The following is a 144,179-nucleotide window of genomic DNA, read 5'->3' as shown; positions in this document are numbered from 1 at the left end:
TGATCTTGTTGGTATTGAGGACCAAGTGTGATTCATCACACCATCCTACAAAGTCATTTAGTACTGGGCCATGACAGAGGGAGGCCGTTCCTTCTCTTGCTAGAACAAAAATGGTACCTGCTGCATGCCGACCCAGTAGCAACGAACCTACCGATTCTACTTGTAGAATAGCAATGCTTGTCAGTGGCCAATAACTTGACTTTGAGCCAGTCAGAGAGCACGAAACCCCATGTGGGGGAGCCAGCAATTATTTATTTTTAAAGAGGGCATTTTCTGCGTACATCCACAGATGAGCCAGTCACACTTCATATGCAATGTAGGCTATGGGATGGTAGCTAGATAAGTGCACAGACGCAATGCACACAACACTAAATACTTCCTCCAAGACAGCTAACCACTGTAGTTAGTATTGCCATTATAATTAAATCACAATGGATTAGATAGTTTCCATTAAACAGCTGCCTGTGTTAGCTGCCTAGTTAGTGCAATGTCCTTAGCTAGCTAGCTATGTTGTGCTAGCTAGCGAATATGCTAACATTAACTAGTTAGCTAAACATTTGGCTATGGGCTGGCACTGGCAATATGGGATTATGGAGAGTGCCTTAAATTGTTTCTTCATCATCTTGCTAGGTAGTTATCTAGTAGTGGCCATCAGCCTAGTATCAACAAGGGCTTTGTACAAAATAACGACATTAGCGCAGATAACTTGGAATCTAGACCATAAGCAATACGCACATATATGCATTGCCAAACAACGCTACTACCACCTTCTGGTTTGGAGTATTTTAACAAGGCTGAGTGGCTGACGACTTCCAAGGTCTTTGCTGTGTGAACAAATACAGTGTGAATACATTAGTGAATACATAAAATATGTATTCACTAACTGTAAGTCGCTCTGGATAAGAGCGTCTGCTAAATGACTAAAATGTAAATGTAAATGAACACATAAGAGATTGACTGCCGACACTGTTCAGAGGTGCTAAGTACTAAATAAAGGTGAAATAAAAATAAATAAAAAACTGTCGGCAGGCAAACGTTTGACAATCCAACCGGTGTGTCTGAGCTTTTAGAGGAGGGGAGACACCCTTCTGTGCGTCTGTCACAGCTGAAGACCAACACAGAGGAAGAGGGCTGTTGGTCTGAGAGGAGGAGTGAAAAGGAAGGTAGGGGGAGAGATCAGGGCCTAAAGTGCTTAACAGTCCAGAGAGAGGAGTGTGAGAAAGCCATCAAGGAGACCACACCTCTGTTAAAATGAAGAAGCACCAGTAACTACAACCACAACCCCCTCTGCTTCCTCCCCTGGCCCCTCTCTACTATCCCCTCATTACCACTGGTGGTCCTGGAGGTAGAGCTCAGTGTTGCCAGATTGGGTAGTTTCACACCTAAAAGAAATGCGATGCAAGAAACATACAAATCCCGCCCACCCAGCTCACAGAGAAATCTGTTAAAATGTGGCTACTTTTTAGTGGATTGGGCAGGATTTTGGTTCTGATTGTGCTAGAAAGTGGCAATATAATCTGGCAACACTGGTAGAGCTATACCGGCCTTGGGGTGGGGAAGAAAGCCTCCGAGCAGCCTCCAAGTATGCTTTTATATTTTCCTTTAAGTGGAAAACATCAGATTTGTTCATGTTTAGCCTCTGGAAGACTATACATAGACTGAAAACTCAGAATGGATCCTGCTGAACAACTAGCAGTGAGTAATGATAGGATGTGTCAACAGAACACTGAGGGATAGAGAGCAACTGGACATGCCTAGCTCTGGAACACAGTCCTAGTGGTGCTAGGCTTCTTCACTGGTTTATTTAGCTCTTAATGAAAGAAGAGAGAAGACAACGGAGGGAAAGACAAACAGAGAGGAAAGAGAAGGGGAAGCTGCTGGTACTTTGGGAGACGATGATGAGTTTGCTGAGGTGCCAAGATAATTCACTGTAGAACAGTAGAGGACTCCCACATACTCCCGCATAACTGACAGATCTCTGCTGCTAAGAGAGGCCCACACTCTCATACAGAGAGTACACACATAGAGCGTGATTTACCCTTTGGAGTCATGCACCGTATACCCTGACTGCACATGTACATATGCACGCACGCACACACACACGCACACACACAGACAGAACTGATTTACTGGCTCCCTGAAGGCCTGATAAAACACTGTCTGCATGACCTCACTTCCTGTTGCTGCAGCCAGCGGGAGGATGGATAGACATTAACCCGCTGAGTGGTAGAGGAGATGAGGACACATACACACACATTTCCACTCAGGGTGTTTTACTGGCTGGGAATCTGCCCCCCTGACCTTTCCCGTGTCATGCTTTAGGGGAGGTGGTCTGATCCAGACCTGTGACCCCCACATTGGCCCTCGAACAAATTCAATCAATTTGTCCTTGGGGGTTAATAATGTTTTCCATCCTATCTATCTATATACAAGTTATAAAACTGAACCTCAACTCTCAGTCTCAATTACAGTTCCAGCAAGTTTAAGAGTGATGTCTGACGTGATGACATCATGAGGTTTTCCAACTTCTATCCCTCGTCGCTTAAATCATCCTTCAATTTGAATTCATCTTAAATAATTGTTTGCCCGCTGATGTCTGCCTTTAAATTATAGTATGGCTATATAGGAAATGCCTTTTTGGAAGTGAACCCCATCACTCAAGCTTGTGGCGTAAAGCGAGTTTTAGAAGATACATTTTCAGTGGACAACTTTCTTCTTTAATCGGTGCAATGTGCCGAGGAGTGAGGAAATACCTGGCCACAATTCCTGGCAAGCCCTGGGAGAATCTACTTCCATATGGACCATGACTTCAGATCAGTCCTTAGCAAAGCTGCACTGTTGAAAATGGTCAGACGGTAATTACTACGAATGGCTTCTTCAAACAGGTAAGATGACAGAGGTACCGGGAGTCCAAGGCCAGACTCAGCGAGATGACGGAGCACGTGGCACCCTATTCACATTGAACTACTTTTGACCAGTGCATTATATAGAGAATAGGGGGTTGTAGGAGCTATTCATCATGTTTGTGTTCTATTGATTTAATCCCTATATTTACCTGTTTAGCACCTGACTGCCCCGCTGATTTACATTGCCCCCCCATTGAATATATAAAAGCCTGCCAGGTGAATGAGAAAATTAGCTGCAATTTTTAAAGGAACCGGTTGACTTTGTCTTTTAGCTAGCTAGGTCTTTTAAATTTGCAAAAATAAAAATAAAAAGACACACTTGATGAAGGACGATGATTATGAAGACTAAATACATAAAATGTAAATGTTTGAGGACAGGGTTTTGTTCTTTCTGGATTCCACTAGAATGACGCTATTAGAGATCTCGCACATGAAGCCCTACCTAGACTGCAAGTGCCGGCATTTTTTCCTCTGGTCTAAAATAAAATATCGCAATGCCCCAGGGCAGTGATTGGGGACATTGCCCTGTGTAGGGTGGCGTCTTTCGGATGGGATGTTAAATGGGTGTCCTGACTCTCTGTGGTCACTAAAGATCCCATGGCACTTATTGTAAGAGTAGGGGTGTTAACCCCGGTGTCCTGGCTAAATTCCCAATCTTGGCCCTCATACAATCATGGACACCTAATTAATATTAATAATATGCCATTTAGCAGACGCTTTTATCCAAAGCGACTTACAGTCATGCGTGCATACATTTTTTTGTGTATGGGTGGTCCCGGGGATCGAACCCACTACCTTGGCGTTACAAGCGCCGTGCTCTACCAGCTGAGCTACAGAGGACCACATCCCCTGCTTCCAATTGGCTCATTCATCCCGCCTCCTCTCCCCTGTAACTATTCCCCAAGTCGTTGCTGTAAATTAGAATGTGTTCTCAGTCAACTTACCTGGTAAAATAAGGGTAAAATAAAAAATAAATTAAAATTGTGTGGGTGGGAACTAGTGTGCCTGAGAGCACAGACAATTTTCAACCGTTTCATATCGTACTCTTTCTGTTAGTGACAATGATTTAAGAAAATAACGAAAATAAATGGACTAAAATTATTGGATTTCTCTCTTTTACTGGATTGTGTGCAATGGAATTATCCCCAGGTCACTAGTAAGTGGCATCAATAACTTTTTGTATTTGCCACTACAAACTGGTGAGATGACAGAGAGGTACCGGGAGGCCCAGGTCAAGGCCAGACTCAGTGTAATAATTGATGGAGGAGTGGGAGCAGGAGAGGTGGCCAGAGAGGTGTCCAGAGAGGGATGGATGAGAGGGGGCAGGAGAGTGGGCCAGAGAGGGATGGAGGAGAGGGGGCAGGAGAATAGGCCAGAGAGGGATGGAGGAGAGGGATGGAGGAGTGGGAGCAGGAGAGGTGGCCAGAGAGGTGTCCAGAGAGGGATGGATGAGAGGGGGCAGGAGAGTGGGCCAGAGAGGGATGGAGGAGAGGGGGCAGGAGAATAGGCCAGAGAGGGATGGAGGAGAGGGATGGAGGAGTGGGAGCAGGAGAGGTGGCCAGAGAGGTGTCCAGAGAGGGATGGATGAGAGGGGGCAGGAGAGTGGGCCAGAGAGGGATGGAGGAGAGGGGGCAGGAGAATAGGCCAGAGAGGGATGGAGGAGAGGGATGGAGGAGTGGGAGCAGGAGAGGTGGCCAGAGAGGGATGGAGGAGAGGGGCCAGGAGAGTGGGCCAGAGAGGGATGGAGGAGAGGGGGCAGGAGAGTGTGCCAGAGAGGGATGGAGGAGTTGGAGCAGGAGAGGTGGCCAGAGACGGATGGAGGAGAGGGGGCAGGAGACAGCCACTGATGGGGGATGAGGGGGTAAGAGCAGTGTTGCTCATCGGAGGCGTGTACCACTGACACATACACACACACACCAGAGGAGGCTGGTAGGAGGAGCTATAGGAGGATGGGCATATTGGAATGGCTGGAATGGAATAAATGGAACGGTATCAAACACATCAAACATATGGAAACTCTTCCATTTATTCCATTCCAGCCATTACAATGAGCCTGTCCTCCTATACCTCCTCCCACCAGCCTCCTCTGATACACACGTATACATAAACACACTAGGCATTCATGCACCTAAGGGTATTCTGTTGATGCCTCTCTCTCTCTCTCGTTGCATCCAATGGCAGTGTACGCGATAAGCTAATGCAAGGAGCTGCTTGTGGACTTGCCATCTCTAACGCAGTTCCACCTCCGATTTGATAGAATCTAGCCCTTCACATTGCATTATCCAGTAACCACATCAACCTTTAATCCACATCTTATACTTTTCTCATATTTTGTGTGTTCTTTCTTCCATATGGGAATGAATGCTGACAAATAAATGTTCATATTATTTTATTGATGAAGTATTCCACTAAATGAAAGAAGATAGAAATGAACTTTTGACCAATGCTAGCTGATAATATTTACTCTTCCATATGCGTTGTGTTCTTACATCTTCTTCAGTATGAGGTCTGGGATGTACACCATGTGATTTTCTTTGCCATATGCCTTTTTCAACAGCTTTTCTCTTTCTTTCTCCCTCTGTTTCTTTTCGTTATAGTTCCTTGCCACCTCGTCCAGGTGGGCTTTCACCCTCTCCTTATTCTTCCTCACTTCTTCCTTACTCTCTGCTTTTCTAGCTCTGAGCAGTTCTTTTACTTTGTTCTTCTCCAACAAGTCTCTTTCTTTCCTCTCCTTTTTCTCCTGCTTTGCCCTGACTCTCTGGGCGCGTTTAGTTTCCATCTGAAAGAGAAAGTCCATACATGTTGGTCAGTGATCTGAAATATTATTATTACTCCTTCTCTAGCATGCAGTCAACTTAATCTGTTGAATCTGATAGTATAACCATTAGGAGGTGACTTATGACCTCCCTGAACTGTGACTGGTTAAATGGAGTACTGTACCTGTGCCTGCTCTTGCTCTCTGAACCTCAGGACAGTCTGCATCTGGTACAGCTTTATGTACGCCTCCTTCATCCTCTCCACCACATCCCTCTTCTCTATTGCCCATCTCTCTTTGTCCCTTTGCATTTTCTCAATTTCACTACTCTTTCTCTCCCGCTCCTCTGTAATCTTCCAGTTCTCCTTCTCCATCTCTCTCTTTTCCATCTCCCATCCCTTCTTCTCTTGTCCATTCAGGCACAGAATCCTCATCTTTTCTCTTTCCAGAGCCTCTATCGCTCTCTCCTTCTCTCTCAGCTCAATTATCCACTCCTCTGCTGCCTGCGTGCTCCTCCTCTTAATCTCCTCCTTCTCCTTCATCCATCTTTCCCCCCGTTGATCCAAGAGGCTTCGTAGGCCAGCCTTGGCCTTGGCCCATCTCCCCCTGTCCTCCTTCCAGGCTACTAGGGTCTGATTCCTCTCCTGGTCTGCTTTGGCCAAAGCTGTCTCCAAACCATTTCTTATGAGGTTCCATCCATTCCTCTCTCTCACCCTCTCCTTCCCCACCCTTTCATTCTCAGCTAACAGTCTCTTCTTGTTCTCCACTGTCACCTTCCATAACTTGGCCAAGGACATCTTCACCTTTGATATCTTGTCCACCATTGTTTGTTTGTCGGTCGCTGCGCTTTCTCTCTGTTTGTCCATCAGCTCTCGCTGCCTTTCATTCTCAGCTAACAGCCTCGTGTTCTCCACGGTCAACTTCCCTATCTTGGCCAAGTGCAGTATGTTCTGCACCTTCAGCTTTGCCATCTTGAGCTCCATATTTTTTCTGTCTGACACTGCACTTTCTCTCTGTTTCTCAAACAACTCTCTCTCCAGCTTCCATTGGTAGCAGTTTACCTCAATAGAAGCCTCAGTCTCCCTTATCTGTCTCAGCAACTCTTCAATTAGCCTTTCTCTTTCTTGCTCTGGTTCCACCCTCACCTTGTTGACTTCCTCCAACACCTCTCTCTGCAGCTTCCACCGGTAGTGGTCTACCTTGTTACAAGTCTCAATCTCCTTTCTCATTCTCAGCAGCCCCTCCATTTCTCTTTGTCTTTCTATCTCTCGTTCCCCCCTCATCTTGTTGCCTTTCTCCATCTCCTCACTTTCAGTCATCTCTTTCTCCATCTCAATGACTTCTCTCTGCATCAATATGTATGGAGAAACATGTATTCCTTATTTTTTTTATTTTGTGTGAATCTTTTCCATGTCATTTTCTTAAAACTGTCTGGCCATGCCAGTTTTCCAACTTCAGTTACCTTCAGGCTAACTGGTATAATTTATTAAATGGTAATAAGTAGGCCTACCTTCACTGATTTCCTTAGAAGTCAAACACTTTTACACATTATTATGTTCTAACTCACCTCTCCTCCGCGATGTCTGTCCACTTATGAAGATTTAAAAATATATACACTTGAGTAGTTATGGTGTGGTGAATGGATATGCTGGTTGTTTTCTTTGGTTTGGAACTTGTTGTAGCCAAGTTCTAATTCCAAATTCTATGGTTGTAGCCTAGCTTAATTGTTGAGTCATAATGAGATTGGAATGTTGGCTTGAATTCTGTATTATGGACAAAAATCTCAGAATTCTGAAGATTTTAGAATTATATAAAAAAATTATTGTTTGTCATACATTCTATATACATCATTCTAGCCCTTGGATGCTCTCTCAGAGTTATAAGTCTTATATTCTCAGCCCAAAAGAAATGTGGTCTATTTCAAAAATATTCAAAATAAGGATTACTTTGTAAGTATTGGTTGTCATGGTGCCGTGAGGAAGCCTAGGCAGAGAGCTCTGTTAATATGTGTCTATCTCGGTACATTCTGTGTTGCACCAACGAGTGTTCTGTCCTTGCACACCATATAATGGAGGGTGTCATTCCAAAATACCCCTTCGCTGCATTGAACCTGCTAATTACCCAGACAGTTGAGCTTTAAAATGATTGAGAATGACTTTCACCACTAAATAAACTTCCACAGTTTGACAAAGACACATCAGGGGAAAACAGCTACTCGTATTAAAAACCTTTCATTATGGCGATAGCTATTTGCTGCAGTGACTGAGAGCCAATTGAGGCCCAGTATTCTCAGTGCTTCTGGGGCCTGTGCAGTGCAGGTGAATGGTGTGCGTGTGTGTATGTGTGAAATGTAGGATTGTCTGAGCACAAACAGAGCTACTTATTTTGGCAACGCATGAAGCAGAGTTAGCAAACAGCTTGAGTGATGAATGACAGGCTGCTAGGAGAGGCAGAGAACCCAAAGATCCTTCCTCACTCACACTCCCAGAAAAAGCTTTTGAGTTGCTGTGGATCCACACACACACACACACTGGACACACACACAAACTGGACACACACACACAAACTGGACACACACAGTGGACACACAGGACACACACACAGGCACTGGACACACACACTACACACACACACACACACACTGGACACACACACACACACTGGACACACACACACACACACACACTGGACACTCGACAAACACACACACACACAAGTCACACACAGACTAGACACACACACACACACACACTCGACACACACACACACATACTGGACACACACACACACACTGGACACACACACAGACAAGCATTCTTACCACCGCTTGGACAAAGTTATATGCTGACTGTGTGTGTGTGTGTGTGTGTGTCCAGTGTGTGTGTCCAGTGTGTGTGTGTGTGTGTGTGTGTGTGTGTGAGTTCAGGTGTTTCCCTCAATGACTGTCTGTTCTTCTGCTTACCGCTACATTGTGGAACATGGTGGAGAGAACACAATGAAACCTGGACTTAGAAAATGTGAGTGTTGACTGCTGTGAAGAATATGACTAAGAATAAGTCTTAATTCAAGTGAAGTCAAAGTCAAAGACCACCATCATTACTTACTTGGTCATATTAAATATCAGCTGTAGTTCTACAGAAGCACAAATCAGGAAAATTTACAAAGAGTTGCTTTGACAATGTGTGTGTCTGTGTTTGTGTGTGGCATGTTCGTCTTAAGTTAGAAATGTGTGTGTGTGTGTGTTCAGGATGTGTGTGTTTGTGTCTGTGTGTGTTCAGTGTGTGTGTGTGTGTGTGTGTGTGTGTGTGTGTGTCTTCAGGATGTGTGTGTGTTCAGTGTGTGTGTGTGCAATTAATGGGAATAAGTGTGTTTTATTTTACCATACAGTATAACATATGATCAGAACTGATCTGAGGAGAACAGAAAGGTGACATGGAGGAGAGAGAAGCAGCCGTATCCTGATCACCCAGAGAGATTTGAGGACTGGAGACAGGTGCTGTGTAGAGAGGGTCTGACTGGGCGCTGTTACTGGGAGGTAGAGTGGAGTGGGAGAGGGGCTGGTATAGGAGTGACATATAAAGGAATCAGCAGGAGAGGAGGGGGTGATGACTGTGTGATTGGATACAATGACAAGTCCTGGAGTCTGTTCTGCTCTGACAACAGTTACTCTGCCTGTCACAATAAGAAGTCCACTACCATAGATGTCCGCTCCTCCAGCTCCCACAGAGTAGGAGTGTATCTGGACTGGCCAGCCGGCACTCTGTCCTTCTACAGAGTCTCCTCTGACACACTGACCCACCTGAACACATTCCACTCCACATTCACTGAGTCCCTCTATCCAGGGTTTATGGTTTATTATGACTCCTCAGTTTCCCTGTAAATAATAACCATGGTAACACTGACACACACACACACACACTGGACACACACACACACTGGCCACACACACACACACACTGGACACACACACACTGGACACACAGACACACACTGGACACACACACACTGGACACACACACACACTGGCCACACACACACACACACTGGACACACACACACACTGGACACACACACTGGACACACACACACTGGACACACACACACACACACTGGACACACACACACACACACTGGACACATACACACGCTGGACACACACACACTGGACACACACACACACTGGACACACACACACACACACACACACACTGGACACACACACATGGACACACACACACTGGACACACACACACTGGACACACACACACACACACACACACTAGATTCACACACACACACACTGGACACACACAAACACTGGACACACACACACACACACACACACACACACACACACACACACACACACACACACACACTGGACACACTGGACACACACACACACATACTGAACACACACACACACTGGACACACAATGACACACACTGGAAACACAAACACACTTGATACACACACACTGTACACACTCACACACACACACTGAACACACACACACCGGACAAACACACACTGGATACACACACACACACATAGGACACACACACACTGATCACACACACACACACTGGACACACACAGGACAAACACACCCACACACTGGACACACACACACACAATGGACGCACACACACTCTGGACACACACACACACTGGACACACACACACACACACTGAACACACACACACTGGACACACACACACTGGACACACACACTGGACACATACACACACACACACACACACACACACACACACTGGACAAACACACACACACACACACAGGACACACACTCATACACACTGGACACAGACTCAAATACACTGGACACACACACATACACACTGGAAACACACACAGGACACATACATACACACTGGACACACACACACCTGACACACACACACACACAGGACACACACACACACACACACACTGGACACACACACTCACACACACTGGACACACACACACACACCTGACACACACTCACACACACACAGGACACACACAAACACTGGACACACACACACACACACACTGGACAAACACACTAGACACACACACACACACACACACACACACACACACTGGACACACACACTGGACACACACAAACACTGGACACACACACTGGACACACACACATACGCTGGACACACACACACACACAGGACACACACTCATACACGCTGGACACACACACTCACACATGGACCCACACACACACACACTGGACACACACACACACACACATACAATGGACACACATACACACACACTCACACATGGACCCACACACATACACACTGGACACACACACACACTGAACACACACACACACACACACAGGACACACACAAACACAATGGACACACACACACACACACACACACACACACACACACACACACACACACACACACACTGGACACACACACTCACACACACTGGACACACACACATACACACTTACACACACACACACTCACACACACTGGACACACACACACACACTGGACACACACACTCACACACACTGGACACACACACATACGCTGGACACACACACACCTGACACACACACACATAGGACACACACACAGGACACACACACACACACTGGACACACACACACACTGGACACACTCACACACACACACACACTGGACACACACACTCACACACACTGGACACACACACACACTGGACACACAAAAATACACACTTACACACACACACACACACACACACACACACACTGGACGCACACACTCACACACACTGGACACACACAAACACATACACACACTGGACGCACACACTGGACACACACACACACTCACACTGGACCCACACACATACACACTGGACACACACACACACGACACACACACATACACACTGGACACACACACCTGACACACACACACACAGGACACACACACTGGACACACACACACACACACTGGACACAAACACACACACTGGACACACACACTCACACACACTGGACACACACTGGGGACACACACACACACACACACACTGGACACATTTCCATGTGTTGGATTTTGATTAAAGGAAATCCCATGTAGCCTACTGGACAGGACTTTGCTATGGCATCTTCTGTTTGGGTGTCTCAGGTCAGGTCTGAGCCATGATCAGAATGTGTCTCTGTGTCTATTTCCAGCCCTGCATTTCTACCTGTCCTGATCTAGTGTTTCACCCCTGACCTCCTCACACCGTCTCACTGTCCATCTGCTTTTAGCTCCCACCTCTACTTCACTGTGTTATCAAGAGAACATCCCTACTGCCTCTGATCTGGCAGACTCACTAAACACAAATGCTTTGTTTGTAAATTGTCTGAGTGTTGGAGTGTGCCTCTGGCTGAACGTACACTTTAAAAACACGACAATTGTCTGGTTTGCTTTATGTAAGGAATTTGAAATGATTTATAATTGTACTTTTACTTTTGATACTTTAGTATATTTTAGCAATTACATTTACTTTTGATACTTAAGTATATTTTAACCCAAATACTTTTAGACTTTTACTCAAGTAGTATTTTACTGGGTGACTTTCACTTTTAGTTGAGTCATTTTCTATTAAGGTATCTTTACTTTTACTCAAGTATGACAATTGGGTACTTTTTCCACCACTGGAGTTAACATCGTCATGGACGGCAGAAAAGGACTCGAGACGGATATCGGAGTGGGAAAACAACGTGATTAAAAAGGAGGTATATACAGTGATTAAAGGAAAGGACTTGTATTCAACTTCAAATTCAATTGATTGGACATGATTTGGAAAGGCACACACCTGTCTACATAAGGTCCCACAGTTGACAGTGCATGTCAGAGCAAAAACCAAGCCATGAGGTCGAAGGAATTGTCCGTAGAGCTCCGAGACAGGATTGTGTCGAGGCACAGATCTGGGGAAGGGTACCAAAAAATTTCTGCAGCATTGAAGGTCCCCAAGAACACAGTGGCCTCCATCATGCTTAAATGGAAGATGTTTGGAACCACCAAGACTCTTCCTAGAGCTGGCCGCCCGGCCAAACTGAGCAATCGGGGGAGAAGGGCCTTGGTCAGGGAGGTGACGAAGAACCCGCGAAGAACCCGATGGTCACTCTGACAGAGCTCCAGAGTTCCTCTGTGGATATGGGAGAACCTTCCAGAAGGACATCTCTGCAGCACTCCACCAATCAGGCCTTTATGGTAGAGTGGCCAGACGGAAGCCACTCCTCAGTAAAAGGCACATGACAGCCCGCTTGGAGTTTGCCAAAAGGCACCTAAAGGACTCTCAGACAATGAGAAACAAGATTCTCTGGTCTGATGAAACCAAGATTGAACTCTTTGGCTTGAATGCCAAGCGTCACGTCTGGAGGAAACCTGGCACCATCCCTACGGTGAAACATGGTGGTGGCAGCATGCTGTGGGGATGTTTTTTAGTGGCAGGGACTGGGAGACTAGTCAGGATCGAGGGAAAGATGAACAGAGCAAAGTACAGAGAGATCCTTGATGAAAACCTGCTCCAGAGCTCTCTGGACCTCAGACTGGGGTGAAGGTTCACCTTCCAACATGACAAGGAGCCTAAGCACACAACCAAGACAACACAGGAGTTCTAAAAACCCATAACTTTGTCATGCTGGGATGTTGTGTGTAGATTGATGAGTAAAAAAAAAACAATTTAATCAATTTTAGAATAAGGCTGAAAATGTGGAAAAAGTCAAGGGGTCTGAATACTTTCCGAAAGCACTGTGTAACTATGTGTGCTCGATTGTATACACCTGTCAGTAACGGGTGTGGCTGAAATAGCAGAATCCACTCATTTGAAGAGTGTCCACATACTTGTGTATATTATGTTAATTACTTATACATAGTCACTTTAACTCTACCCACATGTACATATTACCTCAACTACCTCAACTAGCCGGTGCCCCCGCACATTGACTCTGCACCGGTACCCCCCTGTATATATAGCCTCCCTACTGTTATTTTATTTTACTTCTGCTCTTTTTTTCTCAACACTTTTTTGTTGATGTTTTATTTTACTTTTTTTCTAAAAATAAATAAATGCACTGTTGGTTAAGGGCTGTAATTAAGCATTTCACTGTAATGTCTGCACCTGTTGTATTCGGCGCATGTGGCCAATAAAATTTGATTTGATTTGATTTGATATACAGTGTATTTCCCTGGTATATTACTCAGGTCCCACCAGTCCAGTTATGCTGCTCTGGCTCCATCCTGTGGACTGCTGGGAACACAACTTCAACTCCATTACATTCAATGTATCCCACAAAGTGCCACTTGGCTGGACAAAGCAGTCTGAATGGAAATCCGGTCCATATATGAATACAGGCAGATACACAGCCTTACATGTCATATCACTGAGTCTCAGTTTAAATCACGGTTTAAACATAACAAGCCATTGCAAGTGAAACCATTTCTCAATTAGGTTTTAGGTTTTATTTATTCACACCAAAGAAAAGAAGTGAAAGACAAAACACTGCAGATAAATAAACAGGTAAAAACGGTGTTCAGGTGAGGCTGGAAGCTCAAAAGGGCTGATATGAAAACCACACCACAAATAAAAGTTAAAAACAAAACGTTTGTTCAATCAGTTAAACAAAACATATTAATTTTAATTATACATGATATACAGTGGTTTGCGAATGTATTCACTCCCCTTGGCATTTTTCCTATTTTGTTGCCTTACAACCTGGAATTAAAATATATTTTTTGGGTGTTTGTATCAATTGATTTACACAACATGCCTACCACTTTGAAGATGAAAAATATTTTTTATTGTGAAACAAACAAGAAATAAGACAAAAAAACAGAAAACTTGAGCGTGCATAACTATTCACCCCCCCAAAGTCAATACTTAGTAGAGCCACCTTTTGCAGCAATTACAACTGCAAGTCTCTTGGGGTATAAATAAAAAAATTAATTGGTCATTTAGCAGACGCTCTTATCCAGAGCGACTTACAGGAGCAATTAGGGTTAAGTGCCTTGCTCAAGGGCACATCGACAGGTTTTTCACCTAGTCGGCTCGGGGATTAGAACCAACGACCTTTCGGTTACTGGCACAACGCTCTTATGGGTATGTCTCTATAAGCTTGGCACATCTAGCCACTGGGATTTTTGCCCATTCTTCAAGGCAAAACTGCTCCAGCTCCTTCAAGTTGGATGGGTTCCGCTGGTATACAGCAATCTTTAAGTCATACCACAGATTCTCAATTGGATTGAGGTCTGGGCTTTGACTAGGCCATTCCAATACATTTAAATGTTTCCCCTTAAACCACTCAAGTGTTGCTTTAGCAGTATGCTTAGGGTCATTGACCTGCTGGAAGGTGAACCTCCGTCCCAGTCTCAAATCTCAGGAAGACTGAAACAGGTTTCCCTCAAGAATTTCCCTGTATTTAGCGCCATCCATCATTCCTTCAATTCTGACCAGTTTCCCAGTCCCTGCCAATGAAAAACATCCCCAGAGCATGATGCTGCCAGCACCATGCTTCAATGTGGGGATGGTGTTCTCGGGGTGATGAGAGGTGTTGGGTTTGCGCCAGACATAGCGTTTTCCTTGATGGCCAAAACGCTCAATTTTTGTCTCAACTGACCAGAGTACCTTCTTCCATATGTATAATATATATATATATAAATAATAATATAATATGCCATTTAGCAGACGCTTTTATCCAAAGCGACTTACAGTCATGCGTGCATACATTTTTGTGTATGGGTGGTCCCGGGGATCGAACCCACTACCTTGGCGTTACAAGCGCCGTGCTCTACCAGCTGAGCTACAGAGGACCACAGGGGGGGGAGTCTCCCCCAAACATATGGAAGGGGGAATGTGTTTGCTTATTTTTTTCTTTAAGAAAGATATCTTTTGTTTTCACATCATGCTTTAATGTTCTGAACACTCCAGGATCCAGCTGATCCTACAGGGATAATGTGAAAATGCCTCTAATAGAGGTTTTGAATGAGCAAGTCTGAAGAGAACAGTAAGAGCTGATATATCATATAATAATAAATAATATGCCATTTAGCAGACACTTTTATCCAAAGCGACTTACAGTCATGCGTGCATACATTTATTTGTGTATGGGTGGTCCAGGGGATCGAACCCACAACCTTGGCGTTACAAGCGCCGTGCTCTACCAGCTATCATGTAGATTAAACACAGTGGAGAAACATTGTAGAACCACTCAGAGAGGTATTCATCTACAGGACTGGGACACTGTAAACCACTCAGAGAGGTATTCATCTACAGGACTGGGACACTGTAAAACCACTCAGAGAGGTATTCATCTACAGGACTGAGACACTGTAAAACCACTCAGAGAGGTATTCATCTACAGGACTGAGACACTGTAGAACCACTCAGAGAGGTATTCATCTACAGGACTGAGACACTGTAAAACCACTCAGAGAGGTATTCATCTACAGGACTGGGACACTGTAGAACCACTCAGAGAGGTATTCATCTACAGGACTGAGACACTGTAGAACCACTCAGAGAGGTATTCATCTACAGGACTGAGACACTGGAGAACCACTCAGAGAGGTATTCATCTACAGGACGGAGAGACTGTAGAACCACTCAGAGAGGTATTCATCTACAGGACTGGGACACTGTAGAACCACTCAGAGAGGTATTCATCTACAGGACTGGGACACTGTACAACCACTCAGAGAGGTATTCATCTACAGGACTGGGACACTGTAAAACCACTCAGAGAGGTATTCATCTACAGGACTGGGACACTGTAAACCACTCAGAGAGGTATTCATCTACAGGACTGGGACACTGTAAAACCACTCAGAGAGGTATTCATCTACAGGACTGGGACACTGTAAAACCACTCAGAGGTATTCATCTACAGGACTGGGACACTGTAAACCACTCAGAGAGGTATTCATCTACAGGACTGGGACACTGGAGAACCACTCAGAGAGGTATTCATCTACAGGACTGGGACACTGTAGAACCACTCAGAGAGGTATTCATCTACAGGACTTAGACACTGTATAACCACTCAGAGAGGTATTCATCTACAGGACTGGGACACTGTAAACCACTCAGAGAGGTATTCATCTACAGGACTGGGACACTGTAAAACCACTCAGAGAGGTATTCATCTACAGGACTGGGACACTGTAAAACCACTCAGAGAGGTATTCATCTACAGGACTGGGACACTGTAGAACCACTCAGAGAGGTATTCATCTACAGGACTGGGACACTGTAAAACCACTCAGAGAGGTATTCATCTACAGGACTGGGACACTGTAAACCACTCAGAGAGGTATTCATCTACAGGACTGGGACACTGTAAAACCACTCAGAGAGGTATTCATCTACAGGACTGGGACACTGTAAAACCACTCAGAGAGGTATTCATCTACAGGACTGAGACACTGTAGAACCACTCAGAGAGGTATTCATCTACAGGACTGGGTGGGTATTATTAGTCTGTTCTGAGTAGAAATTGATATAAACAGTGATTAAAACACAAAAACAGCGAGTTTAGTATATATATTTGGGAGCAGGATAACGTTCAGTGGTTGGCTATAGCTACAGTATATATATTTGGGAGCAGGACAACGTTCAGTGGTTGGCTATAGCTACAGTATATATATTTGGGAGCAGGATAACGTTCAGTGGTTGGCCATAGCTACAGTATATATATATATTTGGGAGCAGGATAATGTTCAGTGGTTGGCTATAGCTACAGTATATATATATTTGGGAGCAGGATAACATTCAGTGGTTGGCTTTAGCTACAGTATATATATTTGGGAGCAGGATAACGTTCAGTGGTTGGCTATAGCTACAGTATATATATTTGGGAGCAGGATATTGTTCAGTGGTTGGCTATAGCTACAGTATATATATTTGGGAGCAGGATAACGTTCAGTGTTTGGCTATAGCAACAGTATATATATTTGGGAGCAGGATAACGTTCAGTGGTTGGCTATAGCTACAGTATATATATTTGGGAGCAGGATAACGTTCAGTGGTTGGCCATAGCTACAGTATATATATATATTTGGGAGCAGGATAATGTTCAGTGGTTGGCTATAGCTACAGTATATATATTTGGGTGCAGGATAACGTTCAGTGGTTGGCTATAGCTACAGTATATATATTAGGGAGCAGGATAACGTTCAGTGGTTGGCTATAGCTACAGTATATATATTTGGGAGCAGGATAACGTTCAGTGGTTGGCTATAGCTACAGTATATATATTTGGGAGCAGGATAACGTTCAGTGGTTGGCTATAGCTACAGTATATATATTTGGGAGCAGGATAACGTTCAGTGGTTGGCTATAGCTACAGTATATATATATTTGGGAGCAGGATAACATTCAGTGGTTGGCTTTAGCTACAGTATATATATATATGGGAGCAGGATAACGTTCAGTGTTTGGCTATAGCTACAGTTTATATATTTGGGAGCAGGATAACGTTCAGTGTTTGGCTATAGCTACAGTTTATATATTTGGGAGCAGGATAACTTTCAGTGGTTGGCTATAGCTACAGTATATATATATATGGGAGCAGGATAACGTTCAGTGTTTGGCTATAGCTACAGTATATATATATATATGGGAGCAGGATAACGTTCAGTGTTTGGCTATAGCTACAGTATATATATTTGGGGGCAGGATAACGTTCAGTGGTTGCTATAGCTACAGTATATATATTTGGGAGCAGGATAACGTTCAGTGGTTGGCTATAGCTACAGTATATATATATGGGAGCAGGATAACGTTCAGTGTTTGGCTATAGCTACAGTATATATATTTGGGGGCAGGATAACGTTCAGTGGTTGCTATAGCTACAGTATATATATTTGGGAGCAGGATAACGTTCAGTGGTTGGCTATAGCTACAGTATATATATTTGGGAGCAGGATAACTTTCAGTGGTTGGCTATAGCTACAGTATATATATATTTGGGAGCAGGATAACGTTCAGTGGTTGGCTATAGCTACAATATATATATTTGCGAGCAGGATAATGTTCAGTGGTTGGCTATAGCTACAGTATATAAATATTTGGGAGCAGGATAACGTTCAGTGGTTGGCTATAGCTACAGTATATATATTTGGGGGCAGGATAACGTTCAGTGGTTGGCTATAGCTACAGTATATATATTTGGGAGCAGGATAACGTTCAGTGGTTGGCTATAGCTACAGTATATATATATATTTGGGAGCAGGATAACGTTCAGTGGTTGGCTATAGCTACAGTATATATATATTTGGGAGCTGGATAACATTCAGTGGTTGGCTTTAGCTACAGTATATATATTTGGGAGCAGGATAACGTTCAGTGGTTGGCTATAGCTACAGTATATATATATTTGGGAGCAGGATAACATTCAGTGGTTGGCTTTAGCTACAGTATATATATATATATGGGAGCAGGATAACGTTCAGTGTTTGGCTATAGCTACAGTTTATATATTTGGGAGCAGGATAACGTTCAGTGTTTGGCTATAGCTACAGTTTATATATTTGGGAGCAGGATAACGTTCAGTGGTTGGCTATAGCTACAGTATATATATATATGGGAGCAGGATAACGTTCAGTGTTTGGCTATAGCTACAGTATATATATTTGGGGGCAGGATAACGTTCAGTGGTTGCTATAGCTACAGTATATATATTTGGGAGCAGGATAACGTTCAGTGGTTGGCTATAGCTACAGTATATATATTTGGGAGCAGGATAAGTTTCAGTGGTTGGCTATAGCTACAGTATATATATATTTGGGAGCAGGATAACGTTCAGTGGTTGGCTATAGCTACAATATATATATTTGCGAGCAGGATAATGTTCAGTGGTTGGCTATAGCTACAGTATATAAATATTTGGGAGCAGGATAACGTTCAGTGGTTGGCTATAGCTACAGTATATATATTTGGGGGCAGGATAACGTTCAGTGGTTGGCTATAGCTACAGTATATATATTTGGGAGCAGGATAACGTTCAGTGGTTGGCTATAGCTACAGTATATATATATATTTGGGAGCAGGATAACGTTCAGTGGTTGGCTATAGCTACAGTATATATATATTCGGGAGCTGGATAACATTCAGTGGTTGGCTTTAGCTACAGTATATATATTTGGGAGCAGGATAACGTTCAGTGGTTGGCTATAGCTGTCACGATCGTTGGAGGAAGTGGACCAATGCGCAGCGTGAGAAGTGAACATACCTTTTTTATTCCAGAACAAAACAACAAAACGATAACGTGACGTCCTTGGTTATAATACAAAACCATACGGAACAAGATCCCACAAAACACTGTGGAAAACAGGCTGCCTAAGTATGGTTCCCAATCAGAGACAACAAGCAACAGCTGATTCACGTTGCCTCTGATTGAGAACCACACCGGCCAACATAGAAACAAATTAACTAGATACTCAACCTAGCACACAAAAACACAAAGAAACAACACACCCTGGCTCAACATAACAGAGTCCCAGAGCCAGGGCTTGACAATAGCTACAGTAAATATATTTGGGAGCAGGATAACGTTCAGTGGTTGGCTATAGCTACAGTATATATATATATTTGGGAGCAGGATAACGTTCAGTGGTTGGCTATAGCTACAGTATATATATATTTGGGAGCAGGATAACGTTCAGTGATTGGCTATAGCTACAGTATATATATATTTGGGAGCAGGATAACGTTCAGTGGTTGGCTATAGCTACAGTATATATATTTGGGGGCAGGATAACGTTCAGTGGTTGGCTATAGCTACAGTATATATATTTGGGAGCAGGATAACATTCAGTGGATGGCTATAGCTACAGTATATATATATATACATTTGGGAGCAGGAAAACGTTCAGTGGTTGGCTATAGCTACAGTATATATATATTTGGGAGCAGGATAACATTCAGTGGTTGGCTATAGCTACAGTATATATATATATATATATATATATATATTTGGGAGCAGGATAATGTTCAGTGGTTGGCTATAGCTACAGTATATATATTTGGGAGCAGGATAACGTTCAGTGGTTGGCTATAGCTACAGTATATATATTTGAGAGCAGGATAATGTTCAGTGGTTGGCTATAGCTACAGTATATATATTTGGGAGCAGGGTAACGTTCAGTGGTTGGCTATAGCTACAGTATATATATTTGGGAGCAGGGTAACGTTCAGTGGTTTGCTATAGCTACAGTATATATATCAAGGGCTACAGGCTATCCAGGACTACAGGCTATCAAGGACTACAGGCTATCCAGGACTACAGGCTGTCAATGACTACAGGCTATCATGGACTGCAGGCTATCAAGGACTACAGGCTATCAAGGACTACAGGCTGTCAAGGACTACAGTCTATCATGGACTACAGGCTGTCAAGGACTTCAGGCTATCAAGGACTACAGGCTATCATGGACTACAGTCTGTCAAGGACTACAGGCTATCAAGGACTACAGGCTATCAAGGACTACAGGTTGTCAAAGAATACAGGCTGTCAAGGACTACAGGCTATCAAGGACTACAGGCTATCAAGGACTACAGGCTGTCAAGGACTACAGGCTGTCAAAGACTACAGGCTGTCAAGGACTACAGGCTATCAAGGACTACAGGCTATCAAGGAATACAGGCTATCAAGGACTACATGCTATCAAGGACTACATGCTATCAAGGACTACAGGCTGTCAAGGACTACAGGCTGTCAATGACTACATGCTATCAAGGACTACAGGCTGTCAAGGACTACAGGCTGTCAAGGACTACAGGCTATCATGGACTACATGCTGTCAAGGACTACAGGCTATCAAGGACTACAGGCTGTCAAGGACTACAGGCTATCAAGGAATACAGGCTGTCAAGGACTACAAAGACAAATCCAGCTGTGTGGTGCCCACCGAAGCCTCCCTCCCAGACGAGCTTAACACATTCTATGCTGGATTCGAGGCAGACGATACCGAGCCATTCAGGAAGGCTCTCGTTGCTCCGGACGACCAGGTGCTTTCGCTTTTCAAGGCTGATGTTTAAAGTTTAATGTTTATAAGGATCCCAATTAACTATTGTGCACAATGCAGAAACAACTCTTCCTGGGATCCACATAGAACTTAAAAATACACGACGGAACATTTATAGACTAGAACAACATAAGATATTACATTAAATATAAGAGTTAAATTGGAAAGACATCAAGAAACGACAAAACACTATTTATACACTATTCATATATACATATTAATATTATTGTATACAGTACAGTTAAATTAGATATTTAGAAAGAGGTGCTGAGAGGTAACGTTGAGGAAAACTGTGAATACTCACCAAACCGTCGACCCAGAGGGCGTCCCTGGCCGCATCCTCAGAATGTGCTGCTGACCAGCTGGCGGGTGTCTTCTCGGACATCTTCAACCTGTCCCTGTCCCGGTCTGTAGTCCCCACTTGCTTCAAGGAGACCACCGTTGACCCAGTGTCCAAGAAAACCAAGGTGACGTGCACAAATGACTATCGCCCAGTCGCACTCCCCCATGATACAAGACAGTATTCGAGATGACGTGGAAACCTGCCACTAGGGGGCAACAGTGAGCGATGTTACCTTCAAGTAGGTTTGGGTTTTGCTAGGGTGTTGTGGAGGAGGATGGTGCATGGGAGTAAGCATCTGCCTCTCGTTCCAAAGTTTTGCATGTTTGAATCCAGCGATAGAAAGTTGTTTTCGATATTTCTGTTTTTAAATCCTACCCCAAACCTTAACCGTTACCTTAACCGTCCGGAGTTAATGCCTAACCTTAAGAATTCTTAGTTAATGCCTGAACTTAACCTTAAACATGTTGAGAAACATGGGATGGACATCTAATTCTGACGTGAGACTGTGAGAACTTGTTGTACACTCACCCCTGTCATCATGGCTGTAGTCCCCACTTGTTTCACCATCGTCCCAGATGACTATCGCCCCGTTGCACTCACCCCTGTCATCATGAAGTGCCCTCGAGCGGCTGGTCACGGCCCACATCAAGGCCAGCATTCCAGGCCCACTGGACCCACTCCAATTTACCTTCCACTCCAACAGATCCACGGAAGATGCCATTTCCATCACTATTCACAGAGCCTTAACACATCTGGACAAGAGGAACACCTATGCGAGAAGGCTCTTCATTGACTACAGTTCAGCATTCAACACTATTGTTCCCTCCAAGCTCGACACCAAGATCAGAGCGCTGGGTCTGGACACCACCCTCTGCAACTGGATCCTGGACTTCCTGACAGGAAGACCACAGGCTGTGAGGATTGGCAACAACACCTCCTCCACACTGACTCTTAGCACAGGGCCCGCACCTTGACATGGAGCAGCAACACCACCAGTCTTGTCAAGAGGACAGCTCCTCTATTTACTAAGGCAGCATGCTACCCCGGGTCCTCTCCAAATACTACCGCTGCACCATCGAGTGTCCTGACCGGTTGCATCACGGCCTGGTACGGGAATGGCTCCGTCCACGACTGGAAGGCCCTCCAGCGGGTGGTGACGAGGGCCCAGTACATCACTGGGACCGTGCTCCCACCCATCCAGGACTTCTACTAGAAACGGTGCCTGAGGAAGGCATGCAGCACCATCAAGGACCCCACACACCCCAGCCACAGGCTGTTCTCTCCCTTACCGTCGGGAAGACAGTTCCTATCTACAAGCCATCAGAACTGAACACTTGACTGGACTGGACCACCAACTCTTTCTCTCTCTCTCTCTCTCTCCCTCTCTCTCTCTCTACTCTCTCTCTCTCTCTCCCTCTCTCTCTCCCTCTACTCTCTCTCTCTCTCTCTCTCTCTCTCTCTCTCTCTCTCTCTCTCTCTCTCTCTCTCTCCCCCTATCTCCCCCTTGCTTCCCTCTCTCCCTCTCTCTCTCTCTCTCGCTCTCTCTCTCTCCCTCTGTCCCTCTCTCTCTCTCTCCCTCTACTCTCTCTCTCTCTCGTTCTCTCTCTCTCTCTCTCCTCTCTCTCTCTCTCTCTCTCTCTCTCTCTCTCTCTCTCTCTCGCTATCTCTCTCTCTCTCTATCTCTCTACTCTCTCTCTCTCTCCCTCTCTCTCGCCCTCTACTCTCGCTCGCTCTCTCTCTCTCTCTCTCTCTCTCTCTCTCTCTCTCTCTCTCTCTCTCTCTCTCTCTCTCTCTCTCTCTCTCTCTCTCTCTCTCTCTCTCTCTCTCTCCCCCTATCTCCCCCTTGCTTCCTCTCTCTCTCTCTCTCTCTCTCTCTCTCTCTCTCTCTCTCTCTCTCTCTCTCTCTCTCTCTCTCTCTCTCTCCTCCCCATCTCCCCCCCCCCTCTCTCTCTCAAACATTGCTAATCTTTACCATACTTTGAGGTGAGAAATTGTCTTTATAATGTTGAAAACTTTTGGGGAACTGGCCATTTAAACGTTTTTAAGCCAACACACACTCACGCACGCACACACACACACAACACACACACACAAACACACACGCACACAGACACACACACACACACACACATTCTCTCGCTGCCTATCCAGAGGTCAGCAGGGACTTGGTAACAGGTGTATCATCACAGGCTTGTCACACACAGCATGTCTGTGACACACACAGAGACACACACACACAGAGAGACACACACACACACACACACACACAGACACACACACACACACAGACACACACACACACAGAGAGACACACACACACACAGAGAAACACACAGACACACACACACACACACACACACACACACACACACACACACACACACACACACACACACAGAGACACACACACACACACTGTCCAGACGTGACCAAGCCCTTCACGAATGAGTCATTTCCTATTGGAGGAGAGAATTTATTTCTTCATGTTTTAATCTGAGGTTGTGTTTCCCTGCCTCTCTCTTTATTCAGGAGAGACTGCCTCTTCTGCTGTCAGAAGAGAGTGTGTGTGTGGTGTGTGTGTGTGTGGTGTGTGTGTGTGTGTGTGTGTGTGTGTGTGTGTGTGTGTGTGTGTGTGTGTGTGTGTGTGTGTGTGTGTGTGTGTGTGTGTGTGTGTGTGTGTGTGTGTGTGTGTGTGAGTTCAGGTGTATCCCTCAATGACTGTCTGTTCTTCTGCATACCGCTACAGTGTGGAACATGGTGGAGAGAACACAATGAAACCTGGACTTAGAAAATGTGAGTGTTGACTGCTGTGAAGAATATGACTAAGAATAAGTCTTAATTCAAGTGAAGTCAAAGTCAAAGACCACCATCATTACTTACTTGTTCATATTAAATATCAGCTGTAGTTCTACAGAAGCACAAATCAGGGACACCAAAGTTTACAAAGAGTTGCTTTGACAATGTGTGTGTGTGTGACGTGTTTGTGTTACTTTAGAAATGTGTGTGTGTGTTAAGGGTGTGTGTGTGTGTGTCTGTTCAGGATGTGTGTGTGTGTGTTTGTGTGTGTGTGTGTTCAGTTTGTGTGTGTGTGTGTTTGTTCAGGATGTGTGTGTGTGTGTTCAGTGTGTGTGTTTGTGTGTGTGTGTTCAGTGTGTATGTGTGTGTGTTCAGGATGTGTATGTGTGTCCAGTGTGTGTGTGTGTGTTTGTGTTTGTTCAGGATGCGTGTGTGTGTGTGTCCAGTGTGTGTGTGTAATTAATGGGAATAAGTGTGTTTTATATTATCATACAGTATAACATATGATCATTCAACAAGTCTCAACCTTAACTTCTCCTTTTGATACCTAGAAACATCGACATTAAATGAATTAGTGAAAAGTGAGTTAACATTCTAATGTGAATGATGATGATTTCTAATATTGTGTCTGGTTTCATCCATCAGATGTCTGTGATCTCACACTGGACCTAAACACAGTAAACAGACGCCTCTCTCTGTCTGAGGAGAACAGAAAGGTGACATGTAGGACAGAGGAGCAGCCGTATCCTGATCACCCAGAGAGATTTGAGATCTATAGTCAGGTGCTGTGTAGAGAGGGTCTGACTGGGCGCTGTTACTGGGAGGTAGAGTGGAGTGGGGGAGGGGCTGGTATAGGAGTGACATATAAAGGAATCAAGAGGAGAGGATGGGGTAATGACTGTGGGATTGGAGACAATGACAAGTCCTGGAGTCTGTTCTGTTCTGACTACAGTTACTCTGCCTGGCACAATAAGAAGTCCACTACCATAGACGTCCCCTCCTACAGCTCCCACAGAGTAGGAGTGTATCTGGACTGGCCAGCCGGCACTCTGTCCTTCTACAGAGTCTCCTCTGACACACTGACCCACCTGAACACATTCCACTCCACATTCACTGAGCCCCTCTATCCAGGGTTTAGGGTTTGGGATGTTGACTCCTCAGTGTCCCTGTAAATAATAACCATGGTAACACTGACACACACACACACACTGGACACACACACACACTGGACACACACACACACACACACATACTGGACACACACACACACACACAGACACACACTGGACACACACACACACTGGACACATACAGACACACACTGGACACACACTGGACACATACACACACTTTGGACACACACATACACACTGGACACACACACATACACTGGACACACACTGGACACACACACTGGATACACACACTACACTCACGAGACACACACACACACACACACACTGGACATACACACAGGAGACACACACACACTGGACACACGCACACACACACACACACTGGACACACACACACACACACTGGACACACACACACACTGGACACAAACACACACTGGACACACACACACACACACACAGGACACACACTGGACACACACACTGGACACACACACACACACACTGGACACACACACAGGAGACACACACACACACAGACACACACACTGGACACACACACACACACACACTGGACACACACACAGGAGACACACACTCTGGACACACACACACTCTGGACACACACACTGGACACACACACACTCTGGACACACACACTGGACACACACACACACACACACACTCACACATCTTCCTATAAAAGTGAGGACCTTGACACAGGACCTTCAAATGAGGACCATCATTTCTGATAGAATTGGGAACAAACAGACTCTTCATTCCAGCACTAAGTGTCCAACAAACACAGACATCACTTCAACACCTGATAAACTCCAATGAACAAATAGACATGCAGGGCACCAGTCTAGTGAGGACCAGTGGTTGCTAGGCAGTTTCTGGATCCCAGGTTCCAGAACAGCTTCTATCCCAGTTCAATCTGCCTGTTAAATCAACCAACCTAAACTGTTTTCATCAGACTTTTATAACATCACTGAATTTTTTTCCCTTTTATGATCATTTTGTCACTTTGCATTTTTTATTGATGTTCTTATGATATATTTTACTGTTTGTGTGTACGTACCACAGGAGGTTGGTTGGACCTTAGTTGGGGAGGACAGGCTTGTAATGGCTGGAGCGGATTGAGTGGAATGGTATCAAATACATCAAATACATGGTTTCCATGGTTTCCATGTGTTTGATGCCATTTAATTGTCTCCGTTCCAGCCATTATTATGAGCCGTCCTCCCCTCAGCAGCCTCCACTGATATGTACTGTCCTATATGAGCTCCAACAAGGAATTACAATGTATGTATTACTTTTAATACCTGCAAATGGCAAATAAACTACTTGAACTCCTTATGAGTGTCTGCAGCCGACTAGGCAGTTGCCATCTGACAAGATGCCATCTGACATTACAGGAATATTCTGCAAATGTTGATGAATCCACCCAAAGCAACATGCAGTCTTTCCACTAGACTCCCATGAAGTTATAGTGGGACGTTATGAGTTGACGTTGAGGTAACATACTCAGAACATACTGCACTTTGTTGAAACTGTTTTAGATGTTACATTTACATTGACATCATTTAGCAGACGCTCTTATCCAGAGACACTTACAAACTGGGGCATTCAACTTATGATAGCCAGTGGGACAACCACTTTTTTTTTATGGCGGGGGAGGTAGAAGGATTACTTTTATCCTATCCCAGGTATTCCTTAAAGAGGTGGGGTTTCAAGTGTCTCCGGAAGGTGGTCAGTGACTCCGCTGTCCTGGCGTCGTGGGGGAGCTTGTTCCACCATTGGGGTGCCAGAGCAGCGAATAGCTTTGACTGGGCTGAGCGGGAACTGTGCTTCCGTAGAGGTAGGGGGGCTAGCAGGCCAGAGGTGGATGAACGTAGTGCCCTCGTTTGGGTGTAGGGTCTGATCAGAGCCTGAAGGTAAGGAGGTGCCGTTCCCCTCACAGCTCCGTAGGCAAGCACCATGGTCTTGTAGCAGATGCGAGCCTCAACTGGAAGCCAGTGGAGTGTGCGGAGGAGCGGGGTGACATGAGAGAACTTGGGAAGGTTGAACACCAGACGGGCTGCAGCGTTCTGGATAAGTTGTAGATGTATCCTCTGTTTAAACATTGAAACTCTTACAATAACACTTAAAATACCATTGTGATCATTTTTTGTATGTCTTTTATGTTGGAAAACAAATTGTATATGGACATATGCTCCATAATTGTACTATTGTGCATGGATATATTGTACTTTTCATAATAAAAAGCATGTTAATTGTCAAAACAATTTCGTTATCGATTTTGCATTGTCCTCTCCCAGTCGCAGGTTGACTTTTGTCATGAATTTTGCCCTGGAGGCAGAACTGCACGATTTCCTCTAGATATGCCAGCTGCAAAGTCAATATTGGCTACATCGTAAACATTTGTGGAAGATAATGTTGTTTTATGGTCTTAATTTAAGGTAAGGATTAGCAGTGAGGTTAAGGTTAGCATTAAAATCAGATATTATTACTTTATGCCTGTGCCAGCTAGTGACCACTTTGCAGAACTGCCTCCAGGGCAAGATTCATGACAATAAATGCCAACCTGCCTCCCAGTCATCCCCTCCCTATCTCTACAAGGCTGCAGAACATGCAAGCTAGTGATGCGGGGGTTGTCTCATAACCCACAGTCCCCAGGCGGGTGGGTGGCAGGCAGGTTCAATACAGAGAAAACAATAGACTACATCAGAAAAATCCATCAATGGATCATTATTGTGCAATTTACACTTAAGTGGACAAAACATTAAGGACACCTGCTCTTTCCATGACAGACTGAGCAGGTGAATCCAGGTGAAAGCTATGATCCCTTATTGATGTCACTTGTAGATGAAGGGTACGGGACAGTTAAAGAAGGATTTTTAAGCCTGGAGACAATTGAGACATGGATTGTGTATGTGTGCCATTCAGAGGGTGAATGGGCAAGACAACATATTTAAGTCCCTTTGAACGGGGTATGGTAGTAGGTGCCAAGCACACCGGTTTGTGTCAAGAACTGCAACGTTGCTGGGTTTTTCACGCTCATGGTACACCACACAAAGGACATCCAGCCAACTTGACACAACTGTGGGAAGAATTGGCGTCAACATGGGCCAGCATCCCTGTGGAACGCTTTCAACACCTTGTAGAGTCCATACCCCGACAAATTGAGGCTGTTCTGAGGGCAAAAGTGGGGAGGTAACTCAATATTAGGAAGGTGTTTGATATAACGTCTTTTGATAGAGCATTTATTAATGTCTTTAAAGTCATCAGCTGTAGGTGAGAGAGAGGAGAAGGACACGCCATGTGTTGTGTCGGTCACGGATGGGGGGCCAGAAGGTCGGCGTGCCAAGATAGATTAGGGGCCACTGATGCTAATCTTAGAAAGAGTACGTGATGGAATGGCCTGGCTAGGGTGCCACACGATACTATGTACAGGGATCCTATTGTAGGAGATGAGTGACACTCAATAATGGTTGGCAACTGTGGGATGGAAGTAGCTCGGAGAGCATTATATAAACTGAGAGGTGTTCTATTGAAGTCATTCAGATGACAAGAGGCTAAGCCCGTACCGCTTGTCATTGAATCCAGTACTGTAACCATTAAATAACAATGAATCAACTCTCCATCTAAGTGGTCGACTACTCTCTTACATCCTGAAGTACGAGATACCAGAGAAACTAGTCATAACAGATTGCCGTCTAAGCGAACAGGATGCAGTTTACAGCCGAACTAACAGGTAAGCAGACTTTTCATTTTGTTAATAGGTTAAATTCTGCTTATCTGTGGTAAAGCTGAGCTGTAACGAACGTTTAAAATGCAATATTTTGTTGAGGGGAACAGATGAGTGGTATTCAAGTACGTAAACAGATGTAAGGAGAAGTAGCAAATAAGCCAATAACATGGTGCTGTGATTCAACAACAAATGCTCAGAGCGATCATGTTGAATCATGGCACCAATGACAAAATAGGCAAACTACATTTTAATAAAGACCAAGTTGGGGATTTGATTCAAGTATTTGATTACTAATATTGGATGAACTAATAAAAGTAGTGGATAGCCAACTTAGTAGACCGATATCTGGAAAAACAGTCTCCATTAAGAGTAAACCAGAGCTTTCATTTTACCTCGAAGAGAGAGAAAGGAAACAACGAAATTATTACAGACAAATCCGCATTTAGAACAAGTATCTTTTAAAAGTATTGAAAATCAGACAATGTGCAAATGGATGTTAAGTAAATTAGGATTTTTCTATGTGGAACTATATCTTAATGATTTATCAGCATGGACAGATAATGACTATCTTCAAGCTGGTAGTTTTAAAAGGGTTAAATTACAAGGAGAGCGAAAGTATATAATTGATAATACAGCCATAAGCTACCCGAAATGGGATTTAAATGACATGAAAGAGGTGTATAAATCATGGGATTTAATGAGTGCACAATGGACTGTAAATATCATTAGGAAGGAGGAAAAGTCGGTTAAGAAATTAGGTAATTTGGCAATGGAGCAACATAATCTACCTTATGAAAAGAGTCAGTCCACAAGGGGCTATAAAAGGATCTGAAAGTATGAAAGGAATTGATCCACAGTTAGCGAACTCTATTCAGCCTCCAGCTTCTAGTACAGGGGAAGACGTAGAAGAGGATAGTGACAATATGATTGGTTATATCCACAGTTAGCGAACTCTATTCAGCCTCCAGCTTCTAGTACAGGGGAAGGCGTAGAAGAGGATAGTGACAGTATGATTGGTTATATCCACAGTTAGTGAACTCTATTCAGCCTCCAGCTTCTATTACAGGGTAAGACGTAGAAGAGGATAGTGACAATATGATTGGTTATATCCACAGTTAGCGAACTCTATTCAGCCTCCAGCTTCTAGTACAGGGGAAGACGTAGAAGAGGATAGTGACAATATGATTGGTTATATCCACAGTTAGCGAACTCTATTCAGCCTCCAGCTTCTAGTACAGGGGAAGACGTAGAAGAGGATAGTGACAATATGATTGGTTATAACCACAGTTAGCGAACTCTATTCAGCCTCCAGCTTCTAGTACAGGGGAAGACGTAGAAGAGGATAGTGACAATATGATTGGTTATATCCACAGTTAGCGAACTCTATTCAGCCTCCAGCTTCTAGTACAGGGGAAAACGTAGAAGAGGATAGTGACAATATGATAGGTTATATCCACAGTTAGCGAAATCTATTCAGCCTCCAGCTTCTAGTACAGGGGAAGACGTAGAAGAGGATAGTGACAATATGATTGGTTATATCCACAGTTAGCGAACTCTATTCAGCCTCCAGCTTCTAGTACAGGGGAAGACGTAGAAGAGGATAGTGACAATATGATTGGTTATATCCACAGTTAGCGAACTCTATTCAGCCTCCAGCTTCTAGTACAGGGGAAGACGTAGAAGAGGATAGTGACAATATGATTGGTTATATCCACAGTTAGCGAACTCTATTCAGCCTCCAGCTTCTAGTACAGGGGAAGACGTAGAAGAGGATAGTGACAATATGATTGGTTATATCCACAGTTAGCGAACTCTATTCAGCCTCCAGCTTCTAGTACAGGGGAAGACGTAGAAGAGGATAGTGACAATATGATTGGTTATATCCACAGTTAGCGAACTCTATTCAGCCTCCAGCTTCTAGTACAGGGGAAGACGTAGAAGAGGATAGTGACAATATGATTGGTTATATCCACAGTTAGCGAACTCTATTCAGCCTCCAGCTTCTAGTACAGGGGAAGACGTAGAAGAGGATAGTGACAATATGATTGGTTATATCCACAGTTAGCGAATTCTATTCAGCCTCCAGCTTCTAGTACAGGGGAAGACGTAGAAGAGGATAGTGACAATATGATTGGTTATATCCACAGTTAGCGAACTCTATTCAGCCTCCAGCTTCTAGTACAGGGGAAGACGTAGAAGAGGATAGTGACAATATGATTGGTTATATCCACAGTTAGCGAACTCTATTCAGCCTCCAGCTTCTAGTACAGGGGAAGACGTAGAAGAGGATAGTGACAATATGATTGGTTATATCCACAGTTAGCGAACTCTATTCAGCCTCCAGCTTCTAGTACAGGGGAAGACGTAGAAGAGGATAGTGACAATATGATTGGTTATATCCACAGTTAGCGAACTCTATTCAGCCTCCAGCTTCTAGTACAGGGGAAGACGTAGAAGAGGATAGTGACATATATGATTGGTTATATCCACAGTTAGCGAACTCTATTCAGCCTCCAGCTTCTAGTACAGCGGAAGACGTAGAAGAGGATAGTGACAATATGATTGGTTATATCCACAGTTAGCGAACTCTATTCAGCGTCCAGCTTCTAGTACAGGGGAAGACGTAGAAGAGGATAGTGACAATATGATTGGTTATATCCACAGTTAGCGAACTCTATTCAGCCTCCAGCTTCTAGTACAGGGGAAGACGTAGAAGAGGATAGTGACAATATGATTGGTTATATCCACAGTTAGCGAACTCTATTCAGCCTCCAGCTTCTAGTACAGGGGAAGACGTAGAAGAGGATAGTGACAATATGATTGGTTATATCCACAGTTAGCGAACTCTATTCAGCCTCCAGCTTCTAGTACAGGGGAAGACGTAGAAGAGGATAGTGACAATATGATTGGTTATATCCACAGTTAGCAAACTCTATTCAGCCTCCAGCTTCTAGTACAGGGGAAGACGTAGAAGAGGATAGTGACATACATGATTGGTTATATCCACAGTTAGCGAACTCTATTCAGCCTCCAGCTTCTAGTACAGCGGAAGACGTAGAAGAGGATAGTGACAATATGATTGGTTATATCCACAGTTAGCGAACTCTATTCAGCCTCCAGCTTCTAGTACAGGGGAAGACGTAGAAGAGGATAGTGACATATATGATTGGTTATATCCACAGTTAGCGAACTCTATTCAGCCTCCAGCTTCTAGTACAGGGGAAGACGTAGAAGAGGATAGTGACATATATGATTGGTTATATCCACAGTTAGCGAACTCTATTCAGCCTCCAGCTTCTAGTACAGCGGAAGACGTAGAAGAGGATAGTGACAATATGATTGGTTATATCCACAGTTAGCGAACTCTATTCAGCGTCCAGCTTCTAGTACAGGGGAAGACGTAGAAGAGGATAGTGACAATATGATTGGTTATATCCACAGTTAGCGAACTCTATTCAGCCTCCAGCTTCTAGTACAGGGGAAGACGTAGAAGAGGATAGTGACAATATGATTGGTTATATCCACAGTTAGCGAACTCTATTCAGCCTCCAGCTTCTAGTACAGGGGAAGACGTAGAAGAGGATAGTGACATATATGATTGGTTATATCCACAGTTAGCGAACTCTATTCAGCCTCCAGCTTCTAGTACAGCGGAAGACGTAGAAGAGGATAGTGACAATATGATTGGTTATTTATATAATCTTATGGGGGTTTGGAAGAAAAAATATATACTAAATCCTAAAATCAGGTCAAAATATATGATAACTTTGAGATCAAACGGTGGTGTGAGGAATGCAGGCCATTGTGGTTCCAAAGGTTTGGTAGAGCTTTAGACACGGCAGAAAGAAGGTTTAGAGGTCATACAGGACGAATAAACACTGAAAAAATTTGATATACTAGAGAGTGGGTGGAAAATGAATATCAAATGATATTTACAATAATCAAAACAAAAACCAAAATGTCGATTTAAACAATAGATTAGCAAATAAAATGATGTAATTTTTGGTTGAAGCAGAGGAAGGATAATAATGGAGGAAGAGGAAGGTCCAATGGTAATTCCAGAGGAGGAAGAAGGAGGTTTAACAGAGACAGGGATACTTGCGATTATTGTAAACACTGGGGACATTGGGTTGGAGACTGTAACGTTAGAATACAGGATGAGGATGGACGAAGATATGGAGATAGAGAGAGGGGAAATTGGGCTCCTGCCCAACCGCACCCTAATTCCCAGAATACACCTAGAGAGGAGAAGGCCGGGTAATCTATTATGGGGACAATGACATACAACACCGATAAGCAGGGAGGAGGTTAAATACATGATCAATGCACCACAATTGCATATTTCGGTTAGCCAATTAGAAATACCACAGTTAAGTTGATGTGTATCTGGTAAAATAATTCCATTTCTAATTGATACAGGGGCAACTATGTCATGTTTAAGGCAACAAGATTGAAGGTGTCCTTTAAGTAATCAGAAAGTCCAGCCTATTGGAATTAGTGGAACTATGCAAATTGATCCTATATCTCTCCCATTACAAATTGATTTTGGAGGATATTATTTTTCAACATTCATGTATAGTAAGTGCTACAACTCCTATTGTGTTAATGGGAAGAGACCTTTTAAGTCAACTCAATGCCACCATTTTTTGTTATGAATGTGTATGATGATTTGATATAAGTTTGGATAATAAGCTTTGATATAACATTATATTGTGGTTCCGTACATCAATGCCAATCATATAATATCAAGGAGTGGTATGGAGAGCGTGAGGTTATTTTAGAGTGTAGTGGAAAAGTCTATGTTTTAATGAGAGGCTTGACTTTGACGGAGTTTCCTGAAGGTTAGAGAATTGGTGAGGATCCAATGACAGGAAGGTCCATGAAACTACAGTCTGTTTTTAGTTTAGTTTTTTGAGTATGTTTGAGGAAGTTGATTTGTGTCGATTAAGAATCGTTAAAAAAACACGAAAGGATTGTTTGATGTGAGTACCTAGGAGTTTCTACGTTCTATGTGACGATGTGAAAATAGGATGAATTTTATGTGTGTGTAATCGATTACTAGAGAGGTGATTAAGTGATCATTTGAATAATATGTATGTATTAACTTGCTCACCCAAACGTAGACGTACGTCAAGGGGTGGGAAATAATTAACAAAAGTTTTCTGAGTTCGAGCCATTGATGGATAATTTGATAGAGATAAGGTTTAAGAAATGAACTACCCATAAGGACTGGAATTTATAGACGTAACTTATAACATAACAAACCAGTGTAATTGGGCTATTTGTGGGATTTATTTGTCATTTCAATAGCATTGGGTAAATGGAATAGAGTAAAATCTAGGTTTCTGAGTGTAATTCAACCATTGGTGTGTGTTGCTTAGACAGATACTACAAAGTATTTGGTTTGGTGATGTAGAATGGAAGATTTAGCGGCGTGATTGGTTCAAATTGAAAGACACAATTATTTAACAGGAATAGCGAGACAATTTCGAGGTATTCATTTTTTTTGCGTTGCCTAATGCTTTGCTGGATTAAACAATTGAAAATGGTGACGTAATGTCAATCAATAAATTGGATATTAATACTATGGATACAAATTCAATATATGCTGATCAATTATTAAGTGGCTCTGGATAAGAGCGTCTGCTAAATGATGTAAATGTAAATGTAAATCAACTACAGCAAGTGTTTGGTTTGTTACTTGTAGCCTCCTTAGAAAGGACAGTTACCTAGATATGCTGACTTCTAATAATAGAGGATTGGTGGATTCATAAGAGCTGTGGCTATGATCTTAGTTGATAACAGGGGATACTAATAGGATAGTGACGAAGCACAGGGAGGATGTTTTCTTAATGGGAAGTGAAGCAAGGGGACAAAGAGAATTAAAATACTATTAAAAAACAGCAGGGATAAAAAAAACTGTTGGAAAGAAGCAGAGAATGAAAGATAACATTAACTGAGGAATATAGAAACTTTTAGCTGAGGTAACTACAGAAATATTACTGACCCAATATCCTAACAGATAAACTGAACCCAAACATGAAGCTACTACAGCAATCTAGGATTGTTAAAGTTGTAAAGTAAGTTTTTAAAACCCTACGATAGAGGTAAAGGCAGAACGCTGTTTGAGAATGGTTTTTATTTGTTGTTTGGAGAGTTTCTAGGTGTTGATCTGTGGGTGTTAGCAACTGGGGTTGGCTGAACGTGAGAGAGCTGTAAGTGTCATAATGGGTTAAGTTTGGTGTACCCGGATCACTGGTTGCTGTGGAAAGGGAGGAGGTAAAAGGGTGGTGAGTGTTAACGGTGAGAAATGGCTAGCTAGTTAGTGGTGTTAACTAGTAGCGTTTAGATTGGTGACGTAACTTGCTCTGCGACCTTGAAGTAGTTGTTTGCCTCGCTCTGCAAGGTCGCGCCTTTTGTTTGAATGACTGCTGTTAATGTGTGCAGAGGGTCCCTGGTTCAAGACCATGTAGGGAAGGAAGCAAAACTGTTACATTGATGCTGTTGACCTGAATCACTGATTTAATTGATAAGATTATACGAAAGAAATTGTCCTACCAAACCATAGTGGCGTTGGATAACATAGTAGTTTCAGTGGCATCTCTGTGAATGGAGGTTTTATGTGTTTTGACTAAAACTTAACAATCAGTTGTAACCTGCTAAAGTACCGTTAGATGGAAAGACAGCAGTAGAGGATAAAAGGAGCCGTTAGATGGAAAGACAGCAGTAGAGGATAATAGAGCTAAAGTACCGTTAGATGGAAAGACAGCAGTAGAGGATAAAAGGAGCCGTTAGATGGAAAGACAGCAGTAGAGGATAATAGAGCTAAAGTACCGTTAGATGGAAAGACAGCAGTAGAGGATAATAGAGCTAAAGTACCGTTAGATGGAAAGACATAAGTAGAGGATAATAGAGCTAAAGTACCGTTAGATGGAAAGACAGCAGTAGAGGATGATAGAGCTAAAGTACCGTTAGATGGAAAGACAGCAGTAGAGGATAATAGAGCTAATGTACCGTTAGATGGAAAGACAGCAGTAGAGGATAATAGAGCTAAAGTACCGTTAGATGGAAAGACAGCAGTAGAGGATAAAAGGAGCCGTTAGATGGAAAGACAGCAGTAGAGGATAAAAGGAGCCGTTAGATGGAAAGACAGCAGTAGAGGATAAAAGGAGCCGTTAGATGGAAAGACAGCAGTAGAGGATAAAAGGAGCCGTTAGATGGAAAGACAGCAGTAGAGGATAAAAGAGATTGTAGAGGGTTTTCTGGGTTAAAAGGAAAGTAGGTTAATTGGGACATGAGAAATGTTGCATGGGATTGTTTGAGTAGACTGGTATTAAAATCATTATTTCTAGTAAGGTCAATGAAAATATGTTATTAGGTAGTAGTGGTTTGTGGATAGAATTGACTGATGCCATGATTTAGTAAGCGGGTGAAAGAGAGTAGTGCTTGCTGTGCTATATCAGGATGTAAAGGATGCAGGGGTAATGTGGAGCAGATATCTGAATAGTTGAATATGGAACGTTCTTTGACAATTCTTTTATTATTATTATTATTATTAAATTCTATAGTTTGTTCAACCATCAGTGAGTGATGCAGACAGCTAAATAATTATAAAAACGCTAATCTGTTTCTGGTACGTTGAACAATGGGAGGTAGTTTTTACTATTATGCTGATGGAGAAGTACACATTTTTTGTTAGTTCTGAATTTATTAAACAATAGGTTTATATTTCAATACATCACTGCAACAAGCTGAGCAGATTACATTACTGAAAAGGGGTTATAGATGTTCATCTTTTGAGAGATTTTATGTAATCTTCTTCTGGAGTAGTTATGAGGAATTAGATTGAAACAAACGATTATTGATGTGAGGTAGGACAGGGTATATCTGCATCATGTTTTGTGTGTAATTAATATTTTTGGATTGCTGATTATAATTGAATGTTAACTAAATATATACTTTCTCTTCCAGGAAAATTGGGCTTTCCTTATCTCTCATTGGGATGTTTCAAAAGTCTGTGGGCTAGGGGGAGCAGATGGTAAAATTTGGCAGTCTTATAATTAGGTCATAAGAGGGAGCTACCAAATTAAATAAGGCCTGGCTAGTTTTGTTTATTGTTTTCCAATAGGGTTTTTCAAATAACCACACACAACCCACCTATTATAATGGTTATATAGGGTTGTTATTTTGATTTTAGGGGGTTTTAACAGGTCAAAGATGATGTCTTAAAGGAACACACACATGGAATTTTCTGAAGTTTTTTGTTTTATATGCGAGTTTTGGGTAAACACGTGATTTATTTTGAGAATAAATGTAATGAGGACTTACTGTACACTGGGGATTCAAAACATTTATGAAATGTTTTGACTGTGGTTAATGATTAGTTTATACTATAGAATGGAACACTTCTTTGAAGGGTTTGTATGACCTCTGAACTCTGTCTTGACTTTCTAGTGTGAATTGATTACCCACACTGGAAAGCCAAGAGGCATAGGATGAGGAAGTTAAGGTAATGTATTATACAGAGTTGAGGGTAATTTATTATACTGATAATTATGAAGAATTTTATAATTTGGCAATAGTCATATCTATGATTCAGACCATAATAAGGTCAGAGTGAGAGAGCTAGTCCTGAATTAAGAACATTCAATGGACTCTAAACTGAAATAAAACGACATAGAATAATAATTAGTCCTTTCCCTCCTTGCATTAACATTAACTGATACATCTCTAGCTGTAATAACTGCCATGTTAGTAATCGTTTGTACAGATCTTAAAATCAATCCCCGAAAAAATGTGAAAACAACACCCCAGAACTATAGCTACAGTAAGTACTATTGCCACTAGAGGACATACAATACTTGCCATCCATGTTCCTATGGAATTACCACTAAAAAAACTTTGAAAAGACTTCAACAGCATTCAAATTACCATATCCTCCTAATCTTAATATAATAGCATCCAATGCTAATGATTAACATCTCAGACCCAATTCTTAAAAACCCATGATTGTTAAAATATACAATATTCACCTCCACCTCTGTCCTCCTAATATTCCTGATTTAACATACACATTATAACACTCTATTATCACTCCCTGTTACATCATCACATCCCTAGACTATTCCTGCTTTAATAATTCAACCAAATTCACATCATATGAAAATATCATAACCCCATGATAGGAACCAATTAATTACTTGCCATTCAACATAGATATGTAGCACCCTAAACATCCATATCAATATCACCCCATACTTCAAATCTATATCATTACTAATATGTTAATACTTTAACCCAATTAATCAACATATTCATGATTTCATTCACAATCCTCACCTTAACTTCCATGTTTCAAACAGTATGAGTCAACAATGTCTATTCAATGAATCCTATAAATGTATCCTAAGACATGACCTTAATGTATCACTGTTTAAACCCCTAATATCTATAGAAAACATTTCTATGCTTATACATACTAATAATTCACTTAAATCACTCATTAATCTTATAAATTATAACCAACCAAATTACTTAACTCAACCAAATTTAAAATGACAATTCTTATTCACTTTATCCTTATCACTGAAAATGAAAACTCTCAACTTAATCACCCATTACAACTTTCAGAATGTATACTTATATTAACATACATTATAAACATTCATAATTCAATGATGACTTTCCTCATCCTGAAAATAAATACAGATCATTATCTCAATACATTCTCAATACTATCACTTTAGCAGTGTATATACCTACTATCATCTCCAGATCGCCAGTTTCCTCGTAGCCATCTGTTGCATTGGTTGACATGATACCTGTTCAATCTCCCCTCTATCCATACCTCCGTTGGTGTAGACTGTGTGATGATGCATGAACCTTCTTCCTTCACTAGTTCTCTGATCATGCAGAGTCCTTCTCCATTTATCACCGTCTCTCTGTGGAGTGTGTCCTTCTGTCAGCGTACCAATAGTATCTGCTGCAAAAACACACAGACAAAACAAAACAATGCTCCGCCGAAGCGGTGCCACCTTCCTCCTTTGCGTTAGAAAAGTCCTCCAATGGTCCATATAGATCTAGGAATCTCTCTCTCTTACTTGGCCCTCCATCAGGGTAGCCATCATCACCTATTACTAACCTTCCCACTTGGGTGTTGTCCATCAATGACTTCATTAATCCTTTACCACCACATCGTCTCCAAGTCGCAGAAAATGTCCAGATTCTCCTGGTAGGTCTGGCAGAGAAGCCTTCACCTTTTCTAAAGAAAGTCTGCATAACATTGTTAGGTGAGACACAGCATGCTACTTCATCCTGTCTTCTTATCAGTCCTGATAAGCCTTTTATATTAGGAAGTACACATTCTCAGTTTGTTACCTGTATAAAAGACACCTGTCCACAGAAGCAATCAATCAATCAGATTCCAAACTCTCCACCATGGCCAAGACCAAAGAGCTCTCCAAGGATGTCAGGGACAAGATTGTAGACCTACACAAGGCTGGAATGGGCTACAAGACCATCGCCAAGCAGCTTGGTGAGAAGGTGACAACAGTTGGTGCAACTATAAAACACAAAAGAACTGTCAATCACAAAATCAGCAGGGGATCAAATACCTTTTTCCCTCACTGTATGTATGTGTGTATATTTACATTTTAGTCATTTAGCAGACGCTCTTATCCAGAGCGACTTACAGTTAGTGAATACATAAAAAAAAAATAATAATAATACTGGCCCCCCGTGGGAATCGAACCCACAACCCTGGCATTGCAAACGCCATGCTCTATCAACTGAGCTACATCCCTGCCGGCCATTCCCTCCCCTACCCTGGGCCAATTGTACGCCGCCCATGAGTCTCCCGGTCACGACAGAGCCTGGATTCGAACCAGGATCTCTAGTGGCACAGTTAGCACTGCGATGCAGTGCCTTAGACCACTGCGCCACTCAGGAGACTTATATATATATATATATATATATATATATATATATATATATATATATATATATATATATATATATATATATATATATATATATATATATATATATATATATATATATATATATATATATATATATATATATATATATATATATATATATATATATATATATATATATATATATATATATATATATATATATATATATATATATATATATATATATATATATATGTGTGTATATGTGTGTATATGTATGTGTATTGTTATCCATTGAGAGAGGGATATAGAATAGTATACTAACGTGCTAGGTAATTTATTTTCTACAACTGTGATGTAACTGAACATCCACTAGGTGGAGCCAGTGGTCCACTCTTGATTAGACACTTCACATAAAATAGAATTTTGTTTGGTAAAAACAGTAGGATAATACATATGTAGGTAGATATATATATATATATATATATATATATATATATATATATATATATATATATATATATATATATATATATTATATAATATTATACTAACATTCTAGATACACACACACACACACACACACACACACACACACACACACACACACACACACACACACACACACACACACACACATAATTAATTGACTAGTAATTTTTCTATAACTGTGATGTAGCAGTACATCCACTAGGTGGAGCCAGTGGTCCACTCTTGAGTAGAGACTTGGTTTGGCATGCATTTTCATGGGTTCTGAGACACCTTGAGACATGTCACATAAAAATTGACATTTGTTTGGTATAAACAGTAGGATATATACATATGTAGGTAGAGTCCATTCTCGTTTAAAAAAATCAATAACACAACATCTCATTCATTATATACTATATCATTTTATACAATACATTATTAAAAACATTCATTTATAATATACAACATAAATAATATATATATATATATATATATGCATAGTTAGATATAGAAGCCTTCATCATATTGAAAATTCAACTCACCTTCAAAATGCTCCATGAGGAATAAATGATTCAAGGAGTCTCTTTAAGATGTATGTCTTCAGGCCTTCTGGTCCTCTGGGTCTTTTTTCTTGGTTGACTGAGACATCCCACGGACGCTCTTTTATGGGGTCAAATGGATCTGTTTAGGTCAGCAGTAAAACGGGACATCTTCAAGAATACAATTACCTTTTTTGTTTTTAATTGACTGAGACATCCACTGGACATTCCATCCTCGGACGCCTCCCGGACATTCCCCATCAGTCTCCAAATCCCCGTCTTCAAGCTGTGAGGGACTCAGACGTTGCCTCTTCCACCAGGCTCTCCATGGCCTTCAAGGTTTTGCCGATAAGCCCAAGTTTTGTCTTGAGGACAGAAGGGACCATCTTCTTAAATGTTCACAATGGTGGAAAAACTGTTGCACTTGTTTCATCATATCAAGCACCTTAAACCAATCTCGCCACTTGAAGCTAAAGACAGGCACAAAATAGTTGACCTCTGTGCAAGCGTTTGAAAATACATACGAACTAACAGATTAGGTGGCATTTGCACTATTGAATTCAGAACAACCTAAAATTGTCACTTTGGAGTCTGGACTCTACGCTACTGAAGAGATTCGTATGACTTTCAAATCATCTGGCCCACAGACTTCCTCTTCCAGTGCGTACCCAGGCAGGGATGTTCCATTCAGGGCCTTTTAGATCTGACATAGAGCAAGTCTTATCTTAAGACATTCCCTCATGCGAAACGCAGGAGAAAAACTCCCGGTTTTTGGCTGAAAAAGGTTGTTGAGACAGCTGTGTGTGAAAATCTTCACTGTTGAATCGTCCGGTTGGCCTCCACTCATATCAATCCCACCATTAAAACAATCAGGTGCATCACACCAATGTAGTGTTTTTTTGCAAACAGCAACGGTGTAATGCCCCTTTCGTCTCAAACCCGGTTCTCCCTGCCCGTAGGCAAACAAATATATTGTAGTGAATTCAGGGGGTAGCCCCAAACAGGTTTTGAACCTGGGTCCATCAACTGTCAAGCCAACACCTTAAGCGCTAACCCAAGAGGTCCGAACCACTCTATGATGTCGCTAGGTGTTGGATTAAGGTCGCTACATTACCTCCTTCCTTGGGGAGAGCATGCCCCCACACTTCTTTATAGCAAGTCTCTCATGTGTACATGCCTCTTTGATGGCCTCACAGGCACTATCCCACTTCTGACACCAATGTAACGAATTTGGGGGTAGCTCCAACCGGGACTCGAACCCAGGTCCAGCGACTATCAAGCCAACAGCTTATCCATTACACCAAGAGATCAGAAGGTGATAATTGGTAGGTGTTGGGTTCAGCTTGCTACAGTATATACTTATATAGGGCAATGTGTGATCTGGGAGCGGCAGCACTACCACTAGTGCTCCTGACACAGCCTAACACAATCTTTACCTTCTGAACCTTAAAAACTGACCTAAAGTCAGATACATTTAGACAAACCACCATGTGAGCAGCAAGTGTAGGGTTAATGGAGTGAAGTGGGGGATGGGTAGGACCACCAGTACCAACTATATGTCTATGAATGCATTACTATTAATGCAGTACTAAAACGGATGGATGCTCTTCATCAACACCATCTCACCTGTGAAACTAGATATCAGCAATCAATCAACAAGACTAATGAAATGGAGCAAATTAAGACATTAGAACTGCTAAAGGTCAGATATATTCTGACACCAATTTCCTACTGGTAGATTTTGTAGATGATCTGTCAATCCTGAGAGCAACGCTCTCTCTCCTCCTCTTCCCCCGTCTCTCTTTGCTGGGGTGAAGTTTCCCCTAGATACAGATCTAGGATCAGCTTCCCCTCCCCCAAACCTAACAAGGATCATTAGTGGGGGGAATTTAAACCTGATCCAAAGCCAGTGTCTATTTGGGAAACATGTCCCCTCCCCCGTCAACTCTACATGTGGATGCGGCTTCCTCCATCTACATTTACATTTACATTTAAGTCATTTAGCAGACGCTCTTATCCAGAGCGACTTACAAATTGGTGCATTCACCCTATAGCCAGTGGGTTAACCACTTTACATTTTTTTTTTTTTTTTTTTTTTTTTTTTTTTGGGGGTGGGGGGTCGGGGGGGTAGAAGGATTACTTCATCCTATCCCAGGTATTCCTTAAAGAGGTGGGGTTTCAAATGTCTCCGGAAGGTGGTGAGTGACTCCGCTGTCCTGGCGTCGTGAGGGAGCTTGTTCCACCATTGGGGTGCCAGAGCAGCGAACAGTTTTGACTGGGCTGAGCGGCAACTATGCTTCCGCAGAGGAAGGGGAGCCAGCAGGCCAGAGGTGGATGAACGCAATGCCCTCGTTTGGGTGTAGGGACTCATCAGAGCCTGAAGGTACGGAGGTGCCGTTCCCCTCACTGCTCCATAGGCAAGCACCATGGTCTTGTAACGGATGCGAGCTTCAACTGGAAGCCAGTGGAGTGTGCGGAGGAGGGGGGTGACGTGAGAGAACTTGGGAAGGTTGAACACCAGACGGGCTGCGGCATTCTGGATGAGTTGTAGGGGTTTAATGGCACAGGCAGGGAGCCCAGCCAACAGCGAGTTGCAGTAATCCAGACGGGAGATGACAAGTGCCTGGATTAGGACCTGTGCCGCTTCCTATGTAAGGCAGGGTCGTACTCTCCGAATGTTGTAGAGCATGAACCTGCAGGATCGGGTCACCGCCTTGATGTTAGCGGAGAACGACAGGGTGTTGTCCAGGGTCACGCCAAGGCTCTTCGCACTCTGGGAGGAGGACACAACGGAGTTGTCAACCGTGATGGCGAGATCATGGAACGGGCAGTCCTTCCCCGGGAGGAAGAGCAGCTCCGTCTTGCCAGGGTTCAGCTTGAGGTGGTGATCCGTCATCCATTCTGATATGTCGGCCAGACATGCAGAGATGCGATTCGCCACCTGGTTATCAGAAGGGGGAAAGGAGAAGATTAGTTGTGTATCGTCAGCGTAGCAGTGATAGGAGAGGCCATGTGAGGATATGACAGAGCCAAGTGACTTGGTGTATAGGGAGAAAAGGAGAGGGCCTAGAACTGAGCCCTGGGGGACACCAGTGGTGAGAGCACGTGGTGCGGAGACAGCTTCTCGCCACGCCACTTGGTAGGAGCGACCGGTCAGGTAGGACGCAATCCAGGAGTGAGCCCAGCTCGGAGAGGGTGGAGAGGAGGATCTGATGGTTCACAGTATCAAAGGCAGCAGACAGGTCTAGAAGGACAAGAGCAGAGGAGAGAGAGTTAGCTTTAGCAGTGCGGAGAGCCTCCGTGACACAGAGAAGAGCAGTCTCAGTTGAATGACCAGTCCTGAAACCTGACTGGTTTGGATCAAGAAGGTCATTCTGAGAGAGATAGCAAGAGAGTTGGCTAAAGACGGCACGCTCAATAGTTTTGGAAAGAAAAGAAAGAAGGGATACTGGTCTGTAGTTGTTGACATCAGTGGGATCGAGTGTTGGTTTTTTGAGAAGGGGTGCAACTCTCGCTCTCTTGAAGACGAAAGGGACATGGCCAGCGGTCAAGGATGAGTTGATCAGCGAGGTGAGGTAGGGGAGAAGGTCACCGGAGATGGTCTGGAGAAGAGAGGAGGGGATGGGGTCAAGCGGGCAGGTTGTTGGGCGGCCTGCAGTCACTAGTCGCAAGATTTTATCTGGAGAGAGAGGGGAGAAAGAAGTCAAAGCATAGGGTAGGGCAGTGTGAGCAGGACCAGCAGTGTCATTAGACTTAACAAACGAGGATCGGATGTCGTCAACCTTCTTTTCAAAGTGGTTGACGAAGTCATCCACAGAGAGGGAGGAGGGGGGGAGGATTCAGCAGTGAGGAGAATGTGGCAAAGAGCTTCCTAGGGTTAGAGGCAGATGCTTGGAATTTAGAGTGGTAGAAAGTGGCCTTAGCAGCAGAAACAGATGAAGAAAATGTAGAGAGGAGGGAGTGAAAAGATGCCAGGTCGGCAGGGAGTTTAGTTTTCTTCCATTTCCGCTCCGCTGCCCGGAGCTCTGTTCTGTGAGCTCGCAATGAGTCATCAAGCCACGGAGCTGGAGGGGAGGACCGAGCCGGCCGGGAGGATAGGGGACACAGGGAGTCAAAGGATGCGGAAAGGGAGGAGAGGAGGGTTGAGGAGGCAGAATCAGGAGATTGGAGGGAGAAGGATTGAGCAGAGGGAAGAGATGATAGGATGGAAGAGGAGAGAGTAGTGGGAGAGAGAGAGCGAAGGTTGCGGCGGCGCGTTACCATCTGTGTAGGGGCAGAGTGAGTAGTGTTGGAGGAGAGCGAGAGAGAAAAGGATACAAAGTAGTGGTCGGAGACATGGAGGGGAGTTGCAGTGAGATTAGTAGAAGAGCAGCATCTAGTAAAGATGAGGTCAAGCGTATTGCCTGCCTTGTGAGTAGGGGGGGACGGTGAGAGGGTGAGGTCAAAAGAGGAGAGGAGTGGAAAGAAGGAGGCAGAGATAAATGAGTCAAATGTAGACGTAGGGAGGTTGAAATCCCCCAAAACTGTGAAGGGTGAGCCATCCTCAGGAAAGGAACTTATCAAGGCGTCAAGCTCATTGATGAACTCTCCAAGGGAACCTGGAGGGCGATAGATGACAAGGATATTAAGCTTAAATGGGCTAGTGACTGTGACAGCGTGGAATTCAAATGAGGAGATAGACAGATGGGTTAGAGGAAAAATTGAGAATGACCACTTGGGAGAGATAAGGATTCCTGTGCCACCACCCCTCTGACCAGATGCTCTCGGGGTATGCGAGAACACATGGTCAGATGAGGAGAGAGCAGTAGGAGTAGCAGTGTTTTCAGTGGTAATCCATGTTTCCGTCAGCGCCAGGAAGTCGAGGGACTGGAGGGTAGCATAGGCTGGGATGAAGTCAGCCTTGTTGGCGGCAGAACGGCAGTTCCAGAGGCTGCCTGAGACCTGGAACTCCAGGTGTGTGGTGCGTGCAGGGACCACCAGGTTAGAGAGGCAGCAGCCACGCGGTGTGAGGCGTTTGTGTAGCCTGTGCGGAGAGGAGAGAACAGGGATAGGCAGAGGCATAGTTGACAGGCTGCAGCAGATGGCTACAATAATGCAGAGGAGATCGGAATGAAATGAACTAAACATCTGGGAAAGGAGAGAGCAGGCCTCCCTCACCAAAAAAATATAACTCTCCCAACTTCCACCTCAGAAACTATAATTGTTTCACTGAACCACCCGAATAAAACTCTCCCAACTTCCACTTTAGAAATTTGAATTGTTGTAAACTACAGCAGACTGTTATCAGTAGCTGTAATTAAGTACAGCAGCTACCAACCACCTAACGTTAATGCCTCGGATAATGAGGTTAGAAAAACAGCTGAATGGTGGCAGCTAGATGAGGTTAGAAAAACAGCTGAATGGTGGCAGCTAGCTGGCTCAATCACAGGTACTCTTAAGCATGAAATAACATTGGAAACAGCTAACCACAGTTGCTAAAAGTTACCAGTAGCTACCCGCTAGCTAGCTAGCTTTGTTGGGTCAAGTAGTGGGTAAGCTAGCCTCGTGCTTCGCCGGGGTCCGCCGAATACAATACTTACCTACAATAATTACCTACAATAACCTACAATAACTACCTGAGTAAACTACCTATAATACCTAACTACAATACCTACCTACAATCTAAATACATGGTTTAGGGCTTTACTCAACACCATATAAGAAGCCAAGCTTACCTTTCATAACGCAGCAATGATTAAACGTTGGGTAGCTAGCACCAAGATATTGTATTTAGCTACTACAGTACAGCCAACTGGTAGTGTTGGCTAGCTAGCAATGGCTGCTGTGTTGACTTTGTTTGAAAAACGGCGTCGCTGCGAACGAATGTAGCTGGCTAAAAGGATATTGTTTTTAGTTGCTACCGTTGCTAATAGCTACTCGCCAGCTAATCCAGGAGGTGAGTTAGCTAGCTAGCTTCGTGCTACACCCGGCACCGCCGAATACAAAAGTAGCCTACGATAACTACACAACAACTACCCACAACAGCCCACGATGCCTACCTATACTACTTAATAATATACAGCCCACGATGCCTACCTATAATATTTTTCCCTCTTTCTTATTATCTATAAAGATGCACCTAATAACTATACATTTATGACACTTAACATTAGGGTACTGTAATGAATACTCAGGGAGAAAAAGGTGTAGATTCACGCCCAGAGCGGCAGGTGTTTATTACGCCTTTACAGAAGACAGGAATCGTGGTCACAGGCAGGCAATGGTCATACACAGGTAGGCAAACAGGCAGGTGAATCAAAACTAGGACTGAAGGCTAAAACTGGTTCTCACAAACGAGCTAGGAAAAGTCTTAGTAGAGTCAAAACGAACAATACCTCAAAAGGCACAAACAGAAAGAACTGAACTAAATAAGGAGCTGATGAGACCAGGTGAGTAACTAACACAGGTGGAATCAATGAACAAAAATGAAAGACAGGGCTACGTTCAAGAACACAAAGAAACAGGGCTACGTTCAAGAACACAAAGAAACAGGGCTACGTTCAAGAACACAAAGAAACAGGGCTACGTTCAAGAACACAAAGAAACAGGGCTACATTCAAGAACACAAAGAAACAGGGCTACATTCAAGAACACAAAGAAACAGGGCTACATTCAAGAACACAAAGAAACAGGGCTACGTTCAAGAACACAAAGAAACAGGGCTACGTTCAAGAACACAAAGAAACAGGGCTACGTTCAAGAACACAAAGAAACAGGGATACGTTCAAGAACACAAAGAAAAAGGGCTATGTTCAAGAACACAAAGAAACAGGGCTATGTTCAAGAACACAAAGAAACAGGGCTACGTTCAAGAACACAAAGAAACAGGGCTACGTTCAAGAACACAAAGAAACAGGGCTATGTTCAAGAACACAAAGAAACAGGGCAACGTTCAACAACACAAAGAAACAGGGCTATGTTCAAGAACACAAAGAAACAGGGCAACGTTCAAGGACACAAAGAAACAGGGCTTCGTTCAAGAATACAAAGAAACAGGGCTACGTTCAAGAACACAAAGAAACAGGGCTACGTTCAAGAACACAAAGAAACAGGGCTACGTTCAAGAATACAAAGAAACAGGGCTATGTTCAAGAACACAAAGAAACAGGGCTACGTTCAAGAACACAAAGAAACAGGGCTACTTTCAAGAACACAAAGAAACAGGGCTACGTTCAAGAACACAAAGAAAGGGGGTTACGTTCAAGAACACAAAGAAACAGGGCTACGCTCAAGAACACAAAGAAACAGGGCTACGTTCAAGAACACAAAGAAACAGGGCTACGTTCAAGAACACAAAGAAACAGGGCTACGTTCAAGAACACAATTAAACAGGGCTACGTTCAAGAACACAAAGAAACAAGGCTACGTTCAAGAACACAAAGAAAAAGGGCTATGTTCAAGAACACAAAGAAACAGGGCTACGTTCAAGAACACAAAGAAACAGGGCTACGTTCAAGAACACAAAGAAACAGGGCTATGTTCAAGAACACAAAGAAACAGGGCTACATTCAAGAACACAAAGAAACAGGGCAACGTTCAAGAACAAAAAGAAACAGGGCTTCGTTCAAGAATACAAAGAAACAGGGCTACGTTCAAGAACACAAAGAAACAGGGCTACGTTCAAGAACACAAAGAAACAGGGCTACGTTCAAGAACACAAAGAAACAAGGTTACGTTCAAGAACACAAAGAAACAGCGCTACGCTCAAGAACACAAAGAAACAGGGCTACGTTCAAGAACACAAAGAAACAGGGCTACGTTCAAGAACACAAAGAAACAGGGCTATGTTCAAGAACACAACGAAACAGGGCAACGTTCAACAACACAAAGAAACAGGGCTATGTTCAAGAACACAAAGAAACAGGGCAACGTTCAAGAACACAAAGAAACAGGGCTTCGTTCAAGAATACAAAGAAACAGGGCTACGTTCAAGAACACAAAGAAACAGGGCTACGTTCAAGAACACAAAGAAACAGGGCTACGTTCAAGAACACAAATAAACAGGGCTACATTCAAGAACACAAAGAAACAGGGCAACGTTCAAGAACACAAAGAAACAGGGCTTCGTTCAAGAATACAAAGAAACAGGGCTACGTTCAAGAACACATAGAAACAGAGCTACGTTCAAGAACACAAAGAAACAGGGCTACTTTCAAGAACACAAAGAAACAGGGCTACGTTCAAGAACACAAAGAAACAGGGCTACTTTCAAGAACACAAAGAAACAGGGCTACGTTCAAGAACACAAAAAAACAGGGTTACGTTCAAGAACACAAAGAAACAGGGCAACGTTCAACAACACAAAGAAACAGGGCTTGGTTCAAGAACACAAAGAAACAGGGCTACGTTCAAGAACACAAAGAAACAGGGCTACGTTCAAGAACACAAAGAAACAGGGCTACGTTCAAGAACACAAAGAAACAAGGCTACGTTCAAGAACACAAAGAAACAGGGCTACGTTCAAGAACACAAAGAAACAGGGCTATGTTCAAGAACACAAAGAAACAGGGCTACGTTCAAGAACACAAGGTGAACTGAGAAAAATAAATACAGAACCTTACATTGATTACATAGATCACACAGAAGAAAGGTTAATATGTTCATTAAATTATGTTTTCTAGGTGGAAGGTTTACCCTGTGTATGAGATTAAAATGTATCAGCTGATGATTAGGATTGTTAGATGAACCCACTAAGTTCCTGATGAACTCAACTGGTGAGCCTCTTTAGCAGCTAGTTCCATGGACACACTGATTTCAATGTCCTTTGCCAAGGTCAGATGACTTTCAGTCAACAGTCTCTTTTGTGTAGCTTCACTCCGTAGCCCACATACTAGTCTGTCTCCAATGATGTCATTTAGAACAGCATTAAACTCACAGTGTTCTGGTAGTTTCTTTAATGCAGCAGCAAACATTGTTACTGATTCTCCCTCTTCCTGATGTCTCCTGTGGAACCTGAACCTTTCAGCATTAACTAGTGGTTCTGGTGAAAAATGTCCCTTAAGTATCTCCACAATATCCCCATTCGTCTTATTACCTGTTCTGTCTGGCTGTAGCAGGCTGCCTAGTAAATTAAATGTCTTTGGCCCCATTACACTAAAACATGGAGGCACAATGTTGTCCTCATCCATGTCATTTACAAGAACAAAATATTCAAACCGTTCTGTATATGAGCTCCACTGTTCAATACTTTTATCAAACTGTCCAATGTTTCCAACAATTCCAATAATTGTTCATTTCTCAATAAGCTCCTGATTGTCACTCACTTCAACATTGTCCTCAACCACAGCAATATTTTCCTCAGTCACGTGATCTTCATTCACTTCACTCACTGACGTTTCCTCCTAAGTTCGCTCATTTAGCAGATTTAATTAAAAGGTTTGTCTTCACAGTTTAATAAATGTCCTTTCCTTTAATTCCTCCCTTTTTAATCACGTTGTTTTCCCGCTCCGATGTCCGTCTCCAGTACTTTTCTGACGTCATGACGATGTTAACTCTTTCTTAGCTAGCTCGACTATGCACTTGCCTCTGCTAGCAATACACTGTGCTAACATTAGCCTATTCTGGACCACAGAAAATAACAGTTTTAAACAGTTGTAAAAACCAACTTCTTTCAGACAGAATAGTTCCTGTAGATTCAGACTTACTCATCACCAATCTGTTGTTATGTCTGGTGGGTTTCATAACCACGTCTGTATAACAATTCAATAATGATGAGACGGGAGACAGGAATCAGTTCAACCATTTATCTGGAACGTGATCATCTCAACACATACAAACCCCCATGATGCTCTGCAGCACAACCCCAATATACAACAAATACATAAATAAGTAAATGGACACTAAACTAAACTCATAGAGGAATTTAAATGTTCAGTTGTAGAAAGTAGGGCCATGGGATAGGGTCAGAAAGGTCAGTATGTTTGATAACTGATTACAGAGGTGACATAACAAGCATAAGATCCATTATAACACAGTGAAGTAGAGGTGGGAGCTAAAAGCAGACATGGACAGTGAGACTGTGTGAGGAGGTCAGGGGTGAAACACTAGATCAGGACAGGTAGAAATGGCAGGGCTGGAAATAGACACAGAGACACATTCTGATCATGGCTCAGACCTGACCTGAGACACCCAAACAGAAGATGCCATAGCAAAGTCCTGTCCAGTAGGCTATATGGGATTTCCTTTCATCAAAATCCAACACAAGGATATGTGTCCAGTGTGTGTGTGTGTGTGTGTGTCCAGTATGTGTGTGTGTGTCCAGTGTGTGTGTGTGTGTGTGTGTTTCTAGTGTGTGTGTGTGTGTGTGTGTGTTCAGTGTGTGTGTGTGTGTGTGTGTGTGTGTGTTTGTCCTGCGTGTGTGTGTCCAGTGTGTGTGTGTGTGTGTGTGTGTCCAGTGTGAGTGTATCTAGTGTGTGTGTGTCCAGTGTGTGTTTGTTTGTGTGTGTATGTTTGTGTGTGTGTGTCCAGTGTGTGTGTTCAGTGTGTGTGTGTGTACAGTGTGTGTCTAGTGTATGTGTGTGTGTGTCCAGTGTATGTGTGTGTGTGTCCTTTGTGTGTGTGTGTGTGTGTGTATGTGTGTGTGTGTGTGTTTGTTTGTCTAGTGTGTGTGTGTGTGTCCAGTGTTTGTCCAGTGTGTGTGTGTGTGTGTGTGTGTGTGTGTGTATGTGTGTGTGTCTAGTGTGTGTGTGTGTCCAGTGTATATGTGTGTGTGTGTCCGGTGTGTGTGTGTGTGTCCAGTGTGTGTCCAGTGTGTGTGTGTGTCCAGTGTGTGTCCAGTGTGTGTGTGTGTCCAGTGTGTGTGTCCATTGTGTGTGTGTGTCCAGTGTGTGTGTCCAGTGTGTGTGTGTGTGTGTGTGTGTTTGTGTGTGTCCAGTGTGTGTGTGTGTGTGTGTGTGTGTCCAGTGTGAGTGTGTCCAGTGTGTGTGTGTGTGTGTGTGTGTGTGTGTGTTTGTCCAGTGTGTGTGTGTGTTTGTCCGTCCAGTGTGTGTGTGTGTGTCCAGTGTGTGTGTGTCCAATGTGTTTGTGTCCAGTGTTTGTGTGTGTGTGTGTCCAATGTGTGTGTGTCCAGTGTGTGAGTGTGTGTGTGTGTGTGTGTGTGTGTGTGTGTGTGTGTGTGTGTGTGTTTGTGTGTGTCCAGTGTGAGTGTATCCAGTGTGTGTGTTTGTGTGTGTGTGTGTGTGTCCAGTGTGTGTGTTTAGTGTGTGTGTGTGTGTGTGTGTGTCCAATGTGTTTGTGTCCAGTGTGTGTGTGTATAGTGTGTGTGTGTGTGTACAGTGTTAGTGTGTCTAGTGTGTGTGTGTCCAGTGTGTGTGTGTTTGTGTGTGTGTGTCCAGTTTGTGTGTTCAGTGTGTGTGTGTGTCCAGTGTGTGTGTGTGTGTGTCCAGTGTGAGTGTGTCCAGTGTGTGTGTTTGTCCAGTGTGTGTGTGTGTATGTGTGTGTGTCCAGTGTGTGTGTGTCCAGTGTGTGAGTATGTGTGTGTGTGTTTGTCGTGTGTGTGTGTGTGTGTGTGTATGTGTGTGTGTGTGTTTGTGTGTGTGTGTGTCCAATGTGTGTGTGTGTCCAGTGTGTGTGTGTCCAGTATGTGAGTGTGTCTAGTGTATATGTGTGTGTGTGTGTGTGTCCGGTGTGTGTGTGTGTGTGTCCAGTGTGTGTGTGTGTCCAGTGTGTGTGTGTGTGTCCAGTGTGTATGTCTAGTGTGTGTATGTGTGTCCAGTGTGTGTGTTCAGTGTGTGTATGTGTGTATTTGTACAGTGTGTGTGTGTCCAGTGTGTGTGTGTGTGCGTGTGTGTGTGTGTGTGTGTGTGTGTCTAGTGTGTGAGTGTGTCTAGTGTATATGTGTGTGTGTGTGTGTGTCCGGTGTGTGTGTGTGTCCAGTGTATATGTGTATGTGTGTGTGTCCGGTGTGTGTGTGTGTCCAGTGTGTGTGTGTGTCCAGTGTGTGTGTGTGTCTAGTGTGTGTGTGTGTATTTGTACAGTGTGTGTGTGTGTCCAGTGTGTGTGTCCAGTGTGTGTGTGTTTGTGTACAGTGTGTGTTTGTCCAGTGTGCGTGTGTGTGTGTATGTCCAGTGTGACTGTGTCCAGTGTGTGTGTTTGTCCAGTGTGTCCATTGTGTGTGTGTGTGTGTGTTTGTGTGTGTATGTGTTTGCGTGTGTACAGTGTGTGTGTGTGTCCAGTGTGTGTGTGTCCAGTGTGTGTGTTCAGTGTGTGTGTGTGTGTGTGTGTGTGTGTGTGTGTGTGTGTGTCTAGTGTGTGTATGTGTGTGTGTTTTTGTCCAGTGTATTTGTGTGTGTGTGTCATGTGTGTGTGTGTGTGTCCAATGTGTGTGTTTGTCCAGTGTGTGTGTGTCCAGTGTGTGTGTGTCCAGTGTGTGTTTGTCCAGTGTGTGTGTGTTTGTGTGTCCAGTGTGTGTGTGTGTCCAATGTGTGTGTGTGTCCAGTGTGTGTGTGTCCAGTGTGTGTGTGTGTCCAGTGTGTGTGTGTGTCCAGTGTGTGTGTTCAGTGTGTGTGTTTGTCCAGTGTGTGTGTGTGTGTGTTTGTGTCCAGTGTGTGTGTGTGTGTGTGTGTGTGTACAGTGTGTGTGTGTGTTTAATGTGTTTGTGTGTGTGTGTTCACAGTGTGTTTGTGTGTGTGTTGTGTTTGACACAGGTGTCCGGTGTGTGTGTGTGTCCAGTGTGTGTGTGTGTCCAGTGTGTGTGTGTACAGTGTGTGTGTGTCCAGTGTGTGTGTGTGTGTGTGTCCAGTGTGTGTGTGTGTGTGTGTGTTTGTGTGTGTCCAGTGTGTTTGTCCAGTGTGTGTGTGTGTGTGTGTGTGTGTGTGTGTGTCAGTGTTACCATGGTTATTATTTACAGGGACACTGAGGAGTCAACATCATGAACCCCAAACCCTGGATAGAGGGGCTCAGTGAATGTGGAGTGGAATGTGTTCAGGTGGGTCAGTGTGTCAGAGGAGACTCTGTAGAAGGACAGAGTGCCGGCTGGCCAGTCCAGATACACTCCTACTCTGTGGGAGCTGGAGGAGGGGACGTCTATGGTAGTGGACTTAGTATTGTGACAGGCAGAGTAACGGTTGGCAGAGCAGAACAGACTCCAGGACTTGTCATTGTATCCAAGCCTACAGTCATCACCCCCTCCTTTCCTGCTGATTCCTTTATATGCCACTCCTATACCAGCCTCTCTCCCACTCCACTCTACCTCCCAGTAACAGCGCCCAGTCAGACCCTCTCTACACAGCACCTGTCCATAGTCCTCAAATCTCTCTGGGTGATCAGGATACGGCTGCTCCTCTCTCCTACCTGTCACCTTTCTGTTCTCTTCAGACAGAGAGAGGAATCTGTTTACTGTGTTTGGGTCCAGTGTGAGATCACAGACATCTGATGGATGAAACCAGACACAATATTAGAAATCATCATCATTCACATTAGAATGTTAACTCACTTTTCACTAATTCATTTAATGTAGATGTTTCTAGGTATCAAAAGGAGAAGTTAAGGTAACTTGAGACTTGTTGAATGATCATATGTTATACTGTATGGTAATATAAAACACACTTATTCTCATTAATTACACACACACACACCCCCTGAACACACACACACACACACACACACACACACACACACACACACACGTGGTCTTTGACTTCTACTTCACTTGAATTAAGACTTATTCTTAGTCATATTCTTCACAGCAGTCAACACTCACATTTTCTAAGTCCAGGTTTCATTGTGTTCTCTCCACCATGTTCCAAACTGTAGCGGTAAGCAGAAGAACAGACAGTCATTGAGGAATACACCTGAACTCACACACACACACACACACACACACACACACACACACACTGGACACACACACAAACACACACACAAACACATACTTGGACAAAGTTATATGCTGACAGTGTGTGTGTGTGTGTGTGTGTGTGTGTGTGTGTGTGTGTGTGTGTGTGTGTGTGTGTGTGTGTGTGTGTGTGTGTGTGTGTGTGTGTGTGTGTGTGTGTCCAGTGTGTGTGTGTATGTGTGTGTCCTTTGTGCGTATGTTTCCAGTGTGTATAACTTTGTACAAGCAGTGGTAAGAATGTTTGTCTGTGTGTGTGTGTGTGTGTGTGTGTGTGTCCAGTGTGTGTCCAGTGTGTGTGTCTGTGTGTCCAGTGTGTGTGTGTCCAGGGTATGTGTGTGTGTGTGTCCAATGTGTGTGTGTCCAGTGTGTATGTGTGTGTGTCCTGTTTGTGTATGTCCAGTGTGTGTGTGTGTGTGTCCTCTTTGTGTGTGCCCAGTGTGTATGTGTGTGTGTGTCCAGTGTGTGTGTGTGTTTGTCCTGTGTGTGTGTGTGTGTCCAGTGTGTGTGTGTGTGTGTGTCCAGTGTGTATGTGTGTGTGTCCAGTGTGTGTGTGTGTGTGTGTCCAGTGTGAGCACACACACAAACATACACTGGACACACACACACACACACACATACTGGACCACACACACACTGGACACACCCACACACACACTGGACCCACACACACATACACACTGGGCACACACAAACAGGACACACACACATACACACTGGACACACACAAACAGGACAAACACACACATACACTGGACACACACACACACTGGACACACACACACACACACACACATACCACACACACACACACACACACACACACACACACACACACACACACACACACACACACACACACACACACACACACAGTCTTTATATAACTTAGTCCAAGTGGTGGTCAGAATGTTTGTCTTAACTAGCCTGATAACTCCAACATGTCTGATATGAACATTGACATAAACCCTCTACATACTTGAATCTCTCCAGTCTGCAGTGTGGATCCTCCAGTCCAGCAGAGAGCAGACTGACTCCTGAGTCTCCTGGGTGATTGTAGCTCAGGTCCAGCTCTCTCAGGTGTGAGGGGTTTGACTTCAGAGCTGAGACCAGAGAAGCACAGCCTTCCTCTGTGACTAGACAGCCTGACAGCCTGCAAAGAGTCAAATCATATTAAAACCACACTGCTATTCTTTGGTGGTCAAAATAGTGGCAGTATATGTTTTCTACAATTTCATTTATACCAGTGTCCTGAAACCCACCATATCTATTCATAAATTAATGTATCATTATTAGAAAAAATCATAATATTGTGTGTAGAGAGAAACATTTATATTACGAATATTTGTGTAGACTGACCAGAGCAGTTTAAAAAGCAGTATCAGTCAAAAGACAGACAGTGAGGTATCAGATTTAGATTGTATTGAGTATACAGTCCACACCATATCTAGTTTGACAGTGAAGATAACATTTTAAATGTGGCTCTGTACTCCAGCAATTTGGATTTCAGATCAAATGTTTCATATGAGGTGACAGTATATAATGTCACCTTTTATTTGAGGGTATTTTAATACATATCTGTTTCACCGTTTAGAAATGAAAGCACTTTATGTATCTAGTCCCCCTATTTGAAGAAGTCATAAGTATTCTGACCAATTCACTTATAATGCATTAAAGTAGTCAAAAGTTGAGTATTTGGTTGTAAACTCATTGGTTGCATTTGCAGTTTGTTTTGGTTGTGTTTTGGGTTATGTTTTGCCCGATAGTAACTGAATGGTGGATGATGACTGGAGTAATTTTCTGTCTAAGTGAGTAGATAACATGTTTCTAAACACTACTGAATGAATCCTGATGATGCCATGATTTAAAAAAATCATGAATGAATCATGAATAATATGAGTGAGAAAGTTACAGAGGCTACAACAAAACATGCTAACCTCTCACCATTAACATCAAATACAAGGTGACATTCTGTACTGTTGCCTAATACGAAACGTTTTATCTGAAATCCAAAATGCTGGAGCATAGCACCAAATGTAAAACTGTAAGCTTCACTGTCCAAACACATATGGTGTGGACTATGTGTGCCTGGTAAACACATGTGGATCTGGTGAACAGTTATCACTTGTTGACCAACTACAGGAATACTGACCTCAGAGTCTCCAGTTTACAGTGGGGATTCCCCAGTCCAGCAGAGAGCAGCTTCACTCCTGAATCCTTCAGGTCATTGTTACTCAGATCCAGCTCTCTCAGGTGTGAGGGGTTTGAACTGAGAGCTGAGGCCAACAGTTCACAGGATGTGTCTGTGAGTTTACAGCCAGTGAGTCTGTCAACAGAGTAAATACCATGAGGGACAGGTTGTATTAAAATGTTACATTTAGCTTTTCCTGCTTACACTGTTACCCCTGCACTAATAATGTGAACACTGTGTATAGATGTCTCAATGCTACAACTTTTCTGATCCGTTTGTATTACAGTTTGTTTAAGACTTTTCAGCTGATAGAAAGTTTAGTCAGCCAATGAAAATATTGTTGTTCTTACATACAGTAAAGTTTGGTCTGAGGGATAGTCACATGAGTACTTACAGAGCCAGTCAGCCAATAAAAATGCTGCTGTAACTACAATGTATTTTGGTGTGGGATATTTCCATCAATACTTACAGAGCTTTCCTGCAGCCTTTCACAGCTGGGAGCAGTCTCCTACGACCCTCCTCTGATGTCTTGTATACCTTCGGGTCAAACACATCCAGAACCTCCTCTGATATCTGTAGCATGTAGGCCAGTGCTGAACACTGAGAATGTGTGAGTTTTTTTGATCTCTTCTCTGACCTCAAGTACGCTTGGATTTCCTCCTGTACTGAATGGTCTTTCATCTCTATCAGACAGTGGAAGAGATTGATGCACCTCTCAGGGGAGATGTTCTTCCTCTGCATCACCTTAAGGGATCGGATTGTTTTCTGGACGCTGTCTGGACTGCTTTCTGTCTGTGTCACCAGACCTCGTAGGAGTTTCTGATTGGACTCCAGTGACATGCCATGAAGGAAGCGGACAAAGAGGTCCAGGTGTCCGTTCTTGCTCTCCAAGGCTTTATCCACGGTACTCTTCAGCAGCTCATGCAAGGTTAGCTCTTCAGATGCAGCTCTAGACTTTCTCTTGAGGAAGGGCTTCAGTGCATCCATGTTCTTGGTTGTGTAACAATGGTACATGTAGACAGCTGAGAGAAACTCCTGAATGCTGAGATGAACAAAGAAGTACACCACTCTCTGAAATAACACAGACTCTTCTTTAAAGATTTGTGTGCACACTCCTGAGTACACTGAGGCGTCTTTGACATCAATGCCACACTCTTTCAGGTCTTCTTCATAGAACATGAGATTACCCTTCTCCAGATTTTCAAACGCCAGCTTCCCCAGCTTCAGAAGAATTTCCTTATCTGACTCCATGAGCTCCTGTTGATCCATTTCATCTCTTCCATGATATTTCTGGTTCTTCAGGCTGGTCTGAATGAGCAGGAAGTGTATTGACATCTCAGTCAGAGTCGTGGGCATCTCTCTCCTCTTGTCTGTACTCAACATGTGCTCAAGGACTATTGCAGAAATCCAACAGAACACTGGCATGTGGCACATGATGTGGAGGCTCCTTGATGTCTTTATGTGTGAGATGATTCTGCTGGCCAGGTCCTGATCGCTGAATCTCTTCCTGAAGTACTCCTCCTTCTGTGGGTCATTGAACCCTCGTACCTCTGTCACCTGGTCAACACACTTAGGGGGGATCTGATTGGTTGCTGCAGGTCAGGAGGTTATCCATAGGAGAGCAGAGGGAAGCAGATTCCCCTTGATGAGGTTTGTCAGCAGAACATCGACAGACGATGTCTGGGTGACATCAGACACCTTTTCATTGTGCTGGAAATCCAATGGAAGTCTGCTTTCATCCAAACCATCAAAGATGAACATAGCTTTACAGGCAGTGAGTTTCTTTGCATTGCCTATGTCTAGTTCTGTGTGGAAGCCATTTAAAAGTCTGAGAAGACTGTACTGGAGATCTTTAATCAAGTTCAGCTCCCGGAAAGGAAGCACAAATATGATCTCCACATCTTGGTTCGCCTTCTCTTCAGCCCAGTCTAGGATGAACTTCTGCACAGAGACTGTTTTTCCGATGCCAGCGATGCCCTTCGTCAGCACAGTTCTGATGCTTCTCTCTTGGCCTGGTAAGGGTTTAAAGATGTCATTGCAGTGGATTGCTGTGTCATGTGAGGTTGGTGTCCTGGATGCTGTCTCTAGCTGCCACACCTCATGTTCATTGTTAACCCCTTCACTCTCTCCCTCTGTGATGTAGAGCTCTGTGTAAATCCTGTTGAGGGGAGTTTGGTTCCCTGCTTTTTCCATGCCTTCTATCACACATTCATACCTCCTTTTCAGACTGTCTTTATGGTTTACTATAGCTCTCTGCAGGCTGTCATCCACTACAAGGGAAGAGGGAAAATGATGTGTATCAGAAACATTCATTGACAGGATGAAAAGTGGGCCTTCCACAACTACAGTAAATTCTATTATCTCATAATATTGTAGTTAACTACTGTAAATCATATTAAGGTATTGACTTGGCCCACGTGTGCAAGTGGTCTTACTGTTTTCAGAGCCTCGTGTTTTATTGGGTTGACTCAGATGCTGTAGTACAGGCCGTGTTCTGGATCTCTTTCTACACTGAGGACAGTCATAGTCTCCTGAAGGAGCAGGTTTCTCCCAGTATCTGGTGATGCACTGTCTGCAGAACCTGTGTCCACAGGTGATAGAGACTGGATCCCTCAGCACCTGCTGACACACTGCACACCTGGACTGATCCTCTGGCAGAGTAGACCATCCACTACAGAGATAAAGGAGAGAGAGAGAGATTGTAGATGTTAATACTGATTCTCTAACAGAGTAGACCTTCCACTACAGAGATAAAGGAGAGAGAGAGATTGTAGATGTTAATACTGATCCTCTGGCAGAGTAGACCTTCCACTACAGAGATAAAGGAGAGATAGATTGTAGATGTTAAATACTGATCCTCTGGCAGAGTAGATCATCCACTACAGAGATAAAGGAGAGAGAGATTGTAGATGTTAATACTGATCCTCTGGCAGAGTAGACCTTCAACTACAGAGATAAAGGAGAGAGAGATTATAGATGTTAATACTGATCCTCTGGCAGAGTAGATCATCCACTACAGAGATAAAGGAGAGAGAGATTGTAGATGTTAATACTGATCCTCTGGCAGAGTAGACCTTCCACTACAGAGATAAAGGAGAGAGAGATTGTAGATGTTAATACTGATCCTCTAACAGAGTAGACATCCACTACAGAGATAAAGGAGAGAGAGAGAGATTGTAGATGTTAATACTGATCCTCTAACAGAGTAGACCATCCACTACAGAGATAAAGGAGAGAGAGAGATTGTAGATGTTAATACTGATCCTCTGGCAGAGTAGACCTTCCACTACAGAGATAAAGGAGAGAGAGAGAGATTGTAGATGTTAATACTGATCCTCTAACAGAGTAGACCTTCCACTACAGAGATAAAGGAGAGAGAGAGAGATTGTAGATGTTAATACTGATCCTCTAACAGAGTAGATCATCCACTACAGAGATAAAGGAGAGAGAGATTGTAGATGTTAATACTGATCCTCTGGCAGAGTAGACCTTCCACTACAGAGATAAAGGAGAGAGAGATTGTAGATGTTAATACTGATCCTCTAACAGAGTAGACCTTCCACTACAGAGATAAAGGAGAGAGAGATTGTAGATGTTAATACTGATCCTCTGGCAGAGTAGACCTTCCACTACAGAGATAAAGGAGAGAGAGATTGTAGATGTTAATACTGATCCTCTAACAGAGTAGATCATCCACTACAGAGATAAAGGAGAGAGAGATTGTAGATGTTAATACTGATCCTTTAACAGAGTAGACCATCCACTACAGAGATAAAGGAGAGAGAGAGATTGTAGATGTTAATACTGATCCTCTAACAGAGTAGACCTTCCACTACAGAGATAAAGGAGAGAGAGAGAGAGAGATTGTAGATGTTAATACTGATCCTCTAACAGAGTAGACCATCCACTATAGAGATAAAGGAGAGAGAGATTGTGGATGTTAATACTGTTCATAGACAGACTGCTGGGAACAGAATACTCTGCTCTCTGAGTGGTAGTAGCCTCTGGAATGAATAACATGTCCACAGTGGTATTACTAAACTATATGAACTCAGAAGGTTGTAGAAACATGTCCACAGTGGTATTACTAAACTATATGAACTCAGAAGGTTGTAGAAACATGTCCACAGTGGTATTACTAAACTATATGAACTCAGAAGGTTGTAGAAACATGTCCACAGTGGTATTACTAAACTATATGAACTCAGAAGGTTGTAGAAACATGTCCACAGTGGTATTACTAAACTATATGAACTCAGAAGGTTGTAGAAACATGTCCACAGTGGTATTACTAAACTATATGAACTCAGAAGGTTGTAGAAACATGTCCACAGTGGTATTACTAAACTATATGAACTCAGGTTGTAGAAACATGTCCACAGTGGTATTACTAAACTATATGAACTCAGAAGGTTGTAGAAACATGTCCACAGTGGTATTACTAAACTATATGAACTCAGAAGGTTGTAGAAACATGTCCACAGTGGTATTACTAAACTATATGAACTCAGGTAGTAGAAACATGTCCACAGTGGTATTACTAAACTATATGAACTCAGAAGGTTGTAGAAACATGTCCACAGTGGTATTACTAAACTATATGAACTCAGAAGTTTGTAGAAACATGTCCACAGTGGTATTACTAAACTATATGAACTCAGGTTGTAGAAACATGTCCACAGTGGTATTACTAAACTATATGAACTCAGATTGTAGAAATCTTCAAAAGTATAGAATGTACACACTAAGAAAAGTGGGTTCCAAGGGTTCTTTGGGAAGGGTGATGGTTCTATGTGGAACCATAATGACTCAAAGAACCCTTCAAGACCTTCAATGGTTCTTTGCAGTTCACAAAAAGGGTTATTTGCGTTTTAGTGATAATTAAAATGTAGGGGCTGTCACGCCCTGGCTCTGGGGACTCTTAAATGTTGAGCCAGGGTGTGGATTTGCTATGTTTAGTTTTTCTATGTTTTTGTTCTAGATCGTTGATTTCTATGTTGGCCAGGGTGGTTCCCAATCAGAGGCAGCTGTAGCTCGTTGTCTCTAATTGGGGACCATACTTAGGCAGCCTGTTTTGCACTAGTCTTTGTGGGATCTTGATCTGTAAAGGTTTGTTGTGTTATAACCTCAGGACTTCATGTATCGTTTGTTTGTTGTTTTTGTCGTTAAGTACGTTAAATAAAAGTATGTACGCTTATCACGCTGCGCCTTGGTCCGTGTCTTCAGTCAACGATCGTGACAGGGGCAGTGGCTCATTAGAATATTTTGCGGAGTGGTTTGTTCAAAGCTCTTTTTGTGTAACAGTGAGTGAGTACCATTGACGTTTATCTAATGTGTTGTGTTCTGCAATGACTGTTAATACACAGTTTTGTAGGACTATGGCCAGTGACGGTGTCTTGTGAACGACTCACGTATGGCCTTGTGTCAATTGAGAACGGTTGACTAAGTCAGTGGTTCTCAATTCTCTCCTCAGTGATCTAGTGATGTTACGTTTCATACTGAAGCTCCAAGGCATGCGTTGAAATCGCTAAGCAGCTAACTTCGAATCAGTGTGCCGATAAGTGTATCACTTTATCAGAAGTACGTCATCAATGATGTCCGAAGCTTCGTTTGATCACATGCTTTTTCAAACCATGTGTTGCAAAATGCGAGATCCCACTGATTTCACCGTGGTTCCGATGCTTTCTTCGATTATGCTGCTTTCAAACACCGACTGCTACTGGATACCATACTTATACAGTTAGTTAGGATTTTGTACAAATAATTTCACCTGACTGGTATCTTAGCAGGTAGAGTAGGGAACTATGGAACATTCCGGGATGTGGGAGTATGAGTTCGAATCCGGTTGAAGAGACACTATTTTGAAAATAGTTTTGTGAAACCACACTTTCTGCACTGTTGTTCAAATAATTTGTTTTATTTAGTATAGTATAAGCTTCTCTCTTAAACATCCTCAATAATGCCATAGATTCCATTTTTGAAAAATAGTCCACTTGAAGGCAGAAAACGCAGCATGATGTAAGATGTGAACTGACTGTAGGCTATTAAAGCCAACGACTTACCACCACAGAGTTTTGATAAAATCAGTGGAGAAAAAAAAACCTCTATCTGATAATCACACATTGCTATTTATTGTTGACCAGCAGATGTAACTAATGTGCATTGTGAATGAATAAAGAAGCTCAGAGCAATTAACCTAATTGACACAATTTGTTGGAAAGCCTCATTGCTTCAGGAAGCTTTGTTTTTCCATCACTACAGTGACCCGCAGCAGTTTGAGAGCAACTTGTCACGGCAGGTAGCCTAGCGTTAAGAGCCAGTAACTGAAAGGCAGGTAGCCTAGCGTTAAGAGCCAGTAACTGAAAGGCAGGTAGCCTAGCATTAAGAGCCAGTAACTGAAAGGCAGGTAGCTTAGCATTAAGAGCCAGTAACTGAAAGGTCGCTGTTTCGAATCCCCGAGCCGACTAGGTGAAAAATCTGCCAATGTGCCCTTGAGCAAGGCACTTCACCCTAATTGCCCTATGTTGCTCTGCATAAGAGCGTCTGCTAGACTGTTAAATATAACACCTATGGAATTTTAACAATATAGTATATGGCTAACCAGAATACAAAAAAAAACTGTAATGTTCTTCAAAAGGATCTAAAAAGAACCTTTGAGATTGAGGAAGGTTCTTTATAGAACCATTCACTATAAAGGTTCTATAAAGAACCATAACAAAGGGCTCTTTATAGCCACAAAAAGGGCTGTAACCATAGCGAACCCTTTTTTGGCACTACATAGAACCTTTAGTTGTTAGTGTGTAACCACTAAATGCATTAAAGGAAAATGATTTGGTGTTACAAACAAACTGCAAATATGATAGATTAATTATTAATGACTAATTATTACACCCTGAAACTGTGCATAATGTGTGAGTGTAGGACCAGTAAAGGCTATGGCATTGAGCCACTATTTAGCAATGTGAGTAAGAGTCAGGCCAGACAACAAAGACAACTGAGAAACTAAGATAAAGAGGCCTCCCAATTTAGGGAGGGGAGAAACTGTTATGAAAACATGGTGCAGAATATTGTGAGAACGGCAATAACTGAGTAAAGCAGGGAGTAGGATATGTGTGTGTGTGTGTGTATGTATGTGTGTATGCATGTGTGTATATGTGTGTGTGTGTGAACTGAAGGTCAGTAGAGCAGTTTTAGAGTGGAAAACTACAGCCCGCCTACAGAGGGAAGGGATTTCTTTTTGTATGACGTATTAGTATAAAAGATGGACTCTGAAATTGTGATGGCAGAATTCTCAATGAATAAATATCTCTGACCATGCAGACCGGGACTCTGGCCGTTACTTAAATCCCAAAAGACTTACAACCTTTTGGGAGACGCACAGAGACACTAAAATAGTTTGTTAAATAATTCACTTAACAAAATATCAAGGCAGTTGTCATTAAATGTTACAATATGTTTTATTTATTGTGATTTGTGTAGAGCAAAACATTATATTCTATTCAATTATAAAGCCCTTTGTAAAAAAAATACTGCATTACCTAAAATGGTTACTAACCTATAGAAGTATGAGATACCATGCCCGGTCACAGGGATGGAGAACTCCTTCCTTCTGTCACTACAGATTTAGATGGATAACTCCTTCCTTCTGTCACTACAGATTTAGATGGATAACTCCTTCCTTCTGTCACTACAGATTTAGATGGATAACTCCTTCCTTCTGTCACTACAGATTTAGATGGAGAACTCCTTCCTTCTGTCACTACAGATTTAGATGGAGAACTCCTTCCTTCTGTCACTACAGATTTAGATGGAGAACTCCTTCCTTCTGTCACTACAGATTTAGATGGAGAACTCCTTCCTTCTGTCACTACAGATTTAGATGGATAACTCCTTCCTTCTGTCACTACAGATTTAGATGGAGAACTCCTTCCTTCTGTCACTACAGATTTAGATGGAGAACTCCTTCCTTCTGTCACTACAGATTTAGATGGAGAACTCCTTCCTTCTGTCACTACAGATTTAGATGGAGAACTCCTTCCTTCTGTCACTACAGATTTAGATGGAGAACTCCTTCCTTCTGTCACTACAGATTTAGATGGATAACTCCTTCCTTCTGTCACTACAGATTTAGATGGAGAACTCCTTCCTTCTGTCACTACAGATTTAGATGGAGAACTCCTTCCTTCTGTCACTACAGATTTAGATGGATAACTCCTTCCTTCTGTCACTACAGATTTAGATGGAGAACTCCTTCCTTCTGTCACTACAGATTTCGATGGATAACTCCTTCCTTCTGTCACTACAGATTTAGATGGAGAACTCCTTCCTTCTGTCACTACAGATTTAGATGGAGAACTCCTTCCTTCTGTCACTACAGATTTAGATGGAGAACTCCTTCCTTCTGTCACTACAGATTTAGATGGAGAACTCCTTCCTTCTGTCACTACAGATTTAGATGGAGAACTCCTTCCTTCTGTCACTACAGATTTAGATGGAGAACTCCTTCCTTCTGTCACTACAGATTTAGATGGAGAACTCCTTCCTTCTGTCACTACAGATTTAGATGGAGAACTCCTTCCTTCTGTCACTACAGATTTAGATGGAGAACTCCTTCCTTCTGTCACTACAGATTTAGATGGATAACTCCTTCCTTCTGTCACTACAGATTTAGATGGAGAACTCCTTCCTTCTGTCACTACAGATTTAGATGGATAACTCCTTCCTTCTGTCACTACAGATTTAGATGGAGAACTCCTTCCTTCTGTCACTACAGATTTAGATGGAGAACTCCTTCCTTCTGTCACTACAGATTTAGATGGATAACTCCTTCCTTCTGTCACTACAGATTTAGATGGATAACTCCTTCCTTCTGTCACTACAGATTTAGATGGATAACTCCTTCCTTCTGTCACTACAGATTTAGATGGATAACTCCTTCCTTCTGTCACTACAGATTTAGATGGATAACTACTTCCTTCTGTCACTACAGATTTAGATGGAGAACTTCCTTCTGTCACTACAGATTTAGATGGAGAACTCCTTCCTTCTGTCACTACAGATTTAGATGGATAACTCCTTCCTTCTGTCACTACAGATTTAGATGGATAACTCCTTCCTTCTGTCTCTACAGATTTAGATGGATAACTCCTTCCTTCTGTCACTACAGATTTAGATGGATAACTCCTTCCTTCTGTCACTACAGATTTAGATGGATAACTCCTTCCTTCTGTCACTACAGATTTAGATGGAGAACTCCTTCCTTCTGTCACTACAGATTTAGATGGAGAACTCCTTCCTTCTGTCACTACAGATTTAGATGGATAACTCCTTCCTTCTGTCACTACAGATTTAGATGGATAACTCCTTCCTTCTGTCACTACAGATTTAGATGGATAACTCCTTCCTTCTGTCACTACAGATTTAGATGGATATGTCAGTTGAATCAGCTGTCAGTTGAATGTCAGTTGAATCAGCTGCTCTTTCCTCCTGTGCAACATGCTCCGTCTGTGCTCACTGAATGTGTTTGTATCTCTCCCATAACTCATCAAACTGCATCTGCCTTGCAGCAGTCACTCTCTGCCTTTGAACCACGTGCTACAAAATGTCCGTTTTCTCCCACAGTACAGGCAGGTTGGGTATTTCCCCAGACAAACCTGCGCTTGCTCCTCATCACCGAGGTCGTCAGGCACTAACGGAGGCGTCGGTGCTTGTAATATACTGGCGGTACTGCTGCTAGGTTTGGTCTTGGCGGCTGCAGGCCGGGTTGGTTACCTCCTGGTCACCAGGCTGCAAGACAGTTGCGCAGCTGCCTTTGCTGCTGGGCTCGGCGGCCTTGGCCTCGGTGATTAGCGTCGGCCCAGTGGCCTTGGCCTCGGTGATTAGCGTCGGCCCAGCGGCCTTGGCCTCGGTGATTAGCATCGGCTCAGCAGCCTTCGCCTCTGTGATTAGCGTCGGCCCAGTGGCCTTGGCCTCGGGGATTAGCGTCGGCCAAGCGGCATTGACCCCGGTGATTAGCGTCGGCTCAGCAGCCTTGGCCTCAGTGATTAGCGTTGGACCAGCGGCCTTGGCTCGGTGATTAGCGTCAGCCCAGCGGCCTTGGCCTCGGTGATTAGCGTCGGCCCAGCAGCCTTGGCCTCGGTGATTAGCGTCAGCCCAGCAGCCTTGGCCTCGGTGATTAGCGTCGGCCCAGCAGCCTTGGCCTCTGTTATTAGCGTCGGCTCAGCAGCCTTGGCCTCGGCCTTGGCCTCGGTGATTAGCGTCGGCCCAGTGGCCTTGGCTTCGGTGATTAGCATCGGCCAAGCGGCCTTGACCCCGGTGATTAGCGTCGGCTCAGCAGCCTTGGCCTCAGTGATTAGCGTTGGACCAGCGGCCTTGGCTCGGTGATTAGCGTCAGCCCAGCGGCCTTGGCCTCGGTGATTAGCGTTGGCCCAGCGGCCTTGGCCTCGGTGATTAGCATCGGCTCAGAGGCCTTGGCCTCGGTGATTAGCGTCGGCCCAGTGGCCTTGGCCTCGGTGATTAGCGTCGGCCAAGCGGCCTTGACCCCGGTGATTAGCGTCGGCTCAGCAGCCTTGGCCTCAGTGATTAGCGTTGGACCAGCGGCCTTGGCTCAGTGATTAGCGTCAGCCCAGCGGCCTTGGCCTCGGTGATTAGCGTCGACCAGCAGCCTTGGCCTCGGTGATTAGCGTCGGCTCAGCGGCCTTGGCCTCGGTGATTAGCGTCGGCCCAGTGGCCTTGGCCTCTGTGATTAGCGTCGGCCCAGTGGCCTTGGCCTCAGTGATTAGTGTCGGCCAAGCGGCCTTGGCCTCGGTGATTAGCGTCGGCTCAGCAGCCTTGGCCTCGGTGATTAGCATCGGACCAGCGGCCTTGGCTCGGTGATTAGCGTCAGCCCAGCGGCCTTGGCCTCGGTGATTAGCGTCGACCAGCAGCCTTGGCCTCTGTGATTAGCGTCGACCAGCAGCCTTGCCTTTGGCCTCTATGTGGCAGGCTTCTCCTCCTCCCCCCCGCTTTGATCCGATGCTGCCGTTGTGGCCTGGCGAAGCCACTTTCTAATATCCATCATACTATCAGCTACCTACCTAACTGTTAACATTAGCTAAATTCCATCCAGCTGCGCGTTTTGTTTTTCGTAGTAAGTAACTTTGAAAGTAAAAACCTAAACGGTCAAATTGACCCCGCCCCTCTAACCGGTAAAATGTGTATGACGTAGGTATGATGCGTGCAAGGGAGTTGCAAGAATGAAGCATACACAACAAATGGGTTGGGCATGACGGAGGGGGCAGATTGTGGGACAGGATATGGATACAGAACTGAGGAGGCACAATATTCCAACTAAGGGGGCATTGCCCTCTTCTGCCCCCTGGTGGCGCCGGGCCTGGGTGTGTTGAACATGCAAGTATGAGTGAATATGTGTGAATGGCTAACCTTTTTGACAGGATGAATAGCCTCCCGTGTGAATGAGGAGAGTGTGGGTTGTTATTTCTTAGACTGTAAAGGATCAGATTAATAACCAATAAAATGAGTGTGGGTATCGAAGAGAGAACCGTGACAGATCAGGTGGAAATGTGAGGGGAACTGAACTCTTAGGACACGAAGCCTGAAGACTACTGAACCAATCATTGCATAATAAGATTGAAATGTTGATAATAATAGATTGGAATTTGCCTAGTCAGCTGATTGAATAATACGTTTCGATATATAACGTTATCTAGGGGTTCCGATATATGGCTTCTGTGAAGATATGGGAAAAAATGAGAAATTGTATGTGTGTATAATCGATTACTGGAGATTTGATAAAGGAATCATGGAAATAATAATTGTTTTACAAACTTGCACACCCAAACGTAGACGTACGTAAGGGGTGAGAAAAGTATTCTGAGTTGGTCCCTTTATGGATCATTTGATAAAGATAAGGTTAAAGCATTGTATGACTGTCTAAAGGCTCTGGGAAATAGTCTAAGAAAAAGATTGCCATATGTTCACATTTGGTAAAAGTATGGGAATTGACTTACCCCTAACTAATAAAAACTATAAATGCTTATGGGATTTCCTCCGTCTTGGTAATACATTTTGAAACAAAACCTATGCCCTGTTAAATAGAACCATTGAAATGTTGAACATGTAGAGATTTGTTTTTAAACTTAAGGTTATAATTTATTGTACTCCCGATGGAGTCTTTGTTGATATTCCAACCGTTGATGTTCTAAACCAATTAGTGAGTAGGCAAAATGGAAAGTGTCTGTTTTCCTGTCTACGCCCTCAGGCGCCAGACTTATGATGGACGGAGATCGCCATCTACTGGGGACGGATGGACAGTGCCAGGCCATTCATAGTGAAAGATACAATCAGAAAGAAACCTGGTCTCGAGAGCTGCCTGGGAGAGTAGTCTCCCTCCGTGGGATGTACAAAGTTTCTTTTTTTTTTTTTATAACCCAACCCTGATCTGTACTTCTCCACAACTTTGTCCCTGACCTGTTTGGAGAGCTCCTTGGTCTTCATGGTGCCGCTTGTTTGGTGGTGCCCCTTGCTTAGTGGTGTTGCAGACTCTGGAGTCATTCAGAACAGGTGTATATATACACTGAGATCATGTGACAGATCATGTGACACTTAGATTGCACACAGGTGGACTTCATTTAACTAATTATGTGACTTCTGAAGGTAATTGGTTGCACCAGATCTTATTTAGGGGCTTCATAGCAAAGGGGGTGAATACATATGCATGCACCACTTTTCCGTAAATTTTTTTTTTTAATTTATTGAAACAAGTTATTTTTTTAATTTCACTTCACCAATTTGGACTATTTTGTGTTTGTCCAATACTTGAAATCCAAATAAAAATCCATTTAAATTACAGATTGTAATGCAACAAAATAGGAAAAACGCCAAGGGGGATGAATACTTTTGCAAGGCACTGTATGCAGCTTGTATGTAGTGCAGCCCTTGGCCTGTGTCTGGGTCACCTAAACCATCCTCCTCCCTACCATTTGCCCCTGGCTGCTGCTGTTCTAAGGGATCCACTGGCCTGCTGTTGTCATCTGTCCTCCTCCTTGGATCATCTGAAAGGTAGAAAGGTTGAGGTGCAACATGTCATTAGTTAGTTTTAAAGGGCGACTGCACTTCCTGATTTGGCCTCGTTTTAGATTGGGTTCGTTAAGAAATATTAGCGGCCATGACTGAATTCAAAAGTGAGTTGGTTTTGTGGTGTGGTTTGATGTGGGTGTCTCTTGTGTGGGTTTACAGGTTCCCAAATGTCACCTGTATCAGGGGCTAGTTAGGGACGTCACCTGACTGGCTTTGGATAGCCTATATCAGGGGCTAGTTAGGGACGTCACCTGACTGGCTTTGGATAGCCTATATCAGGGGCTAGTTAGGGTCATGTCACCTGACTGGCTTTGGATAGCCTATATCAGGGTCTAGTTAGGGACATGTCACCTGACTGGCTTTGGATAGCCTATATCAGGGGCTAGTTAGGGACATGTCACCTGACTGCCTTTGGATAGCCTATATCAGGGTCTAGTTAGGGACCGGCAGTAAATTACACAATGAAAATGAGACAATAGTGTCATATCTTTACGTTTTCTCTTTAAATTCTTTCAATATTTGTAAATGAGCAATAGTGTCATTGTCTCATTTAAACATTCATTTGTATATGAATTTCAAAAATGTATAGTTGATTTGATTTTTTAAGTAATTTAAGCTATTTTGAGCTATTGACATTTTTACATATTGTCCCATGAACATTGTGTAATTTACCGATGGTCCCTAACTAGCTCCATAGAGATATCTAAAGTCAACTCAAATGTCCCACAGACATTAGGACCGGGTCGCGTGCAGCTTCACTCCAAATGGATGATTACTTGTGTGCTGCCAGCCGTCATCTGCCTGCCTCTTTACATTCTGTAGTCAATTTTGACAGAAGAATGAATGTTTGTCACTCATTTCGGTCCCACAGAGGCTGTTTTCTAAATGAGAAGTGTGTTTTTTTAGGTGCAGTTCCTCTTTAAAGTTTCTGTATACTGACAGGACCAAGGCAACTCAACTATAAAGGCATAACAGCGCAACACAACTCCAACATGACAGATACGAAGCTACATAGCCCCCAGGGTATATGAATATAAAGAGACATGAGACAAAACAAATGAGCCTGTAGAATGGAATAAGTTATAAGACCTCTATAATTCATTTCATTTCATCAGCTAATGTGAGATTTTTAGATGAAATAATATTTGAGGACACATTACTTAAGGGCCTGTGTATTTTCAAAGTTATGTTCACGTACAATCTAACCACAAAGCTGGCCATCTTTTCTCCTCTATGGCTGACCTCCTCCTTCCCTTCTAAGTTCAAGTGTGTTTATTTATTATATACACATGATATACACTGTGTGGACAAAACATTAGGAATACCTGCTCTTTCCATGACATAGACTGACCTGGTGAATCCAGGTGAAAGCTATGATCCCTTATTGATGTCACCTAAAGCTGTGTCGGTCATGACATTCTGTCAGCCGGTGATTGTCATTCAGATAACTGCCGGTCTCATGGTAATTCACCCTTAATTAACATCAACACATTTACCATCTCCTGGCTTCCACCCATAGCCTGCAAGCCACTGATGCGGACATTTGGAACATCTACATTTAAAAAGTCTAATAAATCCATTGAATATAGCCTACACCATCACAATAACTCCAGTATGAAAATGTATTCACTAACTGTAAGTCGCTCTGGATAAGAGCGTCTGCTAAATGACTAAAATGTAAAATTATTTATTTTAGACAGGTCTAAAGAAACATGACATTAAGAAAATGTAGCCTATTTCAGAAGAACACACTAAGAATTAGGGGTTCAATTAGGAAAGTTGAAATGTAAAAAAAGGTTCTTACATTTGGAGAGTTCCTCTGGGAACGTTTCCTAATCAATGGGTTCATATTTGAACCTTTCTTATCATAAATGGTTCTTGGAGGAACCTGAGGGTGAAAAGGTTCCTGGAGGAACATTTCAATATGCTGACGCCCTCTTAATATCAATAGCTTCTACATGACTACTACCACCCATATCAACAGTTTCTCCAAATGTACACAAAAAGCTCCTGCTAAGTGGTAGTACCTGTTCTCCTGCATTCTTTAGGGAGAAGAACATCTAGCAAAGTTTTGTTAGCTAGCTGGCTAATTTTAGCTAATTTTGACCCCATTGGTTCTTGCATGAACCCCCCCCCCCCCCCCCCCCAAACCCCAACCAGAGTTTAAAGCAGCACTCAGTTTTTTGACGGCTGTATGGGCGCAGGCCCCTCACCTGCCCAGCCCCCGACTGGGTTTGATTGAATTAAAAGACAGTGTCTTTCGCTCCCGCCTGCCGAACACCTCCCCTCGCCGTCGTTAACAGAACAGTGGTAAAACAGTGCCCAACAGGCAGGGGGCGAAGGACACTGTCTACAGGTGTACAGCTAGCTAGCTACTGTTGTCGCCCTCGCCCCTTCTTCTTCGGCGGCTGGCATCCAACCTTATTGGGAGCTGAGAAACCGGTTAGTAAATCACCTGGTTACTGTGTTCAGTACAATTTTTGTGTTATATTGTCAAGTTGAAGGTACTCTGTATTAAGTGAAGTTACATTCTGTGTACCTCTGTGTTCATCCTGTGCAGTGCAGTCAAGATGAGCCATCCAAGATGTCCACCCTCAGCACAAAAGGTGTGTATACAATCTTTAAAATATAATCCCTGCCCACATATAATGTGATCAATCCCTCTATATGCTACTCAATGCTAAGTCGTTTTCTCTCAATACAATCTCAGGGTTGGATCATTGCTGCTGTGTCTGAATATCAGGTGACTGACTGCCCATGGTTTTCACTAATTGTCCCAGTTCACCACTTCCATAAGGTCTGTAAAGTCAGTCTATTTCCAGCCTGCAGTCATTTGATCCTAGATTTGCTGTTTTCCTTTTCACTGTATGTATTTTCCAATGACAGCCTGTGTTGTGATATCAGCAAGAAAACATTCTGATAAGTGTCATGTTATTATAGGAAGTGACAGTGATTTGGCACTTTTGCAGTTACCTTTTGGTAATTTGACTAGAACATTTCTGATAAAGAAATATTTTCTTTGAGTTCAGGTCTGGTGATTCCCTCCATTGGACGACATGATGTGAATGTCCCCATTCCCTGTTGACCTTGGTGATAAGGAGAACCTCCCCCTTACTTCCCCCACCAATTGTTATTTAATTGGTTTAAACTTAAAATGTTAACTTTGACCATAGCATACTTTGCTGTCCCACCTCGCATGCAAATACATTTTTCATATTGTGTGGAGTAGGGTGAATAATGGATGTGCCCGAATCAAATCTTTCCAAGAGAGGTGTGGCATCAAAGTAATGCGGTGACCACTTCAAGGTCGTAGGCTTTCATAATATAATATCAATAGAATATATGGATAATATCCATTCATTTAAATAAAGTGTTAACCACAAAGTATGTGCTTGTTGTTTTGTTTTGGATTCATTGTTTTCATGTTTATTTGTGTTGTTTCATGTTTGATGTTTAATATTGACAGATGTGTCATATCAATAAGCTGATTAAACAGCATGATCAATACACAGGTGCACCTTGTGCTGGGGACAATAAAACGGCACTCTAAAATGTGCAGTTTTGTCACACAACACAACGCCACAGATGTATCAAGTTTTGAGGGAGCATGCAATTGGCATCCTGATTGCATGAATGTCCACCAGAGCTGTTGAATGAGAATTGAATGTTGAATGTACATTTCACTACCATAAGCCGCCTCCAACGTTGTTTTAGAGAATTTGGCAGTACGTCCAACCGGCCTCACAACCGCAGACCACGTGTAATCACGTCAGACCAGGACCTCCACATCCGGCTTCTTCACCTGTAGGATTGTCTGAAACCAACCACCCGGACAGCTGATGAAACTGTGGGTTTGCATAACCAAATCATTTCTGCACCAACTGTCAGAAACCGTCTCAGGGAAGCTCATCTGCGTACTCTTCGTCCTCACCAGGGTCTTGACCTGACTGCAGTTCGGTGTCATAACCGACTGCATCGGGCAAATGCTCACCTTCGATGGCCACTGGCACGCTGGAGAAGTGTGCTCTTTACAGATTAATCCGGTTTCAAATGTACTGGCGTCGTGTGGGCAGCAGCCTGATCAACTCTATGCGAAGGAGATGTGTCACGCTGCATGATGCAATTTACATTTTAATTAGGCCTACATGAAACATGAAACAACAATATTAAACATGAAACATGAAATAACAATAATAAACATGAAAGCAATAAATCCAAAACAAAACAACAAGCCCATACTTTGTGGTTAACACTTTTTTTTTTAATGAATGAATATTATATATTCTATAGAAATTATATTATGAAAGCCTACGACCTTGAAGTGGTCATCACGTTACTTTGATGCCACACCTCATTCATGGAGGAACCAATGAGGTCAAAACGTTAGCTAGCTACACCAGGTAGAAAAATTTGCCAGCTAGCTAGCAAAACTGTCGTTGACGTTCTTCTCCCTAAAGAAGGCAGGAGAACAGGGACTGTCACTAAGCAGGTTTCTTTTTGTGTACATTTCTAGAAACTGTCGTTGTTTTCCAGTGAGTGTTGTCGTGTAGAAACCAGTCTGTCTCCAAGGCCGTTCCTGGAATGGAATGTTGATGTGTGTGGTAGCAGTTGTGCAGGAGCTATTGATAATAAGAGGGCGCCAGCATGATTGTGTTCATGAGTGTGTTCTTCTGAAGTAGGCTATATTTTCTTCATGTCATGTGTCTGTATACCTGTCTAAAATAAATACATTGAGTTATTGTGATGGTGTAGGCTATATTCAATGGGATTTATTAGACTTTTCCAAATGTAGATGTTCCAAAGGTCCGCATCAGTGGCTTGTAGGCTATGCGTGGAAGCCAGGAGATGCTAAACGTGTTTATGTTAGTTAAGGTCAATAAGCATATCTCCCTCAATAACTTTAAGCATCAGTTGTCAGAGCACCTTACCGATCACTGCACCTGTACACAGCCCATCTGAAATTAGCCCACCCAACTACCTCATCCCTATATTGTTATTTATTTTGCTCTTTTGCACCCCAGTATCTCTATTTGCACATAATCTCTTGCATATCTAGCATTCCAGTGTTAATACTATTGTACTTATTTTGCACTATAGCCTATTTATTGCCTTACCTCCATAACTTGCTACATTTGCACACACTGTATATATATTTTCTGTTGTATTTTTGACTTGATGTTTTTACCCCATATGTAACTCTGTGTTGTTTTTATTGCACTGCTTTGCTTTATCTTGGCCAGGTCGCAGTTGTAAATGAGAACCTGTTCTCAACTGGCTTACCTGGTTAAATAAAGGTGAAATAAAAATAAAAAAAAGCATGAGACCGGCAGTTATCTGAATGACAATCACCGGCTGACAGAATGTCATGACCGACACAGCTTTAGGTGACATCAATAAGGGATCATAGCTTTCACCTGGATTCACCTGGTTAGTCTATGTCATGGAAAGAGCAGGTATCCCTAATGTTTTGTCCACACAGTGTATATCATGTGTATATAATAAATAAACCAACTTGAACTTAGAAGGGAAGGAGGTCAGCCATAAAGGGAGGGGAAAAGATGGACAGATTTGTGGTTAAATTGTAGGTGAACAAAACATTTAAAATACATAGTCTTAAGTTATGTCCTCAAATGTTATGGAATCTAAAAATATCACATTAGCTGGTAGAACTGACGAATGAAATTAAAATTAATCTTAGAGATCTAATAACTTATTCCATTCAACAAGTCTCATGTCTCTTTATATTCCTATACCCATATGTACACTTTGACCGTGTTAGGAAGAGGGTGGATAAAGTAGATGCTATGTAACTAAAGTGTGGGCACCCCTGCCCTAGGGGCTATGGAGCTTCCTGTCTGTCATGTTTGGAGTTGTGTTGCGCTGTTATGCATACACTTTATTTTCTTTCTCCAGTTGAGTTGCCCTGGTCATGTCAGTATACAGTAGCTTTAAAGATCAACTGCACATTAAAACCAACTTCTCATTTGGAAAACAGCCTATGTGGCATCGATATGAGTCAGAAACATTTATTTTTCTACTGTCAAAATTAACATTAAAGTGTAAATAGGATAATTTTGGTCATAAAGTCAGTCTTGTCCAAAACTGTATTTAGTGAGACTTGTGGTTGTGACTGCATTACAACATAAATGAAGGTTGCCCACATGCCCACACCAAGTAATAATCCATTCAGAATGCAACTGCACCCGACCCAATCGTAATGCCTGGGGTAAATATGGGTTGAATTTGGATATCCCTATGGGGCTAGTTAGGGACCATCAGTAAATTACACCATGTACATGGGACAACATGTTAAAATTCCAATGGCTCCAAATTTGGATTGCAAAACTAAAGAGAGACATCAGACGTAAATGAAGGTTTCCCACATATCCACAGCTGGCAGCAAACAAGTAATCATCAGTTCAGGGTGCAGCTGCATGCGACCCGATAGTAATGCCTGTGGTAAGTTTGGGATGACTTTGAATATCCCTATGGGGCTAGTTAGGGACCATCAGTAAATTACACAATGTTCATGGAACAACATGTAAAAATTACAATAGCTCCAAATTTCAATTACTTAAAAATCTCAAATCAACTATACATTTTTTGAAATTCATATACAAATATTGAAAGAATTTAACAAGAAAACGTAAAGATATGCAATATGAAACTATTGTCTCATTTTCATTGTGTAATTTATTGACGGTCCCTAACTGTCCAAAGTCGCAGACCAGCCAGCTGATACTAATTGGATAAATAATTTGGGAACCTACAAACACACACATGAGACTAGCATTTATTAATTAACCCAATCTAAAATGAGTCCAAATCAGGAAGTTGCCCTTTAAAACTAACTATTGACATGTTGCACCTCAACCTTTCTACCTTTCAGATGATCCAAGGAGGAGGACAGATGACAACAGCAGGCCAGTGGATCCCTTAGAACAGCAGCAGCCAGGGGCAAATGGTAGGGAGGAGGATGATTTAGGTGACCCAGACACAGGCCTTGGGCTGAGGCTGTCATTACATTGTGTCAGCCGGTTATTGTCATGTAAAAGACTGTCGGTCTCACAGTAATTTTCCGTTAATTAACATAAACACATTTAGCATCTCCAGGCCTCCACTGCATACAAGCCGCATGCAAGCCGCTGATGCGCGCCTTCAGGAAAACCTATATTTCAAAAGTCTAATAAATGAATTTAATATATACAATAAATCCATTATTTATTTTAGGCAGATCTAAATAAACATAATACGAAGAAAATGTATTTCAGAAGAACAGAATATGAGGGTCCTACTGTTATCTCTCTATGCTCCATGCCATAGGCTGTAGGCTTGTTCATTAAGCAGACAAGACAGGCCTATGCTTATGAGTCCTGGGACATTATTTTACATTATATGATTTTATAGTAAGAAGAATATCATTGAATTTAGCTGAATAAAATAGAAAGGATATTTTTTCCCATTCCGGAGCATGTGCTCATATGAAGTAGCTATGATGAGCATAAAAGTGATCATTTGAAACAGTTATTTGGAAACTTCAGCTGTGAATGATACAAACCTGCAAGAAATAATAATCCAAGAGCCATTTTCATAATAATTTATAATCCAATAACTATTTTAATAATAATGTATAATCCAAGAACCATTTTAATAATAATCTATCATCCAAGAACCATTTAAATAATAATGTATAATCCAATAACCATTTAAATAATAATTTACAATCCAATAACCATTTTAATAATAATTTATAATCCAAGAACCATTTTAATAATAATGTATAATCCAATAACCATTTTAATAATAATTTATAATCCAACCTTTCTCTGTTTGTTATTGTTTCTCTTCACTCGGCCCGATACTATTATTATTAATATTAATACTAATAATACTCTTCTGAAACCTAGAATGTCTTAGAAATCAAAACATATATGGGCTGCATGATGCATCAGAAGAGATTACTCAACAGTCTTGTGGAATTTGACTGCGGTCATGACTGATGACTGATGACTGATGACTGATGACTGCGTTCATGACTGATGACTGATGACTGATGACTGATGACTGATGACTGTGGTCATGACTGATGACTGATGACTGATGACTGATGACTGATGACTGATGACTGATGACTGATGACTGATGACTGATGACTGATGACTGTGGTCATGACTGATGACTGATGACTGATGACTGATGACTGATGACTGATGACTGCGGTCATGACTGATGACTGCCGGTGTGGCAGTGATACAGTCACCCCAACAGCCCTATAGAGGTCCAAAACATTGTTAAGCTACCCCAGTATCCCCTTGATCGTTTTGGATTGCAAAACTAAAGAGAAACACCAGACAATACACAGAGACAGCAACAGAAGAATATGATATGATGGAGAGAGACACCAGACAAGACACAGAGACAGCAACAGAAGAATAGGATATGATGGAGAGAGACACCAGACAAGACTCTGAGACAGCAACAGAATAATATTATATGATGGAGAGAGACACCAGACAAGATGAGAGACAGCAACAGAAGAATATGATATTATGGAGAGAGACACCAGACAAGATGAGAGACATCAATAGACGACACAGAGAACGTGATAGAGAGAGACAGAGGAGGGGAGAACACACAGTAGACTATCACTAAAAGCTGATATAGGGATTCTAATTAATGCACTGTGTGTGTGAGAGAGAGAGAGAGAGAGAGAGAGGAGAGAGAGAGAGAGAGAGAGAGAGAGAGAGAGAGAGAGAGAGAGAGAGAGAGAGAGAGAGAGAGAGAGAGAGAGAGAGAGAGAGAGAGAGAGAGAGAGAGAGAGAGAGAGAGAGAGAGAGAGAGAGAGAGAGAGAGAGAGAGTGGGTGTTTAGATACTGTGGGATTCTTTCATCTTTTTGGCTCATTGGACAGGTCAGAGTCTATGTTTGAAGATGTTGAGTGGTTTTTGGCAATTCAAATCCTAGGGGAGAGAGGAGCTGCTAACCCTGGGGAGAGAGGAGCTGCTACCCCTGGGGAGAGAGGAGCTGTTACCTCTGGGGAGAGAGGAGCTGTTACCCCTGGGGAGAGAGGAGCTGCAACCAGGAGAGACTGCGACCCTGCTCGGGAAGAACTTAACGATTTGTGATTGTTGGGGCACGTTTGGCAGGAGCTTCAGTGATGAAGACTGCTGAACTTGCTGCTGTTTCACAATATGCCATGTCCGTCTCAGTAACCAGGTCTCAACCCAATATAACACTGATGGTAGATTCTGGAACGGCGCCTGAGACAGTGTTTTCCACCACCATCAACAAAACACCAAATGATGGAATTTCTTGTGGAGGAATGATGTCACATCCCTCCAATAGAGTTCCAGACACTTTTAGAATGTATGACAACACATCTACACCAAGGAGTATTGTTCTGGTGGCTCCTGGAGGCAAAACGTCCTGTTAAGACACTATGTTGGTGTCTCCTTTATTTTGCCAGTTACCTGGAGGTGTATGTCACTCATCACTGCAATGCATCTGTTCTTGTACTTTATGTTGGTCTACATTGACATAGATTTCACACAATCATGTCTCTTACATACATTCTAATGACTCAAATTAAAGTTTATTTTATAAGTCAGTTAGTACTAAAATATAATATTTATATTTTATAAATATATTTAATAATATTATATTTTAATATATAATATTTCTTGGAACTTTTGAGCCAACGATATGTTTCTGTTCATGTCTGTTTTATTTAGTCAATTAGTTATTTGTTCCATTGGTTGGCTGTGTGTGTGTGTGTGTGTGTGTGTGTGTGTGTGTGTGTGTGTGTGTGTGTGTGTGTGTGTGTGTGTGTGTGTGTGTGTGTGTGTGTGTGTGTGTGTGTTGTGTGTGTGTGTATGTGTGAGAGTGTGAGTGTGAGTGTGAGTGAGAGTGAGAGTGAGAGTGAGAGTGAGAGTGAGAGTGAGAGTGAGAGTGAGAGTGAGAGTGAGAGTGAGAGTGAGAGTGAGAGGGAAGAACCTGATATGTAAATAGGTTCAGCAAACGAAAGTAACTTTCCGAATGATCATTCCAGACTCTGCTTCTATTGAGAGACACATAAAAGGTAAGAAGACGATTGTTATGATATTAATATAGTTGATGATATTGTTATGTGTATTAATATAGTTGATGATATTGTTATGTGTATTAATATAGTTGATGATATTGTTATGTGTATTAATATAGTTGATGATATTGTTATGTGTATTAATATAGTTGATGATATTGTTATATGTATTAATATAGTTGATGATATTGTTATGTGTATTAATATAGTTGATGATATTGTTATGTGTATTCATCTAGTTGATGATATTGTTATGTGTATTCATATAGTTGATGATATTGTTATGTGTATTAATATAGTTGATGATATTGTTATGTGTATTCATCTAGTTGATGATATTGTTATGTGTATTCATATAGTTGATGATATTGTTATGTGTATTAATATAGTTGATGATATTGTTATGTGTATTAATATAGTTGATGATATTGTTATGTGTATTAATATAGTTGATGATATTGTTATGTGTATTAATATAGTTGATGATATTGTTATGTGTATTAATATAGTTGATGATATTGTTATGTGTATTCATATAGTTGATGATATTGTTATGTGTATTCATATAGTTGATGATACTGTTATGTGTATTAATATAGTTGATGATATTGTTATGTGTATTAATATAGTTGATGATATTGTTATGATATTAATATAGTTGATGATATTGTTATGTGTATTAATATAGTTGATGATATTGTTATGTGTATTAATATAGTGGATGATATTGTTATGTGTATTAATATAGTTGATGATATTGTTATGTGTATTAATATAGTTGATGATATTGTTATGTGTATTAATATAATTGATGATATTGTTATGTGTATTAATATAGTTGATAATATTGTTATGTGTATTAATATAGTTGATGATATTGTTATGTGTATTAATATAGTTGATGATATTGTTATGATATTAATATAGTTGATGATATTGTTATGTGTATTAATATAGTTGATGATATTGTTATGTGTATTCATATAGTTGATGATATTGTTATGTGTATTCATATAGTTGATGATATTGTTATGTGTATTAATATAGTTGATGATATTGTTATGATATTAATATAGTTGATGATATTGTTATGTGCATTCATATAGTAGATGATATTGTTATGTGTATTAATATAGTTGATGATATTGTTATGTGTATTCATATAGTTGATGATATTGTTATGTGTATTCATATAGTTGATGATATTGTTATGTGTATTCATATAGTTGATGATATTGTTATGATATTAATATAGTTGATGATATTGTTATGTGCATTCATATAGTAGATGATATTGTTATGTGTATTAATATAGTTGATGATATTGTTATGTGTATTCATATAGTTGATGATATTGTTATGTGTATTAATATAGTTGATGATATTGTTATGTGTATTAATATAGTTGATGATATTGTTATGTGTATTAATATAGTTGATGATATTGTTATGTGTATTAATATAGTTGATGATATTGTTATGTGTATTAATATAGTTGATGATATTGTTATGTGTATTAATATAGTTGATGATATTGTTATGTGTATTCATATAGTTGATGATATTGTTATGTGTATTCATATAGTTGATGATATTGTTATGTGTATTCATATAGTTGATGATATTGTTATGTGTATTCATATAGTTGATGATATTGTTATGTGTATTCATATAGTTGATGATATCGTTATGTCTATTAATATAGTTGATGATATTGTTATGTGTATTAATATAGTTGATGATATTGTTATGTGTATTAATATTGTTGATGATATTGTTATGTGTATTCATATAGTTGATGATATTGTTATGTGTATTCATATAGTTGATGATATTGTTATGTGTTGTAATATAGTTGATGATATTGTTATGTGTATTAATATAGTTGATGATATTGTTATGTGTATTAATATAGTTGATGATATTGTTATGTGTATTCATATAGTTCATGATATTGTTATGTGTATTCATATAGTTGATGATATTGTTATAGTGTTATAATAGGCCTGCTCTCCTTAACATGTTTTGGATATAAATTAGTTTCCATCTGTGTGCCTCAGGGTGATCACTCCTACGCTATCTAGAATCTAAAAGGGTTCTTTGGCTGTCCCCATAGGAGAACCCTTTGTAGAACCCTTTTTTGTACTAGGTAGAACCCTTTCCACAGAGGGTTCTACATGGAAGCCAGAAGGGTTTTACCTGGAACCCAAAAGCGTTCTCCTATGGGGACAGCCAGAGGACCCTTTTGGAACTCTTTTTTCTAAGAGTGTACTGTATCATAGGTCTATAGACTTGTCTTCTCAAAACAGGCTTAAAACACAACAAGCAACAACATTTTCTCTTTCTAATCTACTGTTAACGCTTTTCACTCAGGAAGGTATGTTGTGTGAAAGAGAGACTAATAAATACTGTGGAAAGACTAACAACAACTTACACTTCCTCAAAACAGGTTGTGTGTGTTCATTAACGCCCACCGTAGCAAAACGTTTGGCAACGGAAACTTATTAGGTCACCTTGTACAGCGTTTGTAGTAAACTAGCCTCCCGAGTGGCGCAGTGGTCTAAGGCACTGCATCGCAGTGCTAGTTGTGCCACTAGAGATCCTGGTTTGAATCCAGGCTCTGTCGTAGCCGACTGCGACCGGGAGACCCATGGGGTGGTGCACAATTGGCCCAGGCTAAGGGAGGGAATGGCCGGCAGGGATGTAGCTCAGTTGGTAGAGAATGGTGTTTGCAATGCCAGGGTTGTGGGTTTGATTCCCACGGGGGGGCAGTATGAAAAAATGATGTATGCACTCACTAAATGTAAGTCGTTCTGGATAAGAGTGTCTGCTAAATGACAAAAAATAACTGTTTATTGCAACATTTTAAAACTGTTGGCTGTGGAGTAAACTAATGAATACGATCCAGGTTGTAGCCTACAACTCGGCTGTTGATGCCTGCCTCATGCTGAAACCTGAACTTAGCCTGAGGGTTGGACTATGATGCAAGCTAGATATACTGGTTTTTCAAAGCTTATCTTCATTTCAGTTAGCTTCACATTCCAGATCAGACTTCACCCATAAGAATACACAGAGCGCTAGTCAACAGGAAGGTGCTCTCTCAGCAGAACTGTAGATATCTCAATGACTTGACATGTTCTGGTTGTGAATTCAGGCTACAAGGTGAGAATCCTGCCAGGAATTATTGTAAAGTGTGAGTGTGTAGAGAAATGTAATGTCTGGTGTAATTCTAGTACAGTGAATGGAAGTAAAACACTCAGACCTAACAGTCGACTTCTACTGAGACAGGTACGTGTCAGTTTAATCATACAAAATGGAGCTAACTGAATGTGAGCAAGTCAAATTCTATATATTCATATATTATAGTTCTACATTTAACATTTCATATGATAACTGTAATTGTATCATAGTTCCACTATAGTGTAGTGATCCTCGCTAAATGAGCCACGTCACAATTCCAACCAAGTAACCCAATTGGCGCCAGTGGTGCGATGCGTAGGTTATTTGTCTTTTACACATGCAACCTGGGTTCGCTTCCCTGCCCTGCTGTTCGCTACATTGGTGTCAGAAGTAGTATGGTGTCTGTGAGGCTATCAGAATGCACGGCCCGGATGTGTGAGGGGTCTGTGTAGTCGAGGCACGGGACTTGCTTTTATAGGGGGCAGTGTGAGACAGGTTACAATTAGGTTTAACCCTTTTGCTGCGATGCTTAGGGTGTTTGCCTTTTACGCCAGTGACCTGGGTTCACTGCCCTGCCCCACTGTTTGCTACAATATTAATATCACAGGCTACCCAACGTCCGTTGAACAAAGAGACAATATGAGTGAAAGGATTTTAGGATAAAATCAGTTAGTGTTGATTTAAAGTTGTCTTCTGGGTTCAGCCTTCTAGCTTCCTTTATCAATAGGGTGAAATATAACAAATTACATGGTCTCAAAGTTTGGAGATAACCATTCCCAGTTTAAATCACCCATGATTTCCATTTCATTATTTCCCCAGAGCAGCAAGGGAATCTAGAGACTCAACCTTTGCAGAATCAGAATCACCTTTATTCGCCAAGTACATTTGCACATACATATGTAGGATCTTAATTTGAACCAGTTTGCTACAGCAGGAAAATATTCCTGCAGCAACAGTAAATGTGAATTATAATTAATGGACATTTTTGTAGCGGTTGATACATTTTTATTAAGGAAACTCAAGTCTGGCATTTCTAAGTGGAAATTACAAACTTCAGAAGCCTTTTAAAACCTAAAATACACTACAAGTTTTAAATTTCCTGCATTGCGGGAAAGGTTTTCTGCAGTGATCAAATTAAGATCTTAAATCTGTACACATAATTTTACATGGTGATAGTGACAGACAACATTTAGAGACAGAATACAGACAGAAGAGTTTACACAAATGTCTGTACAACATTATACACAACTAGGAAGAGTGAGCATAGAGCTATAAGATAATGAACAGTGGATACAGTACAGTGGGAATACAGTTGATATACAGATATACAGTACAGTGGGAATACAGTTGGTATACAGATATACAGTACAGTGGGAATACAGTTGGTATACAGATATACAGTACAGCGGGAATACAGTTGATATACAGATATACAGTACAGTGGGAATACAGTTGGTATACAGATATACAGTACAGTAGGAATACAGTTGATATACAGATATACAGTACAGTAGGAATACAGTTGATATACAGATATACAGTACAGTGGGAATACAGTTGGTATACATATATACAGTACAGTGGGAATACATATACAGTACCAGTATAAATATATCTAAGAGGCTGTCCATGTGTTGTCCATACATATACAGTTGATATACAGATATACAGTGAGGGAAAAAAGTATTTGATCCCCTGCTGATTTTGTACGTTTGCCCACTGACAAAGAAATGATCAGTCTATAATTTTAATGGTAGGTTTATTTGAACAGTGAGAGACAGAATAATAACAAAAAATAATAAACAAAAACGCATGTCAAAAATGTTATAAATTGATTTGCATTTTAATGAGGGAAATAAGTATTTTATCTCAGCTTGTTACCTGTATAAAAGACACCTGTCCACAGAAGCAATCCATCAATCAGATTCCAAACTCTCCACCATGGCCAAGACCAAAGAGCTCTCCAAGGATGTCAGGGACAAGATTGTAGACCTACACAAGGCTGGAATGGGCTACAAGACCATCGCCAAGCAGCTTGGTGAGAAGGTAACAACAGTTGGTGCGATTATCCGCCAATGGAAGAAACACAAAAGAACTGTCAATCTCCCTCGGCTTGGGGCTCCATGCAAGATCTCACCTCGTGGAGTTGCAATGATCATGAGAACGGTGAGGAATCAGGCCAGAACTACACAGGAGGATCTTGTCAATGATCTCAAGGCAGCTGGGACCATAGTCACCAAGAAAACAATCGGTAACACACTACGCCGTGAAGGACTGAAATCCTGCAGCGCCCGCAAGGTCCCCCTGATCAAGAAAGCACATATACAAGCCCCTCTGAAGTTTGCCAATGAACATCTGAATGATTCAGAGGAGAACTGGTTGAAAGTGTTGTGGTCAGATGAGACCAAAATCGAGCTCTTTGCCATCAACTCAACTCGCCGTGTGTGGAGGAGGAGGAATGCTGCCTATGACCCCAAGAACACCATCCCCACCGTCAAACATGGAGGTGGAAACATTATGCTTTGGGGGGAGGGGGGGTTTCTGCTAAGGGGACAGGAAAAGTTCACCACATCAAAGGGACGATGGACGGGGCCATGTACCGTCAAATCTTGGGAGAGAACCTCCTTCCCTCAGCCAGGGCATTGAAAATGGGTCGTGGATGGGTATTCCAGCATGACAATGACCCAAAACACACGGCCAAGGCAACAAAGGAGTGGCTCAAGAAGAAGCACATTACGGTCCTGGAGTGGCCTAGCCAGTCTCCAGACCTTAATCCCATAGAAAATCTGTGGAGGGAGCTGAAGGTTCAAGTTGCCAAACTTCAGCCTCGAAACCTTAATGACTTGGAGAAGATCTGCAAAGAGGAGTAGGACAAAATCCCTCCTGAGATGTGTGCAAACCTGGTGGCCAACTACAAGAAACATCTGACCTCTGTGATTGCCAACAAGGGTTTTGCCACCAAGTACTAAGTCATGTTTTGCAGAGGGGTTAAATACTTATTTCCCTCATTAAAATGCAAATCAATTCATAACATTTTTTACATGCGTTTTTCTGGATTTTTTTGTTGTTATTCTGTCTCTCACTGTTCAAATAAACCAACCATTAAAATTATAGACTGATCATTTCTTTGTCAGTGGGCAAACGTACAAAAAACTTTTTTCCCTCACTGTACAGTTGATATGCGGTGGATGTCTACATGTACAGTACCAGTATAAATATATCTAAGAGAGATGAACAGAGTGCTAATGCAGTATAGTTCAGTTATTTAGTGTACAGTTCAGAGATGGCTTGATGTGGTGAGCAGCATAGAGTGTATAGTCCTTTAGTCTCTATGGACCAGATGGTAGTGTACAGTTCAGAGATGGCTTGATGTGGTGTGCAGCATAGAGTGTATAGTCCTTTAGTCTCTATGGGCCAGATGGCCAGTTGGAGAGGGCTACAGCATGGGGAAAGAAACTGTTCAGATGGGGGTCTATAACATCCAATCACATAGGTTTACAGTCATTGCTAATAATGCAAACTGCCTTGGTTTAGAGAAAGACAAGCTCTGTACAGATGCAGGATCTTAATGTAATCTTAATTTAATCAGCCTGTTGCAGGAGAACTAAAACGTGTTGTGTATTGGAGGATTAAAAAGGCTTCTGAAGTTTGTAATTTCCACTTTTCCACCTTTCCCTTTTGAAAGATGTCAATTTATTATAATCCACATGATAATTGAAATGTTGATTTGCTTCAGGATTATTTTCCTGCTGTAGCAAGCGGGCTCAAATTAAGATCCTACATCTGTAGCAATATACCTGTCTTTAATGTACATGGCTATATTAGGAGGACAGGATTCTCTTTAGACCATTGTTTTTTGACCATTTGACATATTTTATTTACTGTTGTTTAGGCTGGTTGAATGAGTTCCCTATGAGAGGCTACTTCATCTGCAAGAAAACAGGCGGCCGCACCAGTTTCCTCATATGAAATTAAAAGTAAGTGTGTAGCCTACGCACTTACAAAATGGCTGTTGAAACTGTCGGACACATTTCTCTGCAACATTAAAATTAGGATAAATGTGTTGATTTGAAGGAAAGACAGGCAGACTCTGGTAAGTCTAGGCTACATAGAACTATTATATTAGAAAGTTAGGTCGTTTACAGACATTCAATAGTCAGAGTAGGTTTGATATATGATCACTTATCATGCTGACCAACCTGATGGTCTCTGTTGGAAATGGTGTGTAAAATACCATGTCTAGGCTACATGCTCTGTCCTGCTACTGTTAGGTCTATAACGTTATGGGAACTGATCTGAACAGGTTTAGGCTGGTCATCTAGGATATGTAGGCTATAGCTGAGGTATAGACCTCCATCTGTATCAGGACTAGGCTCCTGCTACTGTTACTGTTATAACGTTATGGGAACTGATCTGAACAGGTTTAGGCTGGTCATCTAGGCTATAGCTGAGGTCAGTGGTGATTTTAGCATGTCAATCTTGGTGGGGCAAAACATAAATAAAGGGGGATGCATGCCAGCAAAGCCACTCCACAACACAACACTAAACAATACATTCATTGCACTATAACGGTGACAAACGGTGCCCACAAACTGTTAGGGCCTACATAAAGAACAGCAGAGTCCCGACAGCAGAGTCCCAACAGCAGAGTCCCAACAGCAGAGTCCCAACAGCAGAGTCCCAACAGCTGCCCTATAATTTCTCTTCATTATTTCTCTTCATATGACAAGGATTAAAAAGGATTTGCCTGTAGATTGTCGACCTGATTCATGATGATGACTGCTGGCTAAGATTTTGAAAGTATGATGTTGACATGATCAGTCCAATCAAAGCTACTGTAGATATAATGTGATTTGACGTCATTTTATCTGTTGGCCAATAACCTTCTTGAATGGGCACTTCTAATGTAACTCTGTGGCAGCACCCAAGGGGCTTGAATTTTCTAGCTCTACCCTTAGATTTGGCAGTGACGTAGTGTCCCCATGAGTGACAGAACACTGAGCCAATCACGGCGTAGCGCTCCGTATTTTCTTCTGGCTTGCCCCACCACCACAGAAAGCACTGAGCTAGTGAAAGCACTGAGCTTTCAGCTAGTCTGAAACACCTGCATTTTGGAGCTGCCTTACTCAAGAAAACCAAAAAGAGACCATGTTTTTTTGCGGCTTTATTAACTCAATGACATATATATTTTTTTATTTTTACATTTTTTGCAAACTGATATGTGACACGTATTAATGCCAAAATAACATGCAAAACAGGAAAGGCCACCTGCCCTGAATGACGGGTCGCTGGTTGAGAGAATGCCAAGAGTGTGCAAACCTGTCATCAAGGCAAAGGGTGGCTATTTGAAGAATCTCAAATATAAAATATATTTTGATTTGTTTAACACTTTTTTTGTTACTACATGATACTATATGTGTTATTCCATAGTTTTGATGTCGTCACTATTATTCTACAATGTAGAAAATAGTAAAAATAAAGACAAACCCTTGAAAGAGTATGTGTTCTAAAACTTTTGACCGGTAGTGTATATATTTTTTACGTTGTTAGCAAACTGATATGTGACATGTATTAATGCCACAATAACATGCAAAACAGGAAAGGCCACCTGCCCTGAATGACAGGTCGCCACTGGCTGAGGTATAGACCTTGATCTGCTTTACACAAAAAATTACTGTTATACATTATAACCTAGCCTACTTTAAATAATATAAAATCTCTTAATTGTTGCAAAAAACCTTTCTGTATAGATCACTGATCCCCCCCCCAGATCAATCAAGCCCATTTTAGCCCTTCTGTCTACATTCTCAGATACATTTAGAAAATAACAGATTCAAAGATAATAAATGGCCGACTTTTAATGAATACAAATAAGTGTGAGACATGGCCTTGTGTTGCTGCACTGTCTATAACTACCTTAACAAACAGTGACTTATTATTATTATTGACAGTTACCATGGAGAAGAGATGTCACAACTACATATTCATGTGATTGCATTAAATAGCCTGTCTGTTTCGTAATGTCTGTTAGTAAATGTTTTATAAGAGATAATTAATAAATTATAACAATTTACATTAAAGAATTACTGTGTTAACAACAACCAACATGTTGGATCTCTGTTTAGGGGTCAGTTCTCTAAAATTAGTCTCTCTGGGGAGAGAGAGGAGGGGGTCCCTGCCTCTAAAATGAGTCTCTCTGGGGAGAGAGAGGAGGGGGGCCCTGCCTCTAAAATGAGTCTCTCTGGGGAACATGACACCAAAGATAAGAGGTGAGATGACAATTTTGTTTAAGAATTATTAAGAATTTATTTTCGAAATGCTATTTCCATAATTTTTCACATTTTATTTAATAGGAAATGGTTGCTTATGGATACCTTCAATATTACTGTTCTCAAATGTGTAATTAATACATTTTAGATGTGTATAATAATAATGATTATTATTGCAAAACGCTATATATCCATTGTTTAGCTGAAATTGAATGTTCATATCCAGTATATTTGACTGCATTATCTGGTTTTCTCACCTAGCTATCTTAAGATGAATGCACTTACTGTAAACAGCTCTGGGTAAGAGCATTTGCTAAACAGGTGGGGCTCTGCCCTGAATGACAGGTCACCACTGCTCCAAAGCAATTACATGTTGCACAGGAACCACTGACTCGCTGCATGTTTCTATTATCAATACACCTGCTGGTACCTCTTAACTGGTTAGTACAGCTCATGAGGTGTCCTAAATATCTGCCAACTAGGTGGGACACTTATGAATAAAGAAGCTTCATGCATAGCTTTAATTTATACCCATAAGAGTAGGACTAAAATGGCTTCATTCTCAGCACTTATACGACACTTTTTCTACTCTGAGAAGCTTTTTGGATATGAGACCACATCTCAAAATATTGTTTTAGAAAACGAATAATGTTTGTTTTACATAATAAAAAATGAATATTACTAATGTAAGCCACTGTAAAGTCTGGGTTTAGTTTATTGTGTTGCTCTGCTCATGTGTGCGTTCTGGAACTGTCCGCGTCCCCGTACAGAACTTGTACGGTTTGTCCAGATACGCTGAGGTGATCTTGGGGAATAACGACGGAGTTCGTTACAGTGTTGAGACACCGAAGTTTATTGTTCAATTTTATTTTTTGCATAATGGTCAGTGACAGTATGAGTGTAGCCAGATCCTTTTCACTCGCTATTCTTGTTTAATTGTGTGGTTCACCGGATTCGTCATCATCCTCGATGGACAGACGAACGACCTGCTAGCTAGCCAAGCTAGTCGGTACAGCTAGCTAAGCTAGCTACTCTACCAGCAGCATCCTAGTTATCCTAGCTACCACTACATCATCACCGGCTGCTTGCATTTCTTGTGGACCGATGGAGCTCCCTGGTTGTTTCTTCCACCTGTTAAATACTGTGGAGGGCTTCTCCCTCTCTCGTTGACGGATGCTGGCCTACGCTCCCTCTGTCCGGTTCTCCTCTCTTCACTAGATGGACGGTAACATTAGTGTTTAACCCCTCTGTGTCCAAGGACTGAACTTTTGAATATTATTTTCGGGGCGCCTCAAGTGACATTTTTTACAACGTTTATTTCTGATAAAATTAGTTAATTGCATCCGCCATGGAGCCCAGTTTCATAATATTACCTTCTGTCCCTGGTTATGAAGTAATCTCGAAACAACAAGCCTTATGTTTGGGCATTTTTCACACACCGACTCGCCTTCATCAACAAGGTTACGGCTACTTGGTGAGCGCTAACCCTGTAGGTTTACCTCAGGTAACTGATTATTAACAAGGTTATGGCTACTTGGTGAGCGTTAACCCTGTAGGTTTACCTCAGGTAACTTATTATTACCAAGGTTGCGGCTACTTGGTGAGCGTTAACCCTGTAGGTTTACCTCAGGTAACTTATTATTAACAAGGTCACGGCTACTTGGTGAGTGTTAACCCTGTAGGTTTACCTCAGGTAACTTATGTCACAAGCTGGGCTTGAACTCAGGTCTCAGATGTGGAGAGTAGGGTGTTCTACCCCTTAGCCACAGAGGAGGTATAGTAGGACCCAAACGAAACACCCAAGGCAATACTCCAGGCAAAGTAGGTTTAATGTAAAAAAGGTATTTCTTTGCACTTCAAAAATAATCCAACAAAAGTTCTTCTCAGAAAGAGGTATACTAACAGAGGTACAGTAAACGAAACAGGAGGACAAAACAAAATAACTCCACGAGGGGAGAAAAACAAAAATAAAGATAACTTAGAAAAGCTTACTCGGAAAGACTCTGTGGGACACAGCAGGAGACACATAGCCAGGACTCAAAAACCAAGTGAGGAACAAGGGGAAAAAACACAGCTAAAATACTCTAGGGGAAACAAGGCACAGGTGACCTGGATAAAGCTAATAAGGACACACGAGGAAGAACTAAGGCAGAGGGGAACACAGATGACCTCTAGAGGCCCGGAGACAAACAGGAGGCAGGAAGCTGACAGGACCCCCTCCTCTAGGAACGACTCCTGACGTTCCTTCCAGAACACCCTGGCCTCAGGGTGCGAAACTCTCGGATCAAACCTGGGTCCAGGATGTCCTTGGCTGGAACCCAGGAGCGCTCCTCTGGCCCGTAGCCCTCCCAGTCCACCAGATACTGCAGAGAGTTCTGGACCCTCCGGGAGTCCAGTATCCGGCGCACTGTGTAGGCTGGCTGGCCGTCAATGATCCTGGGAGGTGGCGGGGGTCTGCGTGGGGGGGCAAAGGGAGAAGACAAGACAGGTTTTAGTAGTGAAACATGGAAAGTGGGGTTAATTCTAAGGGAGCGAGGGAGAACCAAACGATAAGAAACAGGGTTAACTCTTCTTGCTATGCGGAAAGGGCCGATGTACTTCTGAGAAAGCTTCTTGGATTCGACCCGGAGGGGCAGGTTCTTGGTGGCCAACCAAACTCTCTGACCAGCTCGGAAACTAGGGGCCGTCCGGCGGCGGCGATTAGCCTGACTTTGGTATCTCTGGGAGGTCCGAAGGAGGGTACGCCTGGCCTTCTTCCAGGTCCGCCTACAGCGTTGGACAAAGCGCTGGGCCGAGGGAACACCAACTTGCGCCTCTTCCTCTGGAAATAATGGAGGGGTGTATCCGAACTGGCATTCGAAGGGGGACAATCCGGTGGCTGAGGACTGGAGGGTGTTGTGGGCATATTCAGCCCAAATGATATAGGTGGCCCAAGACGTGGGATTACTGGCCGCCATACACCGCAGGGTGGTCTCCAGATCCTGATTAATCCGTTCCGTTTGGCCATTAGACTCTGGATGGAACCCAGACGATAGGCTGGCTGTGGCCCCAATAAGCCTGCAGAAGGCCCCCCAAAACCGGGACGAGAATTGGGGACCTCGGTCGGAGACAACGTCCAGGGGAATTCCAAATATCCGGAAGACATGGTTCATGAGGAGCTCAGCAGTCTCCTTGGCCGAGGGCAGCTTGGGCAGGGGAATAAACCAGGCAGCCTTAGAGAACCGGTCAACAACCACTAGGATGACTGTGTTGCCCTGGGATGGAGGAAGTCCCGTAACAAAATCCAGAGAAAGGTGTGACCATGGCCTGCGAGGAACAGGTAAGGGATGGAGCAGTCCCTGGGGTCGCTGACGTGTCGACTTTCCCTGGTTGCACACAGGGCAGGCCCCAACATAGACCTGCACGTCCTTCTTGATGGACGGCCACCAAAACCGCCGCTGGAGGAATTCCAGTGTGCGAGCACTACCCGGATGGCATGTCAAGGGCGACTCATGACCCCACTGCAAGACGCGGGCCCGAACAGAGAGAGGAACGTACAGGCGTCCGGCAGGACCACCGCCTGGATCGGGCTCATGGACAAGGGCCTCTCGTACCCCTCTGTGACAGGACGGCTCCCACCCCCACCTCTGAGGCGTCCACCTCCACCACGAAAGGTCTTTCTGGGTCAGGGATCACCAGAATCGGAGCAGAAGTGAAGCGGCGCTTGAGATCCTCGAAGGCCCCTGCTGCTTCCGGACCCCAGTGAATCTTGGTCCCTCCTCCCTTGGTAAGCGTCGTCAAGGGAGCTACCACAGAGCTGAAATTCTTAATGAACTTCCGATAGAAGTTAGAAAAGCCAATGAACCGTTGAACCTCCTTGACCGTGGCAGGTGTGGGCCAACTGTGGACCGCTTTGACCTTCTTGGGATCCATCTCTAGGTGGCCGGGAGTGACAATAAACCCGAGAAACTGAGTCTGGGAAACATGAAATTCACACTTCTCAGGTTTAACGTAGAGGTGATTGTCAAGGAGCCTCTGGAGAACCCTGCTAACATGCCCCTCATGCTCCTTCAGTGACCTCGAGAAGATGAGGATATCGTCCAGGTACACGAAGACGAACAGATTAAGCATATCCCGGAGAACATCATTAATCAGGGCTTGGAATACTGCGGGGGCATTGGTGAGCCCGAACGGCATCACCCGATATTCATAGTGCCCCGTGGGCGTGTTGAAGGCCGTCTTCCATTCGTCTCCTGGCCGGATCCGCACGAGATGGTAAGCATTGCGGAGATCCAGTTTAGTAAAAATGGAAGCCCCTTGAAGCCGCTCAAAAGCGGTGGCCATGAGAGGAAGGGGGTATCGATTCCGAACCGTGATCTTGTTGAGTCCCCGGTAATCAATACAAGGCCTAAGACCCCCGTCTTTCTTTTCAACAAAAAAGAAGCCCGCCCCAGCCGGGGAAGTAGAGGCACAGATGAGGCCGGCTGCCAAGGACTCCTTAATGTAGGTGTCCATAGCTGAGTGCTCGGGGGAGGATAAGGAAAAGATCCGACCTCTAGGAGGGCAGCAACCCGGGAGTAGATCAATGGCACAGTCATACGTGCGGTGAGGCGGTAAGGAAGTAGCCCGGGACTTGCTGAACACTGCCTTGAACCGATGGTAAACACTGGGGACTCGGGAGACGTCAACAGACTCTTGAAACTGGGTACTAGGGGCTGAGGGACTCTGAAGCATGCAGGTGAGTTGGCAAGTGGGACCCCAGCTTAGAATGGTGCCAGTAGGCCAGTCGATCTGGGGATTATGTCTGCATAGCCAAGGGTGACCCAGGATAATAGGATACTCGGGGGAGTCAATGAGATAGAAGGTCTCCTCCTGCTGGTGTTGAGAGATGGTAAGTCGCAGGGACTGAGTCGCCTCTGTAACCTTTCCTGGTTCCAGAGGTCTGCCATCTAAGGCTGTAACTGCCTGGGGTTGAGGAAGTAGTTGGGTAGGGATCTTAAGTTCCTTAGCCAAGGTTAAATCCAGGAAATCACCTGCGGCACCGGAATCAATCATAGCCTGGACCCGATGCTGGTGGCCCTTCCAGGACAGAGTGGCTGGGATAGCTAAGACAGCGTTAGTAGGAGGAGCTCTAATTTTCCCCATCACAGCCCTCCTGTAGCTAGGCGGGGACAGGCGTTTCCCGAAAGCTCGGGGCAAGTGGAGCGGAAGTGGCCGGCAACCCCGCAGTAGAGGCACCGACGCTCCCTCATGCGACGTTCCCTTTCGTTGGGAGAAAGCCTGGAACGGCCTAACTGCATGTTCTCCGGGGAATCCTGGAGCAGTTCAGGAGCCGGGGAAGCTCTGAATGACGGAGCCCAAACAGGAGAAACAGAGCTGCTCAGAGGAACTTGGGACTGAGACCCCTGGCGGCGAGCCGTTCTCCGCTCTCTTAGACGATTGTCCAGGCGGATGGCCAAGGCGATGAGGGACTCGAGATCCCCAGCGGGTTCTCGGGTGGCTAACTCATCTTGAAGGGGCTCAGATAACCCTCCCTGAAAACAGACCCTCAGCGCTTCATCATTCCATCCGCTCCTTGCTGCTATGGTCCGGAATTCAATGGCAAAATCTGCCGTGCTCTGGGGACCCTGACGGAGAGACAGTAGGCGCTTGGAAGCTTCCCGCCCACTGACAGGATGATCGAACACCCGCTTGAACTCTTCTACAAATGCAGCGTAGGAGTCACAACAGGCCTCCTGGGACTGCCACACCGCAGAGGCCCAGGAGAGCGCCTTGTCTGAAAGAAGGGTAATGATGTAGGCAATCTTGGAACGGTCGGTGGGAAAACTTGAGGGTTGGAGCTCGAAGGTGAGGGAGCATTGGGTGAGGAAACCCTGGCAAGAGCTTGGATCCCCAGAAAAGGGCTTGGGAGGTGGTAGTCGGGGCTCCGCCGATGGAGAAGGCCTGTCGTCACTGGGGGGTGACCTGGAGTAAGGGGAAGGACCAGGGGGGCGTTCAAAGAGCTGGCGGAGGGAACTCATCATATCGGCCAGGAGTTGAGAATGACTAGCCATCAGCTCTTCCTGTCGACTGAGAACGGCTTCATGGCGCTGGAAAGATGCCTCATGTCGAGCGATCACCGCCAACAGGTCCTTGGAACTGAGTGTTTCTGGGTCCATGATTGACTTGGTTTTTCTGTCACAAGCTGGGCTTGAACTCAGGTCTCAGATGTGGAGAGTAGGGTGTTCTACCCCTTAGCCACAGAGGAGGTATAGTAGGACCCAAACGAAACACCCAAGGCAATACTCCAGGCAAAGTAGGTTTAATGTAAAAAAGGTATTTCTTTGCACTTCAAAAATAATCCAACAAAAGTTCTTCTCAGAAAGAGGTATACTAACAGAGGTACAGTAAACGAAACAGGAGGACAAAACAAAATAACTCCACGAGGGGAGAAAAACTAAAATAAAGATAACTTAGAAAAGCTTACTCGGAAAGACTCTGTGGGACACAGCAGGAGACACATAGCCAGGACTCAAAAACCAAGTGAGGAACAAGGGGAAAAAACACAGCTAAAATACTCTAGGGGAAACAAGGCACAGGTGACCTGGATAAAACTAATAAGGACACACGAGGAAGAACTAAGGCAGAGGGGAACACAGATGACCTCTAGAGGCCCGGAGACAAACAGGAGGCAGGAAGCTGACAACTTATTATTACCAAAGTTACGGCTACTTGGTGAGTGTTAACCCTGTAGGTTTACCTCAGGTAACTTATTATTAACAAGGTCACGGCTACTTGGTGAGTGTTAACCCTGTAGGTTTACCTCAGGTAACTTATTATTACCAAGGTTACGGCTACTTGGTGAGCGTTAACCCTGTAGGTTTACCTCAGGTAACTTATTATTAACAAGGTCACGGCTACTTGGTGAGTGTTAACCCTGTAGGTTTACCTCAAGTAATTTACTATTAACAAGGTTACGCCTAATTATGGCTCACAGTTCACCTGTGTACACCTTGTGGTAACCCATAGCGCTAGCGATGGCTGGCGAAAAGCCATGAAACGTTAAACAGTTTCTGTTCATTGTTTTCAGAAAAAGGTGTACAACCTAAACAAAACGCATGTCCTTGTCCTCTTTTTCAAGAGGTGGCCGATTTAAACAGCCAGAATACATTTTTAAATTAAGAAATAACCATTTTTTTGACGACTTGTTGTTTCTATATGGCTGCTGGGTAATTTGATATGCATCGAAATCTTTATTAGTAGGCATCAAAATTGAGCGAATGCTGCACAGGTTCACAGAGTTGCAAACCAAATGGATATAATGGGGTGATTGTTGTCTAATCGGGAGGGCTTGCTCATTGATTTGTGGATCTGATGCAGTTGCTACCTCAGATTATGAGCCTAGCAAGTGTCATGAATGAGTTATGTAGTAACCACAGACGGCCACAGGGAGGCACAGGAGAGCTATAAACCAATACTGTTTTTTGCCATAAAAACCCTAAACCTAACAATCAATCAAATGTATTGATGAAGCCCTTTTTACACCAACAGAAACTCTTACCCTACGTATTACCTTTTTCAGCCTTAAGGGTAGGGTAGCCTAGAACACTTTTAGAAACTATTTTAGTAAAAATATTATGTTAGTAAATACAATTATAGTATTAAATAGCATTTTGATAATTTTGTTAATCAAAACCTGTTTACGCATTTTGCTTTTTTTGTTGTTATTAGTTATTTATGATATTTATTATTGCAAGGCAGAACGCTTGATAAACAAATGTGGTTTGAACTGGGTGACCTACTCACCTCTATGTGAAAGTCCAGAAAATGGCATCGGATAGGTGGGGCAGGTTTGAGACTGATCTGAGGAATTAACAAGAAAGATACACTTTATTCTCAGCTGCCTCACCAATGTCTGTACTTGAATTAATAACTTTGATTTGCTAAATATTTCCAATAGATGGAAGCATATGATCACAAAGCATCAGTTATAGGCTACAAGCAGCAATATGATTAACATAAAATAGCATGCAACCAAAGACTATATGTCCCATGATTTTCTAAGATGGTCACTCATTACTTTAGTTAGCTATATATCTCGTATTAGGCCTGTGATGCTTTTGGAAGAGCAATTAAATAGTGACTATAGCAGGTGTTGAACCCCTGGTAAATAATCACTAGTCAGATGCTTTAACCTCAACCCTAGTATTCATGTATTATAAAAAATTATCTTAAAATCTGATATTGGGAGTAAACAACCTCGGAATAGAAAAGACAAGAGTGCATCTTCCAGCCCGCCAATAAATTACATCATGCAAATGTACCTCAACATGCCCCTCGCTTGCGCTAGAAGGCAGAGTACTCGCTGCCGCTGACGGCACAAGCTTTTTATCGGGGCTGAGTTGGCTACTTGTTCGAGAAGGCAGAGTGCTCGCTGCTGGTTGATGAAATCTGACAATGAATGTACTAGGAAAATAAATGTTTCTCGACCAGAGGTGACTCAAGTAATGTTAATTGATTGGGTCTAATGGTCAACTTGTGCTGAACTGCACATGTGCAGGCCGTCAAATCAAAGGCACTCCTTCGATATAAAGTTGTTTTTGACTAACATGAAAATGTGTCAGTTTGTTAAACTACTTAAGACAGAACATTTTCTAAATGAACAAATAAGGAAGTCATTTTTATCTCTCATTGACATCTCAAACCCCAAACCCTGGCCTGGTCTGCTTCATATGTATTCCCAGAATACATTTTCTACATCAGCAGTTGTCACAAAGTGCTTATAAAGAAACCCAGTCTAAAACCCCAAACAGAAAATGCAAAAAAAACATTTGTCTCTCTGAAATGAAGCCATTAAGTGATCGATTTTAAACAAACACATGTCTGTCATTGAACAACACCATGCCATGATTAGCTAGTGAGAAAACACAACCATTTATTTGATAATTTCTTTAAACAATAGAAGCTAATTTACGAACATTTCTGAAAATGGATATATAGCGTTTTGGAATGAAACTCTTGTTATGTTTCCCCATCTGAGCTCAGAGTAGATGAGAGACGTAATGTTTGTCTCTGTTGTGTTGAAGTCCAATCAAGCAGGAGAGACCAGCCTCCCCTGTACCCAGCTGTGTGTCCATGAAGAGTGACCGGTCTATGGCTCATCCTATAGAGTTTAGAGAAGGAGACTTTTCTAGTGAACAAAGGTAAGAAGAACTCATGGGTCATGGTCAGTGAGTTAAACAACACTGTCTCTAGTCATTTCTCCTCTCCCATTTTACAATTTATTTTTGTTGTTTTCATAATCCATAGGCTAATCCTTTTTTCCATTTTCATAGTCCTGAAACAATATTAAACTAACACAACATTCCCTTCCTGTGTGTGTGTGCGTGTGTGTGTGTGTGTGTGTGTGTGTGTGTGTGTGTGTGTGTGTGTGTGTGTGTGCACCCCCTGGATGAGGAGATATAATCTCTTGTTTTGTCCACAGAAACCAACAGGAGAGATCAGAGTCAGAGATTCTCAGTGGTCAGTCTTCCCAGAGTCATCAAACAGACCTGGCCTCCATATTCAGTGTATGTGGTCCTGTTATGTACATTTGTTTTTGTTTACCTCAAGTAAAGTTGATCTGTCAATCATTAATTAATGTGTTAATGATAAAGCATTTCTTCTCTTGCTTAACTTATTTACTTGATTTATTTCAGTTGCTTGAAGAGAATATTATGACATTTGTGAAGAAGGAGCTGAAGATGTTCAAGAGGATTCTTAGTCCAGAACTCCCAGAAGGCTTTGAGAGTCAGAAGCAGGATAAGGAAGTGGTGGATGCTGAAGATGAGAAGCAGGAGAGCAGTGCCAGAGAGGGGGCTCTGAAGATCACACTGCACGTCCTGAGGAAAATGAACCAGAAGGAGCTTGCTGACACACTGGAGAAAAGTAAGAGCTGTCTGCCTCATGTTGAATGCTGTTTTATAACAAACATTTAAAAGCTGTAGCTAAAGTACAGCTAAAGTAGGTGTGTAACTCAATGATATTGTAGCAGCCTTAACACAACACCTAGTGACCTCATCAAGTAGCAGCAGGGATATGTTGTGTTGATTAATTTAGACCAGAGAGAGAGATTTAATAATACCATCAATAATACCAATAATAATATAATCAGTCACACTAGTCTGTAATGCATTATGAAAACATATACACATTTATACAGTCAGTTAAGAGAATAGATTATTTTTATTTAAAACTTTGTAACAGTCATTATACAATACTGTAGGCATTAAAACAGATGTAATATTAATATCCTCTGTGTTATTTCTTCATTCAGATGAGCTTGCTGTGATTTGCCAACGTGAACTCAAATCTAATCTAAAGAAGAAGTTTCTATGTGTATTTGAGGGGATCGCTAAACAAGGAAACCCAACACTTCTCAATAATATCTACACAGAGCTCTACATCACAGAGGGTGGAACAGGAGAGGTCAATAATGAACATGAGCTGAGACAGATTGAGACAACAACCAGGAAACAAGCAAGACCAGAGACTGCAATCAAATGTAACGACATCTTCAAACCCTTAACTGGACAAGACAAACGTATCAGAACTGTGCTGACAAAGGGAGTCGCTGGCATTGGAAAAACAGTCTCTGTGCAGAAGTTCATTCTGGACTGGGCTGAAGGAAAAGCAAATCAGGATGTCCAATTTGTATTTTCATTCCCTTTTCGGGAGCTGAATTTGATGAAAAAGGAAAAACACACTTTGATTGAACTTCTCAATCACTTCTCAAAAGAAACCAAAGAATCAAGAATCTCCAACTACGACAAGTACAAAGTTCTGTTAATCTTTGATGGTCTGGATGAGTGCCGACTGCCCCTAGACTTCCAGAAGAACAAGATCTGTTGGGACGTCACAGAGTCAACCTCAGTGGATGTTCTGCTGACAAATCTCATCAAGGGAAATCTGCTTCCCTCTGCTCTCCTCTGGATAACTACCCGACCTGCAGCAGCCAATAAGATCCCTTCAGGGTGTGTTGACCAGGTGACAGAGGTACGAGGGTTCAATGACCCACAGAAGGAGGAGTACTTCAGGAAGAGATTCAGTGATGAGGACCTGGCCAGCAGAATCATCTCACACATAAAGACATCAAGGAGCCTCCACATCATGTGCCACATTCCAGTCTTCTGTTGGATTTCTGCAACAGTCCTTGAACACATGCTGAAACATAAGAGAGAAGAGATGCCCAAGACTCTGACTGAGATGTACTCACACCTTGTGGTGTTTCATACCAAACAGAAGAATGAAAAGTATCTTGGGAAAGAAGAGACAGGTCCACACTGGAATAAAGAGAGCATTCTGTCACTGGGAAAACTGGCTTTTCAACAGCTTGTGAATGGCAATCTGATTTTCTATGAAGAAGACCTGAAAGAGGCTGGCATTGATGTCAATGAAGCCTCAGTGTACTCAGGATTGTGCACACAACTCTTTAAAGAGGAATGTGTGCTGAACCAGGACAAGGTGTACTGCTTCGTGCATCTGAGCATTCAGGAGTTTCTGGCTGCTGTATATGTGTTCCTCTCATTCATCAACAACAATGACAATCTAATGGCCAAACCTCAATCAACGTCCAGGAACTTTTTTGTGAGGATCAGACACAAGCGTAAAGTTACCTTATACAAGAGTGCTGTGGATGAAGCCTTACAAAGTGAGACAGGAAACCTGGACCTGTTCCTCCGCTTCCTTCTGGGCCTCTCACTGGAGTCCAATCAGAAGCACTTACGAGGTCTACTGACAAAGACAAGAAGCAGCTCACAGAGCCATGAAGAAACAGTCAAGTACATCAAGGAGAAGATCAGGGAGAATCCCTCTCCAGAGAGGTGCATCAATCTGTTCCACTGTCTGAATGAACTGAATGACCATTCTCTAGTGGAGGAGATCCAAATCTACCTGAGATCAGGAAGTCTCTCAGAAGAAGAACTGTCACCTGCACAGTGGTCAGCGCTGGTCTTTGTGTTGCTGACTTCAGAAAATGAGCTGGATGTGTTTGACCTGAAGAAATACTCCAGATCAGAGGAAGGTCTTCTGAGGCTGCTGCCAGTGGTCAAAGCCTCCAGAGCCGCTCTGTGAGTACATAAAATGACATTTAAGTACTAATCATCAGGAAGAAATATTCAGTTTAGAGAAATATATGTATTATTGAAAAACATATTGAATCAATGCATTGATGTTCACATTAGTATAACAATATGACCGTACCATTGTAGGAGACGGAAGATGAATCTATATGTTGTTTAAGAGAATAAACCAAATGCATCTGCCATTGTCCTTCTACACTACTGGTTAAATTAACAGTGTGTTTGTGAAATCATGATGATCTCTTTGTCAGGCTGTCAGGCTGTGGAGTCACAGAGGAAGGCTGTGTTTTTCTGGTCTCAGCTCTGAAGTCAAACCCCTCACACATGAGAGAGCTGGACCTGAGTAACAATGACCTGAAGGATTCAGGAGTGAAGCTGCTCTCTGCTGGACTGGGGAATCCCCACTGTAAACTGGAGACTCTGAGGTCAGTATTCATGTAGTTGGTCAACAAGTGATAACTGTTCACCAGATCCACATGTGTTTACGATGCACACACATTCCACACCATATGTGTTTGGACAGTGAAGCTTACAGTTTTAAATTTGGTGCTATGCTCCAGCATTTTGGATTTGAGATAGAATGTTTCATATTAGGCAACAGTACAGAATGTCACCTTTTCTTTGAGGTTTTTCATACATATCTGTTTTACTGTTTAGATACGAAAGCACTTTATGTATCTAGTTCTCCCATTTGAAAAAGTCGTAATAATTTTGACAAATTCACTTACAGTGAGGGAAAAAAGTATTTGATCCCCTTCTAATTTTGTACGTTTGCCCACTGACAAAGAAATGATCAGTCTATAATTTTAATGGTAGGTTTATTTGAACAGTGAGAGACAGAATAACAACAAAAAAATCCAGAAAAACGCATGTGAAAAATGTTATAAATTGATTTGCATTTTAATGAGGGAAATAAGTATTTGACACCCTCTCAATCAGAAAGATTTCTGGCTCCCAGGTGTCTTTTATACAGGTAACGAGCTGAGATTAGGAGCACACTCTTAAAGGGAGTGCTCCTAATCTCAGCTTGTTACCTGTATAAAAGACACCTGTCCACAGAAGCAATCAATCAATCAGATTCCAAACTCTCCACCATGGCCAAGACCAAAGAGCTCTCCAAGGATGTCAGGGACAAGATTGTAGACCTACACAAGGCTGGAATGGGCTACAAGACCATCGCCAAGCAGCTTGGTGAGAAGGTGACAACAGTTGGTGCGATTATTCGCAAATGGAAGAAACACAAAATAAATGTCAATCTCCCTCAGGCTGGGGCTCCATGCAAGATCTCACCTCGTGGAGTTGCAATGATCATGAGAACGGTGAGGAATCAGCCCATAACTACACGGGAGGATCTTGTCAATGATCTCAAGGCAGCTGGGGCCATAGTCACCAAGAAAACAATTGGTAACACGCTACGCCGTGAAGGACTGAAATCCTGTAGCGCCCGCAAGGTCCCCCTGCTCAAGAAAGCACATATACAGGCCAGTCTGAAGTTTGCCTATGAACATCTGAATGATTCAGGGGAGAACTGGGTGAAAGTGTTGTGGTCAGATGAGACCAAAATCGAGCTCTTTGGCATCAACTCAACTCGCCGTGTTTGGAGGAGGAGGAATGCTGCCTATGACAGGAGGTATGCTACCTCTAGCAGGAGGTAAGCTTGGCTTCTTTTATGGCGCTGAGTAAAGCTTAACCCATGTATTTGATTGTAGGTAGGTAGTTGTAGTAAGTATTGTAGGTTAGTTTATTTAGGCAGTTATTTAGCGAGTTATTGTAGGTTTCTGTAGGTAACTATTGTAGGTAACTATTGTTTACGGCGGAGCACGAGGCTAGCTAGCTAGCGGGTAACTACTGGTAACGTTTAGCAACGGTGGATAGCTGTTTCCAATGTTATTCATGCTTAAGAGTACCTGTAATTAAGCCAGCTAACTACCTACCATTTCAGCCGTTTTTCTAACTTCATTATCTGAGGCATCAGCGTTAGGTAGTTAGTAGCTACTGTACTTAATTACACCTACTGATTGCAGAAGACAAATATCAGCCGGCGTCGGGTAAGTTTGGCTTTGTACATAGCTTGGGCTTTGTCGAGTAAGGCTTAATTATGTATTTAGAACGTAGTTGGTTATTGTAGGTAGGCATTGCGGGCTGTTGTGGATAGTTATTGTAGGTTAGCATTATATTCGGCTATGCCGGGAGTAGCACGAAGCTAGCCAGCTAGCTAGCCGTGTCTCAAACAAAGTCAAAACAGTAGCCATTGCTAGCTAGCCAACACGACTAGCTAACTGTACTGCAGCAGCTAAATACAATATATTTGTGCTAGCTAGCCAACGTTTAATTATTGCTGCGTTATTATAGGAACTAGACACAGACACGAATTATCTGTTTAGTGTGTTAACACACTATTGGTCGTTTGTTGTTACCAAGTATTGGTACTAAACTGTGTGTTATTGGATGCTAGCATGCTTGTTGGCTATAGCGTCATAGCTAGGCATCGTGGGCTGTTGTGGGTAGCTATTGTGGGTAGTTATTGTAGGTAGCACGTAGCTAGCTAGCCGTTTTTCCAAACAAAGTCAACACAGTAGCCATTGCTAGTTAGCCAACACGACCAGCCAACTGTACTGTAACTGCTAAATACAATATATTTGTGCTAGCTAGCCAACGTAATTCGTTAACACACAAATTGTCTGTTTAGTGTGTTAACACACTACTGGTAGTTTGTTGTAACCAAGTATTGGTGCTAAACTGTGTGTTATTGGATGCTAGCATGCTAGTCAGCCATGGTGCCATTGGTCCTAAACTGTGTGTTATTGGATGCTAGCATGCTAGTCAGCCATGGTGTCATACTTAGCTAGCTGAACAAAGCAAGTTGAGTCTATTCCTTGAAACATTGAACTGCTGTAGTTCACAACAATTCTAATTTCTAAAGTGGAAGTTGGGAGAGTTTTTATTCGGGTGGTTCAGTGAAACAATTATAGTTTCTGAGGTGTAAGTTTTGGCGAGGGAGGCCCTACTCTCTCCTTTCCCTGATGTTTAATTCATTTCATTCCGATCTCCTCTGCATTATTGTAGCCATTTGCTACAGCCTGTCAACTATGCCTCTGCCTATCCCTGTTCTCTCCTCTCCGCACAGGCCACACAAACGCCTCACACCGCGTGGCTGCTGCCTCTCTAACCTGGTGGTCCCTGCACGCACCCCACACCTGGAGTTCCAGGTCTCAGGCAGCCTCTGGAACTGCCGTTCTGCTGCCAACAAAGCTGACTTCATCCCAGCCTATGCTAACCTCCATTCCCTCGACTTCCTGGCGCTGACGGAAACATGGATTACCACTGAAAACACTGCTACTCCTACTGCTCTCTCCTCGTCTGACCATGTGTTCTCGCATACCCCGAGAGCATCTGGTCAGAGGGGTGGTGGCACAGGAATCCTCATCTCTCCCAAGTGGACATTCTCAATTTTTCCCCTAACCCATCTGTCTATCTCCTCATTTGAATTCCATGCTGTCACAGTCACTAGCCCATTTAAGCTTAATATCCTTGTCATCTATCGCCCTCCATGTTCCCTTGGAGAGTTCATCAATGAGCTTGACGCCTTGATAAGCTCCTTTCCTGAGGATGGCTCACCCCTCACAGTTTTGGGGGATTTCAACCTCCCTTCGTCTACATTTGACTCATTTCTCTCTGCCTCCTTCTTTCCACTCCTCTCCTCTTTTGACCTCACCCTCTCACCGCCCCCCCCTACTCACAAGGCAGGCAATACGCTTGACCTCATCTTTACTAGATGCTGCTCTTCTACTAATCTCACTGCAACTCCCCTCCATGTCTCCGACCACTACTTTGTGTCCTTTTCTCTCTCGCTCTCCTCCAACACTACTCACTCTGCCCCTACACAGATGGTAATGCGCCGCCGCAACCTTCGCTCTTTCTCTCCCACTACTCTCTCCTCTTCCATCCTATCATCTCTTCCCTCTGCTCAATCCTTCTCCCTCCAATCTCCTGATTCTGCCTCCTCAACCCTCCTCTCCTCCCTTTCTGCATCCTTTGACTCTCTGTGTCCCCTATCCTCCCAGCCGGCTCGGTCCTCCCCTCCAGCTCCGTGGCTTGATGACTCATTGCGAGCTCACAGAACAGAGCTCCGGGCAGCGGAGCGGAAATGGAAGAAAACTAAACTCCCTGCCGACCTGGCATCTTTTCACTCCCTCCTCTCTACATTTTCTTCATTTGTTTCTGCTGCTAAGGCCACTTTCTACCACTCTAAATTCCAAGCATCTGCCTCTAACCCTAGGAAGCTCTTTGCCACATTCTCCTCCCTGCTGAATCCTCCCCCCCCCCCTCCCCCCCTCCTCTCTCTCTGTGGATGACTTTGTCAACCACTTTGAAAAGAAGGTTGATGACATCCGATCCTCGTTTGTTAAGTCTAATGACACTGCTGGTCCTACTCACACTGCCCTACCCTATGCTTTGACTTCTTTCTCCCCTCTCTCTCCAGATAAAATCCTGCGACTTGTGACTGCAGGCCGCCCAACAACCTGCCCGCTTGACCCCATCCCCTCCTCTCTTCTCCAGACCATCTCCGGTGACCTTCTCCCCTACCTCACCTCGCTGATCAACTCATCCTTGACCGCTGGCTATGTCCCTTCCGTCTTCAAGAGAGCGAGAGTTGCACCCCTTCTCAAAAAACCAACACTCGATCCCACTGACGTCAACAACTACAGACCAGTATCCCTTCTTTCTTTTCTTTCCAAAACTATTGAGCGTGCCGTCTTTAGCCAACTCTCTTGCTATCTCTCTCAGAATGACCTTCTTGATCCAAACCAGTCAGGTTTCAGGACTGGTCATTCAACTGAGACTGCTCTTCTCTGTGTCACGGAGGCTCTCCGCACTGCTAAAGCTAACTCTCTCTCTTCTGCTCTTGTCCTTCTAGACCTGTCTGCTGCCTTTGATACTGTGAACCATCAGATCCTCCTCTCCACCCTCTCCGAGCTGGGCATCTCCGGCGCGGCTCACTCCTGGATTGCGTCCTACCTGACCGGTCGCTCCTACCAAGTGACGTGGCGAGAAGCTGTCTCCGCACCACGTGCTCTCACCACTGGTGTCCCCCAGGGCTCAGTTCTAGGCCCTCTCCTATTCTCCCTATACACCAAGTCACTTGGCTCTGTCATATCCTCACATGGCCTCTCCTATCATTGCTACGCTGACGATACATAACTAATCTTCTCCTTTCCCCCTTCTGATAACCAGGTGGCGAATCGCATCTCTGCATGTCTGGCAGACATATCAGTATGGATGACGGATCACCACCTCAAGCTGAACCCTGGCAAGACGGAGCTGCTCTTCCTCCCGGGGAAGGACTGCCCGTTCCATGATCTCGCCATCACGGTTGACAACTCCGTTGTGTCCTCCTCCCAGAGTGCGAAGAGCCTTGGCGTGACCCTGGACAACACCCTGTCGTTCTCCGCTAACATCAAGGCGGTGACCCGATCCTGCAGGTTCATGCTCTACAACATTCGGAGAGTACGACCCTGCCTTACACAGGAAGCGGCACAGGTCCTAATCCAGGCACTTGTCATCTCCCGTCTGGATTACTGCAACTCGCTGTTGGCTGGGCTCCCTGCCTGTGCCATTAAACCCCTACAACTCATCCAGAATGCCGCAGCCCGTCTGGTGTTCAACCTTCCCAAGTTCTCTCACGTCACCCCCCTCCTCCGCACACTCCACTGGCTTCCAGTTGAAGCTCGCATCCGTTACAAGACCATGGTGCTTGCCTATGGAGCAGTGAGGGGAACGGCACCTCCGTACCTTCAGGCTCTGATCAGTCCCTACACCCAAACGAGGGCATTGCGTTCATCCACCTCTGGCCTGCTGGCTCCCCTTCCTCTGCGGAAGCATAGCTCCCGCTCAGCCCAGTCAAAACTGTTCGCTGCTCTGGCACCCCAATGGTGGAACAAGCTCCCTCACGACGCCAGGACAGCGGAGTCACTCACCACCTTCCGGAGACATTTGAAACCCCACCTCTTTAAGGAATACCTGGGATAGGATAATGTAATCATTCTACCCCCCTTTACCCCAACCCACCCCCCCCAAAAAAAATAAAATAAATAAAATAAAATAAAATTGTAAAGTGGTTATCCCACTGGCTATAGGGTGAATGCACCAATTTGTAAGTCGCTCTGGATAAGAGCGTCTGCTAAATGGCGTAAATGTGCCCTTGAGCAAGGCACTTAACCCTAATTGCTCCTGTAAGTCGCTCTGGATAAGAGCGTCTGCTAAATGACTAAAATGTAAAATGTAAATGTATGACCCCAAGAACACCATCCCCACCGTCAAACATGGAGGTGGAAACATTATGCTTTGTGGGTGTTTTTCTGCTAAGGGGACAGGACAACTTCACCGCATCAAAGGGACGATGGACGGGGCCATGTACCGTCAAATCTTGGGTGAGAACCTCCTTCCCTCAGCCAGGGCATTGAAAATGGGTTGTGGATGGGTATTCCAGCATGACAATGACCCAAAACACACGGCCAAGGCAACAAAGGAGTGGCTCAAGAAGAAGCACATTAAGGTCCTGGAGTGGCCTAGCCAGTCTCCAGACCTTAATCCCATAGAAAATCTGTGGAGGGAGCTGAAGGTTCGAGTTGCCAAACGTCAGCCTCGAAACCTTAATGACTTGGAGAAGATCTGCAAAGAGGAGTAGGACAAAATCCCTCCTGAGATGTGTGCAAACCTGGTGGCCAACTACAAGAAACGTCTGACCTCTGTGATTGCCAACAAGGGTTTTGCCAACAAGTACTAAGTCATGTTTTGCAGAGGGGTCAAATACTTATTTCCCTCATTAAAATGCAAATCAATTCATAACATTTTTGACATGCGTTTTTCTGGATTTTTTTGTTGTTATTCTGTCTCTCACTGTTCAAATAAACCTACCAGTAAATTATAGACTGATCATGTCTTTGTCAGTGGGCAAACGTACAAAATCAGCAGGGGATCAAATACTTTTTTCCCTCACTCTATATTGTATTAAATTAGTCACAAGTTTAGTATTTGGTCCCATATTCCTTACCTGCAGTGATTACATCAAGCTTGTGATTCTACAAACTTGTTGAATGCATTTGCAGTTTGTCTTGGTTGTGTTTTGGATTATGTTTTTCCCAATTGAAACTGAATGGTGAATAATGTCCTGTCATTTTGGAGTCACTTCACTTGTATTGTCAGTAAGAATAGAAGATGTTTCTGAACACTTCTACAATCATGTGGATGCTACCATGATTATGAATAATCATGAATAAATCGTGAATAATGACGAATGAGAAAGTTACAGAGGAACAAGGATCATACCCCCTATGTTATTGGTAATGGTGAGAGGATAGCATGTTTTGTTGTAGCCTCTCTAACTTTCTCACTCATTATTATTCATGATTGATTTATGATTTGTATTAATCAAGGCATCATCAGGATTAATTTAGTAGTGTTTAGAAACATGTTATCTACTCACTTAGACAGAAAATTACTCCAGTCATCATCCACCATTCAGTTACTATCGGGCAAAACATAACCCAAAACACAACCAAAACAAACTGCAAATGCAACCAATGAGTTTGAGTCACAAGCTTGATGTAGTCATTGTGTTCAAGGAATATCAGACCAAATATTCAACTTTTGACTACTTTAATACACTATAAGTGAATTCGTCAGAATAATTATGACTTCTTCAAATAGGGGGACTAGATACATAAAGTGCTTTCATTTCTAAACGGTGCAACAGATATGTATTAAAATACCCTCAAATAAAAGGTGACATTATATACTGTCACCTCATATGAAACATTTGATCTGAAATCCAAAATGCTGGAGTATAGAGCCACATTTAAAATGTTAGCTTTACTGTGAAAATAGATATGGTGTGGACTGTATACTCAATATAATATAAATCTGATACCTCACTGTCTGTCTTTTGACTGATACTGCTTTTTAAACTGCTCTGGTCAGTCTACTCAAATATTTGTAATATGCATTTTTCTATCTACAAGCAATACTTTTGATAATTTGTCATTTCTAATAATGATACATTCATTTATGAATAGATATGGCAGGTTTCAGGACACTGATATATCTGAATATGTTGAAAAAATATACTGCCACTATTTTGACCACCAAAGAATAGCAGTGTGGTTTTAATATGATTTGACTCTTTGCAGGCTGTCAGGCTGTCTAGTCACAGAGGAAGGCTGTGCTTCTCTGGCCTCAGCTCTGAAGTCAAACCCCTCACACCTGAGAGAGCTGGACCTGAGCTACAATCACCCAGGAGACTCAGGAGTCAGACTGCTCTCTGCTGGACTGGAGGATCCACACTGCAGACTGGAGAAACTCAAGTATGTAGAGGGTTTATGTCAATGTTCATATCAGACATGTTGGAGTTATCAGGCTAGTTAAGACAAACATTCTGACCAACACTTGGACTAAGTTATATAAAGACTGTTTGTGTGTGTGTGTGTGTGTGTGTGTGTGTCCAGTGTGTGTGTGTCCTTTGTGTGTATTTGTCCACACACACACACACACACACTGGACACACACACACACACACTGGACACACACACACACTGAACACACTCACACACTGAACACACATCACACACACTAACTGGACACACACACATGGGGCACACACACACACACTGGACACACACACACTGTAAAAACACACACTGGACACACACACACACACACAAAGGAAACACACACACACACACTGGACACACAAACACATACTGGACACACACACACAATGGACACACACATACACACGCACACATATACACACTGGACACACACACACACACACACACACACACACACACACACACACACACACACACACACACTCACTCACACTGGACACACACACACACACACACACACACACTGGACACATACACACAAAGGACACACACTCACACAAACACACTGGACACACACACACACACACTAACTGGACACATACACACAAAGGACACATACACACACACACACTGGACACACACACACACTGGAAAAACACCCACTGGACACACACACACACACACACTCACACTGGACACACACACACTGGACACACACACATTGGACACACAACCACACACACACACACTGGACACACACACACTGGACACACACACACACACACTGGACACACACACACACTCACACTCACACTGGACACACACACACAAACACTGGACACACACACACACACACTGGACACACACACACACACACTAACTGGACACACACACACACACTGGACACACACACACACACTGGACACACACACATTGGACACACACAAACACAAACCCACACATACTGGACACACATACACACACACTGGACATACACACACAAACACTTGACAAACACACACTGGACACACACACACTGGACACATACACACTGGACACAGACACACACACAGGACACAAACACACACTGGACACACACATACACACACACATATACACACTGGACACACACACACTGGACACACACACACACACAGACACACAGGACACACACACTCACTACACTGGACACACACACACACTGGACACATACACACACACACACACACACACACACACAGACTGGACACACACACACACTGGACACACACACACACACACACACACACACTGGACACACACTGTACACACACACACTGGACACAAACACACACACACACACTGGACAAACACACACACACTGGACAAACACACACATACTGGACACACACACACACACACACACACACACACACACACACACACTGGACACACACACACTGGACACACACACACACACAGACACACTGGACACACACACACACACACACACTCACTCACACTGGACGGACACACACACACACACACACTGGACACATACACACACACACTGGACACACACACACACACACTGGACACTCTAACTGTATACACACACACACACACGCTGGGGACACACACACTGGACACACACACACACAAACACACACACTGGACACACACACTGGACACACACACACACTAGACACACACACACACACACAATGGACACACACACACACACACTCCCTGGACACACACACACTGGACACAAACACTGGACACACACACACAAACACACATACTGGACACACACACTGGACACACACACACACACACACACACACACACACTGGATACACATACACACACACTGGATACACACACACACACACTGAACACACACACACTAGACACACACACACACACACACACACACTGGACCCACACATACACACACACACACACTGGACACACACACACAGACACTGGACACACACATACACACACACACACACACACACACACACAAACACACTGGACACACAAACACACTGGACACACAAACACACTAGACACACACACTAGACACACACACACACACACACACACACTGGACACACACACTACACACACACACACACACACACACACACACACACACACACTGGACACACACACATTGGACACACACTGGACACACACACATTGGACACACACACACACACACACACTGGACACACACACACACACACTGGACACACACACACACTGGACACACACCCACACTGGACACACACAATCTGGACACACACACACTGGATACACACAAACACACACACACAAAGTTATATGCTGACTGTGTGTGTGTGTGAGTTCAGGTGTATCCCTCAATGACTGTCTGTTCTTCTGCTTACCGCTACAGTGTGGAACATGGTGGAGAGAACACAATGAAACCTGGACTTAGAAAATGTGAGTGTTGACTGCTGTGAAGAATATGACTAAGAATAAGTCTTAATTCAAGTGAAGTCAAAGACCACCATCATTACTTACTTGGTCATATTAAATATCAGCTGTAGTTCTACAGAAGCACAAATCAGGGACACCAAAGTTTACAAAGAGTTGCTTTGACAATGTGTGTGTCTGTGTGTGTGTGTGTGTGTGTTGCGTGTTCGTATTACTTTAGAAATGTGTGTGTGTGTGTGTGTGTGCGTTCATGCATGAAAGTGTGAGTGTGTATGTGTATCCAGTGTGTATGTGTGTGTTCAGGATGTGTGTGTGTGTGTGTTCAGTGTGTGTTCAGTGTGTGTGTGTGTTCAGGGTGTGTGTGTGTGTTCAGGGTGTGTGTGTGTGTGTTCAGGATGTGTGTGTGTGTGTTCAGGATATGTGTGTGTGTCCAGTGTGTGTTCAGGATGTGTGTGTGTGTGTGTGTGTGTGTGTGTGTGTGTGTGTGTGTGTGTTCTGTGTGTGTGTGTGTGTGTTCAGGATGTGAGTGTGTATCCAGTGTGTGTGAGTGTGTGTGTTCAGGATTTGTGTGTGTGTGTGTGTTCAGTGTGTGTGTGTGTGTGTGTGTTTGTGTGTGTGTTCAGGATGTGAGTGTGAGTGTGTATCCGGTGTGTGTGTGTGTGTGTGTGTTTGTTCAGGATGTGTGTGTGTGTGTGTTCAGTGTGTGTGTGTGTGTGTTTAGGATGTGAGTGTGTATCCGGTGTGTGTGTGTGTGTGTGTGTGTGTGTTCAGGATGTGTGTGTGTGTTCAGGATATGTGTGTGTGTCCAGTTTGTGTTCAGGATGTGTGTGTGTTCTGTGTGTGTGTGTGTGTGTGTGTGTTCAGGATGTGAGTGTGAGTATGTATCCAGTGTGTGTGTGTGTGTGTTCAGGATATGTGTGTGTGTTCAGTGTGTGTGTTCAGGATGTGTGTGTGTGTTCAGGATGATGATGATTTCTAATATTGTGTCTGGTTTCATCCATCAGATGTCTGTGATCTCACACTGGACCCAAACACAGTAAACAGATTCCTCTCTCTGTCTGAGGAGAACAGAAAGGTGACATGTAGGAGAGAGATGCAGCCGTATCCTGATCACCCAGAGAGATTTGAGTTCTGGAGACAGGTGCTGTGTAGAGAGGGTCTGACTGGGCGCTGTTACTGGGAGGTAGAGTGGAGTGGAGGGGTTGTTATAGGAGTGACATATAAAGGAATCAGCAGGAGAGGATGGGGTTATGACTGTAGGATTGGATCCAATGACAAGTCCTGGTGTCTGATCTGCTCTGACAAAAGTTACTCTGCCTGGCACAATAATAAGTCCACTACCATAGACGTCCCCTCCTCCAGCCCCCACAGAGTAGGAGTGTATCTGGACTGGCCAGCCGGCACTCTGTCCTTCTACAGAGTCTCCTCTGACACACTGTCCCACCTGAACACATTCCACTCCACATTCACTGAGCCCCTCTATCCAGGGTTTAGGGTTGATGATGTTGACTCCTCAGTGTCTCTGTAAATAATAACCATGGTAACACTGACAAACACACACACACACTGGACAGAACACACATACACACACACACACACACTGGCCACACACACACACACACCGGACACACACACACACATACACTGGACACACATACACACACACTAGACACACACACACACTGGACAAACACAAACACTGGACACACACACACACTGGACACACACACACACACACACACACACTGGACAAACACACACAAACACACACTCTGGACAAACACACACACACTGGACACAAACACACTGGACACAATCACACTGGACACAAACACACACACACACACACACACACCGGACACACACACACACACACATACACTGGACACACATACACACACACACTGGACACACACAAACACACACACACACACACACACACACACACACACACACACACACACACACACATTGGACAAACACACACACTGGACACACACACACACTGGACACACACACACACACACCGGAAACACACACACACACATATACACTGGACACACACACACACACTAGACACACACACACACACACACACTGGACACACACACACTGGACACACACACACACACACACACACACACACACACACAAACTGGACACACACAAACACACACACACACACACACAAACACACACATACACACACACACACACACTGGACAAACACACACACTGGACACACTCACACTGGACACACACACACACACTGGACACACACACACACACACACATACACTAGACACACACTGTACACCCACACACACACTGAACACACACACTGGACACACACACACACAAACACACACACACAAACAAACACACACACACAGGACAAACACACACTGGACAAATATACACACTGGACACACACTCACTAGACACACTCACACTGGACACACACACACACACACTGGACACACACACTCTGGACACACACACACACACACACACACACACTGGACACACACACGCAGGACAAAAACACACACACACACACACACACACACACACCGGACACACACACACAAACACACTGGGGACACACACACTAGACACACACTCTGAACACACACACACACACACACTGGACACACACACACTGAACACACACACACACACACACACACACACACACTGGACACACACACACACACACTGGACACACACACACTGGACACACACACACATACTGGGGACACACACACACTGGACAATTTTCCATGTGTTTGATTTTGATGAAAGGAAATCCCATATAGCCTACTGGACAGGACTTTGCTATGGCATCTTCTGTTTGGGTGTCTCAGGTCAGGTCTGAGCCATGGTCAGAATGTGTCTCTGTGTCTATTTCCAGCCCTGCCATTTCTACCTGTCCTGATCTAGTGTTTCACCCCTGACCTCCTCACACCGTCTCACTGTCCATGTCTGCTTTTAGCTCCCACCTCTACTTCACTGTGTTATAATGGACCTTATGCTTGTTATGTCACCTCTGTAACCAGTTATCAAACATACTGACCTTTCTGACCCTATCCCATAGCCCTACTTTCTACAACTGAACATTTAAATTCCTCTATGAGTTTTGTTTTGTGTCCATTTACTTATTTATGTATTTGTTTTATATTGGGGTTGTGCTGCAGAGCATCATGGGGGTTTGTATGTGTTGAGATGATCACGTTCCGGATAAATGGTTGAACTGATTTCTGTCTCCTGTCTCATCATTATTGAATTGTTATACAGACGTGGTTATGAAACCCACTAGACATAACAACAGATTGGCGATGAGTAAGTCTGAATCTACAGGAACTATTCTGTCTGGAAGAAGTGGGTTTTTACAACTGTTTAAAACTGTTATTTTCTGTGGTACAGTCTAGGCTAATGTTAGCACAGTGTATTGATAGCAGAGGCAAGTGCATAGTCGAGCTAGCTAAGAAAGAGAGTTAACCAGAGGTGTAAAGTAATTAAGTACTTCCTCTGATCTGGCAGACTCAGTAAACACAAATGCTTTGTTTGTAAATTGTCTGAGTGTTGGAGTGTGCCTCTGGCTGAACGTAAATTTTAAAAACAAGAAAATCGTCTGGTTTGCTTTATGTAAGAAATTTGAAATGATTTATACTTACATTTACATTTGAGTTATTTAGCAGACGCTCTTATCCAGAGCGACTTACAGGAGCAATTAGGGTTAAATGCCTTACTCAAGGGCACATCGACAGATTTTTCACCTAGTCGGTTCGGGGATTCAAACCAGCAAACTAGTTAACATATATGTTTCTATATTTTTACCTCAGAAATGTATCAATTTGACATCAATTGATGTTGGAAGGTAAAAACAAATGATATATGGATGTGGCTGTAAATACTTCATCATCCTCCTCCATCAGCCAGTGTGCTTCAATAGGATAAAGTGGAAAGAGTCACTATGCGCTATAGATACAGTGAGGGAAAAAAGTATTTGATCCCCTGCTGATTTTGTACGTTTGCCCACTGACAAAAAAATTATCAGTCTATAATTTTAATGGTAGGTTTATTTGAACAGTGAGAGACAGAATAACAACAAAAAAATCCAGAAAAACGCATGTCAAAAATGTTATGAATTGATTTGCATTTTAATTAGGGAAATAAGTATTTGACCCCTCTGCAAAACATGACTTAGTACTTGGTGGCAAAACCCTTGTTGGCAATCACAGAGGTCAGACGTTTCTTGTAGTTGGCCACCAGGTTTGCACACATCTCAGGAGGGATTTTGTCCCACTCCTCTTTGCAGATTTTCTCCAAGTCAATAAGGTTTCAAGGCTGACGTTTGGCAACTCGAACCTTCAGCTCCCTCCACATATTTTCTACGGGATTAAGGTCTGGAGACTGGCTAGGCCACTCCAGGACCTTAATGTGCTTCTTCTTGAGCCACTCCTTTGTTGCCTTGGCCGTGTGTTTTGGGTCATTGTCATGCTGGAATACCCATCCAAGACCTATTTTCAATGCCCTGACTGAGGGAAGGAGGTTCTCACCCAAGATTTGTCGGTACATGGCCCCGTCCATCGTCCCTTTGATGCAGTGAAGTTGTCCTGTCCCCTTAGCAGAAAAACACCCCCAAAGCATAATGTTTCCACCTCCATGTTTGACGGTGGGGATGGTGTTCTTAGGGTCATAGGCAGCATTTCTCCACCTCCAAACACGGCGAGTTGAGTTGATGCCAAAGAGCTCCATTTTGGTCTCATCTTACCACAACACTTTCACCCAGTTCTCCTCTGAATCATTCAGATGTTCATTGGCAAACTTCAGACGGGCATGTATATGTGCTTTCTTGAGCAGGGGGACCTTGCGGGCGCTGCAGGATTTCAGTCCTTCACGGCGTAGTGTGTTACCAATTGTTTTCTTTTTGACTATGGTCCCAGCTGCCTTGAGATCATTGACAAGATCCTCCCGTGTAGTTCTGGGCTGATTCCTCACCGTTCTCATGATCACTGCAACTCCACAAGGTGAGATCTTGCATGGAGCCCCAGGCCGAGGGAGATTGACAGTTATTTTGTGTTTCTTCCATTTGCGAATAATCACACCAACTGTTGTCACCTTCTCACCAAGCTGCTTAGCGATGGTCTTGTAGCCCATTCCAGCCTTGTGTAGGTCTACAATCTTGTCCCTGACATCCTTGGAGAGCTCTTTGGTCTTGGCCATGGTGGAGAGTTTGAAATCTGATTGATTGATTGCTTCTGTGGACAGGTGTCAGGTGGCAGGTAGCTTAGTGGGTAAGAGCGTTGTGCCAGTAACCGAAAGGTCGCTGGTTCTAATCCCCGAGCCGACTAGGTGAAAAATCTGTCGATGTGCCCTTGAGCAAGGCACTTAACCCTAATTGCTCCTGTAAGTCGCTCTGGATAAGAGCGTCTGCTAAATATTATTATTATTATTTTTTTTTTTATACAGGTAACAAGCTGAGATTAGGAGCACTCCCTTTAAGAGTGTGCTCCTAATCTCAGCTCGTTACCTGTAAAAAAAACACCTGGGAGCCAGAAATCTTTCTGATTAAGAGGGTGTCAAATACTTACTTCCCTCATTAAAATGCAAATCAATTTATAACATTTTTGACATGCGTTTTTCTTGATTTTTTTGTTGTTATTCTGTCTCTCACTGTTCAAATAAATCTACCATTAAAATTATAGACTGATCATGTCTTTGTCAGTGGGTAAACGTACAAAATCAGCAGGGGATCAAATACTTTTTTCCCTCACTGTAGTTCAGTAGTCTGGTTCATATTTTCTGGATTTTTTTAGATTCCATCTCTCACAGTTGAAGTGTACCTATGATAAAAATTACAGACCTCTACATGCTTTGTAAGTAGGAAAACCTGCAAAATCGGCAGTGTATCAAATACTTGTTCTCCCCACTGTAGTTAGTTGAGTAGTCTGGTTCATATAGTTAGTTGAGTAGTCTGGTTCATATAGTTAGTTCAGTAGTCTGTTTGATATAGTTAGTTCAGTAGTCTGGTTCATATAGTTAGTTCAGTAGTCTGGTTCATATAGTTAGTTGAGCAGTCTGGTTCATATAGTTAGTTGAGTAGTCTGGTTCATATAGTTAGTTCAGTAGTCTGGTTCATATAGTTAGTTCAGTAGTCTGGTTCATATAGTTAGTTCAGTAGTCTGGTTCATATAGTTAGTTCAGTAGTCTGGACTCAGTCAGCATGTCATTGTACCGTGTGTGTTCCAGTCTCCAAATAAAGTCAGATTTAATTTCAGTACAATTTACTTCCTTATATATTCCCAACTTTATGTATCAATAATATTGTCTCCTGGTAACAACTTTTTAAGCATCTCTTAAGCAATATGTCAGGTCAGTGTCAACTAATGTGCAAGCTCCAATCTGCAGTTGCTAGATCCATTTTTGGACTTTTGACTATTGATTCTTGAAGAATAGGCTATAACTTATAAATACCTCATAAGCTTAGTTCAACTGTTGTACGCCATCAGAACTCAACATATCAGCTTGTCTTACTCCAATGTGTGGAAACAAAGTAAATGTAAACAAACACTATATAGCTTCAAAATGTGGTTAAAACTATAATTGTATATATTATCGCCACAATGTCCTGTTAAATACCACAACAGACACAATGTCCTGTTAAATACCACAACACACACAATGTCCTGTTAAATACCACAACAGACACAATGTCCTGTTAAATACCACAACAGACATAATGTCCTGTTAAATACCACAACAGACACAATGTCCTGTTAAATACCACAACAGACACAATGTCCTGTTAAATACCACAACAGACACAATGTCCTGTTAAATACCACAACAGACACAATGTCCTGTTAAATACCACAACAGACACAATGTCCTGTTAAATACCACAACAGACACAATGTCCTGTTAAATACCACAACAGACATATTGTCCTGTTAAATACCACAACAGACATAATGTCCTGTTAAATACCACAACAGACACAATGTCCTGTTAAATACCACAACAGACATAATGTCCTGTTAAATACCACAACAGACACAATGTCCTGTTAAATACCACAACAGACACAATGTCCTGTTAAATACCACAACAGACACAATGTCCTGTTAAATACCACAACAGACACAATGTCCTGTTAAATACCACAACAGACACAATGTCCTGTTAAATACCACAACAGACACAATGTCCTGTTAAATACCACAACAGACACAATGTCCTGTTAAATACCACAACAGACACATTGTCCTGTTAAATACCACAACAGACACAATGTCCTGTTAAATACCACAACAGACACAATGTCCTGTTAAATACCACAACAGACATAATGTCCTGTTAAATACCACAACAGACACAATGTCCTGTTAAATACCACAACAGACACAATGTCCTGTTAAATACCACAACAGACACAATGTCCTGTTAAATACCACAACAGACACAATGTCCTGTTAAATACCACAACAGACACAATGTCCTGTTAAATACCACAACAGACATAATGTCCTGTTAAATACCACAACAGACACAATGTCCTGTTAAATACCACAACAGACATAATGTCCTGTTAAATACCACAACAGACACAATGTCCTGTTAAATACCACAACAGACACAATGTCCTGTTAAATACCACAACAGACACAATGTCCTGTTAAATATCACAACAGACATAATAGAACTGTATGTCCTCACATTTAGTTTATGACCCTGAAGGAGATCCTTTCTTCAATAAAAGGGACCAACTCTGGGTGAGATGGTAATCGATGGGGAAGGAGGACTAATGTACATCTATTATGGAAATCATTTGCAACCCTCTGTATTGTGTTTAGTATCAAAGCAACCTTATTGTTGTGATTCAATCAAAAACAACCATTTTAAAACAACCATTTTTGTACAAACATGGTAATAACATTGTATTGTTTAAAGACCAACTATCTCAAACTCACAGAGACATTTCTTTGTAAGCATTTTTTCAGAGACCATGTCCTCAGGGGTGAAATTTGTGATGACGCCATATTTAAATCTGACCATGAAACATAAAACTACCTCTGTACCAACAGAGGTATTATCCAAATTGGTTCAACCATTGAATACAGGTGAACACATTATTCATCCAAAGACATGAACTAGGTGTGCCACTCTCTCCCTACTACTCAATGTCCATCACCCACACTTCACTCTCTAGAATCTAGTTCATCTCAGATCTAAAGTCTGGGTAGTTGTCGTAGTATATTGAAAACTTTAGCGCAGAACTGCAGGTACGCACTAGTGGTCTTCCACTGGAAGCCTTGGATCTCTGTAAAGCTGACTGCGATTGTCTTCGCCAAACAACAGATCAGACGCGGAGGAACTGACACGGCCTCTGTGAATCTGCTTCTCTTAGATATGTCATCATACATCGCTGGATGTCCTTTTCCTGTGCTGTCATGGTATTGGAAAAACCATGGACTTCTGCACTTTTCTTCCTGTTGGCTGTAGGTCTTCGTAAGCACCAAAGATCCCTGTCATCTCCTGTTTAAATGGAGAGAGTGTAGTTGCCCTCTGCTCTATGATGTATGCTGGCTCTAGAATCTGAGTTTAGTACAACAACTCCTGTAGAATCTCTTCCAGGTCATCTGCTTTTGCCTTCTTTGGACAGCTGTGAATATCCAGGATTTATGTTACACTGCTACACTGCTGTAATCTGACCGACAGACCTCCAAGGTCAGGAGCTCCCCTTCAGTTATGTACTTCAAGAAGTTATCCACAAGATCAGAACTCACTGCTCCAAAAGCTGCTTGTTCCAATATTGTTGGAGCCATCTTCACAGGTAGGTATCTCTCCTTTCTCCATCCTACTGTAATAATGCGGCCTACACATTGCCACTCCTTTTCCTCTAAGTTGTGTTGAAGAAATGGCACCTTGCATGATTACCCATGGTGCATTGGTGGTAAAACTCCTCCCAGAACTCAGATGTTCCTACTTTCCATCAGGAAGAATGAGTTTGATCTGAATGTCAGCTTCAAGTAGAGTGTCATCAGAGAAATGGTGGATCAGTTCCTTAAGTACTTGGCCTCGGTGGACAACTAGGGTTATACTCTTTGCTGCATTGGTGGTAGTTCCCTCAAGAGGTAACGTGTCCTCCAGCCTACTATCCCTGTCTGTTCTCCACTGCCAACTGTGACAATATTGCTCTCATCCATAAGACTGACATACATTATAGATTGCATATCCTCTGTATATAATAAGTCTGTGCTTGCTCCTGCAAAAGCCTTCTCCACAATGTCAGTGTGTTGGGTCACCTGCTCAGGGGGTGAAGAGTCAGGGCTTGTATAAGCAGAATGCTTATATGAGTATCTGGGAGGGCTTGTAACAGCAGGTGGGGGAGGGAGGTAGGGAGGGAGGGAGGGAGGGAGGGAGAGGGGGAGGGAGGGAGGGAGGGAGGGAGGGAGGGAGGGAGGGAGGGAGGGAGGGAGGGAGAGGGGGAGGGATGGAGGGGAGGGGGGGAGGTGGGGAGGGAGGGAGGGAGGGAGGGAGGGAGGGAGGGAGGGAGGGAGGGAGGGAGGGAGGGGAGTGGGGATGGGTCAAACCGGCTGAGAGGAGGGAGGGAGGGAGGGAGGGAGGGAGGGAGGGAGGGAGGGAGGGAGGGAGGGAGGGAGCAGACAAGACAATCATAGACTTCTAGTGCTCAGCATCCTTAAGCTATTGGGTGTCAGTCAGCGTTATTTAACTGTATATTTAGTGAAAGTGCAATTTCTTCCATTTGAAGGGAAACACTTGTGTGTTTCTTATGTTAAAAGTAAATGGTGTAAGACAGGAAATAACTTCTAACACAGTTGACCTGCATCACATTCTCCAGACAGAGCTTTATCTTTTGTCTTTATTTACACATAGGAAACCTTTTATGCATATTTCAACTGAGCAGAATCACATTCCGTTCTATATTTATTTCATTACATTCTTTCCTGTCTTACACCATTTATTTTTAAGATTTGGAGAGAGCAGAAAAGTTTGGCAGGTAATCAGGGCAACCCGCAGTGATTCACATTTGACAGGGAGGAACAGTGTTCGTTTTCATATGAGAGAAGCTGGATTTACTCGTGTCTGTTTGGGAATTTTTCTGCAATAATATGCTCAGTCCAAAACTTTGCGCAGACTGAAGGGCCTGCCTCAGATAAGATACTTGCATGTCTACGATCTCTAGGTAGAGGGAACCCTTGTCATGTGACATCGCCACCTTAGCTTTCACAGAGAAGTCTCCCCCGCCGCATCAGTATAGAAAGAGTCCCTAACAAACTGCATCACCACACATGCAGCTAACAAAAACATATGGAAATGTCTGCTCTACCCAAAATTACAACCAAATAATTGCAGCATTACCGCAAAAATGGAAGAGGAAAGTGGAAGGGGGGAAAAGTAAGGAACTTGTCTGTCGGCCTTGCATTAAAGAACATAATTGGTTAAAGAAAACTGTGATAAATAAAAAAGTATATCAGTTTCATTTAAGAACCAAAGGATTGACAGCCGTCCCATATAGATTGCAAAATAGTTGGGAAGAGATTTTTGACGTACCAATTCCATGGCATAGTGTTTATGAACTGATATGCAAAACGATGCCGGATTCAAAACTTAAAATGTTTCTATTTAAATTATTATATACAATTCTTGCAACCAATAGAATGTTATTTATATGGGGGATACAATCTTCCCAGCTCTGCAGATTTTGCTGCGAAGAGACAGAATCATTAGATCATTTGTTTTGGTTCTGTCCATTTGTAGCTTGTTTTTGGACACAGGTCCAGGAATGGCTAAAGGATTGCAATATTTACCTGGAGCTAACCCAGCAGATAGCATTACTGGGTGATCTGAAAAGTCATAGTCAATCGATCAATAATATAATTATACTTTTATACTTACAATCTGTAGAAACAATGAGAATAGAAAGGTTCAGAATTTTTGTAAAACATCACAGTACAGTTGAAAAATATATGGCAAATAGAAATCCAATATGGATGGTGTTAAGAGATAGATGGGAGATGTTGAATGGAGTTGAAGGATGGGACTAATAACAACTAACAACAACAAGATAATTAATGTAAAGCATACTGTGTCCATAATAGGTATAAAGGTTATAGGTTGAGAGCTTTTGTGAAAGAGCACAGTTAGAAAGATATGGCACATAGAAGCAAACCGGATGGACATTATGAAAATGATCAGAGAGGTTGAGGGTAGAGGAAGTTCAGGAGTAAAAACAAACAAAATAGAATTATTGTAAAATTGACTGTGTCCATAAAATGTATATAGTAAGTATAAGCTGGAAGTAGAGGCCTAAGCGTTGTTGTTCACTAGTTTACTCCAATTAGGGAAGGGGTTGGAAAGTAATAAAGGGGAATATATTGAAAAAGGATATGTATATGTGTATGTATATCTATATGTATGTATTAAAATGTATCAGCTGATGAGATTAAATGTCAGCTATATATATTTATATTTGCGAGAAAAATAAACATATGGGGGATTGGAAGTGATGCAGACAATTACATTGATGGAAGTTACAATCAATCAGCAATATTAAAGCTGATCTACCCCCTAAAAACAAAAAAAAATCCTAATCATCAGCTGATACATTTTAATCTCATACACAGGGTAAACCTTCCACCTAGAAAACATAGTTTAATGAACATATTAACCTCTCTTCTGTGTGATCTATGTAATCAATGTAAGGTTCTGTATTCATTTTTCTTAATTCACCTTGTTTTCTTGAACGTAGCCCTGTTTCTTTGTGTTCTTGAACGTAGCCCTGTTTCTTTGTGTTCTTGAACGTTGCCCTGTCTCTTTGTGTTCTTGAACGTAGCCCTGTCTTTCATTTTTGTTCATTGATTTCACCTGTGTTCGTTACTCACCTGGTCTCAGCAGCTCCTTATTTAGTTCAGTTCATTCTGTTTGTGCCTTGTTAGGTATTGTTCGTTTTGACTCTACTAAGCCTTTTCCTAGCTCGTTTGTGAGAACCAGTTTTAGCCTCCTACATTTACATTTTAGTCATTTAGCAGACGCTCTTATCCAGAGCAACTTACAGGAGCAATTAGGGTTAAGTGCCTTGCTTAAGGGCACATCGACAGATTTTTCACCTAGTCGGCTCGGGGATTAGAACCAGCGACCTTTCGGTTACTGGCACAACACTCTTACCCACTAAGCTACCTGCCGCCCCAGTTCATTCTGTTTGTGCCTTGTGAGGTATTGTTCGTTTTGACTCTACTAAGACTTTTCCTAGCTCGTTTGTGAGAACCAGTTTTAGCCTTCAGTCCTAGTTTTGTTTCACCTGCCTGTTTGCCTACCTGTGTATGACCATTGCCTGCCTGTGACCACGAATCCTGTCTTCTGTAAAGGCGTAATACACACCTGCCACTCTGCGCGTGAATCTACACCTTTTTCTCCCTGAGTATTCATTACAGTACCCTAATGTTAAGTGTCATAAATGTATAGTTATTAGGTGCTGACATCTTTAAAGATAATAAGAAAGAGGGAAAAAGATAGAAACTAAATGAAATGATGAAAGTATAAAATAGTAACCATCTGGTGAGCTAATACCCTGACCCTACCCCAAACCCACCAACCCCCTCCCCAACTGAGGGAGTTAATAAACCACCCTTAGACGCTAGTCTTTAAGCTAGATGTACCTGCTATGCAGAGCATCGCCCCAAAGAGGTTCATTCTAAATTATATGGATATGGCATTAGAAGTGCATTGACTGTTCCCTGTAACATGAATATATTGTTAGTCGAGTCACAAAATACAATTTGAATCAAAGCGACAAACATCGCAACAATAATGACTGGACTATTTAGCCCCACTTGAGCATGTCTTCATCAACAACAACAACAACAACAGAGGATGTGTTCATAGTCACCAACAGCGCCTACCCGCACACACAAACGTCAACCAATCGGCATGTTTATTTATTTTATTTTATTCCCCAAGGCGCCCTGAAACCTGCGCCACGCGGTGACAAATGCACCCAAGCAGCACAGGAAAAAAGACATCAAGCTATGATGAATAAATGGAAACCTTTACCAGACGATAACTATCTTCCCTCAAATATAAAATAGAGACAATTAGTTAAACAATCACCATCCTCCTGAGCTCACCCTCCCAACCCCCCATTATATATATTTATATACACATGCACACACACACACAACTGTACAGCTATCAGCTAGCTGGCAATTAGGTGTCCAGCCAGTGAGTAGCTTCTCCCTGCCTCGGTATCACTAACGCTAGCATACATCTCTAACAATAAACAAGCCAGCAAACGTAATAGTAGCTAAAAATTCTCTGAAGTAATATAAACTACATAGTTAGGCTTGAAACCCAGTCAAAAGCCACATCACTATTTAACCAAACCCCAGTGAACCTCTATGGGTAAAATAAAAGTATCCAGAAAGAAAATGTAACTACCTGGCATAGTGTGGCTGTAGCTATAGTAACACCCTGGTAAACTTAGCGAGCTGGCTAAATAGCGCAGGCAACATTAGCTATGATACAACTTTACCTGGCCTGTCATTATGGTGCTAGCCATCTAGCCAGCCAGCCAGCCGATCCGATGAGTCATTTGGTTGTATCCTCATGTTCTAACAGTTCATTATCCACTGTATCCAAGTTCAAAAGACAGTTCCTCCTGATGTAGTAGACGGGAACAAGTCAGGGAGTTCTTTCCTCATGTATGTTTCAGCCGTCTTCACAGAGTCAAATGTGCGCTCACCATTCTTGGTTTACGTCCACAAAGTCGTCGGGTAGCAGCAGGCCATATGCCGAGCCAGCCTGCCGCAGAAGCCTCTTCAGTGGGGAGAAAGCCATCCTCCTCTTGTGTAGTATGGGAGAAAGATCCGGAAAGATCATCATTCTGGCATCTCCGTACTTGAGCTCTCCCTTTGCTCGGGCAGCAGAGAGGATGCGGACAGTGTCCTGGTACCGTAGAAATGTAATGACAAATGTCCTGGGTGCAACCTGGCCAGGCAGCCGCCTCCGTAGGGTGCGATGGACCCTCTTCATTTCCAATGGGTGCGCGGATTGGGGTGGATCCAGAATTTTGGGAATCCATTCCTGTAGAAAGGAGATGGCGTCTCGTCCCTCCACGGCCTCCGGCAAACCTTGAAATCTCAAATTCGAGCACTTTTGGAAATTTTCATAAGAATCTAATTTCTCGAGTTTAGAGATGGCATCTTCCAACTTCTTGTGCTTTTGATCCACTTCCAGGCGGACGTCCAGGATGGCAGCCTGTTGGTCAGCATGATCTTTTTGTAACTTTGTCACTCGCTCCCTTTGTGACTTTCTGGTCTTCGTGGAGTTTATCGACCAGCACATCAATTTTGCTGAGGCGTTCAGAAAGTGTCTCTTGGATTTTAGTTATACCCTTGTCCGAAGCGGAACACTAAAGTAACCCAACACATTTTCTAGTGGGACTCCTTTAGGCGGAACACAACAGTATCGTACCACATGGATCTGCAAGTTTTTTTCTATTCAGAAGTTGAAAAAAATTTGCCGCGAATAATATCGTTCAAGCAAGAAGAAGGAAATAATCAGAGGTGAGCAACATGTTGAATATGTTGTATTTGTAACATCGTTAACTATTAAATGCATTACAGAAGTGTAACGTTAGATCAGCTAATGTTAACCTGTCCGTTTGTTACTTTCTTTGTGAATTAATGAAGGAATGGTCTTGAATCCTGGGCTATGTATTCGTTTGCATTGTTTTTGGTATAGTTTTGTAGCTAATTCTAACAGTCAGGCATCGAAAATGTATGGCAATATGAAAAATGATATAATATTTGATCAAAAACGCATGTTGCTGACTACTTTTACTTAAACCACACTGAGTAAACGCATTGTAACGTTAAAAGGTTAGACATGAAAGCTAGCTACCTAGCGAGTCAGTTATTTTCAGTAAATGAATGAATAAGCTTTGTCCCCATTGCTTTTGCTCTATAGTTGTCACCAACATGAAGAGAAAAAAGGACTTCATGTTTCTTCCAAAGAAAAGACAAGGCAGAAAGTCAGACAGAGCCACAGGGTTCAGGTGTGGAGAGAGCAGAGAGAGACAGCAGGAAGACCATTGGAGAGACTGAGAGTGATGTCAGCCAATCCCGGGAGGAGCCACCAGTGCAGCCAGTGATGAACATAGCCCAAGAACTCTGATGGGGGACAGGAGGAGGAGCTTAAAGGCGGCCTGGTACCACATCCACCCCTGGCTTCAATATTCAAACAAATCAGACTCTTGTGTTTTGTTACGCCTGTCTCAGAGACTGGATTTGATTCAAAATTGGGTTTTAACAACTGGAAGAATGCAACATACAAAGATGGGGGGATTTGCAATTCATGCAAGGTCTGACCGGCACAAACATGCAACGATTACGTGGAGAGTCTATCAGAAAGCTGTAAAAAGTAATGCAACACTGGTAAATGCCCTAAACAAGGAACACAACAAACAGGTTCAAGAAAATGGGGACTATATTAAAACAATAGGAGAAGTACTACTACTTACAGCCACACAAAACATTGCACAAAGAGGACACGATGAGTCTGCAGAGTCTGATAATAAAGGGAACTTCATGGCAATCCTAGAAACAATAGCTAAGCACGACACAACTGTGGAAAAAAGGTTGACTTCCATTCATAATGTAAAATACACAAGCAAAGGGATTCAGAATGAGGTTCTGAGTTGTTTGGCAGACATGGTTCCAACAGAGATGATAGAAGAAGTGAAAGACAGTGAGGTCTTTAGCATAATGGCAGACGGTTAACAAAATAAGTTTAAAACAAGTTTAAAACAAAAGGAGCAGATATCTCCAGTACTCAGGTACTATTTCAGTGGAACTGTCCATGAGAGCTTTCTCCACTTTGAATCGGCTGATCAACTAGATGATCAACTAGATGCAGCAGGGCTTACTGACTAAATCATACACATATTAGAAAGTCATGGTCTTGAATACAAAAACAACCTAGTAGGCCAAGCATATGACGGTGCTTCAGTTATGAGCGGCAAGCATTCAGGCGTCCAGGCAACGCATTAAAGAACAAGCAAAGCCTTTTACCTCCACTGCAGTGCACACTGTCTACACTTAGTTTTAGTGGATACAGTCAAAGCTGTCCCTGAGGTAGGACAGTTGTTCTCCTTACTAGAAAGACTGTATGTCTTCACATCTGGGTCATACATGTGCATCAAAAATGGCTTAGCGTACAAAGAGAGATGTACCCAGGTGCACCTAGAGAGCTTCAGAGACTAAGTGACACTCGCTGGGCATGTCGATATATGGCTCTACATACTATTATGGATAGATTGCCTGCCGTTAAGCGAGTCCTGCAAGACATAGTCCAAGAACACAACGGTGACAGATCTGTTGAGGCACGAGGTCTGCTTGCACAGATAGATTTACAATTCATTGTGTTCCTTGTTCCACTGCATAACGTTTTTGGAGAAGCAACATTTCTATCAGATATGCTACAGTCTTCATCACTTGACCTGTCAAAGGCTGTTGATTTAGTTGAAGCCTTAGTTCAAACTTTGAATGACTACAGGGATGAGTCATTTTTTTGATGACCTATGGAATGAAGTGTTGAACACAGCTGAGCAATGTGATACTGCAATACAGCCCCCTGCAAAACCTTGCCTTGGGAGAGGTGTGCACATTTCGTGGGCGGGATCTGTACCCAGGTGTCCTATGGGAAAAACCAGTGTCTTGACCATTAGACCAAGAGGTAATGCCTTCTTGACCTGAGGGTGACACTGATTTTGAAGTTGAAGGCAGGACTACCTCATTACCAGATCATGAGACAGACTCGTGTTTTCTCCACACATGGGATAGTGTAAAAGGAACTTTGCCTAGGAAGCCCATGCTAGAAGTGTTAGGAGGTGGAAGTTAGAGAATTAGTCCAGTAACTGAAACGTCACTGGTTTGAGTCCTGAGCCAGGCAACGAAACGTGGGATTGGATCTGAACTGGCGGATCTGTGACCAACCCCTTCAGAAAGACAAATTCCCTTTGTTCCCTGTAACATGGACTAATAAAGTTGTACTGTGCTGTGCTGCACTTTATTGAACAGAACCTGAGAGTCCAGCATGTCAGGGGATGGGGTGGGGGGTGGGGGGTGAGAGCAGCAGTGGGGGATGGGTAGCTAGTCCTTGATTGGCTGTAGTCCTGGGAGCCACAACTGCCAAGAGAAATTCAATCTACCCTTTTTATCAGCCAAGCCAACATACTGTTTTACACACATTTTTTTTGGACTGTTAATGTTTATATTTAAAATCAACACTGAGCTTTTCATGTTATAATCTGTTATTTATCAAATCTGATAGTAAGAGGTTAACTGATTTAATAGTTCAATATTGAAACCGTATACAATATGCACTAGAAATGGATGTAATGAAAACCTGAGACACTCCTACATACCTATGGAATTATGAGGGGGGAAAATTATGTATTTCTGAAAGATATCAAGTAATTTAGGATTTGAAGTCAATTCTTGCGTGGGAAACTGCAGTCTGGTTTGTTTGTCTGAGTGAACAGAGCAGTTGGGGGAAGGGAATACACATACAATGTTTCAATCTCCAACTGTCTTGTTTCACAGACTCCTGTGAGAGAGAATATAGTAGACGGTTGCTGTCAAAAAGTGATTGGTGAGTTTTCCTGTGTCCTGTGTTTATGACCTTTTAAGGACATCCTGTCCAGATGTTCTCTTCACTATTTAGGGTGTGCTTATGTAACTTGATAGTGCAGCTGTTTCTTTGAAGTAAAGCACATTGATGAGGAATATATTATCTATTATGCTGTGAGAGAAAGAGCACATATTTACCTGATTTGTTAAATATTAATAGTTAACAATGAATATGCTTAACAATAGTAGAGACATTTCTTAACTACCAATGCTGTGCTTTTGGTAAGGATGGTTCCCTCTAGCTCCCTGCAGCTGGTCTGGGCGTGTAGTCAAGGACATGGGATAGAGATCAACTGGAGGAACAGGTAGACCTGGATTGTTTCAATTTCTCGTTGCTTCCACACAGCCACAAGAAGAAAACATGGTGGCTCCTGATCTGCCAGGGAGGGGCGTGCTTGTATGAAAAACAGAGATTGTTTTGGGCAATTTGCAGAACTTATGAAGAGCTATACAATTACATTTACATTTACGTCATTTAGCAGACGCTCTTATCCAGAGCGACTTACAAATAGGTGCATTCACCTTATAGCCAGTGGGATAACTACTTTACAATATTTTATTTTTATTTTTATTGGGGGGGGGGGGTGGGTTGGGGTAAGGGGGGGGTAGAAGGATTACTTTATCCTATCCCAGGTATTCCTGAAAGAGGTGGGGTTTCAGATGTCTCCGGAAGGGGGTGAGTGACTCCGCTGTCCTGGCGTCGTGAGGGAGCTTGTTCCACCATTGGGGTGCCAGAGCAGCGAACAGTTTTGACTGGGCTGAGCGGGAACTATGCTTCCGCAGAGGTAGGGGAGCCAGCAGGCCAGAGGTGGATGAACGCAATGCCCTCGTTTGGGTGTAGGGACTGATCAGAGCCTGAAGGTACGGAGGTGCCGTTCCCCTCACAGCTCCGTATGCAAGCACCATGGTCTTGTAGCAGATGCGAGCTTCAACTGGAAGCCAGTGGAGTGTGCGGAGGAGCGGGGTGACGTGAGAGAACTTGGGAAGGTTGAACACCAGACGGGCTGCGGCAGTCTGGATGAGTTGTAGGGGTTTAATGGCACAGGCAGGGAGCCCAGCCAACAGCGAGTTGCAGTAATCCAGACGGGAGATGACAAGTGCCTGGATTAGGACCTGTGCCGCTTCCTGTGTAAGGCAGGGTCGTACTCTCCGAATGTTGTAGAGCATGAACCTACAGGATCGGGTCACCGCCTTGATGTTAGCGGAGAACGACAGGGTGTTGTCCAGGGTCACGCCAAGGCTCTTCGCACTCTGGGAGGAGGACACAACGGAGTTGTCAACCGTGATGGCGAGATCATGGAACGGGCAGTCCTTCCCCGGGAGGAATAGCAGCTCCGTCTTGCCAAGGTTCAGCTTGAGGTGGTGATCCGTCATCCATACTGATATGTCTGCCAGACAGATCCGATTCGCCACCTGGTTATCAGAAGAGGGAAAGGAGAAGATTAGTTGTGTGTCGTCAGCGTAGAAATGATAGGAGAGGCCATGTGAGGATATGACAGAGCCAAGTGACTTGGTGTATAGCGAGAATAGGAGAGGGCCTAGAACTGAGCCCTGGGGGACGCCAGTGGTGAGAGCACGTGGTGCGGAGACAGCTTCTCGCCACGCCACTTGGTAGGAGCGACCGGTCAGGTAGGACGCAATCCAAGAGTGAGCTGCGCCGGAGATGCCCAGCTCGGAGAGGGTGGAGAGGAGGATCTGATGGTTCACAGTATCAAAGGCAGCAGACAGGTCTAGAGAGCAGAGGAGAGAGAGTTAGCTTTAGCATTGCGGAGAGCCTCCGTGACACAGAGAAGAGCAGTCTCAGTTGAATGACCAGTCTTGAAACCTGACTGGTTTGGATCAAGAAGGTCATTCTGAGAGAGATAGCAAGAGAGTTGGCTAAAGACGGCACGCTCAATAGTTTTGGAGAGAAAAGAAAGAAGGGATACTGGTCTGTAGTTGTTGACATCAGAGGGATCGAGTGTTGGTTTTTTGAGAAGGGGTGCAACTCTCGCTCTCTTGATGACGGAAAGGACATAGCCAGCGGTCAAGGATGAGTTGATCAGCGAGGTGAGGTAAGGGAGAAGGTCACCGGAGATGGTCTGGAGAAGAGAGGAGGGGATAGGGTCAAGCGGGCTGGCAGGTTGTTGGGCGGCCTGCCGTCACAAGTCGCAAGATTTTATCTGGAGAGAGAGGGGAGAAAGAAGTCAAAGCATAGGGTAGGGCAGTGTGAGCAGGACCAGCAGTGTCATTTGACTTAACAAACGAGGATCGGATGTCGTCAACCTTCTTTTCAAAATGGTTGACAATGTCATCCACAGAGAGGGAGGAGGGAGGGGGGGGGGGGGGGATTCAGCAGGGAGGAGAATGTGGCAAAGAGCTTCCTAGGGTTAGAGGCAGATGCTTGGAATTTAGAGTGGCAGAAAGTGGCCTTAGCAGCAGAAACAGATGAAGAAAATGTAGAGAGGAGTGAGTGAAAAGATGCCAGGTCCGCAGGGAGTCTAGTTTTCTTCCATTTCCGCTCAGATGCCTGGAGCTCTGTTCTGTGAGCTCGCAATGAGTCATCAAGCCACGGAGCTGGAGGGGAGGACCGAGCCGGCCGGGAGGATAGGGGACATAGAGAGTCAAAGGATGCAGAAAGGGAGGAGAGGAGGGTTGAGGAGGCAGAATCAGGAGATTGGAGGGAGAAGGATTGAGCAGAGGGAAGAGATGATAGGATGGAAGAGGAGAGAGTAGTGGGAGAGAGAGAGCGAAGGTTGCGATGGTGCATTACCATCTGTGTAGGGGCAGAGTGAGTAGTGTTGGAGAAGAGGGAGAGAGAAAAGGATACAAAGTAGTGGTCGGAGACATGGAGGGGAGTTGCAGTGAGATTAGTAGAACAACAGCATCTAGTAAAGATGAGGTCAAGCGTATTGCCTGCCTTGTGAGTAGGGGGGGACGGTGAGAGGGTGAGGTCAAAAGAGGAGAGGAGTGGAAAGAAGGAGGCAGAGAGAAATGAGTCAAATGTAGACGTAGGGAGGTTGAAATCCCCCAGAACTGTGAGGGGTGAGCCATCCTCAGGAAAGGAACTTATCAAGGCGTCAAGCTCATTGATTAACTCTCCAAGGGAACCTGGAGGGCGATAGATGACAAGGAAATTAAGCTTAAATGGGCTAGTGACTGTGACAGCATGGAATTCAAATGAGGAGATAGACAGATGGGTCAGGGGAAAAATTGAGAATGTCCACTTGGGAGAGATGAGGATTTCTGTGCCACCACCCCGCTGACCAGATGCTCTCGGGGTATGCGAGAACACATGGTCAGACGAGGAGAGAGCAGTAGGAGTAGCAGTGTTTTCAGTGGTAATCCATGTTTCCGTCAGCACCAAGAAGTCGAGGGACTAGAGGGTAGCATAGGCTGAGATGAACTCTGCCTTGTTGGCAGCAGAACGGCAGTTCCAGAGGCTGCCTGAGACCTGGAACTCCACATGGGTGGTGCGTGCAGGGACCACCAGGTTAGAGAGGCAGCAGCCACGCGGTGTGAGGCGTTTGTGTAGCCTGTGCGGAGAGGAGAGAACAGGGATAGGCATAGTTGACAGGCTGCAGCAGATGGCTACAATAATGCAGAGGAGATCGGAATGAAATGAACTAAACATCTGGGAAAGGAGAGAGTGGGGCCTCCCTCACCACAACTCCCAAATATAACTCTCCCAACTTCCACCTCAGAAACTATAATTGTTGTAAACTACAGCGGTTCAATGTTTTCTAGGAACAGACTAACTTAGTTTATTCAGCTAGCTAACTAGGTGCAGTATTATTCTGTGAAAATCGTCCGGGCATCTAGTCATAAGACGCCACAACCAGCTAGCATGCCGGACTCCAACAACACGGTTTAGTGCCAATACTCGGCCACAACAAACCACCAGTGTATCAACACGCAAGCAGATCGTTCGTGTCCGTGTCTAACGTTGTGGGTTAGTCCCGACAGCTTGAGCGAGTCCGTCGTCAACTTATTCAGCCAGTTAGTTAGCTAGAATAGTTAGCAAACTAGCTAGCCATTGCTTTCAGACAAAGAAGAACCCCTCCTTTCACGGCACGAACACACAGAGAGAGCCAAACTAACGTTAACTAGTCACCCATGTCCCGAATTCCTTGAACGACTCGGGCTATCAATATGTAAAAAACAAAACACAAATGTAGGTTATGACTTACCCCTAGCAGCTACTGTTAGCTAGCCAAGTGTAAAGCTAGCCACTGAATTGACTCAGCCAGTTCGCGTCTGTTCGCTCGGTCGTTCCAGCTATTGTTTACTAGTAGCTATCCAGGTAGCAACAAGCTAGCTAAATTTCAAGCACAGTAGCCACTTGCTGCCTAATGTTAACGGCTCAGACAATGAGGTTAGAAAACAGCTGAATGGTAGGCAGTTATTGTATGTAATTATTGTAGGCAGCCAGCTGGCGTAATTACATGCACTCTCAGGCGTGAAACAACTATACCGTTGCTAATAGCTACTCGCCAGCTAGTCCAGGTGGTGGGTTAGCTAGCTAGCTTCGTGCTACACCCGGCACAGCGGAATACAATACTAACATACAATAATTACATACAACAACCCACGATAACTACCTACAATACCTAACTACAATCTAAATACATAGTTTAAGCCTTACTCGACAAAGACCAAGCTATGTATAAAGCCAAGCTTACCCGACGCCAAGTTTACCCGACGACCTCCCCCTTCGACAGCCCCCACTGAGCCGGTCTTGGTGCCTGATTATACAAATCCTGTTGACTCTGTATTAACTTCTGCCTGCAATTGCATAACTAAAGATATTTTACATATACTCAGAAGCCGTTGTCTGTGTCATTTTCTAAAGTTTAAAGTTTGTTTAAGAATAAGAGAATATCAGCACTGTGCAAAGAACCCTCTACAACATGTTTGAAATTAAAAGTAATGGCCTGGTGATTGATGTGTCGTGTACTGACCTAGTTGAACTTAAAGTTTGAACTGTTTGAAAAATGTGAAACAGTTGGGAATTTTTGTAGTGAACTTATGGAACTGCTGTGTAGTGAGCTTCTGACCCCTTGTAGAATGAAAAAGTAATTTCCGGGTAGGTCTGCCTGAGTATAAGTAAGTGTTAGACTTGTCCTGTGAACACTACGACTGACAAGAAACCTCCGGGGATGTCTGGGAGGCGTCCGAGGATGGAATGACCAGTGGATGTCTCAGTCAATTAAAAACAATTGTATTCTTAAAGATGTCCCGTTTTACTGCTGACCTAAACAGATCCATTTGACCCCATAAAAGAGCGTCCCGTGGGATGTCTCAGTCAACCAAGAAAAAAGACCCAGAGGACCAGAAGGCCTGAAGACATACATCTTAAAGAGACTCCTAGAATCATTTATTCCTCATGGAGCATTTTGAAGGTGAGTTGAATTTTCAATATGATGAAGGCTTCTATATCTAACTATGCATATATATATATATATATATATATATATATATATATATATATATATATATATATATATATATATATATTATTTATGTTGTATATTATAAATGAATGTTTTTAATAATGTATTGTATAAAATGATATAGTATATAATGAATGAGTGATGTTGTGTTATTGATTTTTTTAAACGAGAATGGACTCTACCTACATATGTATATATCCTACTGTTTATACCAAACAAATGTCCATTTTATGTGACATGTCTCAAGGTGTCTCAGAACCCATGAAATTGCATGCCAAACCAAGTCTCTACTCAAGAGTGGACCACTGGCTCTACCTAGTGGATGTACCGTTACATCACAGTTATAGAAAAACTACTAGTCAATTGATTATGTGTGTGTGTGTGTGTGTGTGTGTGTGTGTGTATCTAGAATGTTAGTATAATATTATATATATATATATATATATATATATATATATATATATATATATATATATATCTACCTACATATGTATTTATCCTACTGTTAATACCAAACAAATATCTATTTTATGTGAAGTGTCTACTCAAGAGTGGACCACTGGCTCCACCTAGTGGATGTTCAGTTACATCACAGTTGTAGAAAAAAATTACCTAGCACGATAGTATAGTATTCTATATCCCTCTCTCAATGGATAACAATTCACTCAATGTATAACAATGGTTTTTAAAAAATATTTAACAGTATTTCAATATTTGGTTTTTGCAGACATTTTAAGACTGGATGACATACAATTTTCAGGTAATTAATATTATTATTTTATTTATTTGTTTTTTTTAAGGGGATGGATCAGCTTAATATTGCAGATAGATTGTAACTTCCATCAATGTAATTGTCTGCATCACTTCCAGTCCCCCATGTTTTTTATATATACACACACACACATATTTACATTTACGTCATTTAGCAGACGCTCTTATCCAGAGTGAGTGCATACATTATTTAATTTTTTTCTCCATACTGGCCCCCCGTGGGAATCGAACCCACAACCCTGGCGTTGCAAACGCCATGCTCTACCAACTGAGCTACATCCCTGCCGGCCATTCCCTCCTCTACCCTGGACGACGCTGGGCCAATTGTGAGCTGCCCCATGGGTCTCCCAGTCGCGGCCGGCTACGACAGAGCCTGGATTTGAACCACGATCTCTAGTAGACCACTGCGCCACTCGGGAGATAATACACATACACATACATATACACATATATACATATATATACATATTTACACACATACAGTGAGGGAAAAAGGTATTTGATCCCCTGCTGATTTTGTGATTGACAGTTATTTTGTGTTTCTTCCATTTGCGAATAATCGCACCAACTGTTGTCACCTTCTCATCAAGCTGCTTGGCGATGGTCTTGTAGCCCATTCCAGCCTTGTGTAGGTCTACAATCTTGTCCCTGACATCCTTGGAGAGCTCTTTGGTCTTGGCCATGGTGGAGAGTTTGGAATCTGATTGATTGATTGCTTCTGTGGACAGGTGTCTTTTATACAGGTAACAAACTGATATTAGGAGCACTCCCTTTAAGAGTGTGCTCCTAATCTCAGCTCGTTACCTGTATAAAAGACACCTGGGAGCCAGAAATCTTTCTGATTGAGAAGGGGTCAAATACGTATTTCCCTCATTAAAATGTAAATCAATTTCTAACATTTTTAAAATGCTTTTTTCTGGATTTTTTTGTTGCTATTCTGTCTCTCACTGTTCAAATAAACCTACCATTAAAATTATAGACTGATCATTTCTTTGTCAGTGGGCAAACGTACAAAATCAGCAGGGGATCAAATACTTTTTTCCCTCACTGTACCATTAAAATTATAGACTGTTAATTTCTTTGTCAGTGGGCAAACGTACAAAATCAGCAGGGGATCAAATACTTTTTCCCTCACTGTACATACATACAGTACATATCCTTTAAAAAATATATTCCCCTTTATTACTTTCCAACCCCACCACCCCTTCCCTAATTGGAGTAAACTAGTAAATGCTTAGGCCTCTACTTCCAGCTTATACTTACTATATACATTTTATGGACACAGTCAATTTTACAATAATTATATTTTGTTTGTTTTTACTCCTGAACTTCTTCTACCCTCAACCTCTCCGATCATTTTCATGATGTTCATCCGGCTTGCTTCTATATGCCATATCTTTCTAACTGTGCTCTTTCCCAAAAGCTCCCAACCTACAACCTATATACTTATTATGGACACAGTATGCTTACGTTATTAGTTATCTTGTTATTATTTGTTGTTAGTTGTTATTAGTCCCATCCTTCAACTCCATTCAACACCTCCCATCTATCTCTTAACACCATCCATATAGGATTTCTATTTGCCATATATGTTTCAACTGTATATTATTGATCGATTGACTATGACTTTTCAGATCACCCAGTAATGCTATCTGCAGGGTTAGCTCCAGGTAAATATTGTAATCCTTTAGCCATTCCTGGACCTGTGTCCAAAAACAAGCTACAAATGGACAGAACCAAAACAAATGATCTAATGATTCTGTGTCTTCGCAGCAAAATTTGCAGAGCTGGGAAGATGGTATCCCCCATATAAATAACATTCTATTGGTTGCAAGAATTTAATATAATAATTTAAATTGAAAAATTATAAGTTTTGCGTATCAGTTCATAAACACTATGCCATGGAATCGGTACGTCAAAAATCTCTTCCCAACTATTTTGCAATCTATATGGGACGGCTGTCAATCTTTTGGTCCTTAAATGAAACTGGTATACTTTTTTATTTATTACAGTTTTCTTTAACCAATTATGTTCTTTAATGCAAGGCCGACAGACAAGTTCCTTACTTTTCCCCCCTTCCACTTTCCTCTTCCATTTTTGCGGTAACGCTGCAATTATTTGGTTGTAATTTTGGGTAGAGCAGACATTTCCATATGTTTTTGTTAGCTGCATGTGTGGTGATGCAGTTTGTTAGGGACTCGTTCTATACTGATGCGGCGGGGGAGACTTCTCTGTGGAAGCTAAGGTGCCGATGTCACATGACAAGGGTTCCCTCTACCTAGAGATCGTAGACATGCAAGTATCTTATCTGAGGCAGGCGCTTCAGTCTGTGGGCTGCGCAAAGTTTTGGACTGAGCATATTATTGCAGAAAAATTCCCAAACAGACACGAGTAAATCCAGTTTCTCTCATATGAAAACGAATGCTGTCAAATGTGAATCTTCATCACTGCAGGTTTCCCTGATTACCTGCCAAACTTTTCTGCTCTCTCCAAATCTTAAAAGTGCAATTTCTTTCTTTTCTCCCTCAATTTACTTACTATTTTTGGATTATTGATTGTAATTGAATGTTAACAACATGTATAATTTCTATTCCAGGAACAAGGGGATTTCCTTATCTCATTGGAATATTGCCCAGGGCTAGGGTGGAACAGTTAGTAAAATTAAGTAGTCTTATTTTTAGGTTGTAATAGGGAGCTACCAAATTAAGGCCTGGCCATGTTTTTTATTTTTTATTTTTTTCAAATGGGTTTTTCAAATAAAAACACAACACACCTAGTATGATGTTATAAAGGGTTGTTATTTTGAGTTTTAGGAGTTTCAACAGGTCAAAAGTGATACGTCTTAAAGGAGCATTTTATCAAGTTTTTTTATTTTTTGACTGAGCTTTAGGTATACATGATTTCTTATGAGAATAACTGTCATGAGGATTTAATGTACATTTGGGATACACAAACATTTATGAAATGTTTTCAATATTGGTAATGATTAGTATACTGTGGGATGGAACATTTCATTGAATGATTTCAATGACCTCTGCAATCTGTCCTGGCTTCATAGTGTGACTTGATCACCCGCACTGTATATCCTAGAGCTGAATTGGGGGTTAGTTATGATAAGGATAATTGTGAAGAAGTTTATAATTTGGTAATAATATATAGGAATCGAACCATAAAATAACTAAAGAGAGAGGGAGTTATCCTGGATGAGGGATACCTGTTGATAGTTTAATTGTACTAATCTAGGATTACTTTACGGGATAGAAGTAAGTTAAGGTATTATCAAATGTTGTCATTTTAATTTCATTTTTATTATGATTTAATAAACAATGTTGGTGTTTTGTTTTTGAAAGCATGAATCACGTTGTGACTCATGTGTTCAAAAAAGTGGGTAGTATTGATGGTATGAGGATTTTTTGGGTATATTTGCATATTGTATATGGTATATGAGCAGTAGTAAGTAATGTGTTATGGGTTAGATGAAATGTTTTAAGGGAAAATGTATTGGTGGTAGAAGGAAGAATGTAGAGGAGGTCTTTCTATGACATGAGTGGACTGCAACAAGCTGCAAGGATGTGCACTTCCTAATCTAAAAGGCTTATCAGGACTGATAAGAAGACAGGATGAAGTAGCATGCTGTGTCTCAACTAACAATGTTATGCAGACTTTCTTTTGAAAAGGTGAAGGTTTGTCTGCCAGACCTACCAGGAGAATCTGGACATTTTCTGCGACTTGGAGACGATGTGGTGGTAAAGGATTAAGGAAGTAATTTTTGGACAACACCCAAGTGGGAAGGTTAGTAATAGGTGTTGATTGCTACCTTGATGGAGGGGCAAATAAGAGAGAGAGATTCCTAGATCTATATGTACCATTGTAGGACTTTTCTAACGCAAAGGAGGAAGGTGGCACCGCTTCGGCGGAGCATTGTTTTGTTTTGTCTGTGTGTTTTTTGGTTGAGTTAAGTAATTTGGTTGGTTATAATTTATAAGATTAATGAGTGATTTAAGTGAATTATTAGTATGTATAAGTATAGAAATGTTTTCTATAGATATTATGGGTTTAAACAGTGATACATTAAGGTAATGTCTTAGTATACATTCATATGATTTATTGAATAGACATTGTTGACTCATACTGTTTGAAACATGGAAGTTAAGGTGAGGATTGTGAATGAAATCATGAATATGTTGATTAATTGGGTTAAAGTATTAACATAATAGTAACGATATAGATTTGAAGTATGGGGTGATATTGTTATGGATATTTAGGGTGCTACATATCTATGTTGAATGGCAAGTAATTAATTGGTTATTATCATGGGGTTATGATATTTTCATATGATGTGATTTTTGTTGAATTATTAAAGCAGGAATAGTCTAGGGATGTGATGATGTAACAGGGAGTGATAATAGAGTGTTATAATGTGTATGTTATATTCGGTATATTAGGATGACAAAGGCGGAGTTTAACATTGTATATTTGAACAATCATGGGTTGTTAAGCAATTGGGTCTGAGATGTTAATCATTAGAATGTGTAATTGATAATCACATAGAATTGGAGGCTATTATATTAAGATGAGGAGGATATGGTAATTTGAATGCTGTTGGAGTTTTTTAAAGGTTGTTTTAGTGGTAATTCCATAGGAACATGGATGGCAAGTATTCTAGGTCCTCTAATGGCCATAGTAATCATTACAGCCATAGTTATGGGGGGTTGTTTCCAATTTTTCGGGGATTGATTTTCAGATCTGTACGCCATATTAATAACATGTCTGTGATTACAGCTAGAGATGTATCAGTTAATGTTAATGCAAGGAGGGAGAGGACTAATTATAGATGTATCAGTTAATGTTAATACAAGGAGGGAGAGGACTAATTATTCTTCTATGTCATCTTGTTCCAGTTTAGATTCCATTGATAATGTTGATTGAGGAATGGGACTGTTACATTGGAATTGTATGCCATGGAATTAAGGTTTACAGGAAGAAGATGTGGACAGATGACTATTTTAGTGGATCAGACAGAGCCCCTTGTGACCAGGGAGAAACTTTGGGTTACTCTGACAGAGCGTGGATGACGAAGACAGATGTTTTTGTTATTTTTATATTCATGTGTTCAGATTATAAAACCCATATAATTTACAAAGTGTCATGGATCTTTGTATTTGTGGGGATGATGTCATGATGGTCACAATTTCGTTGACGTATGTTTTCTTGGTAGCATGAATAAGAAATGGGTATATTTGAAAATGAAGTATATAAAAAGGGGTTATTTTAAAAGGGAGGATGTCTATGTGGGATTTTTCCTTATATATGAAGAATAAGGTTTTGACTACATAGATTATTAGCATGAATATATAGTAGTTAATTATGTGTTTATCTTTTACTCAGACTGAGTTTATAGAGGTTTGAGAGGTTTGATATCGCATAAGATAGATGACTGAGAATTTATACCTTTGTTGATTAAATATTGATGGACAGGATGTAGGGGCAAAGAGTAATAACAACAGAGACAGGGAGGCCTATGATGGTTTCCAGATGTACTGTATACACCTGGGCTGAAAGGCCCCAGAGTTTGCAACACCACTAAGCAAGGGGCACCACCAAGCAAGCGACACCATGAAGACCAAGGAGCTCTCCAAACAGGTCAGGGACAAAGTTGTGGAGAAGTACAGATCAGGATTGGGTTATAAAAAAAATCTGAAACTTTGAACATCCCACGGAGCACCATTAAATCCATTATTAAAAAATTGAAAGAATATGGCACCACAACAAACCTGCCAAGAGAGGGCCGCCCACTGAAACTCACGGACCAGGCAAGGAGGGCATTAATAAGAGAGGCAACAAAGAGACCAAAGATAACCCTGAAGGAGCTGCAAAGCTCCACAGCGGAGATTGGAGTATCTGTCCGTAGGACCACTTTAAGCCGTACACTCCAAAGAGCTGGGCTTTACGGAAGAGTGGCCAGAAAATAGCCATTGCTTAAAGAAAAAAATAAGCAAACACGTTTGGTGTTCGCCAAAAGGCATGTGGGAGACTCCCAAAACATATGGAAGAAGGTACTCTGGTCAGATGAGACTAAAATGTAGATTTTTGGCCATCAAGGAAAACGCTATGTCTGGGGCAAACCCAACACCTCTCATCACCCGAGAGCACCATCCCCACAGTGAAGCAAGGTGGCGGCAGCATCATGCTGTGGGGATGTTTTTCGTCGGCAGGGACTGGGAAACTGGTCAGAATTGAAGGAATGATGGATGGCGCTAAATACAGGGAAATTCTTGAGGGAAACCTGTTTCAGTCCTCCAGAGATTTGAGACTGGGATGGAGGTTCACCTTCCAGCAGGACAATGACCCCTAAGCATACTGCTAAAATAACATTTGAGTGGTTTAAGGGGAAATATTTAAATGTCTTGAGGAGTCACCTGTGACAGTATTAAAAAGAGTAGGAGTACTGATCTGGGATCAGTTTTTCCTTTTAGATCATAATGAAACAGATTAAATGGACAGGGGGGACCTGATCCTAGATCAGCACTCCTCCTCTGAGACACTGCCTTTATGAAGAAGGGCCCAGGAGTCACCAGGACCAAGAAACCGAACACGTACTGTTGTAAAGTCTAGTTACAGCAGGTGTTTACTGCCATCCAGTGGAAGATACCAATAAAACACTGGATGGGGAGACGGCTGAGATGAAACAGAACGTAAAGAAGACTATCCTGCTCAGAACAGTGAACAAACAAAGGCAGAAGCTGCTGGTAAAGCAACACTCACGGTGTGATGGAGAGTGGTAAAGCAACACTCACGGTGTGAGGGAGAGTGGTAAAGCAACACTCACGGTGTGATAGAGAGTGGTAAAGCGACACTCACGGTGTGATGGAGAGTGGTAAAGCAACACTCACGGTGTGATGGAGCGTGGTAAAGCAACACTCACGGTGTGATGGAGAGTGGTAAAGCAACACTCATGGTGTGATGGAGAGTGGTAAAGCAACACTCCCGGTGTGATGGAGAGTGGTAAA

General features: G+C 42.8%; 1 protein-coding gene and 1 pseudogene across 2 annotated transcripts; one reads left to right on the top strand and one right to left on the bottom strand.

The window, feature by feature from the left end:
- Nucleotides 1-52,345: 52,345 nt before the first annotated feature.
- Nucleotides 52,346-72,849, bottom strand: LOC311124966 (NLR family CARD domain-containing protein 3-like; annotated as a pseudogene). The gene is made up of 7 exons: nt 72,836-72,849; nt 60,167-60,402; nt 58,201-60,001; nt 57,693-57,866; nt 56,540-56,693; nt 55,409-55,481; nt 52,346-55,077 (listed from the first exon to the last, which is right to left on the bottom strand). The product of its transcript is annotated as an NLR family CARD domain-containing protein 3-like (transcript).
- Nucleotides 72,850-83,931: 11,082 nt separating this feature from the next.
- LOC311124969 (NLR family CARD domain-containing protein 3-like) lies at nt 83,932-114,777 on the top strand (the record flags this gene model as incomplete). Its single annotated transcript, XM_084199060.1, has 11 exons — nt 83,932-84,050; nt 87,961-88,045; nt 90,194-90,337; nt 99,382-99,498; nt 99,780-99,864; nt 99,994-100,222; nt 100,611-102,402; nt 102,666-102,839; nt 110,604-110,777; nt 113,209-113,255; nt 114,254-114,777. The coding sequence occupies exons 3-11, from the start codon at nt 90,255-90,257 to the stop codon at nt 114,775-114,777; spliced, it is 3,225 nt and encodes a 1,074-aa protein (XP_084055186.1). The 5' UTR covers nt 83,932-84,050; nt 87,961-88,045; nt 90,194-90,254.
- Nucleotides 114,778-144,179: the final 29,402 nt, after the last annotated feature.

This window comes from Coregonus lavaretus, assembly GCF_964263955.1.
Source record: "Coregonus lavaretus genome assembly, contig: HAP1_SCAFFOLD_594, whole genome shotgun sequence".
Taxonomy (NCBI): Eukaryota; Metazoa; Chordata; class Actinopteri; order Salmoniformes; family Salmonidae; genus Coregonus; species Coregonus lavaretus.
Note: the sequence above shows the minus strand (reverse complement) of the source record. Positions and strands in the feature narration are given on the sequence as shown.